Below are 123,045 nucleotides of genomic sequence, written 5' to 3' on the forward strand. Positions count from 1 at the left end.
CCAGATTAGTTCAGATGCACCTGGGATCATCTCCCTTTTGCTTAAATTAAAACCAACCTCTGAGACATTAATTATACCAAAGGTAAAAATCTCTTCATTTCAGACATAATATAAACTAATCCATCATATTCATTCAGGATACTCGGTAATGCCACACTCAAAGGGAGGGAATGGTACAGGTAGTGTATATCAGAGGCAAGGAATCTTAGGAGTCATCAGGAAATTCTGACTACCACAAGTGGGGGAAATAGACTGGGAAACGCTCTTCTTCATAAAAAAATCTTTGTTTTCATAACTCACTAATTCATAAAAAATTCATAAATTTTAATTTCAAATAAATGGTTACTATATACATGTATAACTCCAGTTAAAAATTACATTCAAATCTAAATATGTCACTAACTTAGTAAGGTCCACCACTTTTTATGTTTTACCAAGAAAAAAAAAGTGATACTCTCAATTATAAAATATATTCCAATTTCAGAGATGTTAGCTATGAAAATAAATATGTATCTGAAAATGACATATAATAAAATGTCCTCTTTTTAACTTTCTGGTTTTTTTTAAGATTTATTTATTTATTTTTTTACACAAGCACTGGGTACAGTCAGAAGCGCAGGAGAGTGAGAGAATTCACCAGAGCCAGTGCGCGGAACAGAACAGGCAGACTGACAAAATACACTGCTGAGGGGAGCAGCGGGCACGGTAGGAGAGGTCTGCTGCGCCATGTGGGACCCTCGCCGGTGGCCGGGGATGATCCGGCGCTGCAGAGGCTGCAGGCAGCTTCACAGCCCAGTGCTCAACTGCTGCGCCAGCGGGGAGGCCCTTAAGTTTCTATTTTTAAAAAATGTAAAGGAGTGCTCCAAATTTCACAGGAATCAACACCAGCCTGAGGGGAGTGGGGCATCAGCCATGCCTTCCAACGCAACACATGCTCAAAACCTTCCAAATAAATCTATTTCTTCCTAGTCTTTGCCCCAGTTTTGTCATAAAAACAGCCTTCCCCATTGTCATGCTTCCTCCTTTCTAATACCCACTTCTTACTGTGTGCTGTCTGCAGGTGCCAAGACTGAAGGTAATCTTCATGAAGAGGGTGGTTGGGGTGAAAAGTGGACTTTGGTTAGATCAATGTAGGCCTACGTCTTGGCTCATAATTTTTTAGCTTATTATCTGCTTGTGTTTGGCTGCAAGTAATAGAACTCAAGTCAAAATGACTTAAAGCAGTCCAGAAAATACATTATTTCATGTGTCACAACATGAAATCTGAAAAGTATGTCCTCTAAAGTTGGTGAATTCCATGGCTGATTTGTTACCAAGGACCTCGTTTCTTCCCAACTTTCTTCTCTGTCATTTTCTCCATCAGGAAAAAATAGAAAATGCTGGTCTGTTTTCATTTTTTCCTAGAACCTGTCAGATAAACTTTTGCTTGGATTATATGCAATATGACCATAATAAATTTGTTTCATATTTCAAGTAGGACTTTGCTAAGGAGCATCACCAAATTTCACATACTCTGTGCCACATTTACACAAGTTAGTGATGCTACTGTATTATTTTCCCAGTAGTAAAACAATATGATAATAGTTTGTTTTGTGGTATGTTTCTAATAATTATATAAAAATGCAAATTTAGAATCTCATTACTTATAATTGGAAAATTCTGTACTTGAATACTGTGTTAAATACTTCCTCATATTCCAAAAATTTATATTATACCCACACATATAATCTAACTTTTGTTTATGAATCAATAAGAAAGATAACCATTCTTTTTTCTTGAAAACAAAAAAGGTAAGAACTTCAAGTTTAGGAGTAGTATAACAAGAGACATTGTTCCTCTTTATTTATAATGGTAGAAAATTAGAAACAAAATTTAATGTCCAAAACAGGAATTTTTTTTTTTTAAATCATAGAACCATATTTTAAGTCATAAAACAGAATTGTGAGCAACTATTAAAAATATGTTGTGGAAGTACTTAATGACATTAAATATTCATCATCTATCTACTATTTAGTGTTTTCCTAGAGAAACACCTAACAGTTTGCTCTCTTCAAATCTCTGGACACCTATCCTCCCATCTGTACTCAGTCTAATTTTGATTCTTATTAAGAAAACTCAATCAGAAGAGACTTCTGCAATTACTACACAACATTTACCCATTAGCCGGTATCTCTGTCATATATGTTCTTCTTTTGTTCCAATGGCTAGAACGGGGTGAAGACCCCCTTCACTGATGCACTAAGTCTCTCCACTCCATCCATTAAGAAGTGCATGCCATCACAATGACACAAGAGGGCGCTTTAAATAAGGAATCTCAAACCACTCCACCAGTCTTGAACTGTCTTTAACAGGCGGACATAAGCACTCTTCATTCAATCAAAGCTACAAAAGAAAACACAATACAAAAACAAGTTAGCTGGTAAAAATTGCCATCTTAGTCACCTCTGCTTACTCCCCCGCAAAAAAGAGCCAGAAAAAATTAACACAAAAGTCCAAACTGAATTAAATATTCCTACTTTAGGAATATGAAAATATATCTTGAATTGAAATTCAAAATCTAAGACCAGAACTGAACAAAAAAATGGACATAGTAAAACAAGAGTTGACTGACCTCAGAAATGGTACAAGAGAAAGTCATTATCAAAATTTTCTGATGTTAAATCCAAAAATTCTGATTTTTTTTCTCCATTAAGAAATAAGACACTTGGGGGCCTCCCTGGTGGCGCAAGGGGTTAAGTCTCAGCACTATGAAGCTATCAGCAGCCATTGCAGCATGAGTTCTGATCCCTGGCTATCCCACATGGCGCAGCAGACTTCTGTCTAGTCCACTGCTCCCCTTAGCAGTGTATTTCAGTTAATCTGCCTGTTCTGTTCCCCACTCTGTCTCAGGTAAATCCTCTCACCACCCCACCCCCCACACCTCTGGCCTATACCACAGCTCTTGTATGCATAAATAAATAATTCTTTAAAAAAAAAAAAAGAAATGCCACTTATTTTCATAGAGTATATTTAAAGGATTTCCAGCTTCCCGTATTTAATTTTGAGTCTAAATTATGTATTAGTCTTATAAATTATGTATTAATCTTATAAAACTTTCTATCGCTACATGTAATCACTTATTTACTTACACCATGAAAAAAAAGTGAGAAAGTTAAGATTGTAAATGACTTTATAACATGAATATAATATAAAATTTTAATATTTTGTTAAAAACCAAAAGCTTATGTTACTAAAAACTCTTGTTTTGGTAAATTGAAAAAATAATTTTCAAAAATGAAGACTATATTGCAAGAATAGGTTTGAATGAGAACTTAAGTGTTACTGAACAAAAGTGGAAAAAGCAAAACAGAATAAAAGTAGAATGAAGAAAATGTATTAAAGAGAAAAAAGTTACAGAGAGGGAAAATATACCAATACAATATACACAGCAACTATGACAGAGGCTAAACCAAACCTTCTCTCATTTCAATAAATGTGAATGGGCTTTAATTCATTTAGCAAATGAAAAGAACTTCTGGTTTAACTCAGAGCAAAACCCAACTACATGCTGGTACAAAAAAAAAAAAAAAAAACCCTAAAATTTACTCAGAAAAACTAAAAGTAAAGTGATGGGCAAATGAATATTAAAAGCAAGGGCAAATAAATTCCAACTGCAAGGGAGACTGAAAGGACATCAAGGAACTTTTTGTACTATAACATAAAGATCCATTAGCTCTACATTATAGGTTAGATAGATATCTCAGGCATGTATAATTTTGTAACTCCTTGGAAAATATTTTTCAAGCTCACAGAGGCAAATCAAATGTTGGGATTTTGATATGGAGTACATTGAATTTATAGAGAACTGCCATGTTAACATTGAATCCTCTGACATGAACATGAAATGTATCTCCATTTATTTAGATTTTTAATTTCAGAGTTTTGTAGTTTTCAGTGTACAAATAAATGTAAACAGGTTTTGGGTTTTTTTTTTTTTTTTTTTTTTTCAGAAATTTAAAAGCTGCTTCTAAAATTTGCATGGAAAATAAAGACACAGAATAGCCAAAACAATCTTTGAAAAGAGCAAAACTGGGTAGTTTATACTTGATTATAAAGCTATAGTAATCAAGATATTATAAAAGAAAAAAACTGCACAAGTGCATAAAAGGACAGACACATAGATCAATGGACAGACACACAGATCAATTTTCTGGACTCAGAAATAAATCCTTACATTTACAGTCAATTGATTTTTGACAAAGGTGTCAGGGCAACTCAATGCACAAAGGATAGTCTTTTTTTAAAACAGTGCAGGGACAACTGGATATTTATATATAAAAACTTAGATCATTAACTATACTATACCCCCAAATTAATTCAAAATGAATTAGACATAAAAGCTAGAACTAAAAATCTTAGAAAAGAACGTAAGAGCAAGCCTTGTGACCTTGTGTTAAGCAAAGAATTCTTAGATACAATATCCAGAGCGTGATTCATCAAAGAAAAAAGGCAGCAGCTCTCCGGCATGCCTGTGACTATGCTGGGGACTCACCCGTTCCCCTCAGCAGCATATTTCAAGTCAGTCTGTCTGTTCTGCTCCCCAGTCCATCTCTGGTGTATCCTGTCACCCTCCACACCTCTGGTCAACACCCTAGTTCTTGTATGCATAAATAAATAAATCTTTTCAAAAATTTGCAAATCAGCGCCTCCCTGGTGGCACAGGCGGTTGAGCGACGTGCTGTGAAGCTGTCCGCAGCCTCTGCAGCGCCGATTCGATCCCCAGCTGCTCCCCGGCCACCGGAGGAGGGTCCCACATGGCACACAGACCTCTCCTGCCGCCCACTGCTCCCCTCAGTAGTGTACTTTGGTCCTTCTGCCTGCTCTGCTCCCCGCTCTGGCTCTGGTGAATTCTCTCACCCTCCCGCGCTTCTGACTGTACCCAGTGCTTGTATAAACAACCAAAACAAAACAAAACAAATAAATGAATAAAACATGCCTCTATTAAAAAAAAAAAAGTATTAAAAAAAAAAAGAAAACAGCAAGGTAGCAATTAAGACACAAATATGATACTCTTTAAATAAAATCCAAATCCAAAGCAAAACTAAATATACCATTTAGCAAATCACACACATTCGGCAGGTCTATTAAGAAACAAAAGAGGGGGCCTCCCTGGTGGCGCAGCGGTTGAGCGCTGGGTTGCGAAGCTGCCCGCGGCCTCTGCAGCGCCGGTTCGATCCCCGGCTGCTCCCCGGCCACCGGAGGAGGGTCCAACATGGCGCGCAGACCTCTCCTGCCGCCCGCTGCTCCCCTCAGCAGTGCACTTCGGTCCTTCTGCCTGCTCTGCTCCCCGCTCTGGCTCTGGTGAGTTCTCTCACCCTCCCACGCTTGCACTTCTGACTGTACCCAGTGCATGTATAAACAAAATAAACAAACAAACAAACAAAACATGCCTCTATTAAAAAAAAAAAAAAAAAAAAAAAAAAAAAAAAAAAAAAAAGAAACAAAAGAGGGGCCTCCCCGGTGGCACAGCAGTTAAGCGCTGGGTTGCAAGGCTGCCCTCAGCCTCTGCAGGGCCGGTTCGATCCCTGGCCGCAGGACGAGGGTCCCACATGGCGCGCAGACCTCTCCTGCTGCCCACTGCTCCGCTCAGCAGTGTACCTCGGTCCTTCTGCCTGTTCTGCTCCCTGCTCTGGTGAATTATCTCACCCTCCCGCACTTCTGACTATACCCAGTTCTTGTATAAATAAATAAATAAATCTTTAAAAAAAAATTGTTCTTACATAAGACCTGAAACCATAAAATATATAGAAGGAAATATAGGCAAAACACTACGTGATTTGCACATCAAAGACATCTTTACAGACACATCACCCAAAGCAGTGATAGTGAAGGCAAAGATAAACAGCTGGGACTATATCAAATTAAAGAGCTTTTGCACAGCAAAAGAGACAATAACAAAAACAAAGAGAAACCCCACCAACTGGGAGAACATTTTTGCACCCAACACTAATGATAAAGGACTGATCACAAAAATCTGCAAAGAGCTGATGAGACTCAACAACAACAAAGAAAATAATCCAGTCAAAAAATGGGCAGAAGAGCTTAAAAGAAACTTCTCTGAAGAGGAAATGCAAATGGCCAACAGGCATATGAAAAAATGTTCAACATCACTTGTCATCAGGGAAATGCAAATCAAAACTACCATGAGATACCATCTTACACCAGTGAGAATGGCACATATTAAAAAAACTAGCAACAACAAATGTTGGCGAGGGTGTGGAGAAAAAGGAACTCTTCTGCACTGTTGGTGGGAGTGCAAACTGGTCCAACCACTGTGGAAAGCTGTGTGGAGATTTCTGGACCTACTAAACATAGAGCTTCCATATGACCCAGCAATTCCACTCCTAGGTATGTACCCAAAGGACACAGAAACATCAATTCCAAAGAACACCTGCACCCCTATGTTTATAGCAGCACTGTTTACAATAGCTAAGCTTTGGAAACAACCCAAATGCCCAAAAATAGATGACTGGATCAAGAAGATGTGGTACATATATACCATGGAATATTACTCAGCATTCAAAAAAGATAAACACATGCAATTTGCTGCAACATGGATGGCGCTGGAAGGGATCATGCTCAGCGAAATAAGCCAAAAAGAAAAAGAAAAATACCGGATGGTCTCACTCATAGCAGGAATCTAGAAAACTTAAATAATGGACCAGGAAAATGAATAACTATAAGAAAGTGAAAATCAAAATCAACAAAAAACTATGAACCAGAGACACTTTTAGGGGGGCGGGGGCGGGAGGGGAGGGATTGGGGTCAGAATGGGGGGCTGCAATTGTATGGGGAATATAACAATAAAATTTATTAAAAAAAAAAAAAAAAAAAAAAAAAAAAAAAAAAAAAATTGTTCTTAAAAAAAAAAGAAACAGGGCCTCCCCGGTGGCACAGCGGTTGAGCTGCCCGCGGCCTCTGTGGCGCCGGTTCAATCCCCGGCTGCTCCCCGGCCACCGGAGAAGGGTCCCACATGGCGCGCAGACCTCTCCTGCCGCCCGCTGCTCCCCTCTGCTGTGTACTTCGGTCCTTCTGCCTGCTCTGCTCCCCGCTCTGGCTCTGGTGAATTCTCTCACCCTCCCGCACTTCTGACTGTACCCAGTGCTTGTATAAACAAAAACAAACAAATAAAATAAATAAATAAAAAACATGCCTCTATAAAAAAAAAAAAAAAGAAAAAGAAACAAAAGAGAATAAAAATATAAAAGATAGTTACAAATGCAGAAAAAGAAGCAGGTCCATGGAAACTTACATATATCTATGTATATGTATCAAATATTTCACAATTTTTTAATGAGAAAGGAGAAAAAGACTATTGGGAAAACGGAAAAAGCCCTAATGTTTCTATACCAACTTCTAGAGATGGTTCAGTGTTAAATTCTAATTTTACCTTTTTTTATATATTTTATTTTCATGATGACTTCTTTTCAGTATCCAAAACCTAATATGAAAAAAAAATCATTTTTATGCATTAATGGTTAATTCAGGTAACTAATCATACTCTTGTAATTTTCTAATGATTACAATAATATTCATCCTAATAATGACATAATATTTGTATAAAAGGAAGTGAAAAATTAATTTTAATGTCATTTTTTTAATCTGTATTTCACACTACCAGTAAATCAAATATTTGGCATAACTTCTAATTCCAGCGTAACCCTTCACATCTTACAACCTAAAAATATAGACTCAAGGGAACACTTGCCACAGATATGGTTTAGTTTTAAAAGAATGTTTTATTTTTCACTTATATTTCAATTTACTTTTGAAGAGAGCAGCTTCCAATGATGTGGGAAATGAAAGAGTATAAATGATTATTTTTTGGTTACCTTTTCTTACAAAGAATATTTGAAGAAAACACTTTGAAATAACTATTTGAGCATTGTTAGATATAACTCTAAAGTATCTGTCAACTAATGATCCTTAACTTTCCTTCTAAGAGTGTCACAGGAGAACTATTTCTATTTATTTTGTTTTTCCTTTGTTGTGCTTAGTTTTTAAAGTTGCTGACTTCCATTAAAGTTTTAAGAACATTCCAGTTTGTACCAGCAATGAGTATAAAATTTCCCTTAAGCTATATGGAAAAATATATAAATTAATAATTCTCTAAACATAAGAAAATTCTTAGATTATCAGTCCTAAGATACCCCAATTGCTAATCAAAGAGGCACTGTCCTTAAAAAACAATATCTTTTCAAATTCTCGCCCTAAGTTCAGTCTTTCAAAAAAGGAAAACAAAATGTTATTAAGTGTACTTACTTTAGCCAATAGTTCTTGTGTTTCAGCAGTCAGTGGATCATGAGAAAATTTACAATAATCTCCTTGATAACATTTTGTTCCTGTATGATAAAACTTGCAAGGATATTCATGTAACCGAAATGTTAAGGAGAACAATTTTAATCAAATAAAATAACTTATTAAAACTTAATTACTTTATTTTTCATATCTATTTAAAGGACTTTACTACTAGTAGAAACATTGAATTCACTATTTAAAAAATGAGATAATAAAGATGAAATGGGTTACATGAAACATCTACTTGAAGGATGATTATATAAATCAAGTATATTGGTTTTTACAGAACTCTTCTTTCATATCCACTCTTATAATATACTATAAATATTTCACTGATGTAAGGAAGGGGTATAAAACACCTTAAGAAATGTATTTTTAAAGCTTTCTTTTGGGATGAGGGAATTAAAGCCAATGACAATAATATGAGTTCAAGTTTGGATTCTTCATATACTTAGGCTTGCTTACAACAGGATCCACTTATACAACTTCAATATTTTTTTTAGGAAAAAATTCTTAAGTTAGAATTTGAGATTCCTAGTATTGAATAAATAAAGGAAAACAGCTTTTGTGGTGACCAAAGATGCTATTACCCTAAAACATTTACGTTTCATGTTATGACAACATGCCGATACATTTGCACTGAAGTGCTAGGGTTATTCCTCAAATTAAGGGACAATTAACTTCCATACAGTGCAGAATTTTCAAGTTATACAATCCCAGCCTCTTTTTATGAAGTAGCTTATATGAATACAGATTCTATTAGTGAATATCATAGCACAAATTCTGACATAGTCTTTCTGGGACTTGACAAAGTCCCATGAACCTGCTATCCTATTCAGGTCAAGCAGAAAGGATCTTTATTTGAGAGAATTTTTAAAGAATTCCTCTTTTCCTTCAGGGCAATGGGGGTGTCGGGACATAATCATCACTTTGATACTGAGTTGGGCTTAGATAATATGATTTTGCCACAGCTAAAACATTGGTTTTACTAACAATTTTTTTTATTTAAATGTTTTTAAAAAGTAAATATGTATTTAAAAAGTAAATATTAAGAGCAGAATTATTATGTTTTTTGACAAAGGATATTATGCAAATACAGGCAGTTTTCACCTCTGGTACAATATCCTTGTACATAAAACTTACACATTTCCTTCTTCTTCTCTATCTCTGCATCATGATCAAATTTACACTGGTCTCCCTGAATCAAAAGAAAGAAAAGTCATTATTTCTCAAGGTTTAAATCATCACTAATTCCTTTAAATAAAGTAAGCAAATAACTGTGGAAAAAAATGAGTTTTAGAGCTGTATGGCCTAATTCTTAACATGTTATAACCACAGCACATATATCTGCTCTAAATTTTGTTAAGTTCTAAACATTTTTTTTTTTTTATAAATTTTATTGTTATATTCCCCATACAATTGCAGCCCCCCCCTTCTGACCCCAATCCCTCCCCTCCCACCCCCGCCCCCCTAAAAGTGTCTCTGGTTCATAGTTTTTTGTTGATTTTGATTTTCACTTTCTTATAGTTATTCATTTTCCTGGTCCCTTATTTAAGTTTTCTAGATTCCTGCTATGAGTGAGACCATCCGGTATTTTTCTTTTTCTTTTTGGCTTATTTCGCTGAGCATGATCCCTTCCAGCACCATCCATGTTGCAGCAATTTGCATGTGTTTATCTTTTTTGAATGCTGAGTAATATTCCATGGTATATATGTACCACATCTTCTTGATCCAGTCATCTATTTTTGGGCATTTGGGTTGTTTCCAAAGCTTAGCTATTGTAAACAGTGCTGCTATAAACATAGGGGTGCAGGTGTTCTTTGGAATTGATGTTTCTGTGTCCTTTGGGTAAATACCTAGGAGTGGAATTGCTGGATCATATGGAAGCTCTATGTTTAGTAGGTCCAAGTTCTAAACATTTTTAACACAAATCTTTTTTTTTTTTAATTATCTACTTTCTCAAACATAAAAGAACACTTCATTAAAATTTTCTAATGGAAACTTTCTCAGAAGAAAACAGTTTCAAAATGTAGAAGTATGCTTCCAGAATGTCTAAGGGAAATGAGTTGGTTTTAGTACATTTTTACTACACCTGACATTTCAGCATAATTTTGCTTACACATTTTTGTACCTTAATACATTTCCTTTCAAGGAAATATTTACAAATTTGTTTTCCCTTGCGTTCCACTGTATGTTGGTTGATGAATTCCTGACTCATTCTCACATGCTGCTGCTTTTCATTAGGTTTACCATCCTTTAAAAACAAAAACAAAAAGCTCAATATGAGAAACATAAAATTAAACATTTTGCCATTACACAAAATTATTTTAAGCCACCTTTAAAGCATTGAAAAGTGACTTCACATTGATCTTCATGTGCAAGATCTGGACTTTTGTACATCAGTTGGAATCATTTTCAACAGCATTCCATCACTGAACGTTGGTGTCTGTGCTACTTGAATCCTTTATTGTACTTTGCCTTTATGATTTTAATGGATAAAAAAATTAACGTGCTACTACTCATGATGGAAAGTGAAGCCTAAGAACAGGTTCCTTAGAATAGTAGAGTCAAAACTGAAAATCATAAGGTAAGCCAAAAAATCTATAATCTTTAGCTTTAATGATATGCTCACGGGGAGAGCTGAGCATACCGGCCAATTATATATTCTGACAAACATAACTAGAAAAAACCCTCAAGATGGCAATAAAGGTATAAAAAGGAGAATTTCATAATATATTTTAGCTCTTTAGAAACACAAATTACTTTTAGAGTGTTAAATTGTGGTACTGCTTAGTTTCTACACAGCAAATGGCTGAATACAGTTTTAGGACTACAGTGACTACAGAACAAGCAAAGAAAGGGGCTGACATTTACCCAGTTTGCAATAATGTCAAATTTCCAGTTATCATTATCACAACTATATGTCTTATAAATATGTGTCAGTTTAAACCTTTGGTTCTATTTGATTATGTTATTTATTACATTAGAATCTACAGAGCTATTCAATAGATATTTATATAAATATTTCTATCTACAATATTTGGTATTACTAATATTTTACCACCCTTAACTCTCGTCTCCTGTGACCAAGCCTAATAAAAAAGTTGCCATCTAGTTTGAAAGCCCTCAGAAAAGCAGGAGCCAGAGGAGCTGTTTACTATCACATCTTAAATACATCTAAAGACCAAGAAGGAGGACTGCTACAAAGTAAAATCAAAATATCAGGAGAATAAGGAGTAGTTGGTAAGGCTAATGCTAAGAAATACTAATTTTTCACCTCTAGAGGGAATGAGGAAGTAGTAAACCACGGACTGAAATCACAGAAATTTTGTAAGATTGTGCCCTTTGAAATGTCCTCATGGCTATTTTATCTTCTCCCTGCTTCTCGTATGTTTTCCCATTATCACTGACAGTACAACATTCCAAAACCAAGAGGCTTTGGTGTGACTGAAGGGCAATAGGCAGAACACTCAGAATTACAATGGGTGTTGGCAGCTAATGAGTGAAAAGGAAGAACATGGAGACCCCACTGATGGTAAGAGATTTTCACTACTAGATAACCCTCATTTTGGGGATGCCCCAACCTTTCAAGATTAAATAACACTTCCTGTCACTGAGGTATAAGATAAAAATCCAAGAGCATGTAGGCATCCCCTCACATGCATGTACCTGTTCCTGTGAACCACTGTTCTTCAGTAAAGCATTTGATCCTTTGTCCCCAGTGCCAGGCCATTTTCGCTTCATTTTCTTCTGTTTACCATTCTTGTGAATAGCTTTAAGGCTTTTATTTTTTTGTTTAACAGCTGAAAACAAGAAAATTAACTTTAAAGATGACATGAAGTGAAATAGGCAGTTTACTAAGAAGTATATTCTATAATAATGCAGGAAAAGCTCTCCACAATTCAGTAAGTGAAAACTGGTATGATGCCCACCTATCATTCTAGAAGCTCTGTGATTAAGAGATCAAAATGATAATGAATATATTTGGGATCCCTGACTCATTCTTTATGAAAATATATAAGGTATTACTGGGGAGGAAGGGGGGGAACAGACGAAGCAAGGTAAATTAATCAAATATACCTTGCTAGCCATAAGTCATATCTTTTTTCAAGTGCTCAGAGTAAGACCTAATTAGGGACTTCATAGCACTATAACAGTAGAGCTTCAAGTAAAATAAACTCATATGTAATTGTCAGGTTTTTCATTAAAGTTTTTTATATAGGGCCTCCCTGGTGGCACAAGGGGTTAAGTCAGCATTATCAAGCTATCAGCTGCCACTGTTCAGCATGAGTTAGATCCCCATCAGGGAGCTAACCCACATGGCACAGAAGACCTCTCCTGTCTCAGCCACTGCTCCCCTCACCAGAGAGAGAGTGAGGAGCAGAACAGGAAGATCTATTGAAATACACTGCTAAGGGGAGCACCAGGTGCGAAGGAGAGGTCTGCTGTGCATGTGGGTTAGCTCCCTGGCTGGCCAGGGATCAAACTCATGCTGCAGTTGCTGGTGATAGCTTGATAGAGCTGTCTTGAAACCCTGTGCCACCAGGGAGTTTGCCCTCTAGATAAACTTTAAATGACAAAACAGATTGACCCTTACCTTTCTGAGTATCCTTTGCAACATCTTTCTTCAGAGATTCTTCAGCACATAAAGATTGAGCAGCTTTTGCCATTTCTTTAGCTTGTATATACTGTTGAAGCTCTTTCGCAAAAGTATCTTCTGATTCCTGACTGCAGGTATCATTATCACTATATACATCATAGTCCTTACTTCTTGATTTTCTATATGACAAATTCTTTGACGATGTAGAATTTCCAAAGTGCCTAGACTAAGTAAAAATTACATTTTCAATTAGAAATCCTAGTAATATTCAAACAATCTGGCTGTATAAGACTAGAGACTAGATTGTTGATCGTTGTTGAGGTTGGCTTTCCTGAGAGTTCATATTCTCTCCACTCTCATTTATTTGCAATTTTTTTAGAATTAAAAAAAAAAAACCATAGGGCCTCCCCGGTGGCGCAGCGGTTGAGCGCTGGGTTGCGAAGCTGCCCGCGGCCTCTGCAGTGCCGGTTCGATCCCCGGGTGCTCCCCGGCCACCAGAGGAGGGTCCCACATGGCGCGCAGACCTCTGCTGCCCCCCGCTGCTCCCCTCAGCAGTGTACTTCGGTCCTTCTGCCTGCTCTGCTCCCCGCTCTGGCTCTGGTGAATTCTCTCACCCTCCCGCGCTTCTGACTGTACCCAGTGCTTGTATAAATAATAAATAAATAAATCTTTAAAAAAAAAAAAAACCATAGCACAACCTACTTCTCCTTAAGGATAATTCAAGGGAAGATTATGAATTTGTATACCACATGTACTTTACTGATTTAAAAGTCTAAATCCCAAACCTTAATTATTTGATATAAGGAATTCTAACATTACAGTTTACATTTTATTTCTCCCTTTGTATCAACTATTCTTTAAATGATTTAGTTTAATAAGTCACCATTTCATAAAAGAACAAGTAAACTATAATGGCCCAACTGAAAATTCACTATCTCAAGATATTATTAGTTACCAAAGCTTATTCCTTTCCCTATAATTCAGAGCACTAGAGGCAGAGACTGTGAAAGCAATGACAACAGGAATAAAGAATTGCCCTGTTCTCTGTAATCAAATTAATTTTACTTTCAGAAGTAATTTTTTCATTCTGCTGTTGAAGCTGCTCATCCACTGGGACAGAAACTCAGGTATAGCAGCTGTTGCTGGAGCAGTCTCAGCTGATCATAGCAGACAACTTTAAGCACTTTATGTACAAAGAATTCCAAGGAATGGTCACACATTTCTATACTTGGCGACACAGGTTTAACAAGATATAAAATCATAACTAGCAAGTATGACACATTTCAATTAAAGAATATACTGGGAAAAAATATAGTGCCAAAGAGCTCCTATTTTGATGTCAGGAAGAAAGGACATACATATCATAAAACTGGCTAATGATCATGCTTTGGATCCTGCTTTGGGGCCTGGTGTCTCACTTACTTTCACGTAACTGATGAAAGCAGCAAATATGAAACAAAACAAACAAATGAAAAAAGAAGAGGAATCACTATTATAAAATAGTCTAGGTAGTCCAACCTAATGGCTTACCTTTGATGGTTAAATTCACAGTCAAAAGAACCCCCAGAGAACTGATGGCAAACCTAGAAACTGAGCTTGCTCCCTGCTTAAAGAATCAAAAGGGGCTGAGGAAGGAAACTTCTTAACCTGACAATAACTTCAATGTACACCTTATCTTCATTATAGCAAGACAAAACTATCTACCAAACCAACAACTTTCAGGCCACCAAGATCCTTGTGCCCAAGTCCTCAAGAAAGAACACCTTTTTCCAAATAACTACAGAACAAACTTACAGCTTATGGACTAACAGATCAGACAATGACAAACTTCAGCCTGGCCCCCAGTTTTCAAAAAAGTTTTGCTGGAATCCAGATACACCCTTTCACTTATTTGCTATATTGTTACTTAGTAGTGGTAGAGATAACATGGCTTGCCAAGCTAAAAAGATTCACTGTCTGGTCCTTTATGAAAAAGTTGGCCCACTCCTGTGATAGATAATATGTTTACTTGATATTGGCCTTTATTTAGTGGACACAGGGAAACCCCCCCCCCCAAAATCACTCAATATGCAACAGTTCCCACAATATTTTGCTTAAATATTCAGAGATGAGATTCTATTCAGTGTATTTAAGTTAAAATATCAGAAGGGGCCTCCTATGGTGCAGTGGGTTGGGCGCAGCAGGTTGAGCTCAGTGCTGAGCAGCTGTCCACAGCCTCTGCAGTGTGGGTTCGATTCCCAGCTGGCCAGGGAGATACCCACATGGCGCAACAGACCTCTCCTGACTTGTCAGCTGCTCCCCTCAGCAGTGTATTTCAGTCAGTCTGCCTGTTCTGTTCCCGGCTCTGTCTCTGGTGAATCCTCTCACCCTCCCATGCCTCTGGCCTGTACCCCAGCTCTTGTATAAATATATTTAAAAAAAAAAATCTTAAAATATCAGAAGGATTCACATTAGTAATTAGGTACACCCTTACTGAAGCAGACCCTTTTTACTTACTAGAAGTACTAACATGTCTGATTCATTTGAAGTAAAGAGATGAGATGATTTGGCAACAAAACTCAATAATCAGGGCCTCCCCGGTGGTGCAGTGGTTGAGCGCTGGGTTGCAAGGCTGCCCGCAGCCTCTGTGGCACTGGTTCGATCCCTGGCAGCCCTGCGAGGGTCCTACATGGCGTGCAGACCTCTCCTGCAGCCCGCTGCTCCCCTCAGCAGTGTACTTCATCAGTCTGTCTGTTCTGCTCTCCGCCCTGGCTCTGGTGAATTCTCTCACCCTCCCGTGCCTCTGACTGTACCCAGTGCTTATGTAAATAAATAAATCTTTAAAAAAAAAAAAAACTCAATAATCAGCTACGATGATTTTTATTATACATTACAGATGAATGTTACTAATTGATAAAATTATTTTCAGTGGGCATTGAAACATATGAAATACAAAGATAGGACCATTGCATGTCATAAGATGAGGTCATTAAGGTGGGCTCTAATTCATATGACTGGTATCCTTATAAAAAGAGGAAACACAAACACAGACCCAGGGAGAACACCATTCAAATATGAGTGGTAAAGATGAAAGTGAACTGAGGAACACCAGCAATTACCCACAAACCACCAGAAGCCAGGGGAGAGGCTTAGAATAGATTCTTTCTCACATGTCTCTGAAGGTACCAACCCTGCCAACACCTTGATCTTGGGTTCCTGGCCTCTATTTCTGTGAGACAAAATATTTCTATTAAACCACTCAGTTTGTGGTACTGGTTATGGTAATTCTAGCAAAATGACAGAAGCTTTAAGCCATAAATCACTAACATTAGTTAAGTTAGCAAATCAAAACTCTCAAAAAGGGCCTCCCCGGTGGTGCAGCGGTTGAGCGCTGGGTTGCGATGCTGACCGTGGCCTCTGCAGCGCGGGTTTGATCCCCGGCTGCTCCCCGACCACCAGAGGAGGGTCCCACATGGCGCGCAGACCTCTCCTGCCGCCCGCTGCTCCCCTCAGCAGTGTATTTCGGTCTTTCTGCCTGCTCTGCTCCCCGCTCTGGCTCTGGTGAATTCTCTCACCCTCCCGCGCTTCTGACTGTACCCAGTGCTTGTATAAACAGAACAAATAAATTAAAAAAAAAAGAATTCATTAAGATGTAATCAAGCTTTAAAAAAAAAAAAAAACTCTCAAAAATTTTTATCTAATTTGAAAAGAAAGAAGTTTTTAAAATAGTTTACAACCCATTTCAGAATCAGGGAAAATCAAAGTAAGCAATATACTAGAAGCTAATGTTAAATGACAACAAAGTTCTCAAATAATAAAAGTTTTAAACATATAAGTAAAGGTATAAGTATCTGAGTCTTAAATGCTGACTTAAATGAGACAAACAGGATCCCTAATAAATTTCTCACATCCATTCCTTCTGGCTTTTTCAATATGCCAACGTAAGCTTACTTTTTTGGGAATTTGTTCACGCTCCAGTTTTACTTTCCATTTTACTTTCTCTTCTTGTGTTTCTTCAACTTCTGTATCATCTATTTCATCATCGATTCTGTAGCAAAAATATCAAATAACACAAAATGGTTTTTTCAACCTAAAAAGGTAGACGCCACTGCATTAAAATTCACTGCTTTGGTTTATCTCCAGCTTGTCCTCAAATAAATTCCAAATTCAAACTCTACTCCAAATACTTCGGAGAAATAATATACAAAATTATGATGAGAAGTAAACATCAACATATTTATGAGTAAACTGTAAAACTAAAATTTTAATTATATAATCATACTAAAGTAATAATAGCTATATAAATTAGCATGCCATTCATATAACAAAAACTGAGTATCTACCATTTACCAGGCTCTGGGCCTTAAATCCTGTCACACAAAAATAAAAAAGACAGACCCTGCCTTCCAAGAACTTTCTATCTGCTTAGGAGAAGGAAATAAAGTGATTTCAATATGATGGGATAAGTGCATATATGAGGCACACTTATCCCAGAAGGGTCAAAGGTTTTCTGAAATTATAAGCTATATAAGAGTTAACAAAGAAGAATGTAACAGAGAAGAGTATTTCAGGTAGAACATAGGATATCTTTTAAGATCAGGAATAAAGCAAACTTTTATTTAAGTGTGAAGATGAAAAAGAAAAGTTATTTTCAGACTCACAAGGACTGAAAAGCATGCATTCACATCTGAGACAAATGCTTGAGGATATTCATTCCAGCAAAACTGTAAAAGAAACCAAGAAAGATGAAGACAGGAAATATAAGTAACTGGTAAAGGAACCAATAAAATTTATAGGAAAATCAAAGTAATGGTTGAGTCTATGGATACAGGGGGCTGAGGACAACTGTATCTCAGCAAGTAGTGACTTCTGAATAAAAACTCTGGCTTAAGATGAGTTACAAGCCAGATAAAGGCAAAGATTTAGACATTAGTACTTTCTGTAAAGATCATTGCCATGGAAAAGCACTGCCAGCACCGGGATGTGAATGGTAGCTTTGTGCTTCTTTCAAATTTAAGGATCTCCAGCTTTTCAGCTTCATCCGATTCAACAGTTTTAGCACTGATCTGTCCCCAGTCATCTTCTGAGTTACATCCATCAGATGAAGTACCAAATTGTGAGTCTTCTACAGAAGACTCCGTATTAACAGCCAATACACCAAATACTATGAAGCTCTACTGTTCTAGTTTTCACTAATGAATCATCTTACAGAATATGAAGCAACCTCTCCTTAAGCAGAGCAATAATGACAATAACAGTAACAGTAGCAGCTAACACTTACATGATGCTTATTCAGGATTCTGTGCACGATTACATCCAGCACAACAATCCTATGCAATACATACTACTACTTAGAAGCCTGCTTTACAGATGAGAAAAATGAATTAGAGAGCTGTGTAACTTGTCACAGTAAAAAGTGAAGGTGAGATTTAAGCCAGGCAGGCAAAGTCAACTTCTTATTCAGCACAAGTACCTGGGTACCTACTAAACAGTCTTAACATATCTTAAACAGCAATTCCAACCTACTTTCATTTCCTCCATGGCATTTATCATCACCTAAAATGAGTTATTTATGTACTGTTTATTATGTACTATTTATTATTGCTACATCCCCAGGGCCTAGAAAAATGTCTCAAAACATAGCAGGGGCTCAAATGAGTAGTCCCATCCTAAAACCACCAGGAAAGAAAAGACCCAGAAGCTATAAAAGATTCATCTGATTGCATTTAAAGCCAACAAAAATATTTATGCATGGAAAACAATACATAGGCTGTTAAAAGGCAAATTACTAAGGGTAAAATTTTTACAGACTACAGACCTTCAAGTTAGGGAAGTTCACTACACTTCATTACCATCCTTCACCTAATATTTTGGCAAAAATCCAAAAGTATTTCTTCTGTACTTTAGTTTTTGTGAACGAATTTTCTGTCGAATACATTTTCAAACTGATAGCTATTGGGTTTGTGTTGCTACCTTTTGTGTGATGATTAACCTTTGCTTAATTCTCTTCTCTAATTCTCTTCTCTTCTGAAGATTAAGTAATATATTTCACTAAATTTGGTAGTAAAACTCTAGATGCTACCTGAATTGGGTAAAGTATTTGAATTAGAAAAAAAGTGAACACATTTGAAATACCTAGAGGTAAAACCAACCGGAATAGGTTATGTCATGAATGAAAGAAAGAGGGAATAAAGAATGTGCATGTGGATTTCGGCCTGGAGATACTGTGAGGGAAAGACTAGGTTTAGGTTTCTCAGCACTTCAAACTCAGAAAACAAGTGAACGGACAGCTGTGATGTGAATGAATAAAAGTGAATGACCATGTAATGAATGAGCTACATATCTTCAAAAAAATGAGGTAAAAAAATTCGCCACATTTGGCCAGCATTCTCAATTCTATTTCCAACCTAAAGTAAACATTATATCCAAATGGTGTCTGATGCTTTACTTTTATTACATGTGATCTTTAGGATCATCTGGTGCAAATCAGTGGCTTCAAGGCAGACTACTTACTACTTGTCCTATCACCGCTTTAAAATTTTGGTCTTTCCTGCCAAAAAGAAAAATACCTAGCATCGTCTTAGTGAAAAATCTCTAGCGATCTCTCCTCTACGAGCCCACGGCCTGGTGCAAGTGCCGAGAGGCCAGAGGACCGGCTCCTACCCCGGCTAGAGAAGCGCACAAGAAAGGAAGGATCCAGGAGACCCTGCCCCATCCCGAAAGACGCCAGGACCCGCCGCTCCCTTCGCCCATGCCGGGGGCACCTCTGGCCGCGGTGACCCACTAGCTGGCCCGGCTTCTCCCCGCGCCCCGGCTGCCCAACCATCCGTGCCGGCGCGGGCCACGCTGCCCCACGCGCTCCCGCGGAAGCCGGCGGCGAGGCGGGGCAGCGCCCCCGGGGCCCGCGGGGGAACGCAGAGGCGGGCCCCGCGCTCGAAGCATGAAAAGACAAGGGATCACCTTTTCTCAGAGTCCGTGGCCGGCTTTTTGCCAAGGGCCGGGTTGGGGGGCTTAGAGAAGAGATTCTCAAAATCCATCACCCTCCCCAGGGCCAGGCGGCTCTAGAGCAACCACCGCAGCGGGAGGAGGAGGAGGGCGGGCGCGAGCCGCTCCGCGCACGCGCCGCCCCGCCCCCCGGCCCTGCGCACGCCCTCTCCCCACCGCCCCGCCCCGCCCCCCGGCCCTGCGCACGCCCTCTCCCCGCCGCGCCGCCCCGCCCCCCGGCCCTGCGCACGCCCTCTCCCCGCCGCGCCGCCCCCCCCTCCCCGGCCCTGCGCACGCCCTCTCCCCGCCGCACCGCCCCCCACCCCGGCCCTGCGCACGCCCTCTCCCCGCCGCCCCCCCCCGCCCCCGCGCACGCCCCCCCCCCGCCGCGCCGCCCCCCTCCTCGGCCCCGCGCACGCCCTCTCCCCGCCGCGCCGCCCCCCTCCTCGGCCCCGCGCACGCCCTCTCCCCGCCGCGCCGCCCCCCACCCCGGCCCTGCGCACGCCCTCTCCCCGCCGCGCCGCCCCCCCCTCCCCGGCCCTGCGCACGCCCTCTCCCCGCCGCGCCGCCCCCCGCCCCGCCCCTGCGCACGCCCTCTCCCCGCCGCGCCGCGGTGCTACGCAGGCGCCACCGTGTGCGGGGCTCGGCGGCGCCCTTTCATCTGTGATCGGAAATGTTTCGTCGAGTTTTTCGTATTGGTTCTTGGAATGCGCCAGTTTTTCACTTTAGTAAGAACTGTTCGAAGGTCCTCACAGTGCATCCAAGGAATGGTAGCCTAAGGCTAACGTTTATTTCAATGTTTTATGCCAGATGCCAGTTCACCTCAGATTCTCACAACAACTTTCCAAGGGCCCTCCCTGGTGGCGCAGGGGTTAAGACGCAACCTGTGGAGCTGCCTGCAGCCACTGCTGCACGAATGCGATCCCGGCCCAGGGAGCTACCCACATGGCGCAGCAGACCTCTCCTGACCCTCAGCAGTGTATTTCAGTCAGTCTGCCTGTTCTGTTCCCCACTTTGTCTTTGGTGGGTCCTCTCACACCCCACACCTCTGGCCATACCCCAGTTCTTGTATGCATAAGAAAAATCTTAAAAAAAAAAAAAGGGATATATTCATAATATACTGGGCCTGATGTTCTACAAATAAAGGGGCACAATGTCCTTAAATTCCTTGTGCAGCAGTAACCCACTTGTATGCATCAACTTTGACCTGCAAATACACAGTACATCTACAAAAGGAAAAGTGATAACAGTTACAGCATAAATGCGGAAAGAACTTGGGAGAAGCATGTGTTGGCAGCTCATGTCATTGTTGCCATTGAAAAAGGAGGTGATGACAGCATCATGTCCAAGAGTACTGGCCAGGGAACTGTGCTAAAGTTTGCTGCTGCTAGAACTACTCACGTGGTTGATCTCGTTCACTCCTTCAACCTTCACTTGGCAAATCCAGGCAGCTTTCCAGAAGCCTCAACTTCAACTGGTTACTGATCCCAGGGCTGACCACCAGCAGCTCTCAGAGGCAGCTAATGGTAATCTGCCTCCTGTGCGACACATACTCTCCACCGCGCTATGTGGACAACTGCCAGCCCAGGGAACAACTTGGGCGCTCACTCATTGGGTTTCGCCCTATGGGTGGACTCTGGGCCAAGAAGTTCTGCACATGCGTGGCACCATCTCCCATGTGCGTACATACCTGATTTCTACTTCCATAGAGATCCTGAAGAGATTGAAAAGGAAGAGGAGGCCACTGCTAAAAAAGACTGTGACCAAGGAGGAATTTCAGGATGCTTGATATGTTCCAGGCCCTAAATTTACTCCACAAAAGCTGAGGTTGCACATTGATCAAAAGGTACAGGTCTCTTCTATCTCTCTTCAGCTGTTGCTTGGCAAAGCTTGGGGCACTCAGTCAGCCATTGACGACTGGACAGCATTTCCTACTGCTCAGGTCACGGCTTGGGTAAGAATAACCACTGAGTGGTCTTGAACTGTTCTTCCACAAACTTGTAAACAAAATGGAAATACAGCTTATAGAAAGTAAAGTTTCTTAAAATGAAAGTATAAAGCGTTAAGACAATTCAGAAAAAAAGGGAATTAGTGGGGAAGGTTTCTCAAATGAGGTATTATTTGAGCCAATTCTTGAGTAATTTTCATAAGAAAAGGTTGTCTTAGTGGTAAATGGGCATCTAGAGTGGAGATAATTGTTACTAGGCAGGAAAACAGAGGACACATTTGGAAAAAAAGAAGCTTGTTCTGTTTCCGCTTAAAATAATGCTGGTGTAGGGGAATTGTAGAATGTTTCAAACAGTAGGTGTGATCAATGACAGAGAACCTTGAGATAGTTCTCTAAGTGAGAGACTTAGAGAAGTTCTTTGAAACCAGACATCTTTCCCAGGGAAGTTATATTTCCCCATCATTTATATTATAAGCAAGAACCTTCTTATGTCCTTGAATCATTACTAAAAATTCAGAGGAAATTTGAATTAAAGTAGTACTCATTTGAAGGAAAGTGCCAAATTATTACCACATATAATTTTACATATAAAATACCCAGCACATAGAAAAAGTTAACCAGGCCACAAAAGGAAATTAAATCAATAGGTAAAAAATAGATATATGTGTACATATCACCTAATAACATAGCCTTATGTGAAGAAAATGTGATAGAGCTATAGAAGGAATTGATTAATCCAATATCAAAGTGAGGGATTTCAAGAGATTTTTATTTGCCTCTTCAAGCAACCAGACAAAAATCAGCAAGGATATAGAAGACAAGAGCTTTGAAGTTAATAGACTTGACCTAAGGGGCATTTATAAAGTTCTGCATGTAACAATAGGAGAATTTACATTTTTCTTAAGCATAATTGAAATATTTACAAAAATTAATCATGTGCATTAATAGCCTCTATGGTGAATTGTTTGTTCATTTTCTGCTGCCCATTTGTTATTTTATTGTTGAATTTATGTATCATGGATATTAATCCCTTATCAACTATGTATTGTGCAAATATTTTCTCTCATTCTATAGGCTATCTATTTGTCTTACATTTTCTTTCACTGTATATAAGATTTTTAATTTGAGGTAATCCCAATTTTTATTTTTAATTCCCTTTCCATAAGATATGAATTATCAAAAATATTTTTATTGTTAATATCATAGACTATGTCACCGATGTTTCCTTCTATGTATTTTATTGTTACAGGTCTTATATCTAAATCTTTAATCATTTGGAATTATTTTTTGGATGGTGTTAGCAAATCATCAAACTTCATTTTTTAGTGTGTGCTTCCCAATTTTCTCAGCATATATCAGCACCATTTATTAGTGAACTTGCACTCCCTCATTTTATGGTCATGGATGTTTTACCATAGATTAGGTGCTGATATATGCATGGATTTATTTCTGTACTTTCAATTCTGTTCCATAGGTCCATGTATCTATTTCTGAACACATAACAAATCCATCTAAACATCTGCACTCAGAAATGTCCATATTCTAGCATGACTTATAGCACCCTAAGATTGTGTCCCAAAGATACCTTTTTCTTTTAATACTGCTGCTTTTAGTAAAATTTGAAGTTAGGTAACATGATTCCTCCATTTCTCTCCTTTTTTCTTAGGATTGCTTTTGCAATTCAAGGTGTTTTGTTGTCCCATATAAATTTCAATTTTTTGGTTCAATTTTTTAAAAAAAGCATTGCTGGGATTTTGTATACCATTTTAGGCAAGAGACTCTTTTGATTATACAGCATGTCTGGGACAGAACCAAGACCAAGAAGCAAGTGCACTTTTTTTTTCTTTTTTTAAAAGATTTATTTATTAATGCATACAAGAACAGGGGTACAGGCCAGATGCGCGGGAGGGTGAGAGGATTCAGCAGAGACAGAGTGGGGAGCAGAACAGGCAGATCTACCTAAATACACTGCTGAGGGGAGCAGGGGTGAGACAGGAGAGGTGTGCCTTGCCATGTGGGATTCTCACAGGCCAGGATTGAACCCGTGCTGCAGAGGCTGTGGACAGCTTCATAGTGCTGTGCTCAACCGCCTCTGCCACCAGGGGAGATCCAAAGTGCAGTTTCTTCACGTCTCTCTGCTCCATGTGCCCCTTCCAGGTCTCCTTCTTGGTCCCCATCCTTCTTGTTTCCCACCTCCAGTCTCCTCTCCAGCTTCTTTTCCCTTCTCAGCTCCAACCTTCCTTGGGTGGGACAGGGAACTTGGAACCTCTCCTTTGCCTGGGGACCACCCTGTTACTTTTTTTGGGTTTTATTTTTAAACAACCTTAAGGTTTTTAAATGTCCTTATATAGCAAAATCAAATGTTAGCACCTTTTTTTTTTATTAGCTATAATTTTTGTACACATTGTAGCTAAGGATGATTGTCAAAGATGAATAATGGCTGACTTCAGTTCAAATGTTAAAAACATTTTAATCATTAACCATAGACTGGAGGGGAAAGAGCCAAACTCTGATTTGTGCACAGGGCCTATTAAGGGAATGGGAGTGAGCAGGGTATCAAATGCAAAATTTTACAAAGGGTTAGTCAGTATAAATGAGATTAGGCGAGTTTTGTCTGCTGCTAGCAATTGTGTAAGTTTGGAGTCTTTTCTCCCCATGACACTGCAAAATAAATGCCTATCTTTCTTAGGCTAGTACTAATTCAGGTAGTACTGACCTTTCTCAGACTGGCATTTTAATAAGGGGCTATGGTCATTTTAGGGACAGTCTTACGCTGCTAGAAGTCATGCTAGATTATGGATAGTTCTTATTGCAGATGTTTAGATGAAGTTGTTATATGTTGAGAGCTGCAGTTCTTCTGGTTCATATTTCATTGGTAAGTAATATTTATTAGGTTGACAACAAATGATCTAGTTTAATCTCTGTGATGGATGCATTCCTTCTTAACTGAGGTCATTAAAGACAAGATGAGGAAAGTTAAAGTTAGCCTTTAACTTAAAAAAAAAAAAATTACTCTAACAGATCTCTGAGCACTAGATTGTAAACCCAGAGTTTCAAAGAAGCACTGCCTCCTGCTCTACAGATCAGCCACGAACTCACTAACTCGCTTTCTGTTACCAAAAGAAATAGACCAGGGCCTGATTGTTATAGAGCAGCCCCGATATTGAACGGGTTCTTGGCTGTGGGTCCTCACCAGTGCGCTTTAAAGGGACTTATTAATACTCTACTACAGACACACACAAAAGGTTAATAAAAGGTTTATTTACAAGAGAAAAGGAAATAAGGAAAATGTACAACTCAGGGAGAAAATAGGGAAATAAAGTCTTTAATGCGTCCTACCCGATCCGACGACCTGGAAACCCAAAGTTACTCTCAGAGCTGGCCGGTTGCTGCAAGCTGGTGGAGAGTCAAAATGGGGGGGCCCCTAAAGCCCACGTGTCTGCCTTTTATATCCACCTGGCTGCTTAACCCCACCCTCAGGTCCCAGCAACCTTCCCTTTGGTGGTGATGGGATTTGGAGTTCCCAGTGTCTTTGGCTTTGGCCTGGGGTGGGGGTGGAGTCCACAAAGCCTGTATGGAATTAGCTTTAGGACATCCTTTTCCCCCTAACATGATGACATATTTTTTCATCTAGGGAGACCTGCATTATTGTTCCACACCACAAAAAAAAAAACCCCAAAGAAACCAAAGGTTTCTTTAAGAAGGTTTAAAAAATATCCAGAGGTCTCCACATACAGGGGACATGAAAAAAAGTGCAGAGAGAAGGCACTACCTCAAACACCTTTATATATTAACTTCAAATGCTATCTTAATGGCCACAGTAATACCTCAATCTAGTTACAATAGAGTCAAAGACAAGATTCTAATGTAACTGCAAATATTAAATATTGTTAAACCACAGGAAACTTACATTTGGATAGTTTCCTAGTAATGAAGGCTAAGAGTAGAAAATTTAGGACGGAGGTGTCATAAGACCAGAAACTGGAGGTGGAGATAGAAATGATCAACATAGTTGTTAAACCAGCTATAGAAATGAAAAATCCTTAGGCACAGACTGCTATAGAAAGTATCACCAGGACAGACCAGAGATTGGAGATTGCAGCTCTGTGGATAATTTTATACCTGGGCAAAGCCTTGCTGTGCTTTTTTAGCACTGGCTTTGCAAGTGCTGGGTACGTCCTATTCTCTATAGGTTGGGGTTCTGATGGTGCTGCGGTGGCACAGAAAATGTTGGGGTCCTAATCCAGGACCCAGTTTAATTTCTCATCACTAAAAGAAGTCTGAATATTGGAAATATTAACCATTAGGCATCATCTTAATAAAGAACTTCACAATTAAATAAGGCAGAACAATGACTTAAAAAATTGTAAAGGTCACGTTCAGAAGAGTAAAGAAAGGTAATCCCCAGTTGTTTCTATTTATAAAATCTTAATATTTTTGCAAAGTGGCTTAAATTTAAATTGTTAATACTCATCTTCAACTAACAATCGCATAAATTTAGCATTAGAAATGAAAGTGGCAGGTTAAGGTTATTCTTAAAAATGCGATTCTGAGCACAAGCCATTATAAATAAAAACGCACACGCGCCACAGCCTCCAAGGACAAAGCACACTTCCGCATCCTTTAGGAAACTTTTTTTTAAGACAACCCGACAGCTGCGTGTTCGTTACTATCCCATCCCTGCCCACACCAGCAAAAACTTGGGGGGCCGTTTAATACGGAGCCTCTACGACCCTTCCCGCTTTGGGTGGCGGCGTCTTTCTGCAAAGCCGCTGACCCTCGTGGGCCGCGCCGGGAGGCGCAGGCGGACGACGCGGGCCTCGAAACCCGCCTCCCCCCGCCGAGGTTTCCCCAGGCGCCGACCAGCCCCACCATCGGGCTGCCGCCTCCGCCACCGCACAGAAAAGAGTGGGAGCCCGCCCCTGGAGGTGATTGACGGGGGTTTTCCTCCAATAGCCAGCGCTCTCGGCCCCGGCGGGCTGGGCAAGGGCCGCGCCACGCGGAGGAATCTCTCTTGCCCTTTAGTCCCGGGCTAGGTATTGCGGCAGGCGCCATTTTATCGAGCCGCTGTCTCGGGTGCCGCCATGTTGGTGAGGAGAAATCACCGTTACGGCCACTGTCCAAATCCCCGCGTCGCTGCACGCCGCCCGCCCGCCCGCTCCCAAGCCTCAGCCACCGGCGGCGAATAGAGACTAAAGCGGCAGCGCCGGCAGCGCGGGGCCGTTGCCCAGTGTTTGCAGTTAGAGCCCCATCTCTCTGGCGTGGTTGTTAATAGACTGGAAAGTCTGTGTCTGTGTCGCTCACTAGTAACCGTGAGTTTTTACCACTTCGTCACCTCTCGGCGGTGGCCGGGAGCAGGTACCCGCACGCGGGGCAGGGGTCCTCCCCGCGCCCCGCTGCCGCCGGCCTCGCAGACCTGCCCTCCAGCCCCGCCCCGTTCTTGACCAAACATGACAGACTCTGAACATGCAGGGCACGACAGGTCGGGAACCCTTCTTGTCTGTCTTTCTGTCGGATGAGAGGAGGGGTCTGGGGCGGCGGGAGCGGGCCGGGGCCGCGCGCCTCCTGCATGACTTAGACGTCTCTGTGTGGCTCCATCAGTTCCATGACGTGCGCCCTTATGTAAACCCCGGATCGCGGCCGCGGGGGAGGTCGGCCCGGCCGCCCAGCCTCCCGCGCCAGGGTCCTTTCTCGCCGGCCCCGCCCCCGGCCGGCACGTGCGAGCCCCCCGCCCCCGGGCGGGCATCGTCTGCGCCGGGCGGCTCCCGCGTGCCGGCTGGCTCGGAGCCGGGGGCCAGCCCGGGCTGAAGTGCCACCTCGCCAGTCCAGGGGCTGGCGTTCCCTTCCAGAGAGTACCAGCCAAGAGTTTCTAATAACTGGGGTTTGCCTACTCCCCCCCGGCACACTCTTAAAAATAAACATGCCTGGTGTTTTCGGGCTGGGTTGGGTTGGGTTTAGTTGGAGGAAGTGTTGAAGCAACCCCAAAAGGCCATGTGTTTTCTACAGGCTGTCTTCTTTGAATTGGAAATGGCAAGTTTCAAGTTGAAAGTGTTGACACAAAATCCGTCGGCGTGGCAGACCTTCGTGTAGCACGGTTGTCTTCTAAGTTACAACCTCCATTATATTCCGCCTTGCCCTATTTTCTAAACACTGGATAGCATTTGAACATTTAACTGAGCGTCTGAATTTTTTTTTTTTTCTTTTTTGGCTATGCCTTAAGGGGCCCCATTCCTGGTTCCAAAGAAGGGTTTGGGCGTATTTATAGATTTTTAAATAGCGTAAATGGCATACTTAAGTTTTGGTTAGGTTTTTTATTTATTTTGATGTCTGAATCATTAAATTTTTTTCTTAGGTAGCGCTTTTGTTCTTGAAAATTACTGAAACAAGATCCATTACATCAAAATCTAGAAGTTGAAATTACTCCTTTGCGACTAGAAGTAGTCGAGAATACACATTGTACTCTAGATTATGTACAAATTGCTGAAGATTTACCTGTGGAGGAATGTGATCTGTTTTTGCTGAAGCATTCCAAACCCCTTTTTCTTAAACCCAAAAGCATAAATCACAAATATCATTGAAATTTGAAGTATCTAAATATCTGGCAAACTTGAGAGGGATAGAAAAGGATATTTCAAAAACTTTGGTACTTTAATTATAAAAGTAGACCTAGATTGCCAGAAAGCAAACCAATCAAACATGATTATTGGAAAGTAAAAACCACTCTCAAATAAAAATTTGGGGTACATAAACTCAACCGTAACACATTTTTCATGATTTTTTTTTTTTTTTACATTATCTTGTTACTAAAATAAGACAGTTCTTGAAATGGCCTAGCTAACATTGTGAGAAGTTTCCCATTTTGAATACCTGTGAGCAAATCAATAATGGGTTTTGAGGCTAGTGCAGCTTGAAACTCGGGTTTTTGTATGGAAAAAAGAAATCTGTTAGTTTGCAGAGTAACTTCAAATGTACATTTATGTGTTCTATGTAATGAAGAAACCAGATTTAGGTATGTAATGTGTCGCCAAGTTTAGGTATGAAATAATTGTCCTAGTAAGAAGTGGTGATACCAGACTTCAAATGGAAAATTTTAAGTACTGATTTAGAAGTTAAAGAAAGTTTAAAGAATTCTTCGTAAGATGTATTAACCACTTAGTAGTAGAAATTAAAGATTAAGTAGTAGTGATATTTAATCTTGTTTTATATTAGGTCTAAGAAAAATAAATTTTCCAATGATTTCTGAAACAAAAAGGTTAGCTGCATTTTAATTCATCCAGTTAAGTGGCATTATTGTTTTAAGGCAAAAAGAGATGGTTTATCTTTTTCACACTTTTTTATTAACCTAAGAGGAAACAACTATGTCAAAAAACAAAGTAAACCAGGCATCAGGAGAAATGTTTGTAACTCCAGCTTTGCCAGTACTTGGCTTTGTGAGCGGGAACAAACCTAGTTTCTTGATAAGAGGGTCCTAGGAGAATTCTACAAGATCAGTTGTTCTCAACTTTCTCTAAAGAGCTTTACAAAATTTGGGGCGTTGTCCAGTGTTTGCAGTTAGAGCCCTCTCTCTCTGACATGGTGTTTAATAGACTGGAAAGTCTATTGATCTGAACCTCAACCTGAATTTTAACATTTTTAAAAGCTCCTCAAGTAGTTCTAATATGTACAAAATTGAGAACCACTGCACTGTGTCAGTGTTTCCTAGTCTTACTAATTATCAGAATTACTTTGAGGAATAAAGATTTTTGTCCTGCCAAAGAGCACCTGAGTCAGAATCTCTAAAGATTGTGGTAATCTATTTTTAACAGGCAACCCAGGTGACTCTTAAGAAATTTTGGGAAAAATGGACAACCTATTGAATCCCTAAGTATTCTGTGCTTCCATATTTAGTTTATAATGTAATAAAAATTTCTGTGAATTGGGGGGGGGAGGATGATAAGTCAGTTCTGGTATTTGGAGCTGGGCATTATCTCAGCATATTTTTCTGACAGTTTTGAAATGTAAGGTTTACTGTGAGCGCAAGAAAAATATATTTATTTACAATTGCTTTGATTACAATATCACTGTAATCATTTACATGAAAATGAGATTCTAAGCAAAATAGAGAGTCACAGAATACGCAGTTTCTTTCCCTTTAAAAAACATGTTTTATATGGTGAACATTCTGTACAAAATTTGCTTGCCAGATAAGTTAGCTATTAAAAAAATAGTTGGCTTCGTTTCCTTTAAATATTTATTGGTACATGCTAAAGTAAAAACACTAGTTTTACAGAGTGTTTTAATATAAAAATATCTATTAAAAAACTTACAGATATGTAAAATAATAATAAAGAATTTCTGCATAGGTCTTTAGAAATAGAGGTAGAGAAGGAATTGGGGAAATCAGGGGAAATAAAATTCTTGGCTCTCTTTTCATGCAGTTAGTTCTTCTCTTTCATTTATTCAATCTTACGCACAACTCCAGCCACTTACCAGCTGGATGTTAACTCAGAACAACTTACAGACAACTCTCAAAGGCTAAATACTATGAGTTCCTGCTTTGGACAGTGAAATAGGAAAGGTTAATACATTCCCAAGTAACATAATTTTCTGAAATATGCTAAAGGTAAAAAGTTTTTTATAGCCTATACTGGGAAAAGAAATTTTTACATGAATACTAAAAGACTTGTGAATCTCAATCATTAATTGATAAGAGTTATGGCTAAAGTTTCCTGTAGGAGGTTGTTTTTTTGCCCATTATGAACTCTCTTCCCAACTATTATTTGTCCTCTTACTGCTTTTCCTCCTCATCTAAAACAATAACAAAACTCCTTAGAATTGTTGTGTTTTTTATTTCCCCCTTTATTCCCTCCTTATCCTTATGATTGAAACCTAGCCAAGACTATACTAGAGAATCCGAAAGAATGGAGATGATTATACTTTACATTTTTAACAGGACTTTCATTTGATTCACACATTAATCCAATGAAGTAGGATAGTAGTACAAGGTTGGGTAATTTGTCTGAGATCGCACAGAGAAAGACTAGATAAGAACCTAAGAATGCAAACTTCTACCTGCAGTATTATTTTCATTCTTCATAAAGTTTGCACAGGGATGTAATGCAATAAGTCTTGAATTATTTGGGACTGTCAAGTAGTACATGGTTCTTCCTCTAACTTGGTCAAAACCTATTCTATTTTCCATGATTATTTTACTTCAGAAAAAAAGGTAGTTGAACTACATTATCTCCAATCTCCCTTCCCACTTTAACAAGTTAATAGCTTAATTTTTAAATATGCAGATAACATTTTGGCACATAAGAGTTTACTTGGTGCTCTATATAATATCTAGTTTGTAAATTAGTATGTTTGCTAAAGTAAATACCTTCCCTCACTAGGCCTTTAATAAATTTTATTTTTAGTAGTAAAATACACAAAACAAAAAAATTTACTGTCTTAACTGTTTTCAAGTATGTAGTTTAGTGGTGTTAAGTACATTGACATCATTATACTACCAACCTCCAGAACGCTTCATCTTGCAAAACGAAAATGCTATTATTATTTTTGACACCCAAATTATTAATTTAACTATTGTTAAAACTATCAGAGTGAGGTTTTGTTGTTGTTTGTTTTTTTTAAGCAAATGTGAAAAACAAGATAAACATCATGTTCAGATTTGATGCTGGGAAGCACTTTAGCTCTTAAGAAGACATTTTTCTTGGCTCTCAAAAATAAATTATTTCAGTCACTTTTAAATTTAATTATTTTCATTCAGCAGGCTTTTTTTTAATGCCAACTAAAGTGTTAAGTATGAGAGATGTATCTGCATACAACACTGAACTTGCTCAACAGAATTTTATAGCAGGAGAAACAGATTGGTGAATACATTACTGCAACACCAGTGTTATGATGGAAGTATGAACTGATTGCAGTGGTGGCATAGAGGGGGCTTCAGGGAAGCCTCATGGAATAACCAGGTCTGGAGGATGAATAAGTTTGGCAAAGCAGAGCAGAAATTGATGAAAATCACCAAGAAATGGAATGGCATGGCAGGTTCAAGGATGATAAAAGTGTTAGTATGTGAAGAATGTACCGTATTTTGGAGTGAGGAAAAGGCTTAAATGAATTTGGGATCAGACTCCAAAGGATATGAAGATCTTATCAAAGATTTTTAAGCAGAAAAATAACCAGATACTTTTTTTGTGTGTGTGTGAGATACCTGGGTGCTATGATTAAGTGGCTACAGAGAAGAGATCAGTGGAAGGAAGACAAGTTAGGGAGCTTCCAACCACTTTCATTAAGCACTTAACATTTAATATGTATTTCTCTGGGATTGGAAAGAGAGCAATAAAAAAATCCTTGCCTTAATGGAGCTTGCATTTTCTTTGAAGAGACAAATACACACACACACACACACAAATGTATTAGATGATGATAAAGAAGGAGGGCATTTCTATTTTAAATAGATTGTGCAGGAAAACATTTACTGAAAAAGTAACATTTGAGCAAAGCTCTGAAATAAGAGCAATCCAGGCCCAGTACATCTTGGGCCTGGATAAAGGGAACAGAAAGTGAAAAATGCATGAAGTCAGGAATGAACCTTATTTAAGGGGAAAAAAAATAAGGGAGTAGTACAGCTGAGGAAAATGATCATGGATAGTATTAAGAGTTGAAGTTAGATAGAGCAACAGAGGTGATTGTGTATATGGCCTTGTAAACTATTGTAAAGAAATGTGATTGCATGCTGCATGGTTTGGAAGCCACTCAGGGATTTGAGCAAAAGAGGGTCAGATCTGCTTTGACAAAAGAGTGGTAGAAAAGCAGTAATCTTTGTGATAGGTGATGATGATTTTTAGGCCAGGCAGGTAAAAATAGATTTTTGTATATGCTTTGGGGGTAAAACCAATAGGATTTGCTGATGATAGCTATGGAGCATGAATGAAAAGAATGAGTTAAAGCTACTATAAAAGTCTAGAAATCGGGTAATGAAGTCCTGATCAAATGCATTGACAATGAGAAAACAGACAAAGGGCAAAATTCATGAAATATTTTTTGCATTTGATAGAACTGGAGATAAAGATCTGGGAGTTTTTAATGGAGATGTTGGTTGAAGTGATGTGATTATCCAGTTAAGTGTATAGTAGACCATGGAGGAGACAGGAATTTTCTAGAAGCCAGGGGAGGAAATAGTTTGAAGGAAACTGCCCTGATCACAGAGCAGGTAAGGGTTGTGAATGGACCACAGAATATACTACATAGGGCATAAAAATGTAAATGAAAGAGTGTTGCAGTTGTTACCCAGGTGGCTTTAAGCCTAAAACTTACCCACATTGTTATTTGCCTGCCAGGATGTCAAATATATTTGTGTTTAAATGCCATTAGACTTGTCTTATGTCCTCCACAGTTCTATCATTCATACCTCCTTTGTAAACTCAGCGCTAGAGGTCTGTTTCATTCATTAGGTGATCTGCCTGAACATTTCAGTCTGTGATCCCCTTGTTATTAGGGAAAGTCAAGTTTTCACCTGAAGAGACTGGTGGTCTGGCTATGCATAAACCTCGTAAGAGTAAGTGACTGAATTTTCCAGGTCAAACCTCCAGTCAAGGACTTCCAGAATATTCTTTTGTATATGCATGCCTCTGGAGTTGTAGGACACAGTGGCTGTTTCAGTTTTTCAGATTCAGAAACTGGTCAGTTTCAGAGATGATTGGACTTGGGATACGTTAATACATGCTAAAAATAATGACATTGGCTAACATTTATTTGGTACTTACCTTTGGATAGGCTCTGTTTTAAGTGCTTTCCATAAATTACATTTCATTTAATCTTCACAATAACCCTAGAAATAAGTCCTGCTTTTTATAAATGAGATAACAAGCACTACAAGATTGGGTATGTTTCCCAAAGTCACAGAGTAAATCAATGGGACTATCTGACTCCAGAGTCCACACTTCTTTCTGAGGATAAACATCCCCATCACAATATATATATCAGATATATAACACACACAAACACACACACACACACACACACAGAATGCCTCATGTAAAATGAGGACTAGATATTTGCATCAGAGTGTATTCACTCCATGGAGAATGCTATATGGAAAGTCAAATTATCAAAAGTTGCTTAATGAACAAGAACATGGGATTAGAATCAGGGAATTGATTATCATATCTAGATATACATGCCTAGAATTTTTAATGGCATCAGGCTCTAATAAAATGATATTTATATCTTTTTAGTCTATGGAACAGATCTTGCATCTGTCTGCCTTATAGGATATCCTCTCATCTGGCCAATGCTCAGACTTGTCTCCACTTTTCCGTTTTCATTGCTTCCTTGGCTAGCCTGTCTTGCTGATAAACACATTTCTTTTCATTGCAGGTTAATATCTTTAATTAATCATCTTTTACTTCATCCTGTGTGCCTGGTTCTTTTATTTATTTATTTATTTTTGGTTTTATGGTTGAACTTTCTTAGAGCATTCTTATTTCCACTGTATGTCTTGAAGTGTTTGGGTCCTGGGAAATGTTACTTGACTGCTGATGCCACTAACCAACCCAGGCAGTAGTTATCAGATGACCTTAGCTAGCAAAGGCAGTTTCATCAGATTTGTTTATAGCTTAACATAAATGGTTCAAATGAACTTTTTCAGTACTTAAACTCATAGTCACATTCTGGAGTGGTAAATAGATGCCCAAAGCAAGTCTCAAGAGATTTCTGGGTTAATTATCATTAAAACTATGTAAAAATCATTAACAATCTTTTTATAAAAATCATACAAAAATAACCTAGATTTAGAACTCATGATTCTCAGTATTTTGCATATATTGCTGTTTATAGTTCATATAACTTTAATTCATTTGGTCTGTGTAGCAAGAATAGATGATAATATCTTCATTTTACTGTTTAGGAAACAGATTTGGAGGTTAAATAACTTGTCCAAGGTGACTAAGCAGCTGAGAACCATAGTCTGTTTTATGGCATTCATTTTGGTATTCTTTCTGTTGCTTTAATGATAGTAAATCTGGTTGAGGTATTGGACACTTAAAAGGGTTGGTTTGGTTTTTTTGCCGGGGGTAGGGAGTGGTGACATTTTTTTAAAAGATTTTATTTATGCATACAAGAACTGGGGAGTAGGCCAGAGGTGGGGGGAGAGAGGGTTGAGAGGATTCACCAGAGAGAGAGTGGGGAGCAGAACAGGCAGATCTACTGAAATACACTGCTGAAGGGACCACAGGCAAGACAGGAGAGGTCTGTTGTGCCATGTGGGTTAGCTCCTTAGCAGCATATGGAACTCAGGCTGCAGTGGCTGGAGATAGCTTGATAGTGCTGAGACTTTAACTCCTGTGCCACCAGGGAGGCCCTGTTTTGTTTTTATTTGATCACAGGCAATTTTGTTCTAGTTATTTAAAACTTCATCTTACATAACAAAGGATTTTTCTAGAAATAAAAACATTTAAAATTAAATTTATAAAGAACATTAATTTTTCACATTTTTAAGAGCCTGAAATCAATTCAATCTAGCTAACTTAGACCTGCAAACTTTTAGCTACAGAAAATAAGAATTCTACTAGATACAAGTTTCCATTTATTTAAGAGAATTCATTGAAAATGCATAGCAATAAAAAGAACTGATTCCTTTTGCTTAGATTTTACATGATAACTGGCATTTGACAATAAAATGTTGTTAGATCAACAGTAGATAAATATGGGCTTGAGGCCTAAATAACCTCTGCTTTTTTGACACATAAAGGAGTTTATGGGTTAATTTCTTTCCTACATTTTTGGAATACATAGATGTCTCTTCAGAAGTTGTATTTAATATAAGCAAATTAAAATGGAGGTGGAAAATACATTTACATAAGAAATAAATACATATTTTGAGTATATCATCAAATATACAGCTTTTTTTCAAGTGCTAACTGTCCACATGTAGAAATCAATATTTGAGCAAAGCTGGGGCTAAAGTCAATGCCATCATTATAGATTGAATTTCTGTGATACTGAGCAAATTTTAAATCTCTCAAATTATAGCATTTAAAATTTTAGTGGTCTAAATTTAAAAATAGGACATTACAATGCAGTAGCAATAATTTTCAGTACTGCCTGTTATTGCTAGATTACTCCTATGATTGTTGCTATGTACATTATAGGTAATAAAAAGAGGATAACTTTTTTTTTCTTTACATTTTAAAAGAAACAGGTTTATTAGGAAAAGGAGAAAGAAAAAGAGGCACCTGCATAGTCATAGGCAGGCAGGAGAGCTGCCCTTTGACAGTGTAGAAATTGCTCTGATATAGTGTTCTTTTGGGGAGCAGAGCATAACTTTGAACAGAGATGAGTGGAATACAAAGTAGTTGGAGGAACTTTTTTCCTCTAACATTTTCTTTTTAATGTATCTCATAAATATCTGGAGTAAAGATGATTGATAATGTTGCACAAAACTTTGGAGGTTTTTTCCCCTCATAAAATTTTAAGGTAGCTAAGTTAACATTCTGTTTTTAATTCATCTACAAAAGATGTGCTGGAGAATAAAGATTTTATCCTTATGCAGTGGAAAAATAAAAGATTTTTTTCTTGTGATTAATGGAATTAAATAATTAAAAAATAAGCATAGTTTTTAGAAGTTATTTTGTTTAATGTTAAGAAAACTAGTATGCCAAATAATTGAACAAAGTTAGAATTATGACATATAATTTCTATTATCCTATTTTGTATTTTTCATTAAAATTTTTATAACTATTTGTCAGCTCAGTAAAAGTATAATGTCCTTCCTAAAGTCATTAACTCTTTTGATGTTATCCTGTTTTTCTATGGGGTTACTTGAAAATTTGTTAATTTCTTTTATAAATAGCTTTCATAATCATGAATGGCAACATTTTCTCTTTTAATGTATATTTATACTTCATCTAATTGATAAAATTTCAATATATAAAGTGTACAAGGAGATTCTCCTAGTAGCAACTGGAAACACCTTCTCAACTTGGAAAATGAATATTCTGATATTAACAGTAAATCCAAATGACATGGCTGTTCTATATGTGACTTTGTTATACTTACTGACATGCCAGTCTCTGTGACATGCTAATCTCTGTGACATGCCAGTCTCTGATCATGTCACAGTAAGAGGTACTAGAAATGACTTAAGGTCAAGGGAGAATGGAGAAATATGCTTTAGCTGGATACTTAAGCCAAAGTCTAATTTTGGAATAGCTGTTAAAATCTACTCCCAATTAGTCTGGTATCATTAATTTGGGGTGCTTTTTTAATTTTTTGGGGAGGGGGTCACAATCATTTTTTCCTGGTTCATTGTAGATTCATCCCACAAGACTTTAAACTTTTTTTTTGAGGTATAATTGGTACAATATTATATTAATTTAAGGTGTATAACATAATGTTTGTATATATTGCAGAAGTGCTCACCACAGTAACTCAGGTGAACATTTATTCATCATACATATTAACAACTTTTTTTTCTTGTGATAAAGATTTCTATTTACTCAGCAACTTTCAAATATGTAATACAGTATTAACAGCCATAGTTGCCATGTTGAACATTAGCATTGTACAACGTATTTATCTGTTTGTGCAAAATGGTACAAGATGGAGTTTGCATGTTTTGGCTCCTTTCAAACCCTTTTTATTCATCTCCTTATATGCCTCTGGCAACAACCAATCTGTTCTCTCTCTTTATCTGAGTTTGATTATTGTTTTGTTTGTTTTAGATTCTACATATAAGTGAGATCATATGGTAGTTGTCTTTGTCTAACTTATTTCAGTTAGCATTTGCCCTGAAAGTTTGTCCATGTTGTTGCTAATGGCAAGATTTCATTTTTTGATGGCTAAATAATATTCCATTATGTATACTTCAACTTTATTCTTCCGTCAGTTGACACGTAGGTGTTCTCATATCTTGGCTATGGTAAATGATGCTAGAGTGGACATGGGTGTGCATTATGTCCTTTGGAGTTAGTGTTTTCATTTTCCTTGTATAAATACCCAGACATGGGATTGCTGGTGATAAGGTACTTCTATTTTTAATTTTTAAAGGATTCTCCATACTGTTTTCCTTGGTGACTGCACCAATTTATAGTTACACCAACAGTGTACAAGGACTCCCTTTTCTTCACATCTTGTCATTTGTAATTTCTTGTCTTTTTTATAATTCAATTTTTGTTTTGATATGATGCTGCAAAGATTATTTTGTGAATTTCAAATTCTTAGGGTAATTTATTTGCTGATATTTATTTCTGTTGAATAGCAAGCTTTCTAGTCTATACTGGAGAACCTAAATCAGAGGGAAACTAGAAAGGGAATGAAAATAAATAAATTTAGCTTAGTGAGAGTTCCAAGATCGTAAATAATATATTTAAAAGAACAATTTTGATAATATAGTGTCAAGAAACTATAACAAGTGAATTCACAGTTTTGGTTTATGCAGTAGTCTGCTTAGTATATAGAGGATATTTGAGGAATGGCATGGTTTTCCTTCATGATATAAATAAATAGAAGTTTATATTTCAAAGGATATATTTTAAAAATCTTAATTTCATAGATTAAATGAAAGGGCAGGGAATTGATTAAATGTGAGGGCAGGGAATTGTTGACAGATTTTATTGACAGAAACCAATGTTTTACAAATATTTTCAAAGAAATCTTTGTAAATAAAAATACGTGGCATACCATTTCCCTCATTAAATAGACACTATCCTTTCTTAGTTAACTTTGGGTCATCATGAGTAACTTACACTGTTCTACTCCATCTGTGTTTTATTGTGTGTTCAATATACTTTGATAGTAGGGGTGACTTTCACACACAGTGTTGCTAAGTATTGCTTAATGATAAGTACAAATACTCTCTAGAACAGACTCCTACAGAAGCTTTTCTGTCTTAGTTTCATATAGTTTTTTTTTTTCTTTGCTATTCTATGAAGGAAAAAATTCCCTTGGAATTCATGCTCCTTGGATTTATGCCTTTCCCAATTTCTTTTTTTTTTTTTAAATATCTTTTTTCTTTTCTTTTCTTTTTTAAGATTTATTTATTTATACAAGCACTGGGTACAGTTAGAAGCGCGGGAGGGTGAGAGAATTCACCAGAGCCAGAGCGGGGAGCAGAACGACCGAAGTACACTGCTGAGGGGAGCAGCGGGCAGCAGGAGAGGTCTACGCGCCATGTGGGACCCTCGCCCTGTGGCCGGGGATCGAACCGGCACTGCAGAGGCTGCAGGCAGCTTTGTAACCCAGCACTCAACCGCTGCGCCACCAGGGAGTCCCGCCTTTCCCAATTTCTATGAAAGTACTTCTGGTCCATTATATCCAGTCTACTCAAAATGCATGTATTTCAGGCAAATAACAAGAGGAAAGGAAACTTTAGGTGAGGGCTTTCTATCTTAGTGCTAAGTAATTACCTCCCTTTATCTTATTTAATTCTTAAGTGTTATGGTAAGTTGATTAATACCATTATGTAGATGAGGAAACAGAGTATACAAGGTGGAATAATGTGTTCGAGTTCATATAGATAGTATATGACTCAAAAACAGAATTTGGGGGCCTCCTTGGAGGCACAAAGGGTTGAGTCTGAGCAAGCACTATGAAGCTATCCGCAGTCACTGCTGCACGAGTTCCATCCCAGCCAGGGAGCTAACCCACATGGTGCAGTAGACCTCTCCTGTCTTCCCACTGCTCCCCTCAGCAGTGTATTTCAGTCACTCTGCTCCCTGCTCTGTCTCTCTCAACCTCACCCCCCACACATACACCTCTGGCCTGCACCTCAACTCTTGTATGCATAAATAAATCTTTAAAAACAAACAGTATTTGAACCCATGTCTTTCTGGCTCTCGAGCTTTTGTTCTACTCTAATATGATGTCTTTTTAAGTAGACTGTTTGCACATGTCACAAGTTCAAAGCATTAGGCATTTTAAGAAATCTGTTGTTATTGGACTATTGTGTTTGTTTAACACTTCTACTTTAATTTCCAGGTTCAGATGATCTCATTTTGCCAGAATGTTAGGTTCTCATTAAATAAGAGGTGGTTTGGGGTTTTCATTTGTGTCCTTTTTAACTTAAGGTGAAAATTGCTGTTTAGGCAAACAAAAGTGTTCCCTCTCCTTGATATTGGTGCTTTACCCCTTTTTGTTTTAATTGAATGGCAAACCTTAGTAATAGCAGTTTTCTTCCAGCATTCATCAGTTTTCTTTCCATCTTCTGACTTTGATATGGAGACTTTCACCTTGTCTTAGAACCCTGAATGAAATAGGGCAACCCATTTTTCAGCTCTGTGTCATTTGATTGTCTCTTTATTTCTCTCTTTAAAAAAAAAAAATTGGTACAGTAAAAAGTTTGGACTAATTTCCTTTGAGCAATTAAAAAAATGCTGTTCAATACAAAGAAAACCTTATAGCATCTCCTGACTCCAAGTCCCATATTGTTAATCTATTTGTTCAAGCCCGGTGGCTAATGTCCTGGCAAACATTAAAATAATTCCTGTAGAACTGAAGTAACTCCAATTTACCTTTTTTTTTTTTTTAAACCAGACATTTATTACATGACTAGTTGTTGAAATCCTTAAATGAACTGGATGCTGCATCAGCTGCCCTCTTGGGTGTAGGTGTTGTTCCTTTATGGAATTCATGCCTTAATCTGCAGTGTACAAGTTTGAGGTGTCTCATTCCACCAGTCCCAATGGTATTTCATCTTTTAACCTTGGCACTCCAGTTATACTATCTCTTCCATTTCACAGGATAGCCATATTTGCCACAGGTTGATTTCTGAAGGTGGTAGGCCGTAGAGCCACAGAGCCTATATATGTGTGTTTTATTGCAACACTTTCTGAATGATGACATTCCTTTAGTCATCTTGCTTCTGAGGCAGAGACCAAAGAGGGCAGAAGATAATTTCGCATGTCAGAAATGCACCTTTCAGACCTTTATAATTTTTCTTTGCCATGAATACATTATTTGGAACAGAATAGACTTAAATAGAATTAGATAATAAGAAACTATAGAATAAATATTGCTGAGAATTATTTTTAAATTATTTTTTAGTCACATTCACAAATCTCTGAAGGCCCTGTGTTTTAAAGATTCTGTTCCAGGCCTTTATGGGAAAACGTCTGTTAACTTACCACTTTTAGAAAAGGTATAGAAAATTGAATAATTTACATTTTCTACTTGTTCATATATAGATTTAAATGACTATGAGACTGCTAAGACAAGCTGGCATTACAGTGAATGGTGAAAGATAATTCATTTAAAAATAACCTTTACTTTTATTTATTTTCTGTATTCTCTATTTTGTTGATTTCTGTCCTTTTATTTTCATTTTTGTTCTCTGGAGTTTGCTCATGGATAAACTTTTTTTTTTTTTTTTTTTGCTTTATGCTTTATTTCCTCAAGTATGTGTTTAAATAAAAGAATAAATCTACCTTGTGGAACTCATTTTCTTTGTTCATAAGGTCTTTTTTTTAAAAATATTTATTTATTTATTTGTTTGTTTGTTTATTTATACAAGCACGGGGTCAGAAGCGCGGGAGGGTGAGAGAATTCACCAGAGCCAGAGCAGGGAACAGATCAGGCAGACCGACGAAATACACTGCTGAGGGGAGCAGCGGGCACTGCAAGAGAGGTCTGCATGCCATGTGGGACCCTCGCCAGCGGCTGGGGATAGAACCAGCGCTGCAGAGGCTGCTGGCAGCTTTGCAGCCAGCACTCAACCGCTGCGCCACCAGGGGAGGCCCTGTTCATAAGGTCTTTTAATTTAATAACTTCATGGTGTACTGTGCATCATATTTATACTGGAAGTTCACCAGGATGTTACATTGTTTGAATTTAGATGTTTCATTAATATGTTGTTGATGTATGTGTTACCTGCATCAGATGATTATAATGCCTGTTTGAAAAATCCAAGGCTGACATGATTGGATTTAAGCGATACTACAATATAAAAAAATAACACCTTATTGATTCATATCTTCCCTATTTTTAGGGAAAATCTTGATCCCATTCAAAGGAATAGCCTCAACAATAATGAGGTGGTATCTTATTTTTTATTTACTTTTTATTTTGTTATGTTTTTGATGAGATGACATTTTAAAGTTGTAAATCATGGATATGCTTGTAATATTTATGGAGGATTGCCTGAAGGATAATAGTCTTTATTTTTTGATATTAGTAGTTTTCAATTAATTTTTTCTCCTTTATCACTGTTGGAGACAAAACATTTCCATCAGTGACAGTGTGTGTATTTGAAGGGGGGGGGCGCACTTGTTATCAGAATCTCCATATATATTCCTATCTTCTTTTGTACCATTACTGGAACAGTGGCATCCTAATTGCTTTCCTTCAACATGTTTTGTTTCCCTTCTGTATCTTTTTTTCACTCTGAAGGTTATCTTTCGGAATGGAAGTCTAAACATATCACCTCCTTTCCTGAAAACATTTCTTTTTTCTCATTTCTTTTAAAATAAACTCCAAATGTGGTCAAAGTTCTGCATGATTTAGTACTGCCCAGCTATCCAGCTTAATTTTGAACCCTTTTCTTTATGATCTATCTAGTGACACTGAGTTGCCTTGGTTCCCATCTCAGTTCTTCTACACAGAGATTTTGCTAATTTTATTTTGATCTACCAGAGTTCTTCACACTTATCTCTCAGAGTAATTCCTGATCTCATTTTGTTTATGACTTCCTCAGGGACATCCTTCCAGACTTCCCTGACAGCTGACCTGAACCTATTGTGTCCTCTCCCAGCACTATTTACCGATCTCATTTACTTGTGTGGTTATTTTTTTTTTTAATTTGTGTGATCCTTTAATTGTGTTACTCCCATCACTGTATTGAAAATTTCATGAAAGAAGAAACCATGTCTCCTTATTTACCATTGTATCCCCCACATAGATGGTGGTGAATAAGTGTGTTAAAAGAATAAAAGCCTTTTATTTCCCTGGGGATACAGAGGGGAACAGAACATTGCTGTGCATATAGTTGTTGTGGTTTTTCTTTTTTTTTTAATACATAGAAGAACTGGGGTGTAGGCCAGAGGTGTGGGGGTGAGAGGATTCACAAGAGACAGAGTGGGGAGCAGAACAGGTGGATTTATAGAAATACACTGCTGAGGGGAGCAGCAGGTGAGATAGGAGAGGTCTGTTGTGCTATGTGGGTTAGCTCCCTGGCCAAGAATCAAACTCATGAGACTTAATTCTTTGTGCTACCAGGAAAGCCCTAGATAATACTGTCTTTATGAGAACTCAGGAGAAATTTCTCTGATCTTATACCTAGAGAACATTATACTTTTCTTGATTAACTGGTCTGTTTTTGTCTTGTTTGTTGTCTTCTACCTAAACCTTGTTTCCTGAAGCTCAGAGCCAAACTGGTAGCTCATATCTGAAAATTAGGAAGGGGTTTCTGACATACCCCTTTGTAAATTAATCTCAGTATTATTAGTGTCCTCTTTATCTTTAGAATTTTCACCGTGATTTATTTACATGTTTGGTGATTTATTCAATGAAGGGCTATAAGTAGCCTTATTTTTTAAAAAGATTTATTTATTTATGCATACATGAACTGGGGTGTAGGCCAGAGGTGCAGGGGGTGAGAGGATTCACCAGAGACAGAATGGGGAGCAGAACAGGCAGGTCTACCGAAATACACTGCTGAGAGGAGCAGCAGGAGAGGTCTGCTGTGCCATGTGGGTCAGCTCCCTGGCCAGGGATCAAACTCATGTTGCAGTGGCTGAGCGATAGCTTGATAGTGCTGAGACCCATTCCCTTGTACCACCAGGGAGGCCCTCTATAAGTAGCTTTAAAGAGTAATAAAAGTCACCATACAGCTTTTGAAAAAGAAAGTTAATCTGCTTGCTGGGTAAGAAATAAGATCAGTGTATCTCTCCATGATGAACGAGAAAGAGGAAAATGAAAGGTTATTACATATTGGGAGAAATTCTAACTATTGTTCTGATTGGTCATTTGGGAACTAGAAATTCTGTGTTTTTTATTCTTATGTCACAAAAGCCCAGGCATTGCGTTATAAAGATGTCTGAGGTAGAATATGAAAGTATCTGTTAAGCTCAGGGATATACAGCCAGCACTTTTATATGCACATGCTGGGAACTTTGCAGAATTTTATTTTAACTGTCTAACCTTAGTTCTACACATGTAGAACAGCAGTCCACATGTTCACCATGTGTGTGTTGTGATCTTTGTAGGAGTTCTGATGAAAGGCCTTGGTATTTAGCCTGACAATATCAGAATCCCTTTGTTTTCTTCCTGTTGCAAAATAAATTTCTTTAGCGACTGTTGAATTAAAAGCTGTGCAGTAGCACATATGAATCTGAACATTGAATGACTGTAACACAAATAAGAATAAAGAGTCATTTTAGGATGACTAAGTTTCCCTCACTTTGACCAGATCAATCTTACCACTCCTTCAGAGTCTTCTTTTGATAGCCAAGCTGTCTTTTCTTTTAGCTTGAATGTAGATTGGTCAGCTAGCCCTGTGGTGTTATAAGATTGACTAGAGGAGTGGGCAACAGGAAGTATTAGCAGCAGTATTTCATATTTTTTTCGTGGCCTGCCAGCAAGAAATCTGGGCTATACTGTTATCCACAACTACTTGGATCAGTGTAGTTTTATTTGTTGTATTTTTTAAGACTTTACAGTCTTATTTCTCTTTTTAGTTAATGTTCTTAGCAAGTTTTTGATAATTTTTTCAAGTTATTTGACCCCCATATTTGAAAATAGAACCTTACTGATCTAGAGAAAAAAAGGAGGATCTGTTTTTTTCTAGAGGGAGAGCAGTGTCCTTCAGGAACTCCTGAAATGCATGGCCTCCTGAAGGAGTTGGGAAGGAAATAACTAAAATTATCTAATTATTACATTATCACATATAGTTGTTACCTGTATAAGGCAAGTTAGGTTTTTATAAGGCAAACGAGTGTGTTGATTCAGGAAATAAGGTCTAGAAGTACCACATATAATTGTTAAAACAAAAGAGGAATTACTTGTAACAAAAACGAGTAAATAGGAATTCTCGGTTATCTCCAGGGAATAGATAACTTACATGGAGTTAACAAAATTTGCAACAGTTGTCATAGAAATAGGGGGATATTAGGCTAATTAAAATGTGTAATTTTGCTCATGTATTTGTACTGAGTCCCACTGGGTTGAGACTTTTAAGATTGACTGGAGTAGTGAAACAACCATGCAAAATTTGCCATGACTAGATAGTGAAAAAGGTATGCTGGATTTTTGCAAACGAAGGTCTTTCCAGAGGATGTATTAAGACTGGATCAAGGGTAGACTATAAGTGCTTTGAAATTGTAGTCAGTGGATTTTACCATTGTCAATTTGTAAAGAAACTTTTTCTGAAACTAATAAGATAGCTAAGATATAAATATTCAAGTTCTAGTATTGGGACAAACATGAAATCACAAAATCTCCTGTCAGGTAGCCCCAGTACTCTCCTGGGGTAAAATACCTAGTTTGGGTGATGAAAGGGAATTATGTCAGGGGTTAATCAAGAGGATCACATATAAGTTAGCTATATAGATATAGGCCCAAGCACATTTTCTGTGAAGCATGTTGAAAGATTCAGCCAGTAAGATTCAGATAATTTATTATTTACATAAACAACAGAGGCAAGACAACTGCTCATGTCTCTTGTCCCACAGGATAATACTGATAGTGAAGAGGCAAGATGGTCATAGGGAGTGGTAGTGCATTCTGTTGCTAAGTTTCCATACTGCAGCTTAGCAGTTTTTTATGCCTATAGTTGTACTACAAAGAGCAAGCAAGATGGAAAATCTTAGATCTCATTGCTCTCCAGAAAGGTGGATAAGAAACCACTCCACAGTAGCCTCCCACAAAGTGGGGAGGTGGGTGAGAAATAGTCTTGTAGCAACACCTTCTAAGACTGTCTATCTTTCCATAATCTGGAGCATCACAGAGCATATGACCAAAGCTTAAGTCAGCACATGGCTGAGCCTTCCCTATATGGGCTATGTGGAGACATGAGAGGTTGCCAGGGCAAAGGCACAGAGCAGTTTCCATTCATGAATAAGGGAGAAATGTCAGAGTGAATTTGAACAAAGGCATGAAGAGTATTACAAGCAATAGTTTCAGTTATCTAGGAAATATATGTTCTATTAATCTTATGATATGCATTTTACTTCTATAAAGTTTGTTACAGATTGTTAAGAAGTTCTGAGTATTATATCTTAACATAGTTACTTGGTACATTTTTTGTGTGTTTGATGATGTTCTGGCATATCCCAGGAACCTTGTATTCCTGAGAAATGTCTTTGTAATATCATCCCTCAGGAATATTTATTTGTATAGTCTTTTATTGAGGCTTTTGTGTTTCTTCCAGAAGACTCAGTTTCTGATCTGTAGCTTGTAACAGGAGCCTTTAGCAGAAACTACCTGTGGAGGTAAGATTGAATGGTTCAGGTTAATTTATTTTAATAGCCACCAATATCAAAATGGAGAAAAGTAGAATCCTTTATTGAGGCATACCATTTGAAGGATTTTGTGAATCATCCAAATAAAAACATGTACAGTGGAGTCATTGACGTATTTCAGAGTCTTTAATTTCATACTGATTTGTTTTTCTCCAGTTGTCTCCAGTCTTGATCTTGAAATCTAGTGATAAAATATATTTTAACTTTATTATTTAAAAAAATACTAGTCTTATTAAGATAACATTCACCCTTTTAAAATATACAACTCACCAGTCTTTAGGATATTCAGTGTTGTGCAACTATTACTACTATCTAACTTTAAAACATTTCCATCACGGGCCTCCCCGGTGGCGCAGCGGTTGACTGCTGGGTTGCAAAGCTGCCCGCGGCCTCTACAGCGCTGGTTTGATCCCCAGCTACTCCTTGGCCACCGGAGAAGGGTCCCACATGGCGCGCAGACCTCTCCTGCCGCCCGCTGCTCCCCTCAGCAGTGTACTTCAGTCCTTCTGCCTGCTCTGCTCCCTGCTCTAGTTCTGGTGAATTCTCTCACCCTTCCGCGCTTCTGACTGTACCCAGTGCTTGTATAAATAAATAAATAAATCTTTAAAAAAGAATTTATGTAGCATGGGGCAAATTTATATGCACTCTTTCTAGCTTAAGTACTACACATATTTAAATATCTTGTGAAAAGACAAAGTATCAATTAGTGTTTTTCACATAGAAAAATTTTCATGTGTTAAATAGTTCAAGTTGGAGGAGAGGTGGGAAAAGAAAGGATGAATGCCCATAGACTTTCTGTTGTTGTTTGTATTTAATTTTTGTTATGGACAATAGGTACACAATTTTTAAATGTACAACTCAAATTTTTATACATCTATATGTATAGTAGTGACAGAATTACTGAATATAATAATACACAGACTATTTGACACCCCAGAAGTCACCTTAGTATCCCTTTTTGTCAGTTAAAACCTTCCAAGAGGTAATCACTATTCTTACATTTGCCGCCAAATTAGTTTTTCTTGTTCTTAAAATGCATGTAAATAAATCAAATAATCTCTTATATCTGACTTCTTTTGCTCATAATTATTATATTTATAATATTCATTCATATAGTGTGTAGCAGTGGTTAATTTTTTTCTTTATTGTATTCCATTATATAAATAAAGCACTATTTATCCATTCATCTGTTGATGGAGAATTGGATGTACTTATTTTCTTGGGCCATAATGTTTTATAGTATTATAAAAGTTCAGAACATTTTTTTTTTTTTGTAATCAAAACAACCAGAATGCCAAGACTGGCTCACAGGGAAATTTTCAAGTTTGCCTAAATGTGTAAATAGCACTTTAATTTTGTAATAGAAACCTGAGAAAAATAACTTTGACTTCAGAGCCAATTTAGAGTGGTATCACGTGCCTATTCTATAATGCAAGGGATATATATATATATATATATATATAGTACATTCAATCATTCAGAAGCAGCAGAGCACATTACTAGGAGCTACAGATATAGCTGTGAAAGACACAGTTACATACCCTGCTATTACCAGCTGATAAATAAGTCATTTCAAACCTTGTGTAGAGTGCAGTGGTAATGAAATGAGAAATAGGAGAGTCCTTAGGATGTAACATCTCACCCAAACCTGGGTAGTCAGTAGGGCCTCTTGGAGGAAATGACATCTAAATTGAGTCCTAAAGAATGAATTGAAATTAGCCAGATGAAACAGGTGAGAGAAAAGGGGTTGAGAGGAGCAGGAAAAGGAGTTTTTATGGCAGTGTTTAAGGTTTAAAGAAACTGAAAGCTGGATAAACAGGAACTCAATTATAAAATGCTTTTTGGCAATATCAGGGAGTTTTGACATTATCCTCAGGTTAGAAGGTAATCATTGATATTTTTTATTATTATTATGGAATATTTGTAACTCCTGTACAGGCCATATAGGATGAATCCTCACTTACAAATCCCATACTTTCCGCAATTACCAATTCATGGTAACTCAGTTTTATTGAGACCACTTCCTCCATACTCAGTGGACTATTTTTATGCAAATTTGAGACATTACATTGTTGTTATTATTGAAGATTTTTAACAAGAGAGTGACATGCTCAGTTTTGCATTTTAGAAATTACACGTTTCTAGTAATTTTAAGGTATTTTAAGATGCAAACACCACAGTTTGGGTGGGTGCTTCTCATTTGCTTCCAGCCATATAAAGACACTTGTCTTTTTATACCATCATGTCTTCTATTTGTAAGTAGTTTGCATTTTTTTCAAACTGTAAAAATATAACTGAGTGTTAAATTATGTATTCTCCCATCTATGTCAGTTGGTTCATTTGCATTTAATATACTATTAATGAACATTTTGAATTCTATAACTATAAAAATGCTTTAATGAAAGCATTTTTTCTTATGCTAAGTCTCCATGGTGGCAAAGATACTTTTATATACAAAGTGAAATTAGATTTATGGTTTTGCTATGAATATTTTTTACAGATTTATGTTGAGGAATTGAATATTCTTGGGTATTGAAGTTTGTTTTCTTATTGAAGTTTACTTTGTCGGTGAGAATATATATTGCTTTTGATTTAAAGCTATATATATAAATATATATTATTGTATTTTAAAGCTAACACAGCTGTCTATGTATAGAGAGAGTAAAAAATTAAATAAAAATTTCTTTCTGTAGTAAGAGTGTTTGCTTCCTAAAGTGTTTAACTTTTTTTTTATTAATGTAGTTTAGTAGATGGTAGTTATTGCAATTCTTTGGGCTAACACTGCATTCATGCATTCCTTCATTCATTCATGATAGAATAGAAGTGATCTGAATCTAAACCAGAGGTTGGCAAACTTTAACTGCTAAGATTCGTTCATACATTTTGAAGGATTATTTTAAAAGAAAATAGAGAAGAATTTGTAAACAAACCAGAAGTGGCCTGCAAATGTAAATAAAATATTTATTTTACTGAAAAAAAACCTTGCTAATCCTGATCTAATGAATATAACTTAAACTCTTGGCATGTGCTTTCTTTTTTCTTTTGGAAATGTCTCTGTGAGGTTCATTTTAGAATTGACATTTGAAAATTAAAATTTTTATTGTCTTCTATAGAGAAGATGGTGAATTAGAAGATGGTGAAATAGATGATGCAGGATTTGAAGAAACACATGAACAGGAGGCAAAAGAGGATGAAAAGCAGAAAAATGAGAAAGCCTATAGAAAATCAAGAAAAAAACACAAGAAAGAAAGAGAGAAGAAAAAATCCAAGAGGAGAAAGCGTGAGAAACACAAGGTTAGTTAGAATATACTTTTTATTCTTTAGGTAAATTTTTATGAAATACACAATATTAGCAATTAAAACTTATAAATCATTGCCTATTTTTTAATAAAACATAGATTAGGTCTTTTTACATGTGTGATTAATAACCCCTGAACATACAGCTTATATGAATTATCCTAAGGTTTAACAGAAATAATAAAGGTAACTTAATGCATATTAAATCTTTTGAATTGATGAAAAATGGTGTGTAAGGATGCTGAAAGGCTAAGAAAGTATAATTTAATTCTCTACAGATAGAGGTTAGTAGCATTGTCATTAGTCCATTATGCATTAGTAGCACTGGTGTCCATTTGTTCATTTATTGTTTTCATTCATACGTATTACTGTGAAAATCTGTGCCATATGCTGGGAGTTATTGTCATGAATGAAATAGTCTCTATTCTTACAGAGTTTACATTGAAATAGGAAAGAGAGAGTTATTAAACAAATGAAAAACAATTGCTATCTAGAAAATAGGGTGCTGAATAGACAAATGAGGTAGATTGGGTTGAGGAAGAAGGGAAACCTATGCTGACAGAGAACTAAGGGAAGAGTTGGCAGCAGTGATGGGATAGCTTTTGAAACTCCCTGAAGTACCCACATAAAAACAGAGCACTTCATATAGCAAAACCAAAAACTCATTGGCAACATCTATTAAAAAAAAAAAATGAAGTACTAAGTTATCTCCACAAACTTCAAAATTACAGTAGATGAATCCAAACTGGATTTTCTGGATTTCACAGAACTGGAGACAGTAACAAAATCATGCTTCATTATGTGTAATGAAGCAGAGGGAAGGTAAAGGAACTAAACAAATTAGCAACATGTATTCATCTCAAAATGGAGGAACCTCCAGTCAAAATGAAAAGTCCATGGGCTAAACTGAGGATAGCAATAAAAACTAAGAGGGAGCTTTTCTATTTCCAGTTCACACCTGAGAATAAGGTGATCATATTAGTTTGTATGGTGCTGGACAGGTTTGGGTTTGACAGACTCCTAATGCTAATCCACTAAATCATTTTTAAGGCAGATACCATATGGAGGAGATGCCTGTTGGGAGTGGTATCTAAATGGAGCACTAATACTGTAGAGCCTGCTGAGATAATGCGCTAATTGAAAAAAGTTTATCTAGTTACTAGTTAAATTTTCTTTCTTTTGCAAATATGATTTTATTTTTACCTTCTTTTAGCATAATTCTCCATCTAGTGGTGATAGTTCAGACTACAGCCTTGATTCAGAAGTGGAACAAAGAGAAAGTTCCCACAAAAAAAGAACTAGTTTCTACAGGGATTACGACATTCCATTTCCTCAGGTATTACCTTTTTAAAAATATGCATAATATCTAATGTAACATTTGTGATAAAATATACATAACAAAATTTACCATTTTAACCGTTTTAAGTGTATAATTCAGTTGTACTAAGCATATTCACAGTATTGAATAACCATCACCACTATCCATTTCCAGAACTTTTTCATCATCCCAAACAGAAGCTGTGAACCCATTATGTAGTAACATCTTCTTTTCCCCTCCCATCAGCTTCTGGTTGTCACTATCTCCACTTTCTATCTCTATGAATTTCCCTCTCTAGGTACCTCATATAGGTAAAATCATATGGTACTTATCCTTTTATGCCTGAATCATAATTTTTTCAAGGTTGATCTATATTTTATCAGAATTTCATTTCTTTTAAGACCAAATGATTTTGTATTATATGTATATACCACATTTTGTTTATCCATTCCTATGTTCATGGACACTTAACATTTCTTCTACCTTTTTGCTATTACAAGTAATATACTCTGAACATGGATTTAAAGATATCTTTTAAAGACCCTGACTTTCAATTTTGGGGTATAAACCTAGGAGTGGAATTACTAGATCACGTGGTAATTCTATATTTTACTTTCCGAGGAACGGCAAACTGTTTTCCACAATGGCTACATCATGTTTATATTCCCACTAAAAATGTATGAGATTTTTTAATTTTCCCATGTCCTTGTCAAACCTGTTATTTTCTGTTTTATTTTTGGGTTTTTTCTTTTTTGGTATAATACTCTTCTTAATGGACATGAAATTGTATATCACTGTGGCTTTTAATGCACTTCCATTTTTAATGGAAAAATAAGACTTTCAGTTTTATTCTTTGTCTTCTAATATTTTGAAAAAATATAAGACATTTGCTACAAATTTTAATCCTTTGAAAATAAAGAATACATTATGTATTAGTTTGCTAGGAATGTGTATAGATCTGAGTTTCAATCTGATACTATTTTGTCTTAATCTAAAGTGCTTCATTTAGTCTTTATTTAGCATATCTTACAGTGTAGACTTGTTATCAATAAATTCAGCTTTTATTTATTGAAAAATTGTTTATTTCACTCTTATTTTTAATACTTTTTTTTTTTTTTACATTTTAAAAGGACAGGTTTATTAGGAAAAGGAGAAAGGAAAAGAGAGACACCTGCATAGACACAGGCAGGCAGAGAGCTTCCGCTGCTGCTTTGCAAAGGGAAAAGGTTTGTGAGAAGAAATGCCTACATAGTTACAGGCGGGCGGGAGAGCTGCCTTAATATGTTTTTATTTTGTCATAATGACTTACAGGAAAGTTACAAGAATGCCTAGATCCTTGCTTGTGAATACATGTTGTTATTCCAAACAGTGAACATGTGAAGCCTAAGGAGATATCCTCCTAAAAAGCTGGGACTGCTGGGTTCCTATCATCCATTTAATGCTCCTAGGAGCACTTACACCATAGTAGAGTCTTTCCCACAAAACCATGGCATGGGAAGTTTGCATCATCAAATGGCTATTGGGAATATTTGCAGTTGGGAAAACTAGGAAGGGAATTAAATAAAAGTTTGGGGATAATTCTACTTAAAATGGTAGCAATATGGAAATTGTTTTTATAATAACTGAAAATTATCAGAAAATTGAATGAATATTGATAATTAAAGGTTTTTGGGCAAACATCTAATCTCCAGAGAAAAATTCATCCTCACCCATTAACAAAGCAATTTTTAGTCATAAAGCACTAAGATATATCATTGAATCATTAATATAGTCACCTTTTACTAAAGGAAATATAAGACCCCTTAAACTAATCTTCAATTTAATCTAAGCATTTATTTTTTTATTATTATAGTGGCTTTTAAAAAAATATCAGAAACTGCCCTTTTGGCTACAATTGTACATCTCTTGAATTATTGAAATGCTAGGCAAACTTAAAGTATTGCTTAAAACAAGTCAGAAAGTAATAATGTGTTCAAAATTATAAATTTATAGTGATTCATTGTTTGGATTACTTTAGTTATATGTTTGTTTTCTATTTTGTAATCACTAAAAAGATCTTAATATTTTTCTGTATTTTATTAAAAACAGTCTCATGTTGGTATTCTTCCCATGTAATAGTTTTATATCATATTTAAAATGTACTAAGCTGAAGATGAATCATGGTCTAGATCCTCAAGTTGTAATTATGTGCAGTTTTTTTTTTTTGCCTTAAAAAAAACTGTCAGAAGATGTGATAGAACTAATGAAAATACTTTAGTGAACAGAACTAGACTTGAATACAATAATTAAATGAACTTCTAGGGCTAAAGTATATTCTCTGTTTTCATGTGCTTTTTAGTAAAGAGCATTAAAATAAAAACATATTGTAATAAACAGCTCATAAAAAGCAATTTCACTAGGCTCTTTAAGCCTCAGATATAAACATTTTGTTTTTACAAATCTTTTTATACATAGAGTTTAATATGAAATATAATAGACTTAAACATGTCATGTGGTAATTTTTCAATGTTCAACATATATTTTTTTCTCCCTCCACCCCACAAGCTACTTTATTAATATTCCTTACTTTTAAAAAGACCTCTTCAGTTTTTTGGAGAAGGAATTAATGTATGATGGCATGTACTTTTAAGTATCCCTGCCTATGCAAATACTGAGACACAGAACATGGCAAACAAAAAATATGGGACATAGAAAACAAAAAGTGAGTAAAATACACTCACCATCAAGGACCTATGAACATTATAATGTTTACTAGTATCAGAGTGGCATTTAGCTTTTTGGGTTTAATTTTTAAAAGTGTCATAGGTAAGTACTAACCAAGAGGCAGATCTAATAACTATCTTTTCTCCTTTCTCCCAACTTTCTGGGGGGAAAAAAAGATGTCCTGTGTTACTATTAATTTCTATATAGAATTGAAAAATCCTAATAATGATTTTACATTTTTACTTAGCATGGACATGTATCAGGAAGCTATGTGACATCAAAGAAGAGTCAACATAACAAAAAATATAAGAGTAAAGAATACGATGAGTATAGTACCTACAGTGATGACAACTTTGGTAACTACAGTGATGACAACTTTGGTAACTATAGTCAGGAAACAGAGGAAGATTTTTCCAGTCACTTGAAACAATACAGGCAAGCTAAAGAAACCTCAAGTACTGCTTTAGGATCATCATATTCTAAAGAACCAGGGAAAAAACAAAGAATGAAAGCTCAGCTAGGTAAGTTTGAAATTGTTCGCTTGTTTTTTGAATATGAGAACCTATTAAAACAGGTAGCTATAGAGTATGATTTATATTTTCCTTCTCAAGATCAAGTTATTCTCCTGATTCCTGAATTCATTTTTCATTATTTTGTAGATCTCAAAGATGGAAATCTACAAATATTTCAATCTGTATGATATCTTCATATTTGAATTAGAAAGCTAGGCTAATATTTTAAAAAATACATAAAAATGCTATACTGTTATGTTTCTCCTCTCCCTTCTATATATCAGTATACTGAAAAAATATCCTTTTGTCTGTTAATGTATGTATTTTATTCTTTAAGCATAATTGGACAGAATTCTGGGAATCTATTGTATTATTAGATTTTAAAATGTGGCAGTCTGCTTTGCTATGCGTGTGTACTTAGGACTGAGCACATCCTTCAAGCCTGGAAATAAAATCATAATCTAAAGAAATTTCTGTAGTGGTCACTTATCCACCTGCTATATTGAGACACATGATCCCTAAACAGAGTTGGGCAGGTTGCCATAGACACCATGGGTCACATCAGGGCAAAATCAACCTTAAGAATTATCCAGTCAAGAAAACAAGACCAGGACCACTAAAGGAGGAGGATCAGCATGGTGGTGGGGAAACACTGCAAGTCCTCCCATTAAAAAAAAGTTATAGGGAGGAAAAGCGGCAGGTCCCTGCTAGAACTGGGACACAAGAGATAAACGGGCGACTCTGTCAAACTGCCCAAAGAGGAAAGTTACCATTAAAGAGGATGAGAAGAGAGGAAAGCTCAGAACCCTGCTACCCTCCCCCACCCACAAAGCTGGCACACTCTGACCAACAGAAAGGAGGGAAAAAAAAAAACGAGAACAAACTACAGATCAAGCGGGACAGTGAGTGGAAAGGAACTACCACAGGCACTGCACCTCCAAATGGGAACTGTGGAAAACCGTGCTTGTATTGCCACGGAAGTGAGCTAATGGCTCCGGGTGCCATTAGAAGAAGATAAGGACCCCATGGAGAGACCTGCAAATAGCCCAAGGCCAGCCGGTAAGCTTGTGCAGAAAATGGCGCGCACTCCAAAAGCATACACGGCTCGTGGCTGCCCAGGTCCTTGCACCTGTAACCTAGGTTTGTGGGGAGACGCACGGGAACCATCACTGAGGTAAATGACCCTCACTGAATAATTAAAAACCAGGCATCCAGGCACGGGAGTGGGGTGCAAAAGGCTTCATTTCTGTAGACACTGGCGTGCACTTGAAAAGCATACATACACTGCCGGCCAGGGAGCTACCCACATGGCGCAGCAGACCTCTCCTGCCTCACCCACTGCTCCCCTCAGCAGTGTCTTCGGTCTGTGTTCCTGTTTTGCTCCCCACTCTGTCTCTTGTGAATTCTCCCACCCTCCTGTGCCCCTGACTATACCCCAGTTCTTGTATAAATAAATAAATCTTTAAAAAAAAAAAAAGAGGGCCTCCCCGGTGGCGCAGAGGTTGAGCGCTGGGTTGCGAAACTGCGCGCGGCCTCTGCGGCGCCGGTTCGATCCCCGGCTGCTCCCCGGCCACCAGAGGAGGGTCCCACATGGCGTGCAGACCTCTCCTGCCGCCCGCTGCTCCCCTCAGCAGTGTACTTCGGTCCTTCTGCCTGCTCTGCTCCCCGCTCTGGCTCTGGTGAATTCTCTCACCCTCCCGCGCTTCTGACTGTACCCAGTGCATATATAAACAAAACAAACAAACAAACCAGCAAACAAATAAATAAAGCATGCCTCTATAAAAAAAAAAAAAAAAGAAAATTATAGCAAGACACATAATAGTAAAGCTTCCAAGAGTCCAAGACAAAGAAAAAATAATGAAACTGGCAAGGGGAAAGAAACAGATAACTTACAAGGGAAAACCAATCAGGTTAACTTCAGACTTCTCCAAAGAAACACTACGGGCAAGAAGAGAATGGAGTAACATATTCAACAAACTTCAACACAGCAAATGCCAGCCAAGAATACTTTACCCTGCAAAGCTCTCCTTCCTCTATGAAGAAAAAATATGGACCTTCTCAGACAAGCAGAAACTCCACAAGTTCATTACAACTAAACCCCCACTCCAAAAAATTCTACAAGAAGTCCTAAAGCCAAAACCAACAGAGGAATGAACAAGAAGAACAGAATAAAGCAAAGAATAAAATCACAAAGAAGACAAACAACATGGCAAATACAGATGCCAACATATCAATATTAACTAAATATACATGGATTAAACTCATCAATAAAAAGACACAGAGTAGCAGACTGGATTAAAAAACAAAATCCAACCTTCTGTTGTCTCCAGGAAACACGTTTAACCACAAAAGATAAACATAGACTGAAAGTAAAAGGTTGGAAAACAATCATACAAGCAAATGGACCAAAAAAGAAGGCAGGAACAGCTATACTTATATCAGATGAAATAGACTTCAAATTTAAAAAGGTAAAAAGAAGCATAGACAGACTACATTATGATCAAGGGGACAATACATCAGGAAGATATAACACTCATCAACATATACTCACCAAATGAAGGGGCACCAAAATATACTAGACAATTATTCTCAGCTCTGAAAACAGACATTAAAGAAAATACATATATAGAGGGGGACTTCAACATCCCACCCTCACCAATGGACAGATCAATGAGACAAAAAATAAACAAAGACACTAGAGCCCAAAATAAAGACATAGAACTCATGGACTTAACAGACATCTATAGGACACTGCATCCAAAAAATCCGAGTACACATTTTTCTCAAGTGCACATGGATCATTCTCCAGAATTGATCACATACTGGGCCACAAGACAAACATCAACAGATACATGAAGATCAAAATCATTTCAACTATCTTCTCCGATCATAAAGGCATCAAGCTAGAAATAAATCATGAAAAGAAAACAAGGAACCCTCCAACTTCATGGAGATTGAAATCCACACTACTGGAAGACCACTGGACTAATGAGGAGATTAAAGAAGAAATTAAAAAATACTTTGAGTTGAACGACAGGGAGGACACCCCTTTCCAGAATGTGTGGGATGCAGCAAAAGCCGTACTAAGAGGAAAATATATAGCAATATAGGCTCACATCAACAAACAAGAAAGAACTCAAAGAAGCAACCTAATCTCACATCTCAAAGAGCTAGAAAAAGAACAACAAAAAAACCCTAAAGCCAGTAAAAGAAAGGAGATAATAAAAATCAAAACAGAAATAAACGAATTGGAAATTAAAAATACAATCCAAAAGATCAATGAAACCAAAAGTTGGTTCTTTGCAAAAATAAACAAAAGAGACAAACCTCTAGCCAGACTCACAAAGAAAAAACAGGAGAAAACACATATAAATAGGATTATAAATGAAAGTGGAGAAATCACAACAGACTCAGTAGAAATCAGAAGAATAATCAGAGATTACTATAACACTTACATGCAAGCAAATTCAACAACCTAGAAGAGATGGACAAATAATCAACGCTGGACAAAGAAGAAATAGAACACCTAAACAGACCAATTATAAGCAGCGAAATTGAGGCAGCAACCAAAGCACTCCCCAACAACAAAAGCCCAGTCCAGATGGCTTCACAAATGAATTCTACCAAACATTCAGCAGTGTATTAGTGCCTATTCTACACAAACTCTTTCAAAAAATTGAAAAAGAAGGAATACTACCAAATATGTTCTATGAAGCCAACATTACACTAATACCAAAGCCAAACAAAGACAGCACAAAAAAAGAAAGTTACAGGCCAGTCTCCCTAATGAACACTGATGCAAAAATCCTTGCCAACAGAATCCCAACAATGCATCAAAGGGATAATACACCACGATCAAGTAGGATTCATCCCAGCGGCACAAGGATGGTTCAACATACAAAAATCGTCAGTGTAATCCAGCACATCAACAAAAAGAAAAATAAAAACCATATGATCATATCAAGAGATGCTGAGAAAGCATTGGATAAAGTCCAACATCATTTATGATGAAGGCCCTTGAAATTCTTGTGATAGAAGGAACATAACATGTAAAAGCCATATACGACAAATCCACTGCCAATATTATTTTCAATGTTGAGAAGCTGAAGGCCTTTTCTTTAAGATCGGGAACAAGACGAGGATGTCCTCTCTCACCACTGCTCTTCAATATAATACTGGAGGTCCTAGCCAGGGCAATAAGACAAGAGAAAGCCATACAAGGAATCCAAACAGGGAAAGAAGAAGTAAAACTGTCACTATTTGCAGATGATACGATGATATACGTAGAGACTATATTAACTAAATATAGGCTATATTAATTAAAAACTCCACAGAAAAACTACTGAAAATAATCAACCAGTTCAGTAAAGTAGCAGGATACAAAATCCACACACAAAAACCAGTGGCCTTCTTGTACACAATCAGTCTTCCTGTATACAATCAAACTGGTCCAGGGGCCTCCCCGGTGGCGCAGCGGTTGAGCGCTGGGTTGCGAAGCTGCCCGCAGCCTCTGCGGTGCCGGTTCAATCCCCGGCTGCTCCCCGGCCACCGGACGAGGGTCCCGCATGGCGCGCAGACCTCTCCTGCCGCCCGCTGCTCCCCTCAGCAGTGTACTTCGGTCCTTCTGCCTGCTCTGCTCCCCGCTCTGGCTCTGGTGAATTCTCTCACCCTCCCGCGCTTCTGACTGTACCCAGTGCATGTGTAAACGAACAAACAAACAAACAAATAAATAAATAAAAAATACATGCCTCTTAAAAAAAAAAAAAAAAGAAAAGAAACAAACTGGTCCAGCCACTAAGGAAAGCTGTCTGGAGTTTCCTCAGTCTACTAAAAATGGAGCTACCATATGACCCAGCAATTCCACTCCTAGGGATCTACCCAAAGGACACAAAAACATTGATGCAAAAGAATACCTTTACCCCTATGTTTATTGCAGCACTATTTTACAATAGGGGTAAAACCTGGAAACAATGCAAATGCCCAAAAATAGATGATTGGATCAAGAAGATGTGGTATATATACACAATGGAATATTATTCAGCAATCAAAAAAGATAAACTCATGCCATTTTCAGCAACATGGATGGAGCTAGAAGGAATTATGCTCAGTGAAATAAGCCAGAAGGAAAATGAAAAAATCAGATGGTTTCACTTATAGGAGGAATATAGGGGAACCAAATAAAACATCAGTGTAAAAAAATAATAACAGTACAAAACACAACAAAGCAAAAACAGACAATTATAAATCAGAGACATCCTGCAGGGGAGAAGGAGGAAAAGGAATCAGAGGGAGGGAGGAAGGGAGGAGCACAGGGGACTGAGGTGATGGTACACGGGTGCATTGGTGAAGGAAACTATGGGGACTACACCTGAGGGGGTGGGGGGAAGCAAATATTGTTTAAAAATGAACATGATGTAAAAAAAGAAAACAGGACCAAAATGAGCTGAAGTAAGATAGTAAGCAGGGAACCCCTATGTAATTATCCTTTAATTATTGTTGCAAAAAGGAATCAGTATGGAGTAAATTTGGTTATTTCTATATGGTTTTATTTTTTTTCTTGATTTCCTACCAGAATGTCTTTGAAAAATGTGAATCTAGACTTAGCTGAATTAAAGAGAAAGGAATTTGTTTATGCATATGTTCTTGTAATTAGTAAGTTTGTTCCTAGAGTCTAGACATACTGATGTCAGGGATCATTCCTCTTGGGGATGATAGGGAATGCAGGCGAGGCCTTGATCATTCCTTTCTATCTGCATTTTTTCCCCTTTCAAGCTCTTCTTTGTTCTGTTAAAGAATTGAGTATTGTGGGGGTTTTTTTTGAAATTTGTTTTTTCTCCTGAGTTATGACATTATAATGATCAAATAAAGAAAATGTTTTCAGTATGTAAAAAAGGTAATCCAGCAAAGATAAAACAAAACAAAAATTGAATCCCTACACCTAGAGATAACTGTTATTCCTATTTTGAATGTACATTCTTTTGGAATTTCTGTGCCAAATATTTTTAATAGAAATTATTACATTCTGTTCTAACATATTTTTTCTCTTAGCTGTGAATTTTATCTCATTCTTGTGTTAGTGAATAACTTTTAATGTCTATGTAATTTGTTGGACACATTATAGGTTTATTTGGTAGTAATTAATTCAGATTTAAGTTGCATCTAATTACTTTTAATTCTGTATTAGTATACTGCATATTTATACACATCTCAGAAAACATTTTGGCAAACAGTTTCTCTTAGGAATAAATTTGAATTGTAGAAATGTATGAAAGACATGGCCATCATTTGAAGATTTTTGACCCATATACCAAGTTGATATCCAAAATGGTAGTATTCAATTTATAACACCCTGCCAGAGTGTGAAAATACCAGTTTCTGAAAATCTGTAACACTGTTCTAAGAGAAGAATATTGATGTTATTTTTAGCATTATAATTTCTTAGAATGAAGTGAAACATTTGTTAGTTTTTCTTACACCAGTATAGGTGCAGTCCCTGTACAGAAGAGAAGCATTTTTTTTTTTTTTCGTATTTATTGGCCTGGACTTAAGGTCATTAAAAAACTTTATTAGTTCAATATGACTTTGGTAATATATGAAATCACTTTGTATTATAACTTACTTCTTTAATAAAATTCTTATAATTTGTGCAATAATATTTAAAGTACATTTTAACTTTTTTAGGTATTGAACAGAGAGCTAAAAGTTTTAATGTTGGTCGTGGACGTTGTTTGACGAAGAAAATCAAACGCAAAGACCGTGGAGGAAGAACCAATAAAGGGCCTAATGTTTTTTCAGGAACAGATGATTTTCAAGAGGTACAGAGAATTTATAGATAATATAGAAAGGAACTTTTCCATCTTCTGAGCAATTTGGCTGCAAAGAAAGCATTGTGATTTTAATGCCACTTTCTTAGTAAATGAAAAATTTCTAGCTCAGATCCTATGAGTATAAACAGATGCCCCCCACCCACAAAAATTGCTGTTTTAATTAGTCATGATACTGGTATAGAGATAAAATTTAACATCGAAATAAAATTGGTATATTTGAAAGCACCTCAAAATAAAATTGACGTGTCTGAAAGCAAAAATGTGTGCTCTATTAATCCTCTTCAGTTGTGCTTTCCTTTCCTAGGAGTCACCTTCCCCAGATGCAAATAGCAGTAAAATGCTAATAGTGCAATAAATAGGAGAGCCAAGAAGGGAGATAGTAGATTAACTTATTTATGAAAGTTAAAACCTTTAAAAGAGGGCCTCCCTGATGGCTCAAGGGTTTAAGATGCAGCATTATGAAGCTATCTGCAGCCACTGCAGCACGAGTTCAATCCCTGGGCAGGGAGAACCACATGGCACAACAGACTTCTTCTGCCTCACCCACTGTTCCCTTCATCGGTGTATTTCAGTCAATCCGCCTGTTCTGTTCTCCATTCTGTCTCCGGTGAATCCTCTCACCGCACCCCCCCCCCCCCGTACCTCTGACCTGTACCCCAGTTCTTCTATGCATAAATAAATAAATCTTTTTTAAAAAATCTTTAAAAGAGAAGAAAAGGAGTTGTAAAGAGGGTTGAAAAGATGAATTATGTCAGCTGTATATAGTAGATGGAGTATATATGTTGTTGAATTTAACTCTGAGCATCTACATTTCAACCTTATAGTGACTCTCTGCTTTAGATTGGCCCAATTCCTGTATTCTGCCACTATTCCAGTAAGACTTGATTGAATTATACAGAGCAAAGGTGGGTTATTAATGCCACAACCCTGAATGAGAGCTAAAAGACAGAAATATAGTGTATATTATAAAATATAATTGATACCTGGGTTTAAAGATAACAGGCAAAGATTTCTTAACATGTACACTTTAGTATACTATTTAGGGAGATATAAATAGGTGACTTAAAAAGGAATTCAGGCACTAGTAAATTTATGAAACAGAGCATGTGCCACTATACCCTTGGGAACTTTCACTCATAAATTCAGTAAATGCTCTCAACAGATCAGACATAAAGAAGCCTATTTTACTTTGTTCAACCCATCATTTTCAGAATTTACTTGACTATACATATTTTTGCCCATACTTAACTGTTCCATGGGATAGCAGCTTTTGAAATAGGCTTTCTATATGTTTATGACCTGCCTGTCCATCTTTCTAGATATCTGCAGACCTCTAGAATGTGCTGCTTTCTCTAAACCAAATGAATATGGAAGCTTACCAAGGAGGCCATCTATATCCTGTCCTTATACGCTATTCCTGAAAAAAGTTAGCGTCCAACAAAGTATGGTTTTGAGTAAATTAAGGACCTGTCTCTGAACTTTAATTTATTTAATCTATAAAATGAGATTATGATATTAATTAATTCTAAGGGTGCTTCGGGCACTAACATTTTAGATGTTTGAGAAATGGGCTGTAACTTAAAGATTCTTTATCATGTAATAGAAGATCAAAATGGATTCTTTTGCATTTACCAGATTTAGAATATTTTTCATTTTGTGAACCAAAAGTAAAATGTTATTGACTGTCATGAGAGATTTCTTCTGGTTCCAGAAACATCCCGGATTGCCTAAGTCCCAGAAAGCAGCTCATGTCCAAGAATGACTTAGTGGGAAGCCCATCCAAACTAGAGTGAACATGTTGTGGCGGCCAATGTTGATCTGTTTCCATGTTGCCTTTTCAGGGACTGTAAGTTCCTTTAAAGGCTAAATTCAGGGATACCTGCATGTCCACACTAATTTTCTTAAAAACCAAGAGTAGTCAACAGAATAAGCAAACTTCTTGATGGATTTTAAGAACATTGCTGGTCTAAAATTCTTAAATATTTTTAGTCTTTATCATTAGTGTTAATTTTTCAGTAAGTACATGAACTTTTTCGGATACATACTTTTCTTCTTATATGCTAAAATAAAATTTTTTATGTTTATGTTTCTTATATCAATATAATGCATTCTCCTAAAGTAAATATATTTTAAAATTACCAAGTAGGCAGTTTGGTTTTCCTTCTACTTCTGTCTTTCCCTCCTCTCCCACTTTCTTGAATTGTCTTTTCTTAGAGACTTAGTGTGATGTAGTACAAAGAATTTTATTCTGACTGCTAGTTCATCATGCGACCTTTGGCAAGTCACTAACCTCTCTACTATTCATTTTTCATATTTGTTCGATGAGAGTGATGAGCTAAATCACTTTTGTGGTTTTTCCAGCTCTTATAATAAGAGATCTTAACAATAAAGGACTTTTGTAGTTGTTTTATAGTCTCAAACTTCAAAGATCAGATCTTCTAGGCACTTAATTTCTTAACATTTTATTTGTTACAGTTGTTTTACATTTTCTAGTAAAACTTGATTAAAGTCAGGGTTCCTGTAGTTATTGATATCGAGATACTTTCTGTTCATTTAAACTAAACTAAACTAAAAAACTAAACAATTCCACACACACACACACACACAACACAATCCTATTAAAATGATAGGCATGTCATTAGAAAGTAGCATACACAGGAACTGCATTTCAAATGAAACATAGGTGCATCTTGGTGAATTTTTTCCAAGATGATTTTTATGGTGATTACCTAATATTTCTACTTTGTAATTTCAAGTTATATTTGCCAGCTGGCTCATTGGCTTTGCATAATGTACTCTATAGCTGCCTGTTTTATTGCAGCCACAATGTTTTGTATGAAAGGCATATGTTAGTTTTTCATTTATATCTACTTGCTCTAAATGAGCCTAGAAATGGAAAATGTTTGTGAGCCAAATTTACATAAAATTAAGATATTTTAAATGATCTTATCAGAGTATAATATAAGCAATTTCTTGTGTTTTTCTGAGGCAATTGGGATATACTTATATATTTTAAATGAACCTCTAGAATCATCTGTTCTCTTGTCCTTTTTTTCAGAATTCTTATAATAAAATACATATTTCAACTGCAAGTACTGAAGATCAGATTTAAGTCTAGCTGTCTGTTGCCTCAAATGTTTGCTGTGAGGCAATTTCCTGTTTTCAGTAGGTTGTGCTTTGTTCTCGATCTCCTAGAAAATTGAGGGAAAAGGAAAAACTAAAATCAGAAGAGCAACTAGTTATTGAGCTCCTCAATAACTCATGTACAAGGCATGGTACATGCTAAGTGCTTGAAAAACAATGCTGTTTTGTTAAGAGATCATGAATGTGAGTCCTTAGCATAGTTAAGGGTCTATGCTCTTGTTACTCAATCTTTTTATACTCAGTAAAAGTTGAAGACTGAAGAACTAAGGAAAACAAATAGAGTTGTGAGATTTCCTACTGTACACGTCTTATTTTTTTTGTAATTTAAAAGTTAAGTGTAATATATCCTCCCTGTATTTTTTCCCTAAAAAGTACAAAATAAATAACACGCAAATTATCTCATCTTTTAAAAATATCCACCTAGAGATATACACTGTTAAAGGTAGAAGTGTACTTTATTAGTTTTTGTCTTTATTATTATAAATTGTAATAGATTTTTCACTTAATAAAGTCCCAAATTTTGTGCCAAAGTTGGTCTTTCCACACCATGATATTTTAATGACTGCATACTATTCTGCCACCTAAATGTATCATAATATGTTTGACCAGTCTCCTAGTTTTGGATGGGTAAAATGATTCTGGGATTTTTTTTGTGGATTTTGTTTTGTTTTGTTTTGTTTTTCTATGTCAGTAGTTCTATAGTAGTTACTTTTTGTGAATAAATCTTTATATGCCTTCCTGATAATTCTTTCAGAATAGTCCTGAAAAGTACAACTTCTGTGTCAAGCAAGATGAATATTTTTAGCTTTTATAATATGCCTATCAACAATGTATTTTATTGTACCTTTGCCAAAACTGAGTTTTATTGTTAATTTTCAAGCTTTTCATAATTTTTAAAATTATAATAAATAAAATAGAAATAGGAATTTTAGCAATAGGCAGTTTACTAGAAGTATATTTCTTTCCAAATAAATGTAAAGCCTCAGAATGTCTCATCTTGACCACTTTTAATAGTGAATTTGTATTGTTTTCTAGATCCATTTGACTATACATTTTAATGACTATTTAATACTTCATATGGTGTATTCAAATGATCTTTTTTTCCTTGCAGTATAGTAAACCAGGGAAAAAATGGAAAGTTATGACTCAGGAATTTATTAATCAGCACACAGTGGAACACAAAGGAAAACAAATCTGTAAATACTTTCTGGAAGGGAGATGTATTAAGGTAAATTTATAGAGTTATCATCATAAATTACTTTAGCTTCCAAAATAGTCTTTAAATTTTGAAGTCTTTTGAGGGGGTGGTTAGTTTTTTAACCTTTCAAATATCTATAGTAAAACTGGTCATTCAAAATGTATCTTGCATGAAAATATTGTATATCAGAACTGACTTAATTATATTCTGCCACAATAAAATCAGATTTTATTTAACAAACACATAATGCTGACTGTGTGGCAAGTACAAAGTGGGTTGCTAATATTAAGTGTTTTAATCCTAGCAGTGAAGTTATGAAGTAGTTATTTCCCCCATTTTATACATCACTAATTCAAAAGATTAAATAAGCCTCCACAGTGGCTCAAAAAAATGGTGGTGGGCCTCCCCTGGTGGCGCAGCGGTTGAGCGCTGGGTTGCGAGGCTGCCCACGGCCTCTGCAGCGCCAGTTCGATCCCCGGCCACCGGTGAGGGTCCCACAAAAAAATAAATAAATAAATAAAAATGTTGATGGAACCCAGTCATTATCTTCTCAGTCATGATCACTGTGCTACCTCTTTGTACATAACTATATCCATTGTCTTGGGCAAGAATTTGAAAGGGTTGTTTAGATTATTAGCTCATAATTAATACTGATAAATCACCGTTGTTCCACCATGTAACATCATGGAGAAAATTTAATTCGTTTCTTTTTCCCCTTTCCTTTTGATTTACATTTTTTGTTCTTGTGAACAGGGAGATCAATGTAAATTTGATCATGATGCAGAGTTGGAAAAGAGGAAAGAGATCTGCAAATTTTATTTACAAGGTTATTGTACCAAAGGAGAGAACTGCATTTATATGCATAATATCCTTTATTAAAAGTATGTTAACCAAAATATTGAGGTTTTAAGGCATCACTGGGGTTTTTTAAATAGCATAAGTACAACCTAGAAAGCCTAGTTTGGTTTTAAATCTAAAATATCACATTACATAAACCAAGTTTCATCACCTTTTGTACTGCAAAAGGGCAAATTGAATTTTATTCTTTAGGTAAATGAAATAACTTTGCTTTGGGAAAAAAATTTGTGACATAAAGGTACTTTATATTTTATATTCAGTTTATAAGTATTTTAAAATAATGTACTTCCCAAAAGAGTAGTTGGCAAAATATTTATTCTATGACTTATTTTATTTAGGTTCTTAATTAGCATTGTTATGAATTATAAACTCAAAGTCTTATCAAAATTTTTATATAACATGATTATTGATTTAGTGACATGCAAAACAATAATAAATATTGTTTGTGGATATACACAGATGTAATATACTATGAAAAAAGTAATTGCAAAGACACATACCACTTTTCTAGTTGTTTACCTCTAGGGAGGAAGAGAGTATTTGGATTTGAAGAGAATATAAAAGCATCTTTAAAATATCTGCCATGATTGACTTCAAAATATTTTTGAAGGAATTTGTTAAATATAAAAGCTGAGTATATGTGTTTATACAATATTCTCTATCATTCCCTGAACAAGTGAAAATTTCCATTAAATTTATTATATGTAAGTTATTAATTTTCTAGGTCCTATTTAAAACTAACACTCAGTGATTAAACACTGTATATCCTTCCTACATCTCCCTTTGGAAATGTGTACATTTAAATTGTATTCCTGATGCCATCCAAATTAGGATTTTGTATATATAGTGCTTTAAAATATACAATATTATTTATAAGTTAAACCTCCCCCTGTAAATATTTGTCAGTAGGTACTCACTATCATTTATAACTATTAGAACCATTTCCCACTGATGTGAAACTGTATTTTTATAATAGAATGAATATTTATGTTTCTTAATTAAATTTTTTGTGTCATTCACTTACATAACTATGTAATTTTGGGAGTAAAACCTCACACGCCCATACGTATACATGGTTCACTTACCTTCCTAGACTTTCTGCTTGGCTTCATGTATCTGTTAGCCCTCATGTCTGTGTTATTTTGCTGTAGCTATTTCTGCCTCACTAGCACAATTTGATATTTGGTAGGTTCTTTTTCCAGATAAATTTTGAAATAGATGCAATTTTGAATTTTTGATTCAAAAATAGGAAGGAAACTTCTGGAGATCAGTACAGGAAACTTGAGTTATGTATTAACAAGATTCAATTTGTAGATCATGGTTGGATCCTGATCTGAATAAAGCAATTTATATGAGGATATTTTTCGGAAACTGTCTGGAAAGTTTATGTGTTGACAGGGTATAGATGAAATTGATTTTTTCAAATTGATAATAAGGCTGTGGTTTTTGTTAAAGAAAATATTCCTTTATCTGTTTGAATAAATATGTAAATATTTATAGATTAAATGTATTTGAAATATGCTTTAAAATATGTCAGTGTTTAGAAGACAAGTTATAGAGAGAACATAAGGGTGTTACAGATTGCTAAATGAAGAACATTATTAAACCTATATGGCTAGCACATGGGCGCTCATTTTATTCTTCTCTGTTTTGGTATATGTTTCATAATTTTCAAACTAAACTTTTTTTTAATCCTAAATAATGTAATTCTTTAAGGATAAACATGCTAATAATATGTCACAAAATCGTATTTGTGAGTAGATATATGTATGTGTGTGTATTTTGTACATAATTTGTTACCAAAGTGTGTTCTAGTTAGGATTATGAAGATTCTTTTTCATTTAGCATTTATTGACCTCTTTAATTCATGTGGATTATATTTTAATCTGTGATGTGCAGTGAGGAACTTTAGTTTTTCCTTCTCATTCATGTAAAATGGTACCTTTACCTGATCCTGAATTTTGCATGTAACCTTCTTCTACATTGCTATTATACACTGTGCTATTTCACTACTCTCCGTTATAATAGTAGGGCATTTGTAATAGGGAAATCATCCTCCTTTCTTTGTCAGAATATATATGTATAATTTATCTTATTCAAGAAAAAGTAAAATTTTTCCTATTTGACATATTTCCTTAGAAATCAGGTACTTTATTGAATGAACTGTTCTAAAATCTTTCAATTTAGTCTTGAATTTTTCCCCATAGTCATGTCATTTATAAATAATGGTAATTATTCATATTTGTACCTCTTATTTAATTTTAATTATATTGTTTATGTAATGTTTTAATGATAATGCCATTTCACTTTGACTCCTGACTGTAGGTTTAAGATGTTTTTAAAGAATCAGTTTAAATGATTGTATTTTAATTTTGCTAAGAGCTTTTTAAATGATCACAGTAATAACCAACCAGGTGTGTTCCCTGAACATACACCTTTGAAAATGTGTTTTTCACCATACTTTAATATTTTCTTTAGAAATTTATCTCCAAAATATTAAGTAGGATTAACCTATAATCTTCATTGTTTGGGTATTTCAAGTTAACATGACATATCAAACCCCTGTGTTTTCTTCATCTGCATCTTCATCTTACTACAAATTTATCTGTTGTGTATAATATTTTACTGTGGAAAATAATAGGGCTTATATAGTTACAGTATTTCATAGTATTTGCTATAACCATAATAAATCTTTTTCTTTAAAAAGTTTCTTCATTTTAATAGAATAAGAGAGATTGATGTTTTTGAATGTTTTCTTGCATAATTAAAATATTTAATCTTTAAATTGTCTTATTGACATGATAGAAATTTCAGTACAATATATAGTAAGGCACTTACTAAATTTCATCACTCTTATGTCTTTTGGTTTAAAAAATACTAGATTTTGTTTTGCTTGGTCTTTCCTTAATATTTTTGTTTACATGAATTTCCATGCAAATTCTACCATAGTGGAGCAAAATGTTACCAAGGAGACAACTGTAAATTTTCACATGATGATCTGACTAAAGAAACAAAGAAACTTCTGGACAAAGTAAGTGATGTTTTGTACTTTCATTATTTGTTAGGTCTTTGAACAGATTCATTTGACTCAAATCCTGTTTTATAAACCATATTTTTTAAAAACTGCTGAGAAATCGAGAATTTATTATTTTGCTTTATTCTATTGGTATAGTATGTTAGAAAAACAAATACTGGATTAAAAATTAAGACTCTTATTCTTATCTTTGTTCTGCCATTCAGAAAGCTGTTTTACTTTGAGAAATTTTCTTTACTTCTTTGAAACTCTTTATCAAAAGTGAGTTGTTGATCTCTAATCCATTTCAATTTTACTGTTGTATTTTCCTAGTTAAAAAAACTAGTTTATTGCAGTCTTCAGAGATTTAAATGTGAGAAAGAAAGCTTGTTTTGATATAGCAATCTTTGCAAATTATTTTTAGGTATTGAATACTGATGAAGAACCCACAAATGAAGATGAAAGGGAGTTAGAAGAACTTAGAAGGCGTGGTATAACTCCTCTTCCCAAACCACCTCCAGGAGTTGGACTTCTGCCAACACCCCCAGAGCACTTTCCCTTTTCTGATCCTGAAGATGATTTTCAGACAGATATTTCTGATGATTTCAGGAAAATTCCATCTCTTTTTGAAATAGTTGTAAAACCTACTGTGGATTTAGCACATAAGATTGGGAAAAAGTAAGTTAAATTTTTTTTTAAATTGTGGCATTTCCCACCTAACGACTCTTAAGAAATTAGCTTGTATTCCAGGTTAATCATGTAATTAAACTTAGCATATATGTCATAGGCACCCTGATTGCTGCTTCTGCCTTCCTCTTTGTCCCTGTCCTCTAATGCCAACCATCAGTGCTATTCTCTAGGGAATTCTTAAGGCAGCTTCAGAAATCTCTTCACCTAGTAATCCTGAAGACACTGCCAGGTAAATGGGATTGACATTCCTACCACCTTGTTATAAGCCTCCCTCACTGCTGTTGAATGTCTTCAGATAGTAAGTAATATGTCTTTAACATGTTTGGTTGTTTCAGAGAAATATTTCCTTAGGTTACTAGAAGAAAACCTCTGGGTAGGATGGATCCATTCCGGTCCTACTGCCCATCTCCCAGGGCCTATGCACCTGGGCCTTAAGTCCCATTGTTGATTTTTCTTTTAACCTTCAATGCTCAGAGAAGCAATGAGATCTCAACAAATGAAGAACAAGAAAGTGATAGCAAACATTGCAATTTATGTGACCATTAAAAGCATTTCTATTAAAGTTAAGAAAAAAACACTACTGCTTTGTTAATAATATGTATCAGATCCTTGTCACTGCAAACAGAGAAAAATATGAAAGATAAATAGAAGTGGAGAGGCAGACTTACTATTTGGACATTTTCCTCCAGTAAACCCAAAGTAATCAACTGACAAAACTATTAAAAATAATAAATTAATAAGATGTCCAGAGGAAGAACAAAGTGTTTCTATATACCAACAGCAGCAACTTGGAAACTGTAATGGAAGTTGTATGTTTATGTAAATATAATTCTAACTTAATTATGAAAAAAAGTCTGTGTATGCCTAGAAAAAGGAATAGAAGAGAACCAATACATTATCTCTGGATGGTATTATTAGAGGTAATTTTAGTGATCTTTGTATCTTTCTTCTTTGTATCTATCTGTTAGAACAGCTGTTAGCAAGCAGCAAATAAGAAAACTGTCAGGTAAAATGAAGGCTAAATGAATATGTTGGTGTTTCTACCTATAGATAATATGGAATACATTGTTTCTTAACAATATAGTATTCTATCCTGTATAGAAAAATACTTGGCAGCTCTCCTGCCTGCCTGTTACTGTGGAAAGGCCTCTCTTTTTCTCCTTTCCTAATAAACCGGTCCTTTTAAAATGTTAAAAAAAAAAAAAAAAAAAGGAAAAGAAAAATAAAAGAAAAACATGCTTAGCCAATATTTATTTAGAATTGTAACATTTATATCTTTTTTAAAAATTTTTTAAAGATTTATTTATTTATGCATATAAGAACCAGGCCAGATGTGCGGGAGGGTGAGAGGATTCACCAAAGACAGAGCAGGGAACAGAACAGGCAGACTGACTGAAATACACTGCTGAGGGGAGCAGTGGGCAAGACAGGAGAGGCTGCAACAGCGTCATAGTGCTGTGCTCAACCGCCTGCACCACCAGGGAGGCCCTCTTTTTTTTTTTTTAAACTAAGGAATATTCTTTCTGTTTACAGGCCACCAGCATTTTATAATAGTGCCTCACCGCCAGGACCACAATTTCAGGAAAGCAGCCCACATCCTCAACATATCTATAGTTCTGGATCAAGTCCAGGTCCTGGATCTAATATGACTCAGGGACAAAATAGTCCTGTGATGCACCCAGGTTCCCCAGGACCTCATCCTGGTCTACCAATGCCACATAGCCCACCTTTGCCACCTGGTCCACCTGGAATTATAGGCCCTCCCAGTCAAGCTGGAGTACTTGTTCAAGATATACCTTTAACACCACCAAATATGAGTGGTACTTACCATTGCCTGGGCTTTCCAGAACATATGATGAAAGTACCTAGAGAGAATCACTGTTCTCCTGGTTTATCACATCTGCAAAGTCCTAGTGAAATGCAACTCAACACTAATTATGAGTCCCTACAAAACCCAGCTGAGTTTTATGACAATTACTATTCACAGCATGCTGTACATAATTTTCAGTCACCCAGTAACTCCAATGGTAAGTTTACCTTTTGAAATAACTCATTTCTAATTTAAATATGTAAAGGCCTATTTTTCATTAAAAACATAATAAGAATATGTATTAAATGAAGCTAAGTAAAATGTGATAAAATTAAAACTTTAACATATGGTTGAAATTTAACCAAATCTTTGTAACAATAGAACTTCAGAAACTTTAAAAAAATTATAATCACATAATTTGATAATCAAGTGTGAATATCATTAGAACTTTAATTTTTTTATAACACAGTGGTACTCTCTAATGGAGTTTTGTACTGTCACTTTCACTTTCTGTGTTATATATGTAGATGGGATGTGGCATGGTGAATTTGCCCAGCACCAGCCTTCCATTATTCAAGACTCACTTAACCACGGGAGTGGATCTGATGGCAGCAATATGACATCTCATGGCCCTGTGCCTGCACCAAGTCTCCTTCCGGCAATGCAGAGAGCTCTCTTTGTCAGATTTACTCGGAAATACCAAGAAGATGAAGAACCAAATAGCACCCAGCCTCAAAAGGCATCAAGCAAGGAAGAAGGTGTGTCAGATGTTATAATAGCATCTTACCTATTTGGGATCATTCAGTTCCTGAAATAGTCTTAAATAGGTTAAAATTTGAAAAATTACATCCTTTGAACTATCTATTTTCAGTTTACCTCATAATTCCATCTTCTTGGGATTGATTTTGGTTTTCAGTGCCATTAATGCATTAGTATTTAATTATTTTAATTAATTGACTTGAATAGTGAATGTATCTGAAACTAGAGTGTGAACCCTGGATGAGCCAACTTGTTATTAATAAGTCTTTTTCTTCTTTTTAAAGAGAAGATATAGACCAGGAACAGACTGTCTTCCAATTCAGGAATTTTCACATCTAGCACAAGTTCAAAAGAATTCAGTCATTAGAGAAATCTTTATGGACATAGCCTTTATACTTAAGGTTCTGCCGTATTATTAAGGAATAGTATTTTTAGTATAAAAGATTATATGGAAACATTAAGTTTACCTTACTATTTTTGAAATCAGTAAGTGCACAACTTTAGCTAACTAAGTTAAGGAGAGAAAAATGTAAAACATCATTTTCTTATGAATTAAAAGTTAGTATTTTTGGCCACTCTTAAACAAAATTTATAAATAACTGTAAAACTACGTAGCTACAAGATATTATGTGGACTTTGTTACATTTTCATTAAAGTAACATTAACTCTTCATTCCACAGGAAAATTGAGGCATTCCTAATAAGTTAATTTCATGTACAATTTAAGAAGCAACCATTTCAGTGGCTATATGTGTAAAGTCTTACAGAGCTTCATGAATTAATAAATAAAATTAAAACTTTTCTAGATGATTTAAAATTTTATACTGTGCTATACAATTGATTATGTTATATGAGAGGATTGTTTTCTCTCTATATAGAAGACGTCTTCAGCAACTAGATTTTTGTGTTTGGATCCATTCTTATAAATTTTATCTGTCCTTTGATATAAAATTGATAAAAGATTTTAACTATCATTTTCTAGTAACTGCTACCCAATGACCTATCTCTGTTGTTCTGTTTTTCTTCTGTATTCACTTAATCATCATTATTAGTGTTTTGTTTTTGTTCAGATTTTTTTTTTAGTATGTCTCCCTTCTTACTTGGTAAATTCAGAGCTATGAAATTTCAGAATTACTTGAGTTAAAGAGATCCAAAATATTTTAATATTCCTTTCCAATAGTTGTTTTTTTGTTTCCGTTTACCCCCAATCTGGTCATACCAAACTTCTGAGTTCCCTTTGACCAGTTCTAATGAAAGATCCTGACTTTTCTCTGACTAGAAGGACATCATTTACATTCAGATTTTGTACCTCTTTCTTTATAAAATGTAAGGACTGAACTTATAATTGTCATATTACATCTTGTTACAGCTTTGAAACTGTGACATTTCTGTGATGCATTTTCTTAAAATTAGAGTACCCTTATTTTTAATCTTAATTAAGGACAAATATAAATACTTCGTTCTTTACTATAAGTTTTTGTCTACATTTAGATGATACCGTTAACTGGTATTCCAGTAGTGAAGAAGAAGAAGGAAGCAGTGTCAAGTCAATACTGAAAACATTGCAGAAGCAAACGGAAACTTTAAGGAATCAGCAACAGGCTTCCACAGAACTCAGTACCCCTATGGATCCAAGACTTGCTAAAGAGAAAAGTAAAGGAAATCAAGTTGTTGACCCTAGACTTAGGACTATCCCAAGGCAAGACATTAGGAAATCTTCCGAGTCTGCCCCACTGGACCTTAGGCTTGTGTGGGATCCGAGGAAATTAAGAGGGAATGGAAGTGGTCATGTAGGCTCTTCTGTTGGTGGAACAAAGTTTGATTTACATCATGCAGATGCTGGCACAAAACACAAAAGAGCAGATGATGATGATGAAGATACAGAAAGAGAACTGAGAGAAAAAGCTTTCTTAATACCTTTGGATTCTTCCCCTGGTATTGTGCTCCAGGATCCAAGGTCACAATTGAGACAGTTCAGTCACATTAAAATGGATATTATCCTAGCCAAACCCAACTTTGCAAAACACATCGTATGGGCTCCAGAAGACTTACTTCCAGTCCCTTTACCTAAACCTGACCCAGTATCTTCAATCAATTTACCTTTGCCCCCTCTTATAGCTGACCAGAGGCTCAGTAGATTATGGAATACAAAAAGTGATCATCAAAATACAGTGCCCACTGATTCAAAATTAGCAGCCAAAACCAAAATTAACACAACAAATAGAGAAGGCTACCTAGAACAACTTGGAGACTCTCATAGTTCAGGAAATAAATTAGGAGATCCTAGACTGCAAAAAAACTTTGATCCTAGGCTTCACAGACACAATACAGAGTCTCATCAAGCTGTTCTGAAAGATTCACACACATCAAAGGGTGCCCCTCATTTAGTCAGATCAAATCCTGGCTCATCACAGCCTTCAAAGACAGTAGTTAGCAGTTCTAGTCCTGGGGCTTTGCCTCCATATGCCCCTAAACTCTCATCTTCAGCTGGCCTTCCACTGGGAGCTACAAGTTCAGTTCTTAGTGGTATTAGTCTATATGACCCTAGGGAACAGAGTTCCTCGTCTGCATCAGAGCTAGCAACAGAAAATGCAGAGAACCAGAAAAAATGTGGTGGTTTAAAAAGTAGTGACAAAAATGAGCCTTCTCCTGGAGAAGCAATCCTACCACAGAAAACCACTCCAAATATGGATGTCACTGTTGATGGGCCAGCTGACCCACAGGCAGATAGTGTCAGGGGCTCTGGTTTGGTTCAGGTCCCAGCAGTGCACAGCCTTCCTATTCAGGCATTAACAGGCTTAATTAGACCCCAGTACAGTGATCCAAGGCAGGCAAGGCAGCCGGGACAGGTGAGCCCCAGTACAGACAATGATCCCACTAGAGAAACGGACGACAAATCTCTGAAAGAGGTTTTTAAAACTTTTGATCCAACTGCTTCACCATTTTGTTAGCTATTGTGTATTTAAGCATTTCTTTTCACTCTTGTGACTATTGCAGTCCTCTGCTGTTTTGTAACTGGTTTACCTCTATAGTTTATTTATTTTTAAATTATGAACACTTTTCAGCTGCTAGTATCAGAACCACATGAAGTTATATCCTCTAAAGCCTGTGGTATTTTATATAATATTTTTATAACTTTAAGAGACTGTAGTAATTGACATAGAAACCTATATATCATGTTAGCTTCAGTAAAAGTACTTTTATTGTAAATAAACTATCATGAACTCAACACACTGCTTGAATATATGCCAGTTGTCTTTCATAATCAATGTTTAGATTAAATGATTGCCATTTTTATATGGTTGTTAGTTTCAAGCAATATGATGTATATTACTTTCAAGAAACAGTATTTTGACTAGGATTCTCTGTCAACACAGAACTGATTAATATGTAATGCTCATTGCTAACTAAAATATAAAATGAACTAAGAAAACATTTTTAAAATCACCAGTAGCAGAGCAGTTCATGTTTAAGGGCATCACTTTTATTAGTATTGGCAATATTATTTGTGTAAAGGAGGCATTTGAATGTCATTTCTTTGAAGTATTTTAATGTCTATTGTATCATAGAAGTTGGAAATATACAGATTGTTTTGCTGATGTGAAAGATCCCCAAGTTCTCTAACAATTTTTAAATTTAATTTTTCATATTAAATAGTTATGAGTTCCTATTGTTACATTGTGATGTTTATGTGTTTCTATGTTTTTTTGTCTTAGCAGCATAATATATTTCTTTTTCAAATAATGTAGCTGCAGTAATTGTATACATCATGACTTTGCAACTTTTAACCAAATTTTAAAAGAGCCAGTGAGAGTCTGTAGTGATAATTGCATTGATAGTGTTTTGATGTCCAGGTTCTATAATTCTTAAATAGCAAGTAAACACAGAGATTGAAGGTATAGTCAACTGTATATGGCTACCAATAAAGAATCTCTTTCAGATCTCACCTGACTGACGTTCTATAACACAGGAGACTGCTGATGTTTAAGTATTTAATGTCTTCTCAGTGAAATCTAAATTGATTAGAAATTACATTTTTATGAAAAATAATGTATACTCATTCTCATGTATTTATTGTAGCATATATAGTGGCAGCATTATTTGTTGAATACATATTATTTATAATTGAAACTAAGTATTCTACTGCTATTCATGTCTTGAACTGGAGGTATATGATAGTGTTTATTGATAACAACTCCAATAAGTAACTGGAAAAAGAGCATTTCATCATAAAAGATGGTGAGAATAGAGAAAAATCATTCCTTCGATAAAACAACCCTTGAGAAGTGATCTTAAAGATGAATAATGAAATATTTCTGTGGGAACCTAACAGCACATGGATTAATATTAATGCATATCCTATTCTTTTTATATTTTTTTAACTCTGATTTGATCTAAAATGGGAAGTGTACAAACTCTGCGTACTTAAGAAGTTTATTGTATTTTAAGTAGAAAGGAGGGGTTAAATTCCTACTGTTTATACTTTGGTTACAATACTGCCTAAAATGACTATAGGGGACAGTTTTTAGTTAAAAAACGCAGTTTGAAGCCACCATAATAAGGGTGTTTTTTTTTTTATTTAATGCCCAAATGAACTTTATTACTATTTTAAAAGTCTCAATAAAATGAATAAAGCTGATAAAAAGAACACACATACACACACATTTGGATTCCAAAATATGATACCTCATCAAGGATAGAATTGCTGAATTTTACTTTGAAAAGATCAAAGTGGAATCCAACTTCTTCACAGAAGATCTTTTTACTACTAAAAGACGTTACAATATTAATGCCTATTAGGCAGTGTTCATTTACTTAGTGTTTTTGAGTGTCTATTATACCAAGTTTCCTATAGGCTATTTTGTAAGAAAGTTTGGGTTTACTTTCAAATTTAACATTTAATATAAAAATGTTTTATTTATGTTTAAAATAATGATTTTTTGTAATACCTTTAAAGATAACTTTAGCTAGGAGATGATTATTTTAATATTCTTCCATTTGCTTTTTTTTTCCCTCACCAAAATGTAATAAGTACTCACTTTCTTCAGTGAATAACCTTCTCTTTAAAGTGAATTGGTATTTTTATAATTCATGTAATTTGATTTAACCCTGATAATGTAACACTGCATTTACTCTAGTAAATGAAAAGTACACTGAAAAGTAAATTCTATCCCTGTGCTTAGAAGTCACATATTTAGAGAGAAAACTAGTAAAAAATCTGGATGAGACTCATTGATTGAGATGTAACTTAACTATTATCCCTACTGATTTGTGACAGAATTGTATACCTGTTCACTTTTACATTGGATAGAGTACATATATGAGGGTGTTGAATTGGGCACCCAAATGATCATAATTTAGATTGCGCAATTACTTTCCCATATTGTTAGTTTTTGCTCTCAACTCCTGTCTATGCTTTAGCAGTTAGAACCTCAATCTGAACCTAGAAAGTGAATCAAGTATAGTGATTCCAAACTCTGTCTCAGCAATTATGTCTATTTCTGTACTGGACCTCTGTGTTACCTAGCTGTATGTACCAAGGCCCACCCAGAACTAGGCTGCAGTCAAAGTAGTCTGATTATGAAATGATGTTTGCTTAGATTTTGCTTTGTCTTTTAACTTGCCACAAAATCTAAATAGTAGTTTTCCTTGCTAGTTCTATAATACTTAAAGAGTGGAAGAGTAGTTAGTAAAACAATCCTGTATGAACATTCATCTACGCTTCTTTGCTCAACTAGGGAGGGAGGAAAAAAACTGAAGGAGGGAAGGAGGTTTAAAGACAGTGAATCCATATTCTTATTCTGAATTTATTTATGTGCATTTTATGTCAATGTCCAGCTCCTTATCTGTGAAATGCATATAATTTTCACTGCTCACAAATTTGATGTAAAGAGTGAGTGAATTATTACTTTAAAGTATTTGTAAATATCACCTTGCTTTCTGACTTTCACAAATACAGTGATTAAACTTGCAATAGGGTGCATTAAGTTTGTATGAATTTCGTAACAACATGGTATGGTTTGTGTGGTTCACCAGTTTTATGAAGTTTCAGATGATATGCACCAAAGACACAATAGAATTGCCTAAGAAGTTGTTTCAGAGAATTTTAACCTATCTGCTTAGCAATTCCCTTAAACATTTTGTGTGTCACCAAGACATGGGACTTTCCTAGTTCAGAACCAATAGATTTGTAGTGTTTATTCAGGTTCTCATCTACCTATTTTATACAGGTTGGATATTGATGGAAGGCTAAAGTCTATGTATGATACATGGTACATTTTGCTTAAATCATAGCATGTGTGATATGGGCAAAGTGACCGATTCAATGAGTAAAAGAGCCATTGTTTTTAGAAACAATATTTATTGCCACCTCCTAGTGTATATTTCTGCAACCATGTGACACTGAGGTCTTCCTGAGTGATTGCTTGCTTGATAAAAGTGTGATTTTTTTTTTTTTGGTTACTTGGTGCTTGGGACCAAGATGTGAGGTCTTGTCAAAATCTTTCCATTTGCACAGCCTGGGGTCTTAATGGTAGAGATGTTCCCCCTGAGTTTACCCTTTGGCACTGATGGCTGGACTCAGAAGAGTGGTCTGTGCTGTAAGTCGAAGGGGTGGGCTATAGTCAAGCTGTCGATTGATAGGGCCCTTGCAGTTTTCAGTAATTGGGCTTTCTGAATTTCTGAAATGAATTATAATTATCTTTTTGGAAATGGCTTGACACCCCTTGATGCTGTTATGTTCAACTGATGCTAGAAGGATCTATAAGCCATTTGTAAATTTAAATAGCTCAAAAAAGGCTTATTTTGGAAATCTAAGCTTTGACAACACGTAACCAAACAGGTCCTGGGTATTTAAAGCTGTGTTTCTCACATGTTATGATTTGACATATTATATAATACCATTCCCCCAAGTAGCTTAATGTGATTTTTGGAATCAGTTTCAGTAGCTGCCCTCACTCACTATTGTTGGAACTTTGTTTCTGAATATGTTTATCAGCAGTATCTGTCAATAAAGCCCAAATTAACCTGCCTTTTTTGGAAAGAATATAGACCCAATAAAGGATTTTAGTTAACATCAACGTATTTAGAATTTCTAATATTTAAGAAATGAAAAGCACATTTTTAGCTGTATTTTAAACTTTTGGAGGCAGGACCCATATGTGTCTCCTTTTTCTGTTTCCCCTTAGAACAAGCCTACTTCTGGGCACACAGTGGATGCTTTGCCAAATTACTTCCCTATATCCATTCAAGTTTAGATTTTATAGGTGCTGTCAACTATTAGAGCACTTGTGACAGAAGCATTCCATGACTATATTAGAAAGAGTACAGCTCATTAATTATGCCTGTTTCAGTGGACACAGGACACCTACTTTCTCTTTTTTGTCTCCTCTTTCTCCCAACGAAACAATGTGAATGTAGGGTTATGGCAGCTTTACTGAAGAGTTAAATGTTTCTACAATAATTTATAACTCTAAAGGTCCTCCAGTCTTATAACCAGAAAGAACTGTTTAACTGAATCTTACGTTTTTATTTTCCTCTTTCCTTTTTTCAAAATATCAACCAAATTTATGAAGATAGACCTAACCTAGTGAATTACCAATAGCATTCAAAATTCATTTTGTTCCGACACCACAAACAGTAATTTTCCCTTTAGGTCATGAGTTGGCTCTGAGCTTAGATCTGGTGTCTGGTCCTTGAACACCCTCATTAACTAAAGAACACGCATTCCCTAGAGAACACGCATGTTCTACTGTTGGCAAAATTGTTGTGGGCATACAGAAAATGTTTCTTCAAATGAGATGATTTTTTAGAATAGTATCTTTTACATTGCTTATCTTTGAATTTCATTTTTTAAACTTAGAATTTCTAAGAAAGTTAATATACAGCTAATTATAGCATTTTAGAAAAAATCAGCTCTGTAAATTATCAAGACTGCATACTTCTTGGCTCATTACTGATTCTACTACCTCTATGAGGGTATTAAGGTTGAGATAAGTGTTGAAATTTTCATCAGCTAATATTATTTTGTCAGCTCTAATATGTAGTTTATTGTACAGGAATTAAATATATAGAGGCCTAATTTTTAAAAAAAATTAATCATGTTGTTCCCAAACCCCCATTAACAAGCAATATCTTGGTGTTAGTTATCAGTGATAAACTATACATTTTATATGCTTTTTAATAGAGAAAGTGAAAAATAACCATTATGACAGATAAGAGGTTTTAGTCCACCTCTGTTTTATAAGAATTTACCCTCCAAATGTTTGAGGGGGAAGTCAAATAAGATTAAAGAGTATGTTTTCAAGAGGTAGAATAGTTCCTTATAACAATGACAATCAAGAAATGGTAATTTGTACACTTACTTGCCAAAGTGTAAAAATTTTTACATTCCTTACTATAATCCCACTCCCACCCTTTCAGAAAAGGCAGATGTCCCAGGGTCCCAGGGTCCCAGGGTCTATATCATTTTGTTTTTAGTCTCGGCCTCTATGCCTATGCATAGCAAGGACATTGATGGCCCTTTTGTCTTAGAATGCAGTGTGTGTGTGTCTGTGTGTGTGTGTGTGTGTGTAGGGGGACTGTGTTCAGACTTAAATTTAAATGACCTGTTTTCTATCATCCACAGCACCATAGTGGACTGAAATCCAGGTTAAAGGTATTAAGAGGTGGTTGGTTGGTTTTAAATTTCTCTAGTAGTAGTATTTCAGTTCCCCAAGTTGTATCTCATATGTTGAGGAAATGTTGCCTTGACTCTTTCAGTTTGGGTGGTTTTAGTAGATGCTAATTTAGTAGATTAAATTGTTTATGTGTTGTGTTCAAGAGATACCAGCAAGGGGTTTACTTTGCTGAATTAATCAATTATTCTATTTGATAACTAACAAATTGCTTGGTAAAATCAGGAATGTCTTTTTTTCTTCTCATTTACTAATTACCTTTCTTAGTTGCATTCTGTTGCAAGTTTGTGTAATTTTTTTCTGTGACTCCTTTCTATTGTCCAACTTTAAATAAAAATGTTTCTAATACTATTTGTCTGGCAGTGAGTTGCTTGCTTTAATAAATCCTCGGCATTTAAAGACAGAATATAGTGGAGTCACGTACTCATGTAAGTGCTTGTAAATGGAACCCATCCCAGGCCTTTTTAAAAAAGGAATAGCAGTAAGCTGTTTGTCCTGCAATTTATCCTTAGTACACAGAGATTGTGCTTCATTTAACACACATTAATAGCATTTAAGGTCCTGATACTGCCTCCATTCTGGGAAGTAACTTTTGCATTAGCTTAACTTAATTTTCTATGAAAGGGTCTGAATCCGAGAGGTTGCGAGCAAACGCACCTCTCAGATTAGAGCAGGAGCTCTTGGAATCAAAATAACATCTCATCACAGGAAAGGCTCTCAAAGAGCAACTGATCATTTCCCCTCCAACTCAGGAGCAATAAAAAAGTGACTGGTCATGCCTTATTAAAAGATGTTTTCTGACTTTTGTTCTACTATGGTTAGTGGTCAAGAACACTATTTCAAATAAGGTTGCCTAGCAGAATACTGGATTTAATTACTGAGCAACCCATTGTCAGAAACTTCTTCCTTGAGAGCTAGCCCAATCTCATGCCAGTGTACTTACTCTCTTCTGGGCAGTGTGACATTGGACAAGTCAGGACTTTACTGAGCAGCACCTTCCAATTGGGCAAAATGGGATTCATTCATTTACTTTAAAAAATACTGCTTGTGCACTTGGCATGTGGTATTAGGTGTTGAGCTACAGAGACAGATAAGAAGGACAGCTTTTTTGAACAAGGCTTACTGCAGAATGAGTGAAGTCACACTTCTTTGTTGAAAATAGTAAATGATCAAGTACACAAGGATACATTTTTGAAACCATTAGGATCCCCCCCAAAAAATGGTAGATATCAAGTTACAATTTTTTTTCCAAATCAAACCACGTCCCTCTCTAACATCTTCACATTGGTGTGGTTCTGCCCTTTTGATGTCATCTTCTCTAATGGCACACCTGTCCTCCAAGAATTGTGGGGCCCTAAAGTGTTATGATAATTATACTAAAACCTTGATATATGCTAGACAGGTTATAAGTAGTGTGCATGGGGATTCTTTTTGTTTATTTAGGCATACAAGAGCTGGAGTGTAGGCCAGAGGTGTGGGGTGGGTGTGGGGGGGGGGCGGTGAAAGGATTCACCAGAGAAAGAGTGGAGAGAACAGCTGGATTTACTGAAATACACTGCTGAAGGAAGCAGTGGGTGAGTCAGGAGAGGTCTGCTGTGCCATGTGGGTCACCGCCCTGTCCAGGGTTCAAACTCATGCTGCAGTGGCTGCAGATAGCTTGATAGTGCTGCGTCTTAATCCCTTGCACCACCAGGGAGGCCCCTACAACTTCTTTTTCCATTCATCCATCACGGGTCACTTAATTTGTTTCCTTATCTTGGCTAATGTAAATGACACTGCAATAAACATGGGAGTGCCTGTATCTTTGTGAACTAGTTTTTTTTTTTTCTCCCTTTCAGATAAATGTTCATTCTATTCTTAATTTTTTTAAGAACTTCATACTGTTTCCCATAGTGGCTATACCAATTATCCCACTGAGTGCACAGACCTCCCTTTTCTCCACATCCTTACCAGTATTTGTAACCTCTTTCCTTTTTCATTATAGCCATTTTAACAGGTGTGAGGCCATGTCTCATTGAGGTTTTGATTTGCATTTCCCTGATGATTAGATACCTAGTATCTTTTCATCTACCTGTTTGCCATCTGTATATCATGTTTGTGAAAAAAAAATGTCTATTCATTTCTCTGCCCATTTTTTAACTGGAATCTTTACTTGCTATTGCATTCCATGAGTTCTTTATATATTTTGAATATTAACCATTACTAAATATGATTTGCCAATATTTTTTCCCATCCTGTAGGTTGCCATTTTATTTTATTGATGGTTAATAAATATTGATTGATTGAATAGATTAATTTCAATTTAGAAAAGCTTTGAAAAGGCTCGTGCACTTGCCATTATCTTCTATTGTGCATTGAGTCGATAAGTACCTAATGAATAAGACAGAATGCTGATGGTCTTTTCCTGGGATCTCCCAGACTGTAAGTCCATGAGCTGCTGAAGCTGGAATTAGAGTTATGAAACATGAGCTCCACGGTCACATTGGTGACATTCAAGAAAGTAAAAGGATCAAAATGTCCCTATAAAGCAAAGCTAAATTGCAATAGGATGTATTAGTCATAACTGAGAACAAGCAAGTGTTCCCATTGCTGTTACAGGCACACCAACTGGCCTCTCAAGCATCCGTAAGTATCTTTAATTAGCCTTAGAGGCACTTTTCCAACAGTGAGCCAAGCCTCTCTGCAGCCCCGATAACCTCCGCTGCCTCCTAAGTAGCATCAGACATTAAATGGTGTGGGTTTTTTTTTTTTAATTATTAATGAACCTTTTCTACTGTCTTCCTGAGTTTGCAAACTATTGCCTCATTGTGACATCCATCCACTTGGAATGTTGGTGTGAAGGAGAGGAAAAGACTGTTATGCCTTGTTACAGGAATACAAAGAGAATGAAGGCACTATTCAACTTTGACCCTCAAAAATGGGATTTTGCAGCAATGCCATCACATGTCTTGAAATGATTGTCTATGTTCCTTTGTCCTCACTTAAATAACCATGACCAAAGTTTCACTTACACAAGGGCCAAACAAAAGAGTAATGAGATGGAGGAAGGATGACTGTGTCACTGGAAAATTCTTTTTTTTTTTAAGTTCTTTTTTTTTTTTAAAAAAGATTTATTTATTTTTATACAAGAACTGGGGTACAGGCCAGAGGCCCCGGGAGGGTGAGAGGATTCACCAGAGACAGAGCTGGAAGCAGAACCGGCAGACGACAGAAATACACTGCTGAGGGGATCGAGGGGCGGTGGGGGGCGGGGTACAACTGGAGAGGTCAGCCGCGCCATGTGGGATTCTCGCAGGCCCCGCCGGGATCTAACCCGCACTGCCTCACTGCCGAGGCTGCAGACAGCTTCACAGCATGGAGCTCAACCTGCTGTGCCACCGGGGAGGCCCACTGGAAAATTCTGAGAAAAAGAAATGAAAAGATGAAGAGTGGATTGATCAGAAGAGTATCCAGAAATAGTTTCTCGGGAGCAGTGGGTGATGAGAACTTTGATTCCCAGTCTGAGATTCTAGGAGGAAACAATATGCACAAATCTCATCATGGATGTGGGGTAGTCAAGATTACCTGAGAAGACTTGCTCAGAATCTCCTGATTCTCCCAGGCACTCCCCATTCCTGTGTGGCATGAGTTCCCTCTGCAGTAAGAGGAAGTGACTCCATAGCAGAAGCCAGGGAGAGGTTCCCCAAGGGTTCTTCCACCATTAAGAGTGGAGGAGAAGCAAAGTCAGTGAGGGTAGATGCTCCCTGAGACCACATCCCAAACCAGGTGTACACACAGCAAAAGAGGCCAGCATGCCTTGTGGTCAGTGATTAAAATAATGGGTATTAGGTCACTCCAAAACTAGCACAAAGCTACAGGGCACCCTACCCCTACCCTAATGTCATAAGGTATAAAAACCACCCCCACTCCCACCCCTTCATACACACACCAAGATGTCATCTATGGGAGAGATTGAATCCGACTAAGCTTTTTTTTTTTTAATAGAGGCATGTTTTATTTATTTATTTGTTTGTTTTGTTTATACATGCACTGGGTACAGTCAGAAGCGCCGGAGGGTGAGAGAATTCACCAGAGCCAGAGCGGGGAGCAGAGCAGGCAGAAGGACCGAAGTACACTGCTGAGGGGAGCAGCGGGCGGCAGGAGAGGTCTGCGCGCCATGTGGGACCCTCCTCTGGTGGCCGGAGAGCAGCTGGGGATCGAACCGGCGCCACAGAGGCCGCGGGCAGCTTCGCAACCCAGCGCTCAACTGCTGTGCCACCAGGGAGGCCCAAATCCTACTAAGCTTTTAAGCCAGTTTGAACATTTAATTCTCTTGCTAATCCCTGGGTGCAAGTTGAGGAGGAAGGCCATCAGATTATAGACCACATGCAATCCTTTCCACATCTGAGTTGTGTGAGCTAAGTATTCTAGCTCATCACGCATTCACTGAAAAGCAGCCTACTTCCTGTCAAGCATCTGGAGTTTTGTTTCCCCAGAGCTCAGGATAGCAAACTGGGCAAGAAAGGTGTTCATGCTGAGGTCTTGTCTACTAGTTCCACAGAACACTGCCTCAGAATCCACCAGATGTCCCAAAGAGTGTGCAATTCTTACACAGAGTCCAGGCTCCACCGAGAAATCCCGTCAGCTATTCCAGAAGGTGGCGTTGGCAGTTTTGTCACTGCCATTCACTGTCAGGAAGCAGACACTGAAAATTTGGCAATGCATCGCTCAAGAGGTTTTCAATATACACAGATGGGAAGAGGGTGATGTGGGTGAGGCCACACAAGCATAGTTAGGAAGAAGAAAATTAAGGTGCATTCCAGAGGAAAAATAAATATACAGGCTACACTGTGATTTTATTTGATGACTTCATAAGTTTAACAACTGGAATACACACGTTGACCTAGGAAGCAATGAGATGGCTTCATTTTCATTTTCCCTTCATTTTGCTAACTGTTCTAAGACTGGTTTGGAAATTTTTAATTATTAGCATTATATCAAGATCCCACCTATGGCGTTTGTCTCCTCAATCAAATAAGCCACTTAATTAGAAGGATGAAATTTCTTGTTTCAAATTCAAAATGATAAATGTGTATTTTGGAGGCCATTTATTGTTTAAGTGTATGTGTGCACGTGTGTGTGTGTGCACGTGTGTGTACACATGTGCATGCATGTGCATGTGTAAATGTTGTACTGACATATAGGATGAGCCAGGGTTTAATTTGATTTGCTCAGGATGGAATTGGTTCTAGTTGCTTATTGGTTCCATGTAATCCGGTAAAAGAGACTGAGTTCTGAGAAGAGCCCTTTGGACCTGACAAATAGGAAAAAATGGAAAACTAAGCCAGATATTTTTAAAACCTGGATAATAAGGAAAGAAAACAGCAATGATAGATCATTACTTGTAAGAACTTAGCTGGGAACAGAAGGAGGTCCGGGGGCATCCTACTTGAAAAAGTGGACTCAGACATTGGCCAGGGGAAGGCAGCTCAAACAGAGCGAGTCCTTCTACTGCTGGCCCAGACAAAGACTAGCTTTCTATAGGCACCCTCCTCCCATAGGACCACAATATACACATGGGCAAAACGGACAGAACAATGGTCTTCAGACATTGGGCATCAGACAGCACAGGACAGTGACCCTTAAGAAAGAGGAAACAACAAAGATGAGGCCCGAAACTAAACCAGCTGATTTCCTGGAGACTTTCCAAGTTGCCGAGCAAGGAGGGAGAACCCAGGCAGAACCCAGCAGTCTCCGAGGGCTGAGAAGACAAAGTTCGGAGTCCAGGGAGCATAAGGTAGAGTTTGCAAGGCTGAGTGTGAGAAGGTGGGGGGGTGCAGAGAGAGCAATGTCTGGAGGGCCGCAAAGAGTCTCATGTGGGGGCTGCCCAGCACGTATGTAGGACAAAACTGCCGGGAAGAATTATGAATTCACAAGCGCTGTATTTCAGCTTGTGCTTCCACCATCCAGCGTGGACAAACCTTGTTAAGTAATGAGACACTGGGTAGAGAACTCATAAAAGTATTGTCTCAGTAGTGAGACAAATTAAATTCTAGAAGAAATTCTTCTCAGATTCTACCCACGCCCCTAGAAAATGTTTTCAAAACAAGATTTGAAAAGATCAAACTATTTCTAGATAAGTCAACTATATCCCAGAACGGAGTGCAAGAATACAAACTTTCCAGCACATATCAACTTAAACTTCACAATGGCTGGCATCCAATCCAGGATTAACAGGCATGCAAAGAAGCAAGAACATTTTGCAGAGAAGGAACCCAGAGGAGCCTGGCAGTGAGGAAAGACCAGGGAAACGAAGGCAGTTAAAGTTTGCAGGACGGAGCACTGGAGAGGAGAGAGCTGCACAGAAAGAGAACTCTGGGGATCTTCCAGAGTTTCGAGAGAGTAGGACTGAAAACATGACTGTGAGGAAATTACCAGAAGCTGGGGAAAGAACCATCTGGAAGAAGCAGAGGTACTAGTGCCTGGTGCTAACAAAGAGCCAAGAATAGCACCTATTCCCACCAGACAGAAGGGAAAACCTCACGATTCACAAAGTAGTAGGTTGAGTATGCAAAAGCCTCTTGTCTCAGAGGTGGGGACTATTTCAGCTTAGGCTAAACTCTATTCTAGCCCCTGTAAGCCAATCTTAAAAGCAAGACAGAAAATATTAAACTATTTCCAAGTCATGTAGTTACTGCTTAGGATAAATTCCATATTTATAGGCACACAGAAATAGGCACCCAACAAGGTAGAATCAAATGTCTGGTATACAGTAAAAAATTACCAGGCTTGCAGGGAAGCGGGAGTGATGGCCCATGACGAGGAGACAAATGAATTGATTGAAACCTACCCAGATCTGACATTAATGTAAGAATTCAATATAAAGAACTCTCCAAATTCAATGACAAAAAAATAACAGAAAAAAAGACTAGACAATGAGATTGCAAAAACACTCCAGCAAAGGAAGATATATGGATGGCAAATAAATACTTGAGTAGCTGCCAATGTTCGTCTTTCAGGTGATGCTAGTTAAAGCCTCAGTGAGATATCACAATGGTTATTACAACAAAGACTGGCCATGCTAAGTGCTGAGGATATGGGGGAACTAGAACCCTCATATTTCATTGGAGAATATTAAATGGAAAGAAACTACACAAACAATTTGGCAGTTCCTCTCAAAGCAAAACATTCACTTACACTCCCACCCAGCCATTTCACTCCAGGATAGCTTCCTGAAGAAATGGAAGCATTTGTCCGTACAAGGACTTACACACGATGGTCATAGTAGATTTGTTACCATCCAAATATGTAAGCAATTCAAACGTCTATCAATAGGTGAGTAAAAAACTGTCCTATATTCATGTGATGAAATACTACTAGGCAATGAAAAAGACCGTGTCACTGATATACATAGCAATATGGATGAATCTCAAAGTTATGCTGAATGAGAGAAATGAATGGAAGTATCCTTCCCAGGAGGAAGTCAGTCTCCCTAGTTGCTCAGGGAAGCTCCCTAATTGGGATGTTGTCAGGGTAGCTCTGCATAAGGCCCAGCCCTGGTCACCTCTCACCCATCCAACCACCAAACACCCTGTCCTTACAAACTGATTCTGCCTTGGAGGCACTTCCCACTCTGGGCTGCCAGTGTGTCAGGGCAAGGCGCGGATCGGCGGAGAGTCTGACTTGATGACTATTTTTCAACTCTTTTTTTTTTATTTTTTTTTAAGATTGATTTATTTATTTATACAAGAACCGGAGTACAGGCCAGACGCACAGGAGGGTGAGAGGATTCACTAGAGACAGAGCAGGGAGCAGAACAGGCAGACTGACGAAAGACACTGCTGAGGGGAGTAGCCGGTGAGACAGGAGAGGGCTGCCGCACCCTGTGGGACTCCTGCCGGCCGGCTGGGATCCAACCCGTGCTGCAGAGGCTGCGGACAGGACAGCTTCATAGCGCTGTGCTAAGGAGACTGTGCCACCAGGGACAGCCCTATTTTTCTTTTCTTTTCTTTTCTTTTCTTTTCTTTTCTTTTCTTTTCTTTTCTTTTGTTTTCTTTTCTTTTCTTTTGTTTTCTTTTCTTTTCTTTTCTTTTCTTTTCTCTTTTCTTTTCTTTGCTTTGCTTTGCTTTGCTTTGCTTTGCTTTGCTTTGCTTTGCTTTGCTTTGCTTTCCTTTGCTTTGCTTTTCGTTGTTGTTTGTTTTTAATTTATTTATTTTTTATTTAAACATTTATCATATTTAAATTTTTTTTAGACAATATTTGCTTCGCCCGACCCCATCAAATTGAGTCCCCATAGAATTTCCTATTTTTCAACTCTTACAAAGCTTCTTGCGCCAGGGCTGCAAGAGTCGGGGGTTCTTTCTTGCTTGTTTTTCTCAGGCCCAGCTCATCACAGTTCAGGTTTGAGGTTTCTTGAAGTCTGTGCCTTAGCAGTTTTCTTCTCCATTGCTTGCAGAAAGCAGCAACTTCTAATTCCTCTGGCTCTGGGGAAGGTGGTCTCAATCCCTGGAGGAGAAAAAGATAATTAGGTACTGTGTACACTGTATACACAGTGCCAGTGGATTGGAGCGCGTTCTTAGGGGATTTCTTTGAGTGAGTTTGGGCTGGTTTTCTGATGTTCTAGCTCTAATTTACTAGAGATCAAGGAACTGTGTTTTGAGAAGTCCCCTGAATTGGAAGCCACTCATTTTGAAAGGAGAAGCAAAACAGAGTAAAGCATCTTAAGTTTGTCAAGATAGAATGTTTTGAGAATGAGGCCAATTAAAAAAAATTCTCTCTCTACACCAAATTCTACCACGTTTTGGATCTTGCTTTATTCATTTTTCTTGATGCAAACTATCCATGGGCCTTTGACCGTGGCCGAAGCCAGGACACAGGTATACACTGCTAGCACTCAGACTCCCTTACAGACTCTGGAGACTGAAATGTGGGGCCCAGCCCGTCCTCAGTGTAGATGCAGGATCAGTGGAAGGCAGTGGACTGTGGCCGCACTACTGGGGAGGGACAGAAGCTGCCCCACAGGGCCAGTCTGGAGCTTTCAGAGGCTTTAGAACTTGGAGCTAAAATAGACACCCTTCAAATGTTTTTCACTCAGGTGTGTATTCCATGTACTCTTTGAGCTTAACCAGTGAAAAATTTCTTTAAACTTGAAATGAAAATGATCATTCTACTTCTACAGCACCTCCATGCATTAGTCCTATATTCTATGTCTGTGGTTTCATGGGGTTTAGATTTTAACAAAAGAGGGAGACAAATAAATAAATGCCAAGAAAAGAAACAGACAAATATATAATTGCAAATTGTGCTAGTAAGGAATAATACAAAGTCCTAAAATAGAGAAAACTGGGTACAATTTACTTTAGAGAGAGTAGGGGTGTTCCATCCCTTCTGAGAAGTAGAATTTCAGTTTGGGGGGCCTAAAGGATCAGAAGGAGGCAGACATTGGAAACTGAGTGGCAGTGAGGGGGAGGGGTGAGTCTCACAGGGGCAGAGCAGCTCATGTAAAGGTCTCAGGCTTAGGGCATTCTTTTGGGCACTCAGATACAGTCATGGTCCTTAACTCCAGGGGCACATCTGGAGATGCTCCAATATCCTCGTTAGAGCGTCACAGAATACACTCCCACAAACCCAGATGGGGTAGCCTCCTGCACACCTAGGCTGTACACAGGGACCTCCCTCTGGCAGAGGCGCAGTCACTGACCAAAGCATCATCATGAGGCACATGACTTAATCTCCTATATTCAGCCTCCACTCAGGGCACAGGAAGCTGGGAAGAGTCTTGCTTCATCCCTAACAAGAAAAAGTCAGATGGTCCACAGAGACAAAACTTTTCTTGAACCCATCAGAGAGCTGAGTTGAAGGATAATAAGTTTGAAATCTAATAAAAGACAGACACTTGAAGGAGAGACAGGGACATAGCACGAACTTCCTTAGGACAGTCCCTATACTCTGAGAGGAAGTTCTTTTCTTAACGTTGTGATTTTTTTTTAAGATTTATTTTATTTATGCCCACAAGAACTGGGGTGTAAGCCAGAGGTGTGGGGGGTGAGAGGATTCACCAGAGACAGAGGGGAAGCAGACAGGCAGATCTACTGAAACACACTGCTGAGGGGAGCAGCAGGAGAGGCAGGAGAGGTCTGCTGTGCCATGTGGGTCATCTCCCTGGCCGGGGGATCAAACTTGCTGCAGTGGCTGGGGATGGCTTGATAGCACTGTGTCTTTAACCCCTGTGCCACCAGGGAGGCCCCTGATAGGAAGATTTTAACTAAAATTCTTAGCAAATTGTAATGGCCATGTAAGACTAGTGTGAGTGCACAGACCTGTAGGAGCCACAGCAGAAGAAAAATCCACACCTATGCAAGGGTTTTAGCACCTCACCTGATGCTCAGAAGAAAGATTTGGACAGGATAAAAGACCCGGAGTGCCCCCCTGCAGAGCAGGCTTGAGCAAGGGGAGGGGAGCACTCACAACTGTCACAAAGGCTCAAATCTCTACCTAGATCTTCTCCTTTATGGGACAAAAGCCTGAAGTCATTGAGGAAGGAAGAGCAAACCCACCCCTCCCCAGGGCATAGGTCAGGACCACTGCAAGTGGAGAGAGAAGAGAATGAAGCCCTCTACCCTTCCCTGCAGGAGGAAGCAGAAAAGTGCCTTGAATTCTTAGACGTCTCCTATTACTGGGGAGGAGCAGGATCACTAGAAAGCCCCACGCCTGGGACCAGAGACACCAAGTCAGCCTACAACCGAGGCTGAGTGAGAACAAGCAAGCAAGCATCAAGCTTGCAAGCATCAAGCTGTAACAGGGTGGTCCCCAGGAAATAGGGAGGTTCCAGATTTCCTGCCCCACCCAAGGGAGGGTAGAACTGAGCAAAGAAAGAGAAGCTGCAGAGAGACTGAGGAAGGAAGCAGGATGCAGAGCCAGAAGGAGACCTGGAGGAGGCACATGGAGCTGAGAGACACGTGGAAACTACACTTGCCTTTTGGTCGTGGTGGGTGACACATGTGGGTGAGAGCTCTGTGGGGAGGTGACAATGGTGGTTTTTGTCTTGATTTTGATTTTTCTCTTTTCCTTTCAGACTTGTCTGGTTGTTTCCTTTTCTGTGGGTCCCCACTGGAAGATGCTTTAGACTTGCAGCAGGCTTTGGGGCCTTGCTCTGGGCCAATCCTGCTTGGGTGGACTTTTACCCATGAGGGGACAGATAACTTTGAGTGCTTGATTTAGAAACTATATTCTTTGTCTTTTCTGTATTGTTCACAAATTGTATTAAAGTTACTTCTCATTAAAGTCTCATATGTTTTGTGTTGACGTGGCGGATGGCAGAACCCATTTAGAGCAGGCAGGTTTGCAGGGTCTGGACCCCCTCTCCCTGCCCAGTATAAAGCCATGAGTAACAGTGAGTTTGGGAGAGGTAGGAACTTTGAGAGAGACTGTGAGAGGTAGGCTCATAAGGAAAACGCGGAGCTGAGAGTAGAAAAGGAACATTGCTGAAAACCTCTGTTAACCCGAACCCTCACTAAACACAAAGGTACCACCAGGAAATATGAAGTTAGTGGTGTGCCTGAGGCAGCCGAGGTAAAAGAAATTGTGAGCTGGTGACATGAGTTGCCCTAAGTCCTGCTTGAACAGGTGGGCTGCATCACGGACTGGCAAGCTCTGCCCAAACATTTTGCCACCAGACTGACCACGAGGTGCCATGCTAGATACCTGACTAATGATTCTCTCACAATTTCCCAGAGGAAGAAAGCTAGGCAGATTTTCTTTGTGAATTTTCCAACTTACCACATAACTGTGACACCAAGTCCTGGTGGTGTGCCATGTGCTCTACACCAGCACTCATCCTGGGGTCGGCACTTACCCGGAGACTGGCAGCTTCTGCGGCCCTCACAGTCTTGGAGACGGCCCCGAGGAGCTGCTGTGCATTTTCCACCAGGAGCTCTTCAGAGGACTTGCTTCTTGCCAGGGAGGCTTTTACGCTTGGGAGTTAACAGGAAGAAAGCAAGTCAGTGGTGCTACGCCACGTAAGAGGTGCAATCCCAAGTAACTTGGGTACTAGTTTTCCACCTTAAATCTTCTTTTTTCCCTATATATATTGCCAGGTATAGTATATTTGTGATAAAATGAGAAATGACAATGACTTGAGCGTGATTTTTATCCTTTGTAACAATTATCTAAATTTTCCACATTTGTGTAATATTTCACAAATAAATGTAGACTCTTGAAGAGTAAAACATTAAATGTAATATACAAAAAAAATAGTTATACATCTCCCCAGCTCAAGTCCTCCCTTTGGCCTTGAGAAAGCAGGGTGCATCAATTCCCACCAAAGTCATTTCCTACCTGGAGATGATTCGGAGTTGGTTGCTCATTGTTTGAATCTGTTCTACCACGCACAAAAGCTCCTGGGAACATCTCTGATCTATGCAATTCTTGGCAATGATGTGGATAAGTTTAGAGAAGTTTTGTCCAGAAGCTGCAATTCTCCTAGCAGAGGCAATGAACTGATCTTTCGTCTATACCAAAAGAAATGAAAGCATTGGGAGCAGGTAAATGATGCCCTCACAGATTTTCCCTAAGAAATCAGTGACACATTGTAAAATATCTAAAACTTGCTGGGCACAACTTTCTTCAGCCCTGGAATGAATATATTTTAGCTTAGTCTTAAATCGATAATCACCCAAATCTTCTCCAAAGCCTTCAAGATCATAAACTTCTATATTAGTTAGAAGCTCACTCCCCTGAAAACCAGCAGAATGATGTGGTGGGGCTTTAGCTGACACAACTGCTCAGTGAGGGACGCTGAAGGAAAGGCAGGCCAGCCTCCTGGTCATGAGCTAGCCCTCTCTCCACAGGAGCTGTGGCCTACACTGGCCTCAGAGTTAGTTGGCAGCAGCACTGAGCAGCCCTAAGACCTCTGAGAAGCAGCAGGTGTGGGGAAACTCCAAGTCAAAAGGTAGTAGTGACTAGAACAAAGTGTGAAGGACTACTAATGATGTTGGGAAACTGTTCCAGTGAAAAATTGATGGTTGAAGTAGGCAGGGGAGGAAGGATGGGACAATGAAAAGTCTGAGTCGTGGGTGTAGTGAGGGCTGCTGGCTTTGGTTTTACAGTCACTTAGTAAACAGGCACTGTGGCCCCCATCCTTCTCTTCCAACCCCTTCTCCCATACCTAGAATAAGAAAGTGGCCTTATGTGGCCCAGCCATGGGTTCTGGAGTCATTAGTACTAGCAGATCTACACTAGAAATTTTCTAAATAGCTCTTGGTACCATTATATTTCTTCCCTTTGATCCACACACTCAGTAAATGGACTTTATTACTATTTTTCAATGTTGGTGTGTTGATGTTAAACAATGCTAAATTTAGTCAAGAACAGGGCTAATGACTGGTACATGAAAAGATCCTCAATATCACCAATCATCAGGGAAACACAAATCAAAAACACAATGAGAAATCACCTCATTCTACCATAGTGACTATTATCAAAAAGACAAGAAACAAGTGTTGGCAAGAATTTGGAGAAAAAGGGACCCTTTTCCATTCGTGGGAATGTAAATGCAGTCACTATGGAAAAAAATATGGAGGTTCCTCAAAAAATTGAAAATAGAACCACTGTATGATCTAGCATTTTAATTCTGGGTATTTTTTCGAAGAAAACAAAAATACTGATTCACAAAGATGGTTGTACCTCCTTGCCATCGCAACATTATTTATAGTAGCAAAAGTATGGGGGAAAAAAACCTGTGTCCATCAATGGAGAGAAATTTCTCAGAACATACCTCTGGCTTTAGCTGACAACAACAGTATTACATGAAATATTACTCAGACACATGGTGGAAGTTGGCCCCCCAAAATCAGTGGAAAGCAACCTTCTTCCTTCCAGGCTGTGCTGAGGGAAATTTTAAAGATGAAAATAGTTCCTTCAGTTCATCCCTCTAGACTATAAATGAGTCCTTGCTTTACTAAATTTCAGCTTCTGGTAAACTATCTTCTCTGGTGGAATAAGACAAAACTTTAATAACTGAGTCCAAAGGGAAGGGGAAGAGAGAAGTAAGATGAACTTTATGATTTTTTCAGATAGAAGAAGAAGACAGCATTGAAAAGTGCTAAGTGTGGAAGGCCCTCAGTATGACCCTTCCTTCCTGGGAGCTGCGCCAGGAAGGCCCCAGGAAGGCACATGGTACCCAGTCCTCTCGCATCTAAAGCCCATTGAAGGTCAAATACCAGGATGTGTCCTCTCCTCCTCAAACTCTGAGCCATCAGGAACACCTCCTTGGCCATCTCCTGGGTAATTTGGGCGATTCTGTTCCCACTGTCCTCACTGTCATCCTCTGGGCGAGGCTGGTCCCGCTTGGCATGCAGCCAGGCTGCAGAGCCAAGGGAGCTGGGAGGGATGCAGTGCTGCGGCTGAAAGAAGACAGGGTGCAAATAGTGAGTCTCCTGATGCTCCAACCTTTCCTCTCCAGGGCCGTGGTCATGGGATTTTTCTCATTTTTAAAAGGAGAGTGGGAATCGGGAGCATTTCCTGCTTCCCCACACGCCAGCAGCTCTTGGCAATCTTCTCCAAGACAGAAGTGAGAACAGGAACCGCTGAGTCCCTATCACTGTGCTCCATCTTACAGAATTTGCTTAAGCTGAAAGCTGGCATACTCAGAACCTGGTAGAGGTAAAACATCAGTTTCTTTCCATCTGTAAATTTCCAGATATTCCCTGAGAGAAGGGAGAATCTATAGTGTTTTAAGACATTCAGGAATGCTTGAGTGTGCCCACACTTTTCGACACTGATGCACTTTCTCATCAATTATTCCACATGCAAGGACTTTGCCTTTATTCATTAATTATGAATAATTAATTTGGTTGTTATTGAGAACAAAAATAAGCAGATAAATAAAACAGCTTTGGGCACTGAAAATGTGAGAGACCGGAAACCAGCTCACCAAACCTTACCTGTGAAGAAGCCCTGCCTGTCACTGACTGCTCAGAGGACTCCACTTCTCAGAACATCGCCCCCTCCGTGCCATGTTTCAGCAGCCGGAGAGCAAAACAATGACGGAGTGTGGAGGCAGCAGTGCGGGACCAAGCATAGCTTGACACAGCCGTCAACAGAGATTCTCCAGGATAAAAAGGTGTATTTCCTGCATTGTCACCTCTCCTCAGACATAACTTAAATTTGGCCACAAGCTTTATGCGACGTGTGTGGGAAGAGCATATGGGAAGAGTCCTGATCACTCAGGTTTGACTCAGACGTGCCCAGATGTTGAAAGCAGCAACTAGCAGGTTAGTGGCTGGAATGGCGCAGGGCTAAAACCACAGGCTACTTTCCTCTCCAATTTTAAAGTATTCATTTCCTTGCCAGGAGCAAATCTTAATACTCATAGTCACTGGAGAAGCTCTGGCTCAACTTTACCTCAGAGGTTTTACTGCCTGGAAAGTCCTTCACATCCTTATGGACAAATACAAATTCCAGGCTTCCTTTGAAGCTCGACTGAAGGCTGTTCCATCCCACCTACAACCCTTTTGCCTCAAATTTGAATTTCTGCTGCGCTTTAGTTTGTCTTGAACATCCTAGCAAGCATTCAGTATCACTCACTCAGTCTGTGAAGCGCCATACACTGTGGTTGGCGTAGAGGAGCTAAAGACAAGATGGAGTCCCTGAACCTTAAAAACCAAGTGGTTAGCTTTTCTGTACTAGTGCATATTGAGAAGCCATCTGGATTTCCTATCATTTTGTGTTGGCTTCTTCAACTAAATATCCCATCTTCTGAAAAAACCATGCATCAGTCTTGTTTTAAACAGTTGGGAATGGGGCCTCCCTGGTGGTGCAAGGGGTTAAGACACGACCTGTGAAGCTATCAGCAGCCGCTGCGGCACGAGTTCGATCCCCAGCCAGGGAGGAGACCCACATGGCACAGCAGACCTCTCCTGACTTGCCCACTGCCCCCCTCAGCAGTGTGTTTCAGTCAGTCTGCCTGTTCTCTTCCCTGTTCTCTCTCTCTCTGGTGAATCCTCTCACCCTCCAGACCTCTGGCTTGTACCCCAGCTCTTGTATGTATAAATAAATAAATTTAAAAAAATAAATGAACAGTTGGGAATGAGGGAGGCCTCCCTGGGGGCACAAGAGTTTGAGATGCAACCTATGAAGCTAGCCACAGCCACTGCAGCACGGCCAGCCAGGGAGCTACCCACATGGCGCAGCAGACCTCTCCTGGCTCACCTGCTTCTCCCCTCAGCAATGTATTTCAGTGAGTCTGCCTGTTCTGTTCCCCACTCTCTCTGGTGAATCCTCTCACCCTCCCACGCATCTGGCCTATACCCTGGTTCTTGTATAAATAAATAAATCTTAAAAAAAAAAAAAAGAAAAGAAAAACATACAGCCTGGGAGCTGTGGAGAAGGTGATCCTGGAAGACAGTGTCTGAGCTGAGACCTTTAAGCTGCAAGGAAAATGACGTTTGCCTGCTCTCCTCCCAACCACTTTGGAAACAAGGCCCTTTCTCATGCTGATGACATTTTAAAGTGAAAAGTGAAGTAAAGAACAATAGGGTAGAGAAACATGCGGTCTAGTCAGCTTTATCTTGGGAGAAGGCTTATAAAGGAAGGGTTGGGAGGGCCTGTGCAGGTGAGCCTAAGGTCAGCAAGGGAACAGACCAGGCTGTGCATAAAACCCTGGGCTGAGCCTGTCTGCTGGGGACTTCTCAGGCACTGCAAACAACTGCATCTCCCACTGACTGGGGGCACAGCTGGGTACAGCTGGTGTTAGAAAACCCAGTACTTGGTATCCAGCATGCCTAACTGTCCTGTCTAATGCCCTAGAAAAAAATGACCATGTGTGAGAGGTTTTCAACAGCCCCAGCATCCTTCTATTAAACACTTCTTTTTGCCCAAGCAGATACAAATTGGGTTCCTGCCACCTGCAAACAGAAGAACCATGCCTGGGGCAGGGAGATACTTGGCAGAAGTCAAAGTGGTTTGAAGGAGTCTGATATACAGGAGTGCTTCAGTCACAGCAAAGTGGACCACTTCTGGTTGGGGCAATTGGGGAAAACTTCATAGTCACTTCTTGTGCCACCCTCTACCAGGGAACTTACCAATTTGTTCCCATTCTCTAAACTAGAATCTTCAATTCCAAAGGAGCTAAGGAGTAAGTTCTCTGAGGTCTCACAGATAGTAAATGGTAGAGGTGGGCACAGTCTATGCAGCCTGATTTTCCAGCTTAGATTCTGCAAGCCATATATGAATAACACACAGAGGGTGGGGGATGCTGTTTGTTCTGGAACTTGGCAGGGGGCTTTTATTATTAGCACGTTGGGAGAGGGAGAAAGATGCTGACAACCCTACTGTGTTCAAGTCAGCTGCCTTTGTCTTGGTGATGACTGGATCAGCAGAGTAGGTCCCCACTGAGCACCCTGGGGTGCTTGTTGGGGTCACACCCCAAGAATCCATACTACTCACCTCTCCAGCTCCTAATACACATGCCCCATGGTGGAGCTGGGACTGGGAAGGGCTTTGTTCTAAAGACTCTGCCACCATCTCATCACTGGGTTTCAAGCACTGTATCAGGAGTCTCCATGCTTCGGTGTGACCACCTTTCCAGGTCAGGGCTACAGCATAGTGGGCCTTGGCTGCCCATTCCCACTGAAGCCAGTCCAGAATGTGCGTTCTCCACTCCTCTGGATGTTGCTGAAGCACCGGGAGCCTCTGGGCCACCTCCTGCGTGAGGATGAGGATGCTCTCCAGAGCCACAAGAAGGTCTTCCTGAGTGGCCCCAGACACCTGACCTCCTGCCACAATACCCTGCACAGCTTGAATGCCAGACACCATTCTTTCCAGAGAATTTTCCTGCCTGGTCTGTGGATCTTTGCAGACAGAAAGCTTTGGGTGGAGGGTATTTTGGAGGGCATGTTCATAGTCTATATTGATGCTGCTGATGTAGCCAGTCAGGGCCTTGGCTCGAAGGGTGAGTTCCAAGCTGAGAAGTTCAAAGCGGGTAGACAGGCTGGGAGATGGTGTGGGGGAAGAGGCCAGGATCTGTGCCACATCCAGCAGAGCCTCTGTGAGTACATGAACTTCCCTGCACAGAAAGGAGATCTCACCATTTACCTGCTTATCCCCACACAGTAAGCTAGACAGCCTGGCAGCCTCTTGTAGCCTCTGAGAAACATCCACTGCCTGAGCCAACCCTTCCTGCATCCCCTGTTGGCCCTTCACAGCCTGTCGCAGGGGCAGTAGGAATAGGCCTTGTCTCCTACTGAGCCTCCCCATGCACTGGAGCAGATCTTGAACAGCCACTGACCATAGAAGGCATCTGTCCTCAATGCTCTCATCCCACAACTTAGGGACTTGGAGGCCATCAAAGACCCAAATCTTGTCCAACAGTTGTTTAGCATGGATCTCTGCCTCCTTCAATAGGCTTTGCATTTGTAAAAGTCCTTCTGGGTCTCCAGTAGAGTCAAAGTCATCCTTGCCCAAATCTGTGGGCCCACTTTTGGTTGCTAGTTGAACCACCGAGGCTAAATTCTGCTGAAGCTCCATGAAAAATTTCATGTTCCCTGGAAGATCATTGTCTGGACTTGGCCAAAATAGCTGTTGACACAGAGGGTACCAGTCACCAGCAATAGCTACCAAAGACTGCCTGGTTTCCCTGCTTGTCCCAGGCAACTGGAGAGCCACTTCCAGAATCCTATCAGTTTGAGCTGTTGTGCAATGTACTATCTCTGGTCCTGCATCAATAATAGAGGGCGCCGGCATTGGGATTTCTTGGAGTTTAGTCATCCTCTCTGACTCTAGGCGAACTTTCGCAGCCAAGGCCTCTTGCGCTGTATCTATAGTTGCATCTTTCTCCTGCAGGTCAGGGCAAGCTGTGGTCACTGCCTGCTGGCAGTAGCTCTCTAAAGCAAACATGAATTTGCTCCTGCAAGGAACTGGAGAATCTCTCCTCTGTGGATGAGTGTCAGAAATCAAGGGGCAGAAGAGATAGTCCCTTGGTGGATATGAAGTTCCTGGGTCACGTTCCCCCAATCCGGTGCCCCTCTGCTGTTTTAATTCATGAGTTGTGGAATCCTGCAAGCTGGAGAGAATAATATAAGGCTGTCCCTTAGCAATATCAAACCTTTGGACTAGTTCCCTAAGGGGACTGAGGATATCTGGGTGGTTAGTCCCATCCAGTCCCTTTTGGATGCTCTGAGCTGAATAGACCAGTTGTTTTGCCACAGTTAAAAATGCAACCTTGTCCTGAGAGTTGTGACCACCTGAACAGTGCTCAGCAACTGCACCCAGGACAAGGGACGATTGCTCCAACTGCTGGATCAAGACTCTTAGGCCATTTCGGAAAATGGGGTCACGATGTTGGCCCACATACCTGTTCATTACCTGTACTATGTGTGCAGCTCGGCCCTGCAGATATGCCACGTGTGTGGAAAACTCTCTGCCATCTGCACTTCTCAAAGTCTGTGTAAAATACTCCAAGTGCTTAGTCATTTCCTGAATGGACACACTCAGGAACTCAGGAATATTGAGAACATCATCAAAACATGCTAATAGGCTTTCAGAGACCCTGGCCCAGGCCTGAAGCAGGGCCTGCAGGGTGGCAGGACTCCAGTCTACACTAATCCCCTGGGGACTTTGTGAGAAAAGCTTTTGCACTCTGACCACAAGTCCCCAAAGGCTGGCCATGGTGAGCTCCAGGTCTTTGCCAGTTTGTTGCTGGGGGCAGCAAACCAAGACCATGTGAGCCACTCGCAGCATCTGCTTGGCCTGTTCATGGAAAGCAACAAGCAAAGGCTGGAGGCTCTTTGACAAGGCCTCGCCATTGCATGAGGAGCTGACTGAGGGAGTCACCAAGGCAACCTGGACAAGCCTTTGTAGAGGACTTTGAGTGTCTGTGAACGTGTCTAGGATCTGGCGCAAGAGCCCACTGCTCACTCCCTGGGAGAGAGCCTCGGTCGCAGCCCTCAGCGCTGTGCGCTCCTCCCCTGAATCCAGACTCCAGAGCGGCCCCGTGACCGGATCCAGGGGCCTGAGGCCAGCGTTCCGCAGCTCCAGCACCTGGTGGCAGCCGGCCACCAGTCGCAGCCTCTCTGGCGGAGCGGACCAGGCGGCCAAGCGCATGCAGTGCCAGACTATGGCCGCCAGCAGTGCGTCCAGCGGGCCCCGCAGCAGACCTAGAGGCCCTGGCGTCGCCAGCAGGTCACCGAGCTGTCGCAGGCAACGCGCGAGCGCTCCGTTCCGTGCACCCGCCGCAGGGGCCGAGGCGCCGGGCTCCAGCTGCGCCAGGACCTCGCCCAGGGTCTTCCTTGTTTGAGAGAAAATGTGGCGCCGGGAGGCAGCCAGCTGCGGGTCGCGCGGGCTCCGGAGGTGGCCGCGGACCACCGCGAGCAGCGCGGGGATACAGCCCCGAAGGAGGCGGCGAGCGCGGCCCAGGCGCTCCCCCGGCCGGCGCGCAGTGAGGCCTCCCAGGCTCAGCAGCGCGGCAGCCAGGTCTGCGAAGAGGCGGTGCAAGGATGCCGGGTCGCCAGCCTCGTCTAGTGAGTCCAAGCAGGTCAGGCACCAACCCACAGTTCTCACGGTCTTCCTCACCATCACTGCGTCTTCCAGGAGCAGGACCTGTTTGAACAGTAGAAAGAGAAAGGTTTAAAGATACTTGCAGGTTCTGGAGCAATAGCGATTGCAACAGCAGCTGGTTCCCTTCCCCAGTTTTTCAAATAAAACTCCCCCCAAACCAAACCTCCCCAAACTAAAGCGTATAGAATCCCCCGGTCCTACCCCACAATAGATACTTAGCAGTGACTTTAAAGAAGACAGTTGGTTTCATTGAGATTGTCAGGCCTCTTAAATTTGAGATACATTTGGGGGGGGTAATTTCAGGTTAGAGGAGCACCGAACTATCCATGTGGTAACCCCCACATAAGGAAAGTGTTTAGTAAGGACCTAGGAAGGCTGCGGATGGTGGGGACTGGAGAAATAGCCAGCCCAGGGAATGCCCCTGAGAAATCTACCCTGGCCTGACTGCTGCTCAGGATGTCTCTTATCCATCACCTTCAGCCAAGCTGATGCCTGCCCTTCTCACCTCCTCCTCCCATCAGCAGGTGCCCAGGACCCTCTGGCTCTGCCTCTCTTATCTCTCCATTTCCAATCTTACTCTAATAAGGATATACTTTGCTAAAGTTTTAGTGATAAACTTTAATAATATTTGCTAATATTTAAGGCAAATGGATTCTAACAGCAAACAATGATCTAACCTAAAAGGTTGATGAAATGTCAATTTCAAATAGGGAATAATTGAAGGATGGGGGATGGGGGATCCTTCAGAGCCCCCTGAGATCCTTCTAGTGGTAGCCAGTAACAACAGAGCTATTATTTTCAAGTCAAGTCTGCCAAATAGACTGCATTGCTGAGGTTTCAGTAGCTTCTCTGAATAGCTCCTTGGCTACCCTCAGGATAGAAGATGAAACCCTCAGTGATATCTTTTTTTATTAAGAGTTAGTGGTCAAGTGAGGGAGATGAGGAGGATGCATATGGGTTTAGGATCATAGACCCTAACACAGTATGTTCTAGGGCCCCCATGGCAGCTTCTATGTTTCATGTTTATTAAATTGAGTATAATGAAGTTGTGCCAATGACCTTGGCAGAAGCTTGGGCAGGTTTCTCTGGGCCAGGCGTCTACTGTGGGAATGATGTTTCCCACCCATTCTTTCCAGCAATGAGCTCTCTGTTCTGATGAGCCAGCACACTAGCTCTGACATCAGCCTCACCTTTGCAGTGGCCATCAGGATCTGCTGAGCTGTGGTCACTAGCTCCTCCTGGTGGCTCTGACATTCAGGCTGAAGATGGAGCTTTTGAGCTACCAGTGTCATGTTCTTCCCAGACAAAATCAGAGATTCAGCAGCAGGTTCCATTTCTTCCTGGAGCCACTCCTCAGATTCTCCTGCCAGCCTGGACAGACATGTTTTCATCCAGCATTTACCAATAGTTCAGTGAAATGTAATGTCAATGAAATGTAATGTTACAAAAAAGAAACATACTCATAAGGAAATGATATTGAATTACAGAGCACTAAGAAACCATTAAAATGGTGATGTAAGTCTATAGTTACCATAGAAACCTCTGAAGACATAGTGTTGGGTAAAATAAAACCAAAATACAAAATAACCTGTATGGTAAGATCTCACTTGCTTTCAATTATATGCATATCTATATCGAGAGCTATGTATTTAGAAGGACAGTTGTCAAACTACAATTGTATGTTGGTCTTTTAAAATATGCTTTGTGGGCCTCCCTGGTGGCCCGAGGGGTTAAGCACAGCACTATGAAGCTATCTGCAGCCACTGCAGTAGGAGTTTGATCCCCAGCCAGAGAGGTGACGTACATGGCTCAGTAGACCTCTCCTGACTCGCCTGCTGCTCCCCTCAGCAGTGTATTTCAATCTGTCTGCCTGTTCTGTTCCCCACTCTGTCTCTGGTGAATCCTCTCACGCTCCACACCTCTGGCATGTACCTCAGTTTTTGTATGCATAAATAAATAAATCTGTAAAAAAAAAATACGCTTTGTTACTTTTTAAATTGCTCTCATTTTTCTCTGCAATGAACATGTTTCATGTTCACGGGTCTGGAAGCTAAATGTTGCTTATCCCTAGATTGAGCTATAGAGTCAACATAATCCCATTTAAAATCTCAACAGGATTTTGGGTAGAAATTGACACACTTGGTGTAGGTGGGGATAAAAAGGAATTGGCCTGACACACATTCTAAAATTCACATGTTGAATGCCAAGGACCTAGGTAATCACCTTAGGGGGAAAAAAAGAACAAAGTGGAGATTTTATATAAATACAAGGTGCATATGTATGTGGACATGTCTATGTTTATACATTATATATAAAGCTACCAATTTCAAGATAGCGTTGGTATTGGTATCAAGATAGACATGTAGAATAAACAGTTTAGAAAAAAGACCCTTGCATATTGATTTTCAACAAAGGTACAAAGATAATTCAGCCGAAAAAAGTATTTTCAAAAGTTGGAATAATAAGGAATGCATGGAATGTTGGAATAATAAGATATGCATGTATAGGAAAATAAAATAATCTGTACCTCACATCATATTTAAAAAATTACTCAGAATGGATCATAGTCCTAAATGTGAAACCTGAATCTACAAAAATTTCTAGAAGGAAACAAAGGAGAAAATCTTTGTGATCTTCTATTGACAAAGATTTCTTAGCTACACACCACAAACACATTCTGAAAACAAAAAAATGGTAAACTAGGCTTCACCAAAATTAAGACTATCTGGCTTATGAAAAACACTATTAAATGAATAAGAAGAAAGCCACAGGTTGAACAAAAATATTTGCAAAGCATCTATCTGACAAAAGACAGTGTAAAATATATAAAGAAGTTTTCAAGACTAAGATAAAAGAAACCAGACATTTCAATAAATGTGTAAAACAATTTGAATATACACTTCATCAAAGAAGATGTATGGATGGCAAATAAACACATGAAAAGATGGTGAATGTCATTATTCCCTAGGGAAATTCAAATTAAAATAAGAATAAAATGCTTACTAAGACAGCGACAATTTAAAGAACTTATTATTTCAAGCGCTGGTAAGAATATACAATAACTGAACTATGGTGCATGCTGTATACAACATGATACATTTACTTTGGAAGTTGGCACTTCCTTAAAAGGATAAACACTCATCACCTGTAATACCCAGATATTCTACACCAAGACATTTGTCCCAGGGGAATTAGGGCAAGTGTCCATATAAAGACTTATACACAAATATCTATAGCAGCTTTGTTTTTTTTTTTTTTATTTTTTTTTTAATAGAGGCATGTTTTATTTATTTATTTATTCATTTGTTTGTTTTGTTTATACATGCACTGGGTACGGTCAGAAGCGCGGGAGGGTGAAAGAACCCACCAGAGCCAGAGCGGGGAGCAGAGCAGGCAGAAGGACCGAAGTACACTGCTGAGGGGAGCAGCGGGCGGCAGGAGAGGTCTGCGCGCCATGTGGGACCCTCCTCCGGTGGCCAGGGAGCAGCCGGGGATCGAACCGGTGCTGTAGAGGCTGCTGGCAGCTTCGCAACCCAGCGCTCAACCGCTGCGCCACCGGGGAGGCCCAGCAGCTTTGTTTATAATAGATCCAAACTGGGAATAATTGAAATACCCATCAAGAAGTGAGTGGATAACAAAAAAATGAGAGGGAAAAATAATAGAATTACAATGTTCTAAGGTCCCGGTATTGCTTACATAGTAATAAAAGTACTAATTTATATTAGAGACTAAAAGATCAGGGATTCATGCTGTAATGAATTAATTCATGCACAGTGTACAGCATTAAAATAATAATGAAAATACACAATTGCCAAAGTAATAGAAGAGAAATGAAATACTAAATACACCTGATTCAAAAGAAGGCAAAATGTTCATAGTGGTTATCTCTGGATTATAGGCTTGTGGGTAATTCTTTGTTTCCTCATCTCATTTATATTTTTAGAATGTTTATTATATGATACATTTTTAAGCTAAAGGGAGCATATACTTGTGTTGGCCTCTTCTTGCACAGTCTTCCCTGAAGCCCTGTCCTGCTGGCTACTCTGGTTTGCTGATGTGGCAAGTTTCTTTTCAACTCCTGAGAGCTTGCCCAAAAGAGAAAAAACACTGCAATTTGCCAAATGAACACTTAGCACATCCTGTGCCGAATGCCTCCATTTGGACTTTCCTGAGATCTGCCAGAAAGTTAGTGGAGCCAAGCCCAAGTCAGAATATGCATTATTTGAGACATTGCCCCGTTTGATGGGCTAGGCCATTTCCCATGGTCATGCGCACAGATAATTCTCTTTATAAATAATTTACTTGCCCAGAACAGACTATACAGCAAAGGCATTTATACTGAAACAGACTAAATGGATGTTTAACTTCTCTTAAAATTTAGTGTGAATATAAAATACACTGTATTAGAAAACTTAAGGTGTGCAAGAGTATTACATAATTATAAAATCACTCTGTTCTTAAACTCCAAAAAATTATTATAAATATTTTGGCCAAAAAATTTCTATGAATTTTATTCTTTTTACACAATTAGGGTCACACCATGTAAAGTCACCCATATCTTTTGTATGTGTATATGGGAAAATAAAACACATAACATAACATAAAATTTACCATTTTAATCATTCTAAGAGTATATTTATAGTGGCATTACTATTATATTCATATTGTTTTATGCTTCCATACATCTCCAGAACTATTTTCATTTTCTCAAACATAAATTCTGCACCAATTACAGTTTCCCATATCCCCTCCCTAAACCCCCCACCTCTGGAAAACATTGTCCTACTTTCTGTCTCTATGAATTTGACTACTATGGGTACCTCATATAGGTAGAATAACACAGTATTTATTTATTTCACTTAGCATTAAGTCCTCAAGTTTCATCATGTTGTAGCACCTAACTTCTTTCCCAAAACATTTAAAGAGATTATAATACACCTCTGTTTATAATCTTCTACAAACTCAACAGTGTAAAGGGCTTGAGGTCTTAGAAAATACCTTTTAGCCACTTGTACAAACTCTTCAATAGCTTGAGCCAATTCCCCTGCTACCTTCTCCAAAGAGGTAAACACTTCACTCTCCAAGTCTCTCCTCTCCATTGAGATGATCAAATGGCAGAGCTGAAGAGTCATTGGTGAGATGACTGTCTCAATAGCCTTGTTCTGTATCATTGAGCCAATGTCATCCAAGAGGAAAGTGTCCATTTCTTCTAGTCTGCGAATAGACATGGTTATAGCTTGGGATGTGAACACTTAATAGTCATCTAATTTCACTTCTATTTTGGGAAAGAAATATACAAAATATTAAAGGGATAGATGGGGTAAGTTTTACAAATATAGAATAGATTGTGACTTAGTAACAACATATTAAATGTGGAATATAGACAATGGGATAACTTTAGAGGAAGTCAAATAGAATAGAAAATGGGCTTACACTATATAAAACAGTTGAAGAAATGATTAATCTCATGATAAAGACATGATTGAGGTCTTCATTGCTAGTAGTATTGCCTTCATTATATCTAGATTCTGTATTTCAATTTATATAGACACAGTGGAGAATACACATTTTACCTGATTTTTGCTCTGTGGAGCTTCTCAAACAAGGAATGACTCTCATGAGAAAAGAGAAATTTCTCCCTTAGATTGAAATGGGCAGTTAAGATCTTCAAAGTACTATTACTTGGGGATTAATAAACTTCTTTTCCAAGGCAGTATATAAACTTGAACGACCGTGTGAATATATTAGATATAAATTTCAAGCATTGTGTGGATGAATGGACAAAATTGCAATGCTGAAATTCTGTGATAGTTCGATTTTATTCTCCCATTCAAAATTTTCCCCAAATGAAGATTAGTAAAGTTAAGACTTGCTCTTCTAGTTAGATTATAATAGATTACACTAGGTCAAAGTCATTCCTGTAAGTCAGATATATTATAAAAGTTATATTCCAGAACACGTTTGAGAACTGTGGAAACAAGGATCATGAGATAGACTAAAATCCCAAGGAGAGGAGGCTCTTACACAGATTTACTTGTATAAACAGCTATTTTCTTAGAGATATTTGCTAATTCTGGACAGAGGCTAAAAAACAAGGCCTGGGGCCTCCCCGGTGGCGCAGAGGTTGAGCGCTGGGTTGCAAAGCTGCCCGCAGCCTCTGCAGTGCTGGTTCGATCCCCGGCTGCTCCCCGGCCACCGGAGGAGGGTCCCACATGGCGCGCAGAGATCTCCTGCCGCCCGCTGCTCCCCTCAGCAGTGTACTTAGGTCCTTCTGCCTGCTTTGCTCCCTGCTCTGGCTCTGGTGAATTCTCTCACTCCCTTGTGCTTCTGACTGTACCCAGTGCATGTATAAACAAACAAAATAATAAATAAATAAAACATGCCTCTAAAAAAAAAAAAAAAAACAGGGCCTGGACTAATCAGAAATGCAGCTCTAGGAGAAACAAATCAAATTGACTTTCATAATAAAAATCATTACACAGAAACATTATATAACCCAACTGCTGAAAATCAAATACAAAGAAACTCTGTGAACTAATACATTTTTTGTAGTTTTAAACTGCTACACACTGTATCCATTGTGGCAAGCAGAGCAAAGTTCAATGATTTAAAACACCACCACCTAATGTTATAAACTGATGTTACTTCCATAAAAATAATTTCTAAAAATACCGCCATTTAATATCTCAGTTATTTTTTGTGTAACAGAAATATGGATACAACATATCTGGACCCTCTGACTCTAGCAGGGATGACTTGCTGATGTGAGATCTCAGATAACTTTGCCTCAAAGAGAGCTGCTTTATGATGAAGGAGATGCAGTGGTGGGCCGGTGACCACGGATCCACCGTTCCTGACATACACGCACTACCTGGAAGCTGCCAGCTTGACAAAGCAGAGGAATGGCCAATCAGGAGCAGCCTCCTGTGAGATGGGACACCCTTCTTCAGGATGTAGCATTCCCCTTAAACAAGTAGCCATCATCCATGTGGTAGTCCCAAAAGGTAGACTATTTGATACGGAGATCAAACTGTGGAAAATCCCTTTAGGAGTTTGTCCTTCTGCAACAGGGTGGTCCCCAGGAAAGGGGGAGGTTCCCTGCCCCACCCAAGGGAGGGTGGAGCTGAGCAGGAAGAGGAAAAGCTAAAGAAGAGACTAAGGAAGGAAGCAGGATGGAGCCAGGAGACCTGGAGGAGGCTCATGGAGCCTAGAGACACGTAAAGAAACTGCGCTTGTCTTTTGGTCGTGGACTGGGTGACACAGATGTGGGTGAGACCTGTGGGGAGGTGACAATGGCAGCTTTTATCTTGATGTTGATTTTGCTCTTTTCCTTCCGGGCTTGTCCGGTTGTTTGTGACCCTTTTCTGTGGGTCCCCACTGGAAGATGCTTTAGACTTGTAGCAGGCTTTGGGGCCTTGTTCTGGGCCGATCCCATATGGATGGACTTTTACCCACGAGGGGACGGGTAACTTTGGGTGCTTCATTTAGAAACTAGACTCTTTGCCTTACCTGTATTGTTTCCTAGTTTTATTAAAGATCCTTCCCATTAGTCTCATGTGTTTTGTGTTGATGCGGCGGATGGCCGAACCCATTTAGAATAGGCAGGTTTGCGGGGTTTGGGCTGCCCCTCTCCCTGTTCTATAACACTTCCATTCCTTACCAACTTTAGACTCTGAATTTAGAATCCCTGGTTCCCAAAGCAAGTATGTTTCCACCAGGGAATACAGAAAGAATCCCCTAAATTTCAGAGGGTGGACACTGTGTTGCCCACTCAGATCCTTCACCAGTGTGCCTTACTGGAATTGTGCGCTGCTAAAGGTTCAAAGCTGCCCTGCCTCTGCAGGGGATTTCTCTGAGCTGACACAGCTGCTTTCCCTGGGGCAGATCACAGACAATGACTGAATTAGACAAAGTATAAAAAGGTCAGGCCTTCTTGCCTCTAGGGGCAGCAAATCTATGATGTAGTTTGTTTCATTCTCACACCCTATGGGTCGGAGTTAGACTTGACCAGAGACCGTATCCTTGCTTCCCTCCCCCACCTTCAAAGGCTTTTTGGTTTGCATTTCCCTGATTGCAAGTGATGTTGACCATTTTTTCATATGCCTGTTGCCATTTGTATTTCCTCTTTGGAGAAGTTTCTTTTTAACTCTTCTGCACATTTTTTGACTGGATTATTTTCTTTGCTTTTGTTGAGTCTCATCAGCTCTTTGCAGATTTTTGTGATCAGTCCTTTATCATTAGTGTTGTGTGCAAAAATTTTCTCCTAGTCGGTGGGGTTTCTCTTTGTTTTGGTTATTGTCTCTTTTGCTGTGCAGAAGCTCTTTAATTTGGTGTAGTCCCAGCTGTTTATCTTTGCCTTCACTATCACTGCTTTGGGTGACAACCCAAATGCCCAAAAATAGATGACTGGATCAAGAAGATGTGGTACATATACACAATGGAATATTACTCAGCAATCAAAAAAGATAAACACATGCAATTTGCAGCAACATGGATGGAGCTGGAAGGGATCATGCTCAGAGAAATAAGCCAGAAAGAAAAAGAAAAATACTGGATGGTCTCATGCATAGCAGGAACCTAGAAAACCTAAATAAGGTACCAGGAAAAAGAATAGCTATAAGAAAGAAAAAATCAAAATCAACAAACAATTATGAACCAGAGACACATATGGGGGGGGGGGCGGGGAAAGGAGGGAATGGGGTCAAAATAACGGGGTTGCAATTGTATGGGGAATATAAAAATAAAATTTTTAATAAAAGGCTTTTTGGGAATGGCTGTTTTTCTGCACATCATGTGACCCCCAAACCACTGTCTCAGTCTCTGCTTCTTAGGAAACTGAGCTAAGACCCTTCCCTTGGCTTCATGCATTGATTCAGGGAGGGCAGATGATCTCAGTTTGCCTAGTTAGGGTTAACGCTCCACCCTGCTAAACCTGTTGAGACCTGGCTATGTGTCCAGGCCTATTGACAAACATTTTGCCTCTGTGAAGGGGACCTGTTCACAGACAGAGCCAGCACCAAGGGTGGGGTAGCTGAGGGATGAAGAGAGGGAGAACCAGCCCTGAAGACATTGCTCAAAACCTTGGATCCCAGCAAAAAGTTGTCCTCTGACACATACTTTTTCTGCTTTGCTTACACCATTTTGTTTGAATTTGAAAAGTCCAACTGGCACAAATGGGAACCCCCATCCCTCTGAGATGGGGACCTTCTATTCTTCACAGTGAGAAATGGTCAACAAGTCATACTTAGAGATGAAGAGACAAGCTACAGAATCCTGGCACACTGTTGAATTATAGAAAAGAAGAAAAAGATGTCATTACACGTAATATTATTGCTATTTTTACTTTAGTAGCCCTTCTAGTCTCATTTTTAAGTGGATAAACCACATAATGTATTTAGTATGAATGCAGCTATTTAAACATTTTTATATCAAAAATGTATTATAAAAGAAGCCATTGCAAATAAGAGTTTGACCCATAAAGGAATTTTCCTGTTTTTGAATATGCCCACATATCTGTGAATACAATCTTATACAAGAGCCTTAGTTGGCCTCCCTGGTGGCGCAAGGGGTTAAGCACCGCACTATGAAGCTGTCCGCAGCCTCTGCATCATGAGTTCAATCCCCAGCCAGCCAAAGAACTACCCACATGGCGCAGCAGACCTCTCCTGTCTTCCCCCACTGCTCCCCTCAGCAGTGTATTTCAGTCAGTCTGCCTGTTCTGTTCCCCACTCCGTCTCTGGTGAATTCTCTCACCACTCGCACCTCTGACCTGTACCCCAGTTCTTGTATGCATAAATAAAAACATCTTAAAAAAAAAAAGAGCCTACATCATAAAAAACCTGTGATCCATCTTTGACTGATAATTGCCAAGACTGTCACCACCCAGAAAGACCCTACAAAGGGGCAACAGGGACAATATTGCTTACCTTGATGGGAAGTCACTTTTCACTCTCTAAGTAACAGAACAGATGAAGCAATTCACTCACTCTAATGTACAATATCCTTTTTTTTTTAACCAGCAACAAAAATCTATTTACTTCCATGCTACATTTCAACTGTAGCATCTCCCAGCAACGGTTAGCTGACTCTGCTACTGACGTCACAGACAGTATCTCTAACAAGCTAACTTCATAATTTATGCATGGAGCTATTGAAGGCCTACAGTACCCAGTTCTGTTTTTTCAAGGCAATAGGAACCATTCAGAGTATGTGAAAGAAACTAAATATATCATTCAATCCAGTCACAAAAATAAAACTCAGTTGTAGTTTCAAAAAGTTTTGTTGCAAAACAAATGGGCAAACAAACCAAAACTCTGAGACTGTAGAACAAAATGGTGGTAACCAAAGGAGAATAAGGGGCTGGGTAAATTGTGATGAGGGATCAATCCTAAAGTGGTGGATAGGAACAAAACTTTGGGTTCATGTTGAATTATAATGTTGTACACCTGAAATCTGTATATATAAACAAACGTTGCTTCAGTGGAAAAAAAAAGTAATGATGTGTAAATGTCACATTATAAAAATACAAAGTTTTGTTATGGGGGACTAACAGGAAATTAGGCTCTAAAACTAATGAAAGTCAGATGATGAATCACTGAGCAGTTTAATTAGCTTGGCTTCTTTCTAGTTCCCTCCTGTGGATTTTCACAAGAATTTGCTAATAATCAAACTTTCTTGGGAACAATAAAAGGAATGGGGACTTAAGCCAGAGGAAAATAGGCTTAAATATATATTAGTCCTGTACTGTGTCCCAGATATTTGCCATACTTCATCTCAATTTAATTAAATAAGTATTATTAACTTCACTTTACAAGTGAGGAAACAAGATTGGTAGAGATGAGTATCCTTTGAGGATTGTTTCTTCTTCAGATGATTATGATTCATTCTTTGACTTGAAATAAGTTTCAGAAGATTGCCATGTTTGATTTGTGTCTGGCTAGGAAAACAGGATTATCTAGGTATTTAAAACTGAGGGAAATTGATTCAAGGAATTAATTACAAAAGTATTGGGATAGTGATTTAGGCAGGAACTCTGACTATCCATGAGTAAGGAGATTATCAAAACCTCTGCCCCTACAAGCAACTATTACAAAGAGGGATAAAATTGTCCAAAAACAACTATTTTAGCATTCTGGAAGTTGATAAAAGGTATATAAGTATTTGAGAAGTTTTGGTGCTTGAGCACCTGCTAGACTATGTGGAAATCTAGTCTGCAACTGATCCCATCTATCCCACCTACATGGAATTCTCTCAGGAAGGAAAACCCTTAAAATCCAGCATCTTCTCTATTTCCATTGGTTGTGGGGGCAGGGGAGCTTATTCAGTTTGGAGTAGTGGATGGTATTACTAACCTAAGATTGACGTTAAGGTGCATGCACTTATCTGACTGCTGCTATGTGGTACATAAAGCAGAGACCAAGAATCCTCCGACTATTTGTTTACTCCTGATTGTCCCTATGTTTTGTGTTTACGCATAAAGACTTGATAGGACCCATCAGAAAGCAAATTTCAGAGCAGACCCAAGAACAGCCTCAACTAAGAAGGCACGTCCCTGTCTACACACATATAACAGAGAAGGAGGCCTAACTATTTTGAGATCCTTGAGCATAATCTCTAACCAATCATTGGCTGACCACTAAGACATATAGGCAACCTTAGGAAGCCAGGCTAAAATATAAAGACAAGAAATATTCTTGAGTAAAGACACCTATATGGCTACACATCACAGGACAGCAGACAGATTTCAGAATTATAGTCCAACTACAACGACTGCTTGCAGGAGGAAAAAAAAATCAGAATAGAGAGTTACTACAATGACCAGATTTTAACAAAAAATTCTAAGACATGCAGAAATAGGAAACTGTGATCCACCCTCGAGAAAAGTATCAATAGAAACTACCTCTGAGTCACCAAAAATGTTAGATTTAGCAGAAAAGATTTCAGAACACATATAGTAAGGTTGTTCAAACAAATAATGAAAACCACATCAAGTGTTCCACTATACATTATTCCAAAAGAAGAAGATAGAGGTAAAAAAGAGTAGGAAAAAAACTGGAAGAAAATATGACCCCAAACATCTCAAATTAAATGAAAAGTATTAACCTAAAAATAAAAAACACTCAACAAGTGCCAAGTAGGCTCTTCATTCTTAGACAAATTGTTAAATGTCAAAGACCCTTTTATCATTGAAAGTAACATGTACAGGGGAGCATCAATACCATTAAGAGCTAATTCCTCTTTAGAAACAATGAGGGCCAGAAGGCAATTGTATAACATATTCAAAGTACTGGTGAGGGGGACTGTAAATCAACCAAGGATTCTATATCTAAAAAGAGTAACTTTCAAAATTGAGGGTGAAATAAAGACATTGCCAGATGAACAAATACTGAGAGGATTCATTGGTAACAGATTTGTTTTATAAGAATTTTAAAGAAAGTCCTTCAGCTTGCAGGGTTATAGCACCAGACAGTAATTCAAATCAGCAGAATGACATGAAGAATTTCTAGAGTGGTACTTACGAAAGTAATTATCAAAAAACAATACATGTATTTTCTCTTAACAGATTTAAAAACTATAAAATTATATAAAACAATAATTATAGAAGTGTCTTTTTAGATTTATAACAATAAAAATATAAAAGAGAGGAGAACAAAAGAAACTACAGTAATGCAAATTTTCATTATTTTACCAGAATTAAGTTAATATTAAGCTGAAGTAGATCCTAAAGCACACTAAGAAAATAACTTAAAAGTAGTCTAACCAGGCCTCCCCGGTGGCGCAGCGGTTGAGCGCTGGGTTGCGAAGCTGCCCGCAGCCTCTGTAGCGCCGGTTCAATCCCCGCTGCTCCCCGGTCACCGGAGGAGGGTCCCACATGGCCCGCAGACCTCTCCTGCCGCCCGCTGCTCCCCTCAGCAGTGTACTTCGGTCCTTCTGCCTGCCCTGCTCCCCGCTCAGGCTCTGGTGAATTCTCTCACCCTCCCGCGCTTCTGACTGTACCCAGTGCTTGTATAAATAAATAAATAAATAAATAAATAAATAAATAAATAAATAAATAAATAAATAAATCTTTAAAAAAAAAAAAAGTAGTCTAACCAACAATTATTAAAACTGTGTACCAAGAATATGTATTTAACACAAAAGGAGGCAATCAGGAAGGGAAAAACAAGAAAACAAGGGCAAAATGCAAGTGTGTAACTACCAATGTCAATAGCTATGTAAAATCAGAATTATCTTAACACCTTAAGCAAAAGACAAAGATTGACAGACTGCATTAAAAAAGTAAGACTAATTCTGTCTACAAGAGACAAAACTTTGATTCAAAAACACAAATTAGTGGACAATAAAGCTATGAGAAAAGGACATTCCTTGCAAACAGTAACCAAAAGAGTGTTAGAGACTGTACTGGGTTGAATAGTGTCCCTGAAAATTTTATGTCTAACTGCAATCTGTGAATGTGACCTTCTATGGAAATAGTCTTTGAGGTGTAATCAAGTTAAGACAAGGTCACATTAGATTAGAGTAGACACTAATCCAGTGACTGATGTCCTTGGAAGAAGTATGGACACAGAGACACAGAGAATGCTGTGTGAAGACAGAAGCAGAAATTAGATTACCTGCTTCTACAAGTGAAGGAACAACAAGCATTGCTTGCAACTGCCAGATGCTAAGATGAAGCACAGGATTCTTTCTAGAATTCTAGAACCTTGACACAAAGCATTATAACACACCTTGCTTTCAGACTTCTAGCCTTAAGCACTGTGAGAGAATCAATTTCTGGTTTTTTTTTTTAACATTTCTTTATGTTTACAAGAACTGGATACAGGCCAGAAGTGTGTGGGGGGGAGGGGTGTGTGTGTGTGTGACAGGATTTACCAGAGACAAAGTGGGGAGCAGAACAGGCAGATTTACTGAGATACACTGCTGAGGGGAGCAACGGATGAGACAGCAGAGGTCTGCCACGCCATGCGGGTTATCTCCTTGGCCGAGATGGAACTCATGATGCAGTGGCTGGCAATAGCTTGATCGTGCTGTGTCTTTAACCCCAGCGCCCTCAGGGAGGTTCCAATTTCTGTTATTTTAAGTCATCTAGCTTATGGTCATTTGTGACGCCAACCCTTAAAAAAAAATACAAGTGTCTTTGTAATTATAATACACAATAGACTCTATGAAATAGACTCTAAAACAATAAATACTGTTAGAGACAAAAACGTACATTTGATAATGATTAAAAGGATCAATATATCACAAAATATAAGCGTTATTAATACCACTTACAATTGAGCCCCAAATTACATGAACCAAAAACTGAAAAAGGTAAAGAAAATATACAACTAAACAATTGAAATTGTAGACCTCCCTTAACTGGGGCTGGTTCTCTTAGTTACATGAGTGAACTGGGGAGAGCTAGAGTGTGACACTAGCCAAGCAGGTAGGTTCAGAAAATGTTTCATCTATCAGTAGTAAGCAGCAATCTGGACATGAGTCTCAATATAAACGCAATGGAAAAACCCCAATCTCGTATTTCCAACCACTGACAAGCTTTGTAGCTTCTTCCAGTCCTTCTCTGTTCCATAGACATAGTTTGGGGCATATCCTGGCCTTGATTGGTTCTGTTTCCATTGCTCTGTTTCATTCTTTCCATAATCAGAAGTCAGTCTCCTCCTCATCTGTGTTCACGGACCACAGTCACTCAGGATCAAATAGCGATGGGAAGAGCAGAAGCTGTCCTGTTCAGAGCTTGCCTGGCTGCTTAAGAGGACAGCACTGGGGCACCTTGTAGGGTAAGGGGGCAGGCTGAACATTGGGTCCTGAATAGGTGAGTAAAACTGTTAAAAGTCCTGTGAAGCTGAATTTCACCAACTCATGCCTATAACTGGAGACTTCATTTTGCAGAACAGGAAAGGAAGGTATTCATACTTACCCACAGGGCTATCCTCACCCAGACTCTGCTTTCCTTCTCACAGAAATGCTACTTTTAGTCTCTCGTATAAGAGCAGCATCAAATTTGGTAACATCCTATTTATAGAGTCGATTATATGCCAGTCATGTAGTAGGTATTTTATATCATTTAACTATCGCAACTGTCACATTATAGTTCCATTCTTCAATGATAGAATTTGAGGCCCGAAGAGGTCAAGTAATTTGTCAAGAGTCACAGAGAGAGAAAGTGGCAGAGCTAGGATGTGAGCCCAGGCCTGGTGACCTCAGAGCCTGGTGTCATCTCTGTGATACAACACGCCCTGTGCAAAGTCACAAACCCTGTCAGTCACCTTCTGAGGCAAGTGTCCCCAAACTCCATCAGCCTCATGAAAACCTCAGATTTCATGATTTCTAGACAAAACACGGATTGTTCTACCATTATCAGATAGCTTGGGCTCAGGTAAGCCAAGAGCCTTTCTGGTTCATGTGGGGACTTTGGGAAAGCTGGATGTGGGGTGTTTATGGGAAGTTGTAGAGCTCCCACCCTTCTTCCTGATGTCCACACTCAGGCTCCATGTGCCATGGGCAAGCTGGCATCTCTGTGAATGCAGATGAGGAGGAGACTGACTTCTGACTATGGAAAGGATGAAACAGAGCAATGGAAATGGAACCACTCAAGGCCAGGATGTGCCCCCAAACTAGGTCTATGGAACAGGGAAGGACTGGAAGAAGCTATTAGATTACACGATGCTCTTGGAACTTGACTGGAAGACATATAATCCAGGAACGGCACAGAGAGTCAGCCTGAAGGGTCAAACTGTTACAGGGCAGGGAGAGGGGCAGCCCACACCCTGCAAACCTGCCTACTCTAAATGGGTTCTGCCATCCGCCGCATCAACACAAAACACACATGTGAGACTTTAATAGGAAGGAATTTTAATACAATTAGTAAACAATACAGGAAAGGCAAAGAATCTAGTTTCTAAATCAAGCACCCAAAGTTACCCGTCCCCTCGTGGGTTAAACTCCATCCAAATGGTATCGGCCCAGAGCAAGGCCCCAAAGCCTGCCACAAGTCTAAAGCATCTTAGAGTGGGGACCCACAGAAAAGGGTCAGAAATGACCAGATAAGTCTGGAGGGAAAAGAGCAAAATCAAAATCAAAACAAAAACTGCCATTGTCACCTCCCCACAGGTCTCTCACCCACATGTGTCAGCCAGTCCACGGCCAAAAGGCAAGCGCAGTTTCTTCACGTGTCTCTCGGCTCCCTGTGCCTCCTCCAGGTCTCCTTCTGGCTCTCCATCCTGCTTCCTTTCTTCCTCAATCTCCTCTGCAGCTGCTTCTCTCTCTCAGCTCCACCCTTCTTTTGGGTGGGCCAGGAAACCTGGAACCTTCCCCTTTCCTGGGGACCACCCTGTTACAAAACTATTATCATAAAGGACCCCAATCCATTTTTATAAATGCATGGGCAGAATTGAGATGTTAGGCAGGACAGGGAGAACTCATGAGAAAACCTGACATAAAAGGAATTTTATTGTCCATAAACATTTGTGTACAGCATGATATGTAAGTAGATTTTACTGAAATAGCTCGTCAATGACAGGCAGAAGGTAATTTTCAATTAATTCTCCTTTTACTTGTCATTTCATTGTTTAATTACCTGATTACAAAAAACACCACAACTTATTGTAAAAAAAAATTATCAACTATTGGCAATGAGAACATACATTTTTTCTTTCTTCAAAAAGTATTTATTAAATATTGACCATGGGACAGGCCGTATGTGAGATGCTAAGACAGCAGGGTCCTTGACCATGAATGTAACATGTACTTGGTATCTGAGAATAGCACATGTAGCTCCTCAGGATGCATGAGTGTGGATGAGCGCTCCTCCTCAGAGAGAGATGGAGGGGCCTCCCTGGTGGTGCAAGGAGTTAAGACGCAGCACTATGAAGCTATCCACAGCCACTGCAGCACAAGTTCGACCCCCAGCCAGGGAGGTGACCCACATGGCACAGCAGACATCTCCTGTCTTGCCTGCTGCTCCCCTCAGCAGTGTATTTCAGTCAATCCGACTGTTCTGCTCCCCACTCTGTGTCTGGTGAATCCTCTCACCCCTCACATCTCTGCCTGTACCCCAGGTCTTGTATGCATAAATAAATAAATCTTTAAAAAAAGAGAGAGGGATGGAAAGGGGGGGGTTGAAAGTTTCCATTGAAGGGTGAGGCAGTTGTACCTCCAAAGTGTCGAAGAGCAACCAAGACCTCACACCTGAATAAACTGTAAGTCTTATTTTACTCACCTTGATTGTGAGACAGAAAATGCTAGCTAATTAAAGGTTTTGATTAATAAGAAGTTTATAATCCAATGGCACATGGTTCGTCGGTTTCAGAAGGGTTAATACACACTTAACATTGGGCCTCCCCGGTGGCGGTGGCGCAGCAGTTGAGCGCTGGGTTGCAAAGCTGCCCACAGCCTCTGCAGCACGGGTTTGCTCCCCTGCCACTGGAGGAGGGTCCCACATGGTGCGAGACCTCTCCTGCTGCCCGCTGCTCCCCTCAGCAGTGTACTTTGGTCCTTCTGCCTGCTCTGCTCCCCGCTCTGGCTCTGGTGAATTCTCTCACCCTCCCGCGCTTCTGACTGTACCCAGTGCTTGTATAAATAAATAAATAAATCTTTAAAAAAACAAAAAACCTCATTTAAAAAAAAATACACACTTAACATTAAAACTCTATCCAACATACTTTCATTTGAACTTGATGATCAGGGCACTTCAAAGACTTTGGTTGAAGGAATGTGGTAAATGCAGCAGGAAAAGATACAATGGGAAGACTTAATGAAAGGTCATGAATTTGAAATGGAGGACACTGGCTTCAATGAACCATGGCTGTTTTTGATGTATGGTTAGGAATGATGAATGCCGTGTTTTAGAAAGATTAACTTGGTAATGATCTTCAGGGAAGACAGGAGAGGTAAAGGGGTTAAAAAGCAGGAAAAGCAAATAGAAGGCAGGTGCAGTAACCAAAGATGATGTGACTGTAGTAATGTCGGAGACAATGAGGGAAAAACAATGTTAATTAGTCTTGGTATCCAGTATAGGACGTAAAGAGTAGAGATGGGGTGGGGGTAAAGATTTTGAAGCTTTCTTCTAGGAACATGGGTCTGAAGCCTATGTGAGAAAGATCCTTGCTTTAGAGTGTCCCAATCTGACCTCACTTTAGCCATGTCGCTCCCTATGGATGAAACTTTGTGAGATCAAGGGGATAGGCCACCCAAACACTATCTCCCTCTACCTTTCGCAGCTATGTTAGGTACCCAAGAACCAGAATTTACTATACAAATATCACACCTGACCTCCTGGCCCTGTGCAAGCTTCCTGTCTGGGTCCATTCCCCCAAGGCATTGCTGGTGTGTTGCACTAGGTCTGAGTGGTGCCCAGGGGCAGTGGATGATGGTCAGTGATGGTTGAGTAGATAGAGCTCAGATTTCATGGCTGTAGTGTCCCCATACATGCATGTACAACCACACATGGAGCAGGATGGAGTAAAGAATGGGAATAAACAGGGTGGACCATCAACAGAGGCCAGAACCATCTCTTTCAGTATTGCTAAGTCCTGTAGTGGAACTCCAGTTTGTCTGAGAATTCTAAAAATCCTGGTCTTCCAGATCATTCTTCTAAAGGTATATTTGTAAGTAGGAAAATCGGTATTTTATTTAGAAGCTTATTGTCCTGGTCTATTACTTTAAAATATCTAGATATATGACTCCTGTTTACACTTATTCTACAACTATTAGATGTGGTTCTTCTTTTTCAGTCCAATATATTCCTAAATTAGTTTCTTAGTTTGACTCTTCTCCAAATCTCTTTGCTGAGTTTTTAGCTTGTGGGTAGCCCCTTAAAATATCCACATCAGTTCTTTCACTAATTGACTTGTCAGATATTTTATTATTATTAATTTATAATTCCTGTATACCTCAGATACATATGTGTGTGTATTAAGGTAACATATATATTAAACCTTATATCAACTCTATGGCTTTCCTATTTATTATTTTGATGGTGTCTTTTGATGAAGGAAGGCTCTTAATTTTCAGATTGCCAGTTCATCCATTTCCTCTTTATTCATAGGCATTTTTGTGTCCTCTGTAATAAATCTATACCTACTGTAAGACCATTAATATTTTTCTCCTATTTTCTTCTAAAAAGCTTCATTGCTTTTACCTTTTATATTTAGAAACATTAGGTCACAATGATTCTGCAAGTGATTTTTGTGTTGTAAAGGTCAAGATTAATTTTGTTTTCCAAATGGATATCCATTGACCCATCTCCATTTTTTCCAAAAGTACATCCTTTCTCCCATTGATCTGCAATGTCACCTTTGAGTGTGTGTGTGTGTGTGTGTGTGTGTGTGTGTGTGTGTATATAATATATATGTTGGTCTATTTGTCTCTCAGTCTATTTGTCCCTCTTTGGACAAGAACCATACTTTCTCAATTACAATAGTTTTGTACTTAATTTACTTTTATAGATTTTAACATCTGGTAGTGTAACTTCTCCAACTTCCTTTAGATTACCTTTGCTATTCTTGGTTCTTTGCATTTCGGTATAAATTTTATGATTGCCTAGTCAATTTCCATAAATATTTCTGCAGATTGCATTGAATTGATCAATTGGGAAAAATTACCAATTTTTAGTCTTCCAATCGTAAATGTTGTATGCCCCTCCAATTATTTGGTGCTTTTAAAATTTATCTCAATTACATTTCTTAGCCTTTAGCATAAAGAATGCATAGCTTTCATTAGATAGTCCAACGTATTTGACATTTCTTAAAACTATTCTAAGTATATCTTTTTAAAATTTCATTTTCTATTTCTTGTTAATATATATTAAAACAACTGATGCTTGTATCAGTGACTTTGCTTTATGTAGTTATTAATTTTAATTGTTTTAGATTCTTTAGGATTTACTATTTCTATCATCTGAAAGTTCCTGTATGACACTCCTAATGTTTGGAAGAATTCACCAATAAAGTTATTTGATACTGTAGCTTTCTTTGAGGTATAATTTTAGTAATAACCACCCCCCCACCCCGTGGTATATATAAACACATTTTGGTAACAGTAAAATTTACTCATTTTATTGTAAAGTCTTATGAGTTTTGACACAGGCCTACAGTTATGAAGCTATGGAGGCTTTAGGAAGGAAGCACTTCACTTCATTTACATTCTGTTGTGGAGAACATATTGACATGCTTACGCCCAGGCCTAAAGCAAAGAGGGATGGGAAGCTGAATTTTCAGACATGCTCTGCCCTCTGTAAGCTAGCAAGAATGCTGCATACTGTCCTATACAACCTTCCAACCAAGCAACTACAATTGGAAAAAAAAAATCTTTCTCCATTGCTTGGGTAGAAAAGTCCTAGACAGAATAAAATTGGCTAAATTTGGATCATTTTCTTCCCTCACTAATCATTATGGCAAAAATGATGGAGTAGTCCCGCTGGGCCAAGCCTGGATATTCATTTTTCTGTGCCCATAATGGACTGTGTTAATATCACCAAGGTCCCACAAAATGGTTCCAAGGGGAAAGATAATTTCTCATATCAAGATAAGCAGATAAGGTGTGCTGCACAAAAATTAAAGTGAAGCAAACAAAATGGTGTTCACTATAAAATGAAAATGAGGAAAAGGAGAAAACTAACCACTCAATTTGGACATTCCAGAGGCCGTGGGTGTTGCTAATAAGATCTATGGCTGCAGAGTGGCAGAGAGAAGCCAGCTTGTGGGGAGTGAGTGGGTGATGCAGGAGAGGTGAGTCAGTGGAGAGGGAGGGGCATGGTGAGAGTGGATGTCACTTTCAAGATGAGTGGCTGTGAAGAGCGTCAGTGTCTTGACTTGAGTTCCCCCAAAAGGTAATCCTGGAACAAAGATTTGAGAGCAAGCAGTCTGTTGAGGAAGAGAGGCCAATAAACATCTGTAGAGGAGAGGATGGTGAAGCAAAGAAAGGAAGGAATCCAACAAAAGATGTATTAATAAGTAGCTGTGAACAACTGCAGCTCAATCCTGCCTGAGACCTTCATTGCTGGAGGACAGTTGGAAAAGAGAGACTGGATGCAAGTACACGAGCACTTCTGCTCAATTTGTCCTCTGCGAGAGCTGTCACAGCCGTGAATGCCTCCAGGTGATGGCGGAGCTGAAGCTTTTGTGTGCAAAATGGGCGAGTACCCGCCCCAGAAAGTACAGGCAAAAAAGGGAGAGAGGGGGTCGCTTTTCTAAGGTGCTGGGCAGAAACGTGAGCAGTGAGAAGATGAGGAGAGATTCCAGAATGTTCTTTCTCTAAAGCAGAGTATAAATGTGAAGCGCATACGTGATGTGGGTAATTTAGGAGGCGAATTAGGAACATTGCGGGAAATCTGAGTCACAGTCCTCTGTCTCTCAAATGGGCCAGAAATTGTTTCCTCAAAGGAAATTAGAGTAGATATCAAAACCAAAGGGTCTTAAAGAACCAAC

General features: G+C 38.6%; 3 protein-coding genes across 3 annotated transcripts; 1 reads left to right on the plus strand and 2 right to left on the minus strand.

The window, feature by feature from the left end:
- Nucleotides 1-7,450: 7,450 nt before the first annotated feature.
- On the minus strand, nucleotides 7,451-19,953 carry ZC3H8 (zinc finger CCCH-type containing 8; the record flags this gene model as incomplete). Its single annotated transcript, XM_084235120.1, has 8 exons — nucleotides 7,451-7,480; nucleotides 8,302-8,411; nucleotides 9,424-9,535; nucleotides 10,469-10,591; nucleotides 12,007-12,140; nucleotides 12,935-13,163; nucleotides 16,868-16,964; nucleotides 19,877-19,953. The coding sequence occupies 8 exons, from the start codon at nucleotides 19,951-19,953 to the stop codon at nucleotides 7,451-7,453; spliced, it is 912 nt and encodes a 303-aa protein (XP_084091246.1).
- A 7,233-nt stretch (nucleotides 19,954-27,186) lies between these two features.
- ZC3H6 (zinc finger CCCH-type containing 6) lies at nucleotides 27,187-75,361 on the plus strand (the record flags this gene model as incomplete). The annotated part of the gene is made up of 12 exons (XM_084235119.1): nucleotides 27,187-27,330; nucleotides 49,396-49,576; nucleotides 50,793-50,915; nucleotides 53,848-54,121; nucleotides 60,794-60,927; nucleotides 65,195-65,311; nucleotides 66,035-66,146; nucleotides 69,061-69,170; nucleotides 69,577-69,830; nucleotides 71,376-71,869; nucleotides 72,180-72,410; nucleotides 73,902-75,361. Exons 1-12 carry the CDS (start codon nucleotides 27,299-27,301, stop codon nucleotides 75,359-75,361), a joined length of 3,522 nt encoding a protein of 1,173 aa, XP_084091245.1. The 5' UTR covers nucleotides 27,187-27,298.
- A 13,321-nt stretch (nucleotides 75,362-88,682) lies between these two features.
- On the minus strand, nucleotides 88,683-106,845 carry LOC311171745 (uncharacterized protein; the record flags this gene model as incomplete). Its single annotated transcript, XM_084234807.1, has 7 exons — nucleotides 88,683-89,569; nucleotides 92,919-93,036; nucleotides 93,401-93,573; nucleotides 95,284-95,466; nucleotides 98,510-101,659; nucleotides 102,808-102,988; nucleotides 106,616-106,845. The coding sequence occupies 7 exons, from the start codon at nucleotides 106,843-106,845 to the stop codon at nucleotides 89,381-89,383; spliced, it is 4,224 nt and encodes a 1,407-aa protein (XP_084090933.1). The 3' UTR covers nucleotides 88,683-89,380.
- Nucleotides 106,846-123,045: the final 16,200 nt, after the last annotated feature.

The sequence above is a fragment of the Talpa europaea genome (assembly GCF_964194135.1).
Source record: "Talpa europaea genome assembly, chromosome: 6".
In the NCBI taxonomy this organism is placed as follows: domain Eukaryota; kingdom Metazoa; phylum Chordata; class Mammalia; order Eulipotyphla; family Talpidae; genus Talpa; species Talpa europaea.